We start from the raw sequence: 128721 nt of genomic DNA on the forward strand, positions 1-128721 counted from the left end.
GGAAAGAGCATATCTGATTGAGTTAATGCTTCTACATCAAGCCAACATCGATACAAATGTAATATGTTGTAATTATTCAGGATAAAGTCACTGCGAATCTCGATAAATATGGATTTAAAGACGGCGAACATCATTGAAACATTCTAAAGCAATCATTTTGAACCCTGTCATTTCACATTCATTAGAATATATCATCTCTCCTACCTGATTTACAAACAAAATGTATTTTTCTCTTATTTTCCAAAGTCCTATTACCCCAAAGCAGATTCATCTCACGGCGAATCGTATGCAAATCTTATAGAAGACCTATTGCATAACTTGTCACAAATTCGTCGGCAATCTGAACAAATGCCGCCTGCTTATGCTAATGTCTTTCTCATGTCCCGAGGCGAGACTTAGACAGATAACCGCAGTCACAAACGCCACATCACCTCAGCCGAAACGGAAACGGAAACCGAAACTGAAAGTCAGGGGGAGGCGTCGCGAATCTGACGCAATGCAAGACAAAAGGTCAGATGTCAGGTGGGAAATATGCTAAATATGCATATGCCCATCAAGGGATAAGGGGTTGGTTGCTGTGACAGCAGCAGCAGAAGGGTTAGAGGTAGAGTGTCCTTACAGCCAGCTCTGTTGTCAATATAAGATCTGCCAAGCTAGATATGGGGCATATGGCAAAGGAAGGGAGAACGGAACCCCACACCTACTGTACCTAGACTCCGGAGACAACCGAAGGTGCAAACAAGAAAACTAATTGAATTTATGCTAATTAGCCCGCCGTGACTGGGCCATACTTGCAGCGTTAATTATGGGAGCCTGGGCATACGGGGCGTATGCGTAACGTGTAACCTAAATGAAATTCTAATCAATTGCTTGGCAAATTTGCATAATGGCCATGAAGTCGAGGCAAAGCGAGCAAGTAAAGCAGGCCAACGCTCACGCACATACACATTATCAATCACTAATCGATGAAATCGATAAGGTTAAAAGTAAACACACGGACACGCAGGGAAGGCGGAAAAGCGCGTTTTTCCCAGCCACAGCCCCAGCCCCAGCCCCCCCGTTCTCTGTCTAATTAGGCAATGCAACTGCAGTGCCGCCGTGTTTAGTTACAAATTCATCGGGCTTCCAGCTGATTGATTCCCCGCCAGACTGCAGTCGCCCTGCGGGAATGGGAATGGAAATGGTATCAGGAGCTGGTAGAACCCTTCAATCATTTTTATTTCATGATTTATTCATCTAGACACCCGGAATGCTTTTCGCTCAGTTGGATCTGCGGCAGCCGCAACATTTTAATGGCATTTTTAGCCAGCGCACATGGTATGTATGTATGTCCCTATCTGTGGCATGGGGGCTCCGAATTTTATATTTTTTGCTGCCTTTTCCGGGACTCTTAAAAAGTTGCCTGGCCTTTAATTGTAATTGCAATTTTATGTTGGCATTTTGTATTTGTTTCTCCTCTCCAAAGGGAAGAAATAAAGCTCAAAGAGGCCTCAGGTGTTTGGCCAGGTCTTTCCAAGTGCTGTACATTATTCTGTGAAAGTAAATGACATTGAAGGAAGCCTAGGAAAAACAAGAAGCTTAAATTATACCATTTTTTTTTTTATAAGAAAAACTTGAAGAGTAAATAATAGTCTTTCTCCTCCTTCTCCGTTTATAATAACAACATGAAATATTCATATTATTTTTAATTGTGGTACACACATTTCCCAGCCGTCCCTAAACTAGCCTCTCCCGCACCAAGTTATCCAACCATTCCCACTCCTTAGAGCCTTACCTCAAGTAACTGTTAAGCCGGAGGAACATTGGAAATGAAAAAGCAAAGTAATAAGGGGGAAAACCCACTCAATGTTAGTTTAGACTCACTCAAAGTTGAGGCCGCAACTGGTAACCCAGCAACCCAGAGACCTAAATTTCCAAAAGCTAAGCAGCCTTGGCAAAGCTCTGAACCTGGATGCTAGTAAGCTTCCCCAATAATACACCAGTATTTCAAAGTAAGGATTTTCCTACATATAAACAGTTCAGGCTTTCATTTACTTAAACAAACAATTGCATCTTGGACATACACACTGGTATATACACGCATTTACATAACTTAAAGCTTGCTTTAATTGTGCTAACTGATTCTAAATCAATTCTGCTTATGCTTAGGCCTATAAATCAGTGCAGATCGGAATCGTCCACGCGGAAGGGCTTGCGCGAGAGGTATAGAACGATGATGGTGGTCAAGGCGCTGACCAGGAATATGACATCGAACCATCGATGATAGAAATTGAATTGAATTGAGTTGCCCAGGACCTCGGTGATGATCACCCGGTACTCGGCCGGCATATTCATGCGCATCAGCAGCACCGAAGAGCAGAAGTACATGCCCATGATCTGACCCAATATCAGCACGATTATGTTGCTCGATTTGCTCGATGAAATGCGATAGAAGAACTGTAGAACCAAATATAATAAGTAAAGGGTTTAATCCTGGCCAAAACAGCTACCCACCTTGGTGAGCGTCAGCAGCAAGCCTCTTATGGAGGTCACCACAATGCAGCCCACGAGCAGAAAGGATATATGCTGGTTCCAAAAGGCAAAGTCTATGTCAAAGCCACACCAATGAATGGCTATCTCCAGGCCGCGGGTCACGGGATCCTTGCGGCCCACTCTGTCGAAGATGATGTTGATGCAACACTGCCAAGGAAATGAATTGTTTTTACGAGGAAACTTAGTAAACCTGTAATACCCACCATAAATATCTTATAGACGCAGTAGACACTGAAAAAGTGTCCCAAAACATTAAAGTATTTGCCCTTTAGGGTTTGCGACCACCTTTGGCGCTCCTCCATATTTTTCAGGGAACTTAGCTCCAGAAAAACCGAACGCAGCAGCTCCTCCAGGCCATAGACTTCCTGTTTCAACTGATTGATGTCTAAAAATCAAGGATAAGTGAATATAAATAGAGATTTATGGAGCCGTTTTCGAACCTTCGCCATTGCTTGTATTTCTCTGCACGGCCGATGTTAGCATCTCCCAAATCCTGGGCTTTGTCGGATGCAGTTTATTGTGGTTATAAACGGATATGGCAATCCTTCGCTTCTTGCCCGTCAGCATGTCCACTGTTAGGGCCAAACGCCGCTCCAGGCAGATGATGTCATTCCGCGAAACGGGCCTGGCCAAAAAAAAAAGAAGAGTGCAAAATGCATGTCACACACAAAGATAAGAAGGGATTTATGGCCATTCGCTCACTTGATGAAGTAGGTCATGCTGGTGTAGGGATAGTTGACGGCACCGAAGCCGGACAGTATGGCCATTACTGTGACACCAATCACGCTTATCCGGGACACGCCCTGCTCGATCGTAAAGATGCCATGCGAGGCGCTAAGCAGGGGAAATGGCTCGCCAATCCGCCAGAGGCCATATAGAAAGACGAACCAACAGAAGGTGGTTAAGATTCTAACCCATCTATCGGAAACTACAAATAAACTCAAACTTAGATGATGAAATACTTTGAGTAAGAACGTGGCCTTACAGAAGGAAATGCTGTGTATCACAGAGTGGCATATATAAATGGGTATCACGGCAGTGACCATGAACAGCAGCAGGGTGAGGCCCAGTCGCCAGTGGAAGTAACGCGAGCTGGACTCCAGAACGTCGATGATTTCGAATATAATCAACTCGAACATGGTGATGGAGAGAGCGAAGGTGGACGAGAAGATCAACTGAACGGATATGTGCCGGATCTCGTAGTGCTTGAAGAGCTCCCTGTTGAAGAACAGCCAGCCGCCGGCAAAGAACAGCATCTGAAATCGGTTGAATTGGACGTTATTTCTATATTTTCTGGATATATCATACTACTTGCCTGCGAAACAAACACGATCACACAGTCGCCCAGGAAGGCCATTTTGAGGCCTTGTCTCCCTTCAGCTCGGATATGTTAATTGCTTTTCAAGGCAGCCTTTTCACTGGCATCGCTTAGTTGCACTAACTAACTGCAAAAACAAGTGTTCTTGGAACGGAAAGTGCCAACAAGCAAATATAAACAAAAAACGCCGAATAGGTCCGATAACATTTGAGGAAGAACTTTTATCGATATCGGAATCATACTTTCTGTGTGACCGTTTAAATACTAACTTGTTTACCGTTTTCTTTGGTATTTTCTTTTAAGGGGTGTAAAAACACATAACTTTTTATGAAAAATCAAAACAAAATCCGATGACCTCCTGCTGGATGTGCACAAACTCTGGGACGTGGACAGGATGTCTTGCTATTATCGCCAGCACGAGGACACGGCGGTGACCGTGCCGAAATTCACAAACGAAACCTCCAGCGGCGGTGTGACCTACTACGATGTCAAGGTGCGGGTGGGCACCTTGGAGTGGCTGGTGGAGCGGCGCTATCGGGACTTCGCCCAGCTCCACGACAAGCTGGTGGAGGAGGTGGCCATCAGCAAGAAGCTGCTGCCACCGAAAAAGGTACGCCCCTTTAGGTTTGATAATGATAGATGCTTCTATAAACGGATATTTCCAGCTGGTGGGCAACAGACAACCCGCTTTCCTGGAGCAGCGCCGCGAGCAGCTGGAGATCTATTTGAGGGAGCTGCTAATCTACTTTGGCGCGGAGCTGCCCCGCGCCTTGGCCGAGTTCCTGGACTTTACCAAGTACGACATCATCTACCTGCTGCAGGATCTTGCCAAGCTGTTCAACGAGAGCGGGGATGCGCTGCTAAGCTCCAAGAAGGAGTACAACCTGTCGGCCCTGGAGGTGAGGAAAATACCTTTGATATTCCTGTTAAGTAGTTTCAAGTTTCCCACACTGAGCCATGTCAAAATTATTCGTATTTAGTCTTATCCAAGCCAGCCCACGGCGGCTTGGTAATCTCTTTGATAACCTTGTCAGAGGGCGAGGCATAAGCTTTTCCCTGGGCACGCTCCACAAACCTAGCACCAACTTCTCCCGCGAGCTGCAAAAGACCCTCGATTCGGAGAGCAATTTCAGGAAAATTGAAAAGCTCTTCAAGTACCTCCGGCAGCACCGTAAATGGTATCGGGAAAATGACTTGGTCGACCCTCATTACTTCAACTATTTACTCTTGGACCCTAGAGTTACGAATGGGTTGAGGCAGCGCGCACGTAGCATCCATCAAATGGATGTTTGGCTCACTTTTCTCAAAGCCATTTTCTACGTGGGCAAGGGCAAGGCCAGCCGTCCCTATGTTCATCTGAAAAAAGCCCAGAAATTCCTGAATGAAACCCATAGCATAACCCTGGCCAAGGATCCCAAGCTGGCCTTGATTGTGTCCATTTGGCGGGCGGAACGTGGCATCCTGCTGCTACGTGCTTTTCGCGGCATCTCGTCAAAAGATGCGCAAACACGTGAGGCGGCTATTATCGATGCTCTGGGTATGAATCACCTGACCAATCGCCGCCTGGGAGCCTATTGTTCTGGTCCAGCGAGAAGCGAATTCACACGAAGAGAGCAAAGGTACCTGGGAATAGCTTTGCTCTACAAGCTGATGCTGAAATTTCTGGCAAGCGAGGAAAGAGAAATTTATCCCCTGCAAAATAAAGCTGCCATGGCAGCCTAAATATATTTTTAAATACAGAAAAACTGTAACCTTTCGTTTTTACTTTTTAATTTTCCTTCCCAGGTCTATGCCATTAGTGAGCGTCTGAGTCTTCCCTGTCCACCAAGTCTAGATCGTGGCGGCAAATACGACTTCTCCCATGTCCTGGACTTCTGCACTCAGCTGGTGGCCTTGGTAGTGACTCCTGTTAAGGACAATGCCAGCTATGCGCAGGACTACAACACAGTGGACGTGCCAATTGGACGGAGCAATATCATTCCCAACAGACTCAACTTTAACCTGAATGCCTTTCGCAATCTCAAAACCCTGCGTTTCTCCGCCCTGTCCACCGAGAACATTGCCGACATTGAGCTGCTGAAGCCCACGCTCCAGACAATCTGTGTCCACAACACCACCATCCAGAATATAAACCAGGTTCTGCTCTGCGACAATCTGCACAAGCACTGCGATGTGCCCAGTCTTCTACCGGAGACCATTGCTGCCAGTTCCAGTTCTTCCATCTCGAATGGCGGCAGTGCTTTGGTCACGGCGGATGCCTGGAAAGAGCTAACCGAACTGGACTTGACGGGCAATCTGCTGACCCAAATCGATGGCAGTGTGAGAACAGCCCCGAAGCTGCGGCGCCTTGTCCTAGAACAGAATCGCATAAGGTCTGTGCAAAACCTGGCGGAGCTGCCTCATCTGCAGTTGCTGTCGCTGTCGGGGAATCTCATAGCCGAGTGCGTGGACTGGCATTTGACGATGGGAAATCTTGTGACGCTGAAGCTGGCCCAGAACAAACTAAAGACCTTAAATGGTCTGCGGAAGCTGCTGTCGCTGGTCAACCTGGATTTGAGCTCCAATCAGATTGAGGATCTAGATGAGGTTGATTACGTGGCCAATCTTCCTTTGCTGGAGACTTTGAGGCTCACGGGAAATCCCCTGGCGGGAAGTGTGGGTGAGTTATCATCATAACGTTATTTTAATAAATTATATATAATAATTGTTTCAACGCGAAGACTATCGTGCCCGCGTCTTGGCCCGCTTTCACGAACGCGCTGCTGAAATCTCGCTGGACAATGAGCCTGGCAATCAGCAGGAACTGGACACCGCCCTGGTTTTATCGGCCCTGCTGCAGTCCAAGCAACGACAGCTACAGAAATGACCTATGTCTTGATTCCATTCACAAATCTCCAATTGATTAACAAACATTTCGTATATGATATTTTCTGTATTCCTAAATTATTTTAATGTGTTTATCAACCTTGTTTATATATGTTTTTAATTGTCCACCCGATGTGCAATAATGCAATGCTCACCTCGAAAATGAATAGTTAAGTAAATTAAATAAATTCCATGTACTATATAACCTGACAAAAGACTGGCCTCAATTTGTGCTGTTATTTAGATTTTGGATAAGGCCTCGATTTTGATTGTTCCAATTAAACGGCCGCCTTATAAGACGAATGCCAGGATTCCAACTAAACAAACCGTAGCTAACCACCATGAGCCAAGTAGTGGGCTTTCTGTTGGTGCTTCTGCTCACTCCTGTCCATCTACAGCATGTGCGAGGTGGCCACAACTTGACTTTCCTTAAATCTGTGCTTTCAAACATCGCCCAACGGGAGCATTGGCGGAATACCCCCATCTTTGTGGGTCACAACACCAACCAGGATGACCTCAATAGCCTGATGATGTGGCTGCAGCACAGCCTGGCAGTAACCTGCCATACGGTAGACACCTCCATTCCTGCCCACAAGCAACAGCCTCTTGGCCAGTACAACATCAATGCGGACAATGCAGTGAGTCTCCTCTTCTGCCAGAGCTCCCAGGAGATCATCTGGTTTTATCTGGACAAGAGCCTGCGGCGGCTGCGTCGGATTCGATTGATCGTTGTGCTGCCCAATGGAAGAAGTGGATCCTTCAAAGCTCTGAATGCCATATTCCAGCAGCTGTGGCACTTTCAGTTTCTCAACGTCCTGGTTCTGCACAAGGATCAGGCTTACTCCTACACACCCTATCCCAAAGTAAGCTTCTACAAGTTGGACATCAATGGGTATCCACTCTTCCCGCCTTTCACGCAGGACTTCCAGGGATATGTAGTGTCCACTCCAGTGGAGAATGACATACCGCGTGTGTTTGTTTTGAAAGATCAAAAGTCAGGCTGCAGACAGGTGAGGGGATTCGGTTATCGCACCTTCGTGGAGTACCTCCAACGCCACAATGCCTCGCTGTATGTGACCAATCCGAACCAGGAACTGAGCACCACCAGTAGCGTGAATATGGGACGGATGATCCAGCAGATAATGGATGGCCACCTGGAGATCTCGCTGCATCCGTATGTGGATGTGCCGGAGAATATGGGAGATCACAGCTATCCCCTGCTGGTGGCCACCAATTGCCTGATAGTTCCGGTCAGAAACGAGATTCCCCGCTACATGTATCTCCTGCTGCCCCTGAACCAGTGGAGTTGGCTGCTTCTCCTCGGAGCGGTGATCTACATCAGTGGGATTCTCTACTGGGTTCAGCCTGGCGGGGAATTTCTTGCTTGGGATCAGCGAGTTGGATTGAACCTTCTAGACAGCATCAGCCGCATGCTGTACATCTGCTCCCCGGCAAGGATCTACAGGCCAACGGTAAGGTACTTTGCCATTTCGTTTCAACTCACCATCCTGGGATTCGTGGTGACCAACCTGTACAGCATTCAGTTGGGCAGTTTCTTCACCACTTTGGTGGTGGGCGAGCAGGTGGACAGCATGGAGCAGCTGATCGAGCAGCAGCAAGAGGTCCTGGTCAAACACTACGAAGTGAGCACTCTGCTGCGCCATGTGGAGCCCCATTTGGTGGACAGAGTGGCCCGCCTCTTGGTGGGCGTCAATGCCAGCGAGCAGGTGTCCGCCCTGCTAAGCTTCAATCGCAGCTACGCCTATCCCTTCACCCTGGAACGCTGGGAGTTCTTCTCCCTCCAGCAGCAGTACGCCTTTAAGCCCATCTTTCGGTTCTCCTCGGCTTGCCTCGGTTCCCCGATCATTGGTTATCCCATGAGGAGTGACTGCCACCTGCAGTGGTCCCTCAACATATTCATCATGAGGATCCAGGCCGCCGGACTGCTGCAGCATTGGTTTGTCTCCGACTTCAATGATGCCCTGCGAGCCGGTTATGTTCGGCTCCTGGATAATGTCCTGGGATTTCAATCACTGGATGTGGGCGCCCTGTACCTGGGTTGGTCCGTCCTTGGATGTGGCTGGCTACTGTCAGCTTTGATTTTCTGTTGCGAACGATGGCGGTTTTACCATCGACATTAAAATTTTTAATATAAATATTTAAAAAGCTTTGTTCTTTATTTACTGGGTGTGGCTAGATGATCATCACAGGCAAGGGAGAACCAGGGTTTGAGGTTTTAAAACCAGTATTTCACTAATTTGTACTGGGAAAAGCATTTTTATACGTTTCCGACCCCATAAAGTATATATATTCTTGATTGAGTCGATCTAGCCATGTCCGTCTGTCCGTCTGTCCATCTGTCCGTCTGTCTGTTTCTACGCAAACTAGTCCTTCAGTTTTAAAGCTATCTGAATGAAACTTTGCATATAGTCTTCTATATACTCTCACTGCTATATATGTATGTCGGAACGGGCCGGATCGGACGACTATATCATATAGCTGCCATACAAATGTTCGATAAATTTTTAGAAAAATTATTATAACTTTGCTGTTTTTCAACATTTTTGCACAATTTTATATTATTCCATTTTATATTATTTCAGAATTTTGGTACAAATTTTATGAAAATCGGATTTGTTGTTTTTTGTGTTTTTGGGTGGGATAATTTTATACAGGCTCAATAAAAGGGCATTCTTGCGGTGGACAATGAAAAAAACATCAAATATTGCAAAATTGCTAGATCAGCATCACTGGCAGTTAGTGAGATGCCATTTTGCCTAAATAATGCAAAATAACTAGATGAGCATCACTGACAGTTAGTGAGAAATAAATGCAAAAAATTCAAAATAGCTAGATGAGCTCTTTGGCAGTTAGTAAGATGCCATTCTGTCCCAATAATGCAAAATAGCTAGATGAGCATCACTGGCAGTTAGTGAGATTCCATTTTGTCCCAATAATGCAAAATAGCTAGATGAGCATCACTGGCAGTTAGTGAGATGCCATTTTGTCCCAATAATGCAAAATAGCTAGATGAGCATCACTGGCAGTTAGTGAGATGCCATTTTGTCCCAATAATGCAAAATAGCTAGATGAGCATCACTGGCAGTTAGTGAGATTCCATTTTGTCCCAATAATGCAAAATAGCTAGATGAGCATCACTGGCAGTTAGTGAGATGCCATTTTGTCCCAATAATGCAAAATAGCTAGATGAGCATCACTGGCAGTTAGTGAGATTCCATTTTGTCCCAATAATGCAAAATAGCTAGATGAGCATCACTGGCAGTTAGTGAGATTCCATTTTGTCCCAATAATGCAAAATAGCTAGATGAGCATCACTGGCAGTTAGTGAGATGCCATTTTGTCCCAATAATGCAAAATAGCTAGATGAGCATCACTGGCAGTTAGTGAGATGCCTTTTTGTCCCAATAATGCAAAATAGCTAGATGAGCATCACTGGCAGTTAGTGAGATGCCTTTTTGTCCCAATAATGCAAAATAGCTAGATGAGCATCACTGGCAGTTAGTGAGATGCCATTTTGTCCCAATAATGCAAAATAGCTAGATGAGCATCACTGGCATTTGGTGAGATTCCATTTTGTCCCAATAATGCAAAATAGCTAGATGAGCATCACTGGCAGTTAGTGAGATTCCTTTTTGTCCCAATAATGCAAAATAGCTAGATGAGCATCACTGGCAGTTAGAGAGTTGCCATTTTGTCCCAGTAATGCAAAATAGCTAGATGAGCATCACTGGCAGTTAGAGAGATGCATTTTGTCCCAATAGAGCATCACAGATGCAGTTGAGCATCACTGATGGAAGTGAGCATCACTGATGGAAGTGCATCACTGTTGGAAGTGAGCATCACTGATGGAAGTGAGCATCACTGTTGGAAGTGAGCATCACTGTTGGAAGTGAGCATCACTGATGGAAGTGAGCATCACTGATGGAAGTCAGCAAAACTTTTCATTCAAATTGGCCGCTTTCCAAACTGGGGTAACAGGCGAACAGAAACCAGCAGCAAGCAACTGAAAACTGGTATAAACTGTTATAAAAACATTTGGGCAAAAATAATAATTGGTATAAACTGTTATATTTCATTTTATACATTTATACCTATTTGTTGCCGACAACAACAGTTTATGGCAACAACAACCTTTTTACAACAACATCCCTACAGCAGCCCATCCAAATTTCCGAACATTTCGAAGCAAATTGCCCGTTTCCCAAATTGGGGTAACAGGCGAACAGAAATCAGCAGCAAGCTGCTGAAAACTGGTATAAACTGTTATAAAATGTCCAAGTTCCAAACCATTTAGGAGTCGGCGCAAGTTAGTGGAGACTCAAACCTTTTGAATCCAAATTTAGTTGTTATTTTCAACTGCACCTGGGCACACTGAAACTGATCGTCGTTAAATTCAAATTCGGCAGTCAAATTCAAATTTGGCAGTTAAATTCAAATTCAAATTTGGCAGTTAAAATATTTAAAAAAAATTTGTTTAATTCTAAAAAAAATTCTTAAATAAATATAAAAAATCTAAAAAATGTTAAAAATTCAGAAAAAAAATTTTTAAAATTCAGAAACATTTTAAAAATTTAGAACAATTTTTTAAAAATTTAGAAGAATTGTAAAACATCCGAAAAAAATGTTTAAAATTCAGAAAACAAATTTAAAAATTTAGATTTTGATTTCAAAATAATTAGATTTTTCCCCAAACGATCCCAAATAAATGCCCCCTTCACAAAAAAAAGGCACATTGATTTCACCATTATTTATTGATTCATATTTGTGTGTTCCATCAATTATATTTACATATTTAAATTGCATTTATAAATATTTTAATTATTTACGCCTGCTGCAGGGTTTTAACTAGCCCGGAGCCAAGATCCGATCACCGTCCTCCACTGCCATCGGGTTGAGATCTGTCATCCCAGCTGCTCGCTCCTTCCAGCTTTTTAATATAAAAAATCCGATTTTATAATACAAAATAATATTTTTCTAGTCAAGGAATCATTTCCGACCCCATAAACCACATATATTCTTGATCAGTATCAACAGGGGAATCTTTCTAGACATGTCCGGAAGAAATCGATTTTTTTGCCATTTTTGCGAAATTTGATAAGGGGTTACATCATTAAAATTAGCAAAAATGGCCCAAAATTTTGATTTCCTAAAATTTATATTTAGGTAAACAGTTTTTTTAAACTAATAAAAACTAACACAAAACTGCTTTCCGAATCGAAATTAATGCATTTTTGGCTTAGTTATGATATATTTTAATTGTTACCTGCAAGGGTATACAAACTTTGGCTGGCCAAAGTTAGCTTTCTTTCTTGTTTAGGAATGGAAACTTGCCGATTGTCTTAATTAGCAAAGCTTATAATTAATATTAGCTTCCCTTATCCTTTAAGGAAAATGTGTAATTGCACATAATTAGCCGCTATAAAAGAACCTTTAATAACCCTATTATTGCTTGCTTAGATTGAGCCACTTAAAGCAATCACAGCTACTTGTTATTTAATCAATTTAATGACCCTCTTCCCCTTCCATCCCAAAGAAAACATCAACTTTAAGGACATGTAGATGTTGTTTATTAAACTTAAAATGTTTGCGTCATTTACAAATGAATTTCTTTCCAATATATACGTGAAGTGTTATGCTTTATAGATACTTTAAGTGTTTAATAAGAGAACCCCATGGCGGAGGATATATCGCTGTCTCCGAGGACTTTTGATTATCCGGATATAGTCAACCTCTGTTCCATTGAGATTTCGTTTGTTAAATTTACATTTTAAAGCGCATCCATCGACTGTTATCGTAGTTAATTATTGTACGAATCCTGGGATAATGTTTTTATAAAAATTTCAAATACGAAACCCAACTCACCTCCTGGCAGCTAGTAGTTCTGCCAGTGCAGAGTGTAGTCGCGCGACTTGAGCTTGCCAGGCGGCTTGTATCATTGCGGGTGATGGTGGTGCTGGTGCTGGGCGTGGTAGTGCTGCTGCTCGGCAGCGGCCACGGCATCGAACATGGGCGTGTGCACCTCGCCCAGAAACTGGGGCGTGGGCGGGGCATTCGGCTCGGACAGTTCCCCGATCAGAGGCATGTCAATGTCGGTGGCCAGGGTGCTCTGGCCGTAGCTGCTCAAACCGTAGGGTTGCTGCTGCTGCTGCTGGTGCTGCTGCACCACCGAAACGTGTGCATAGTCTGGAGTGGACTGCACCTGCTGCTGCTGTTGCTGCTGCTGGGGATCCAGGATGACGGGTGCCGCCTCCATTTCCCCAAACTGTATGGGCCCAGGCTGCTGGTGCACGGGCAGACCCTGGTGAACGGGCAGACTCTGCACGGGCTCATCCACTGGCGCCGATAGGTACTCCGGCTGCAGCTCCGACTGGGGCTCAACGCGAGGCTGCTCATGCATCTGCTGGTCCTGGACATGGTGCTCCGACACCTGCTGCAGTTGCTGATCCTGATCCGACGGCGGCAGTATGTCGCTGTTCTGGTCAGCCGAATCCACAGTTTCGCTTAGATCAGCACCCTCGCCAGAGGTGTCGCCATCGCGTCGCACTAGGCCCAACATGTCCAGCATATTGCGCTTGACGGCATTCTCGCTGGCGGCCTCCAGGCTGGGATAGCAGGTGCTGAGGCCGCAGTTGGCCAGATGCTGGGCCATCTTGTTGCCATTGCCAGTGGCAAAGCCGCAGATGCAGTGCATCTCCTGCGGCATATTCACCTCCATGGCGTCCACAAAGTTGCCATTGCAATCCACGCCGTGACGGAACTGGGCCCGCTCGCAGCAGGTCTGGTAATTGCACTTGACGCAGTGCAGCCATCCCCTGGAAATGGTCAAGAGAAAAGTGGAAATAGCTAATTAAATCCCTTTCTACTAGCAGAGGAAGCATTATATGCTGAGGTAATGCCGCGATAAGAAATCTATTGGTACGCATTAAAGCAATTATCTGGTTTGGTGCCTTATAAACCACATTCCTGGGCTACCTCCCTTCAGAAGCGAATCAACAACCACCATGTTCAAGGTGCTTATAACTCTGTTCCTGCTCTTTTCTGCGGAGCCCACAAGGGGCACTTATAACATAACCCTGCTAAAGTCGATTCTGAGCAGCTTGGCCAGTTGCCCGGAGCAAATGCAGTGGACCAACACACCCATCTTCATGGGACACCACACGAAAAGCTTTGAAATGAACAGCCTCATTTCCTGGCTACATCAGGACCTGGGCGTTACGAGTCTAGCCATGGATGCAGTCCTCCAACCCGAACAGCAGAGATCTCTGGGTCACTTCAATGTGACCAGGGACAATGCCATTAGCTTGTTCTTTTGCCACGGCAGCCAGGACATTTTGTGGTATTCCCTGGACGTGAGTCTGCGCAAGTTGCGCCGCAGTCGCCTAATAGTTCTGCTGCGTTCCCAGCGCAGCGGCTCCCACAAGGCTTTGTATAACATATTCAAGAGGCTTTGGAGTCTACAGTTCCTGAACGTGTTGGTCCTGCACAAGGATAACATTTACTCTTACACCCCTTATCCAAGGATAAGCTTCTTCAAGCTAAACATCACCAGAGAACCGCTCTTTTCACCTGCCGCAAGAGACTTTCAGGGCTATGTGGTATCCACGCCCGTGGAAAATGATATTCCGCGTGTGTTCCTGGTGCACAATCCTCTTACGGGTCGTAGGGAGATGCGTGGCTATGCCTATCGCACATTTGTGGAGTATTTGAGGCACCACAATGCCTCGCTACATGTGACCAATCCCAGCCAGGATCTAAGCCCCACAAACAGCGTGAATATGAGCCGCATTATGCAGCTCATTATGGATGGCCAACTGGAGATATCCGTGCATCCCTACATCAAAGCCCCCGAGGATTGGAGCGACAAGAGCTATCCCCTGGTCGTCTCTCCCAATTGCCTGATTGTTCCAGTGAGAAATGAGATACCGCGACACATGTACCTGCTAAGACCCCTCAGCCGCTGTGGATGGTACCTCCTCTTGGGAGGATTGATCTACATAAGCGCCGTGCTATATTGCCTGAGTTCTGAGGGCAGCAGCTGGGAGCAGCGCTTGGGCTTGAGCTTCCTGGAGTCTGTCAGCCGCCTCCTCTTCATCAGCTCACCCACTAGGACATACAGGCCTTCCTTGCGCTACTTTCTGGTCTCCCTGCAGCTGACCATCTTCGGATTCATCCTCACTAGTTGGTACAACATCCAGTTGGACAGCTTCCTCACAGCTCTGCTGGTGGGCGAGCAGGTGGACAGCATGGAGGAGCTGGTGCAGCAGCAGCAAAAAGTGCTGGTCAAGGAGTACGAAGTGAGTACTTTGCTGAGACATGTAGAGCCCCGCATGGTGGACAAGGTTTCTAGGCTTTTGGTGGGCGTCAATGCCAGCGAACAGGTCTCTGCCCTGCTAAGTTTCAATCGCAGCTACGCTTATCCTTTTACCCTGGAACGCTGGCAGTTCTTTGCCTTGCAGCAGCAGTACGCCTTCAAGCCCATCTTTCGCTTCTCCGATGCCTGCCTGGGATCCCCGCTCATCAGCTTTCCCATGCGGAGTGACTGCCACCTGGAGGCCACCATCAACATGTTCATCCTGAAGATTCAGGATGCGGGTTTGTTGCACCACTGGCTGATCTCGGACTTCAACGACGCCCTGCGCGCAGGCTATGTGCGTTTGCTGGGCAATGACCTGGGTTTCCAGGCCATTGATGTCAACACCTTGCGGCTAGGTTGGTTTGTGCTAGGCTTTGGCTGGCTGTTTTCATCCCTAACTTTTGCCTGCGAGTACTGGCACCTCTACTCCCTTCACTTTCGATAATAAATGCACCAAAACTTACGTGTAATGTGTCTCCTCGCTGGCGTAATCCGTGTTGCACTCAGCGCAGGTCTTGCCTTCGAGGAAGGCAAAGAAAACAGGCCGCTTGTAGGTGGAGAACGGTGGCTGTTCACGGTGATGGGTGCGCACCTTGGGCGGCGGTATAAGCAGCGAGTTGTTCAGGAGAAGACGCACCGGCTTGTTGGTCTTGGTCATGCTCACATGATGCTGAACGACGTGCTGCTTGAGGTCTCCCTTCTCCAGGAAGCTGAGCGAGCACTTTTGGCAGCGCAGCGAGCTGTCTTTCTTGTTGATGTGCTCGTCCAGGTGCATGAAGTAGTGTTCGATGCGCAGCGAGTTGATGGCACCGCGTTTCGAGAAGTAGAAAATCTGAAATAAAAGGAATCCCATCATTACCACTCATACCTCTGGAGACTTTCAAGACTATACTCACATCCAAGCAGTAGGGACACTGCAGGAAATTGTGGTTCTTGTGGTCATCGTAGTAGTGCCTAACCACATCCCGATGGGAGGACGAACGATAGCCGCAGGAGTGACACCAATAGGGCAACTCCAGGGTGCTATGCGCCTTCTGCAGATGGGCTGTGAGCAAGTGCAGCGAGTTGTGCCGCTGCTGGCAGATGAGACAGTAGTAGGAGGGTGACCCCTCCGTCTTGGTCTCAGTGGGATGCATAATCTGGTTGTGCTTGGCCAGCACCGACTCCGTGGGATGCTTCTCCAGGCAGAACAGGCACTGGAACTGATGCTGCTTGCCTTCGGGCGAGATGTGCGAGACCAAATGAGTCTGGAGCTTCTCGTTGGAATCGAAGGAGTCGCCGTTCAGGCAAATCGGACACTCCACCACCTTGGGCAGATTGTCGTGGGCGGTGCGGGGCGTGTTGTACGGGAACATCTCGTAGTACTCGTCCGTGCCATCGCTAATGCCATAATATAGCTCCTCCAGGCCCTTGAGCTCATCCTCCTCCTTCTTGATCACCACTGGCACCTTTTCATCTTTTTCTTTAAACTTTTTGGGTGTTATTTTGGCCGCTGCCAGAGCTGCCTTGGAAGATGCTGGACCATATGGCTTCGAGGTGGTGGCCTTGTCAGCCTTGGGCTGATTGGTACTGCCCGGAGGCCGTCCTGGTCCCTTCTTCACCGGCGGAACGCCAGTGGGCGTGGAATTCAACGAACCCGGCGGCCGGCCTCGCTTTACGCCACTTGGCAGGATATCCTTCTCGCGATCCTTCTCCTTCTTGGGCACCTTGCTGGAGATATTGTAGTCGGCATCGTTGATGGCTGGAAAAGAAAAGAACTCAATTTAGTTTAGAAACTCTTTTTCCTTAGGCCTTTGTGCGTTTACTCACTCCAAATTAAAAAAGGGTCAACGAAATCAAAACAAAAACATGGTTGTTAAATTTATTCTCGAGTTTATTTGGCTTTAAAATAAGTTAACACCAGGGGAACGCAGGAAGAATAAACTTAAAATGTAATGGAGAGCATGTGCTGCTGATCCATCGACCTGAGCTCAAAACGAAACAAAAAAAAATTCACTTTTGGAGTGAGAAACGCAGGCAGGCATTGGCTAAAACCGATTAATGGTAGGGAATTCTCCTAATCTATATAAAGGATTAATTGTGAACGAAACTACTAACGTTTCTTGAGGCGCTTGGGTGCGGCATTGGCCGGCGTTTCCTTGTAGTTGGCCGGCAGCACGCTCCAGTCTTTGAAGGGATTGGTGGCCACCTAAAGGAAGGATAAGTAATGTATTATTTCATCTCCTTGACCATGTTCCTTCTCTTTTCCCCCTCACCTGATACAGACGCTGCGTGATGGTCTCATTGGTGGTGACCCTCGTCTGCTCTGCTATGTGTATGATAATGTTATTAAAGGCCTGCAACGCGTATGTGCCAAAGGCCTCGCGCCAGACCAGCTCGTCCAGGAACTGCTGGATCATCTGGCGCGACAGCAGCGACAAGGTGTTCTGGAACATGCGTGGCACAATCCGTCGCAGGTACTCCATCACTGCCGAGTTGTTGTGCTTGGCCGTGTTGTCGGTGGCCGCTGCCTGGACAATATTCTTGAAGCCCATGCTGAACAGGGTGATCTTGTCCACGGTCAAGTCAATGCAAATGGTGCTGTCCTTGTGCACCCAGCGGGACAGTGGCTCCAAAATGGCCTGGAAGCGCTTCTTGTAGTTGCGATCGCCATCGGTAATGGGCTCCACGGCCCTCAAGCGAATGGATTTCTCTGCATAATCGTAGACACCCAGAACCTCAACCTTAACCTGACGCTGGGAGCCGTCTTGGGAGGTAGTGCCCAGGGAGATGACGCCCACCTAGGATGCGGGAATTATAATTAGATTCAGACTCTTTGCAGACTCAGCGCTTGCTTACCTCCACAAACTTGCCGGGACCGCCCAGCTTCTTGCACTTCTGATGCACCGCCAGAGTGCAAATGGCACGCAGCCAGGTGTAGATACCCTTGATGTACACGCTGTCCACCTTGACCCACTGCACCACGTTCTGGATGCTGGTCTGGCAGGCCCAGTGGTAGATCAGCTTCAGCAGGAATGTGGGCGGATGCTGGGCTCCCTCGAAGATGGAGTTGTTGAAGACAGAAACGAAGCGGTAGGGGCAGCATTCGCTAATCCAAACATAGCCGCCGGTATAGGGAAACTTGGTCACATCCGAGTAGATGCCTGGAACCACAAATTTCACGATTATCAAAGATTAGAGGGGGGAATTCTTGTCACACACCCAGTTTCAGCTCGTTGTTGCGGTGATTGATGCAGTGCTGCTGCGCCCGGAGCAGTCCCTCCTGGAGCAGCCACTCACAGAACTTGTTCGGCGTCAGCATCAGCACCAGCTTGACCTTAGAGTCCAGCTTGCTGCGCGTGGCCGCCATATCCTTGATCTTGAGGAACGGCTTGGCCAGCACAACCAGCGAGGGATAGGTTTTGCCCTGCATTTTGTTGTCCTTGGTCTCCTTGCCGTCTTTGCTGTCCTTGCTCTCGTCGCTGCTGCCCACCACCAGGCCACCCACGGAGTTGACCTCGGCCGGGCGATAGTTCTTAGGCGGCGACTCGCCGCCCTCCATCTTGGACTCCTTGGAAGATTTACCGCTCGAGAAGGAGCTCTTCTTGCTCTCCTTGAGCTGGGGCGATGCCTTGCCGGAGGGGGACGAGGCAGAAGCTCTCTTGCCCAGTTTGGGACTCGAGGCGGAGGACGCATTGCCCGCAGCCACTGCCTTTTTGCCTGCCGACAGTGCCAGGCGCTTGGCCAGCGGCACATCGTCGTCGCCCTCGTCAGAGGACTCCAAATAGGCAATGTTGGAACTGTTGTTGTTGTTGTTGCTGGCGGGACTGGAGCGCGGCGGACGACCACGGCCCCGCCCCGTACCAGAGGCAGGGGTGCTGGGCGCGGGAGGGGGGTCGGCCGCCTTGGGCGGCTTCTTCGGCAGCGTGGCCTCCTTGAGGTCCTGCAGCACCTTGCCCTTGAAGGAGTAGGCCTGGAAGACCTGGCCGTTGAACAGCTCCTTGCCCTCGTTGGCGCTCACGGCGTTCTTCAGCGCACCCTTTACCGCGTTATGCTCGTTGGTGATTTTCTCATAGTACGCCAACTGAGCCGGCGACAGCTCCTCCACCCAGATCTCCATGTCCAGGGAGATCTCGCTCCTCGTTACGCGCGTCATCTTGAGGCTTCACTTAAATGCGTCCGCGGGACCCAGCAATTGGGTTTTTTTCAATCAATTTGACGCCGTACAAACAATTCTTTCTCCGTTTTTTCTTTTGAAATATTTTTGGCGTGGATGTACCTGTATTTAGGGTTGCTATCGATATTTTAGTGTGCCCAGATGAAATTGAAATTTCCCCCTAAAAATCCACACTTTATATTCGATTAAAAAATACTAGTAAAATCGTGATTTACCATCGATAACTCGATGTTCCTGGATCGTTTATCGATAACGGCTGGCCAGTCCTGCAAATAACCGCGTTATTTAAATTTAAATTTCTTTTGGAATTAGCAATTGGGGCACGTGGCTCAGTAATTAAAACCTTGAAAATTGTCATAAAATAAAAACGAACAATTTAATTATAAAAAGTGCTTAAACCAATCAGTTTCAGCATCTTATATTTTTCTATATACCATTTAATTTGTATTTAATGGCATTAGTTTTGCCTTAAACCTATTATATAACTCTCTATTCTCGGGCTCACGTGGGTTAAAACCTTTTTTCGTTGTTTAGTCACGCTGAAGTATCACTCATTAAGTTTTAATTTATGACCACTTGTAAATTATCGGATCATTAGCCACCAAAAGCCCCGATTAGACAGTGACAAGTACTGTTTTTCTTGTTTTTAGTATCACAATGGTAATTTGCTTTATTTGCAGCGCATGCTTATGCGTTCAGAATGTCATCGATGACCCGGTCGTAAAGTATTTCCTTTACGTTCAATCCCCACAGGAAATCTATGTGGTTCCATTTCTCCTCCGGCAGACGATAGGCACTCCTCAAGGCCTTCGGGTCCATGTAGTAGCGTAGCTTGTCCACGTCAATCAGGCTGGCGAAGTAATCATTGTCGCTGTAATAGAGGTAAGTGGGGACGTCGATGCTCTCTACATCGTACTCCGGCGGGGTCTTGATGCCGTACTCCTTCTTGTTGCGCGAGGAGCCGTAGTCAAACTGACGGAAATAGCCGGAGTTGTACTCCTGCAGGTAGTGGAAGATCTGGTTCACCGAGCAGCCGGCTGGAGTAGTGGCCATTATCTCGGGAAGGAGGGTTTCATTGATGTACGGGGAGCCCCAGCCGCCGAGGAGGAACAAGGTGTTGGTGCAAATCGCCTGGGAAATGGCTTGATCGTGGCACATTAGGGCACCGAACATGTTCATTAGCTGCGTGTTGGGCAGGAACTCGGCGCTGCCGAATACCTCCACGAAGGCATTGGGCTGTCCCAGCAGTGGTCCGCCCACCGTGGCCAATGGACTCTCCATGTGCTCCATCCAGGCCACGGGGGCCAGCAAGTGAGCCGAGCTAAAGCGGCTCTTGAAGCGCGGGATATTGGTATTCAGCACAAAGAAGCTAGTGGTGCCCTGGGAGTGGCCAATGTATGTCACATTTTCGACACCGGTCTTGTAGATGACATTGTCTATCATGGCGGGCAGGTCGTAGATGCCAATATCGTGCCACTCGAAGTTCCAGAAGGGCTGCAGCAGCGGCGACTTGGTGGCGTGCTTCTTGGAGTAGGTGTTTCCTCGGGCATTGCCCATCCACACGTCAAAGCCCTGCTCGGAGAGCAGGTAGGCCAGTCCACTGTGAGGTCCTGCGAGCACCCAGTCCGAGGAGGAGCACAAGAGACCGTGCATCAGAAAGGCCACAGGACGGCGGCCATCGGGACCGGTATTCTTGGAGTAAGGAATGCGGTGCATGGTCAGGATATAACCATCCGAGGTCTGCACCTGGTGCTCCTCGATATCATAGCCATGTCCCTTGACAATGGACACCTGAGAATTAAAGAGAGAATTAGGATTAGTAAGGATATTCAGGATCCTCCATAACCTTAAACTCACCGTTGTCACTGAACTCGAGCGTCCTGCATCGGCCGGCAGGGCCACAGCCAGTCCCAGACTCAGGAGCCCCGCAATTAATGGAAGGAGTAACATTTTTTATTCGCGTTTGCAGGTGCTTTGACCATTGACTTGGCCGCCCGTGCCTTTTATATGCCCCCCAGGAACTTGATAAGGAGTCTTAGATTCGGCCACCAAATTTATGGGTGTTTATTTTTGCCCCCAAACGTCGTTTCATTCGCCAAGACTGATAGATCGTATGGGAACTCCAAGTCCAGGTGATTTAACTGGCTGGCGGTAAGCGGTGGCGATAAGGCCTATCGTTGAATGAATCTTGATAGCTTCTGATTGCGTATAATTGCCATGAATTCGGGAGAAATCAGTATTTCCTGTGTTTACTATTCGAGTTCTGTTGAACTTACCAACAAACTGGGAATCCTAAAAGTTAAATACTGACCTCACCTTTCTTTTAAACAATTGTTAATCACTGAAAGGATATTTTACTGGGTAACTAAACGGGAAAAGTTAAATTTAAAAATAAAAAAAGCTGGACATTTTAAAACATATTTATTAAATTGTAATTGCTTCAGTTCAATATAATTTCTCCGTTTTAAAAAGCAACGGTCTTGAATTCAAATTCTTATCGATAGTGATGGAAGCTCGATGTTTTTAAAATAAAACATCGACAAAATCGATTGGCACAACACTCGGTTGCTCATCCCTAAAATTTGTGTTGTTTTATTTAGAATTTTGTCTTTTTAATATAATTAATTATAATGCGCGACCGCGAACGCCGCGACAGAGATAGGGATAGGGACAGAGACCGGGAGCGAGAGCGTGACAGAGACAGAGATCGGGACCGGGACAGGCGCTACCGGTCGAAGTCCCCCGCCAGGAGCAGCCGGCAGAGCTCCAAGTCGAAGAAGAAAAAGTCCAAGAAATCGAAAAAGTACTCGAGAAGGAGTCGCAGCAGCAGCCGCAGTTCCTCGCGCAGCTCGACGCCCAGCAGCCGAAGCAGCTCCCGCAGCCGGCACAGCAAGAGCAGGAGCCGGGACCAAAACAAATCCCGCTCCGCATCCCAGAAGAAGACAAGGGCTCCCAGCTCCGAGAGTAACTCCAGATCGGCGCCCACACCTGCCAGCCAGCCAGCCAAGGCCATCGATCTGCTGGATGCCAAGGTGCAAAAGGCTCTGGAGACCATAGACGAGGATTGCTTCAAGCCGGCTTCCTTCTTCAGCTCACGCGATAGGGAGGCCTCGGAGAAGGTGATCATTGACCTGAACAGCGAGACGGTCACGGTGCCCAACAAGCCAACAGTCGCAGTCCAAAACGAAGATGTAATATTCCATCCGAACGTGAGTTGGTTGCTTTGCTTTTTCCCATTTTCCTGCTAATCCTTCGATTCCTTTACCAGTTTCTTGGCGACCCAGATCTCAAGGCGGAAAAGTGGCTGCGCAAGCTTTACAACTACCGCCAGAAGTACATGCAGGAGTAGTCTAGTTCAGACTCTGTATTTAAGAAACAATAAACCTACAACGCTTAGAATATATCGCTGCCCGTCTTTCGTGCACGCTGCAATGCCTCAGTGGAGCTCAGTTGCTCGTTGGCTGACGGCTCCTTCGGACTGCCGTCCGCCTGGAGGGTGCCCGCCTTGAAGTCCTCGATTATCTTCTGCGAGTAGACGGCATTGAACAGATCCAGGCTGGTGAACTCGGATTGCACGACCTCCGGCGCCTTGTAGGAGACGTATGGCTTCAGCTTGCAGCCGGTGAGATCGGGCACAATGAGTTCAGGGATTTTCTCGGGAATCTCCACGTACTCTCCGTCCACCACGATGCCCGTATCTCGTACTCCGCGCTTGTGGATGGCCACCGGCGGCTGGGCCAATGTTTTCTGCGCCTCCTTCACCACGCGCGTTCCTCGCTTGTTGTACACGTTGAATTTCCGGAAGTTCCGCTTGCCCGCCAGAGCGGAGGATGTGGTGATGGTCCTCTGCTGGCACCTGAGAGCCATCGGCACCAGTTTAATACAATTATTCATTGTTATTTTCCTGTTTTTTTGGCGAGGGAAATGGAGCTGGTTAAATAACAAATCGAAAACAGCTGTTTTCTAGAGGTAGCAATGCTGTTATCGATAAGACCTATCGTTGATTTAAATGAAAACTTGTCAGTTTTAATACTAGACAAAATCTATTTTTATTTATTTCTTCAATTGTATAAAATACTGGGAATTAAAATTAAAATTTTTGTGATTCCAAGTCCATTGATTTTAGTGTCTTTTAAGTGCAGAGGACTGCAATCTCTATAAATTTCGATAACAACCGTTAGTGTTGAAAATCACCGTTTTAAACAGTGCCTGAAAACTCCGGCTAATTTACAAATTGTACATTGAAATATTAGTTTTTGTACCATGTCTGCGCCGGCCACGGAGGAGGAATCGGCGGAGAGTGCCGCGGAGCACGACTCCACCGAACTGAAGAGCTCGGAGGAGGTGGAGGCCTGCGAACGGAGGCAGTTGCTCCAGTACGTGGAAAAGCTACACGGAGTAATCCGTAAATGCGACAAAAAACTGGCGGCCTATAAACAAAAGCTGAGATTCTTTGTGAGCGCCACAGCAGAGTCTGTTGAAATCCTTTATTAATCCCAGTTTCGTTTTTGAAATAAAGCTTACCCAAGATGAGAAGAGTTTCCGCGACAAAGCCATGCAGACCTCCGAAACGGACTTCCAGGAAATCCGGAATTCCATCGAAAGAGAAGCAGAGGAGACCGGCGAGATGAAGGAGCCAAATGAAAAAGCCAGCGAATGTGAGTCAAGAGTTTCTTTATTCCAACGCTAGTTGCTAGTTCCTACTTCGATTTACTGGCCACCGCGGCCACCAGCGCTGCTCCTCGACCCGAACCGTCCTCGGACAGCATAATGTCCCACTCCTTGTCCGCCTTGACCAGCTTCTGCAGGATCTGGCGCATGTAGGAATCGAATTTCGGGTGGTATCTGTACACAGAGCCGTCCATGCCGACCACAACGCGGCGGTTGGAAGTCCTGTTGACGAGACCGCTCACCCCGATGGCCACAAGAGTGGCCGCCCGCTTGGCCACGCACTCGCAGATGTACTTTAGCGTGTGGCAGTCCTCCACGGAGGCCTTTTCCAGGCCGAACAGCTGCTTCACTATCTTCCGGGTGCTGGCGAACTCGGGGAATGTGTCGGCCTCTATTTCGGATATATAGCGCGTCTCGAAGACATCCGGGTTCTTCTGCAGGACAGTGGCGAACTCCGGCCGGCGGCTGGTCAGCTTAAAGATGAGCTTCCGCTCGAGAGCACGCAGCAGGACAAGGCGCACCAGGTTTCCCAGGTACATGCCGGCCGTCATCTTCTCGAAGAGCTGCTCCGACCGGTTGATCGACTTCTCGTCCACCTCGCGATCGTACTCGGTGCGCACAAAGTCCAGCTGCCCTCCGTCGCCGAAGGCTCCCCACTCGGCATTCACGATCACCTGGCGCTTGGTCCGCTTGAAGTCCGCGTTCAGGAGGTCCACATTTTCCACATCCTCCACGTAGCAGGCATTGCAGCCGGTGCCGACGATGACGCCTACGCGACAGTCGGGATTGCGGTGGGCGCAGGACATGAGGGTGCCGGTGGTGTCGTTGAGAATGGCCACCACAGCGATGTCAGCGTCCCCGCGTCGCTGGATGGCCTCGTGCAACATGCGACCCACATCCTCGCCCACGGCCCCGGAGCAGTCAAAGCCCTTGGTCCAGCGCACCAGGATGCCCTCTTTGAGGCCCAGCTGCACGCAGGGAAAGGAGAAGGTGAAGCCCAGGGGCAGGTAGGCGGTCTTCATGTCGTGCTTCTCCACAAACCTGGCCAGACAATCGGCAATGTGATCAAAAAGCTCCACGCCCGCACCCAACATCAGGTCCTTGGGCACGGCATAGATCTGAGACACCACCGTGGCGTCGTGGTGACCTTTTAGGGAGACGAGCAACACCCGGAAGTTGGTGCCGCCGAGATCGAGGGCCAGGAACTTGCCCATCTCATCGCCCGTGGGCAGGTCCTGCACGTACGTGGGGAAGCACTTGACGTTGGCCTGCGGGTGGGTGGAGCGCTTCAAGCCCCGGGCCACCTCCAGGCAGAAGCGACTGTACACCTCCTGCACCTGGTAATCGCTCAGCACAAAGGCTTGCATAAGTTCTCGCACCTCCGCGTCCAGCATTTTGCTTGGCTAATCTCTGGCTGTTGGTTGTCTTGGTTGTAATACCGCTTGCCTCGAACGGTGAGTAACGACTAACCAGGCGCCTTGGAATTGCACTACTAGGTGGTGATGGTGCTGGTGCTGGAACTGGTGGCTGATAAGAGCCGCCCCGTTGGATGCAGTGGAAACAACTGCTGCCGCTGCATTCCGGGGGCGCTGCGTAGCAAATTAAAAACGAAAACACACCTAAGTAGCGGGCTGTGATTTGCTGATTGTAAATCCGAAACTACAAACTGCGCGATATGCTAATCGCTCGAGTCCCCAAGATGCTCTTGTCAATTGCTGGCAATAGCTCCTGATTTGCCACCCTGCTAAATAATTGGAATTTAAGCAGAGATGGATGTTGGGTCTATATTTTTTATAGTAAGGATTTGCTTAGATTTTCTTTATCTTAAGTCATTAATTAGGTAGATTAATAATAGGGCCTGGCCACTGAATGACCAGCTGGGAGAACGGCAATTAAAATTAACTGAATATTAATAAATGAACTCGTTAAAATTAGAATGTAAGAGTTAAAAAAATGGGAATCCTTTCGGCGTATCTGTTTTGTTTATGTAAATATTCCTTTCCAGTTCATCAGAAGATAAACTGAGCCTTTGGTAAACCCTTTTCGTTCAGTTTTAGCACATTAATGATCGTGTTTGCGATCATTTTATGATAAATGGATGTTATTGGCTCGCAAATAATTAATATTTGAGCTTTAGAAATTGAAAAGACAGTGTTTCGTTGTTAGTTTTATGGGTTTTGGATCTCAAAAGATAGTCCTTACACATTTAAGCTTTGCATAAGTCTTGTTAGCGATATAAATCATAAAATTCTGGTCCATAAAGTTTTCTCTTTTTAAGTTTTCTCGTACTCTAGAAAATCCAAAATTTTTCTTAGGGTATTTACAATTCGTTTGCGGAAATGACAAGGCCATATTTCACTTTTCGACCTGCTGGGAACCATATCGAAGACAATAAAAGTCATAAACTATCAGTTTGTCTGTGTGAGGTGCACCACGCCTCCTGACCGCTATCGTGGCGATAACGTCGTTCCAAGGAGCGAATCTTTCACGTGTCGCTGGCCCACCCACAGCTCTAGATCTATATATAGAGGGAGGAGTATCAATGGGGTCTCAGGTCGGGGTAATAAAGCGTGCGTCAAACATTCCAGCTCGCTAATCCCGGAGAGATTAGCGCCAGAATGTCGCACGGGCTAGCGCCACCAATGATCAGCACGACAAGCCCTTGACACGGAACAGAACGTATAGCTGATGATTGCGCAAGAAAGCGGACAGGATGTGGGCTTTATGAACCTTTGACTTGACCGGAAATACGTATCCAAATGTAATCTTAATTGTAACATTTTATAAGTAGATAATATTACTAGTTTTGTTAGTTTATGATCTTAGTAGAATGAATATAGCAATAGCAAAGCCATAACTGAATTAATAGTTGTTTATACTATTATTGTTTATTAGTTTTCCGGGATAATTAAAATGTGTACATCTATACTGAAAATGTACGCAAATAAAAACAAATTTAAAATGCTTTAAATTTTATTTATAATTTCTTAATATCATTAACCCCCAAACCCCCTTTATAATTTTCAGTATCGGCAACGGACGCCTTCAGCTTTGTGGACGAGATGCGGCAGGCGGCCAGGCATGCCGAAAACCTGAACAACTTCGTCTACGAGCCCACCTCGGGCATGTACTACGATCCCAAGACGGGCTACTACTATAATGCGGTAAATAAGCTATAAAACGGAGGACGTAATCTTTATGACGTTCCGTTCTATTCCGCGGTGCAGCAGCGGCTGTGTGACATTCAGGGGTTATCGCAAGCCGGCGAACCTGCATCAATGCCTCGAACTGTTGTTAATCTTTGACGCCGCCACCCGGCTGCTCTTCTCTTCCTCACAGGAGTACGGGTTGTACTACGACGGGAGTACCGGTTGCTATTACAACTACGATCATGCCAAGGACTCGTACGAGTTCCACTCGCAGGCCCAAGTCCAGGTGAGTGGCTGTGAGCCTGATGGGCTGATGGGCCGCTAATTAACCAACGTTCTTCTCCTCCTCTCGGCGGGCAGCCCGTGAGCGATGGCGCCTATAGTAGACTTTTGGCTGATTTTCACAAACTCAGCATAGACCGAATGCGTAGAAATGCATTAGGTAAGCGTAAAGGCCGACAACATGCGATAAAAACGTGGATTTCTTTTCTTTATTCGGTTGCAGGCAAACGAACCGGCCAAGTCGGAAGCGGAGGACGATCCCGTGGAGTTCGATGAGCACGGAGGCGTCATCACGGACCGCAACACACTCGATAAAATCAAGGCTGAAAAGCAGAAGGCCAAAGAGCAGGCCGAGAAGACCAAGCGCAAGGCTAAGCGAAAGAAGAAGGACAAGAAGCACAGCAAGAAGAAGCGCAAGAAGGAGCGCCGTCGCAAGTCCAAGAGGCGTCATAAGGATTCAGGCGATGGGGAATCGGATGAAACGGATGAGGATGCCGAAGAGGGGGAGCTCTCCCAGAGCAGCTCTAGTTCCAATTCCAGCGAGGACAGCGCTGGGACTAATAGCGACACGGAGGACAGCAGTGTGCCGGTGTTCAAGGCCGCCGGCCGCTTTCAAGGTGTTTAAGAAATCCACGTTTTTGTCGCTTGTTTTCTCTTTTGTCTTAAAAAACTAACGCTTGCTTTTGTCTACCTCAGATATAGCCAAAAGGTATCCGCCCTCTTTGCGCATCATTGTCCAGGAATCAAGTATGGAGGCCTTGAAGGTGGGCAGCCTGCATCTAATCACCTTTAAAGGTGGCACTTTGGGACGCGAGGGAGCCCACGATGTCATCATACCCGACGTGAACGTGAGCAAGGCTCACTTGAAGTTCCACTACGAAAATAAATCGGGCATCTACAAGTGTCAGGATCTGGGTTCCCGCAACGGAACCATTCTCAATGGCTCCCCCATGGCCAAAGATGCCATGGATCTGGTCCATGGCAGTGTCATAACGCTGGGACAAACGAAACTCCTGTGCCATGTGCACGAGGGCAACAGCACCTGCGGACTATGTGAGCCAGGTCTGCTGATAGAGACTCCAACGCCAGTGGTGGCCACAACCATGGCGTCTACGGGCACAGTCCTAACGCACAAGGAGCAGCTAAAAAAGCTGCAAAGGAAATATGGACTGGAAAATGAGAGTAAGCATAGCTTTGGCTTAAAAACCCTTACCTGGTTTGACTATTTCTGCTTTTAGAATTTGTAGAATCCAGTGGCAATGGTCAGTCGGCGCCCAACTACAAAGATAGGGCTGCCACGAGGCGCGTCAATGTGGGCAGCAGCACGGATAAGGAAAAGACTGAGGTGGCCTGCGTCAACACGTGAGTTTCACCTTCAAATGTAGCTATTTTAAGCACCTTAAACTTTCATGTATTATGTATTTTTTCAGGGAAATTGGCAGCTCCAACAAGGGTTTCAAAATGCTCAGCAAACTGGGCTGGCAAAAGGGCGATACTTTGGGCAAGACCAATGCCAGTGCGGGGCTCTTAGCACCGGTAGGTTTTGAAGTTATTATCCACCCACTTCAATGCTAAATTCCTTTTACTTTACAGATCAATGTGGTGGCCAATGAAGGCACTAGCGGCCTGGGAAATACCGATCCCGTTCCCACCGCCTCGAGGACAATGGACAAGAGGAAATTGGCCAACTTGAAAATCACCCAGGCGCGTTATCAGCGGGCCCAGGACATCTTCGATCAATCCGACGAAAGCGATTAAGAAGACATTCATTTGATATTTTTTTTGATTATGTTGGAAACACATTTAATTAACAATTACTCAAAACATATTCATAATATTCATAATTGTATATATAGACATATGTATTGATATATACATCGTTACTATTGTATTTATATTAATTCAAAAATCTTGCTATAAGGTTAAGCTATCAGTCAGTGAATTAATTTAGCTTTGCTTAAGAACAATCCGAGTGGACAGAAGTTAAAGTTAATGTTAAATAAATATGACGGTTGGGTATATGTGTGTGTGTGTGTGTGTCTAGGCGCATACAAACGAATACATAATAAATATAATAATTGTTTAAATTAATTACCGAGTAGCCTACGTTAACGTTAAATACAAAAGCCTCTTACGATATGTGGTTTCTCTTGCTGGCTAAGAGTTGCTGCAATACGTAATGTTGTGGGTGTATGTGTGTGATAATACTTTGCCCTGTGTGTAAAGTGTATCCGATAATATGTGGTGCAAGCCGTGAGCCTATAATAACAAGATGAATGAGACTGAAGCCTGGTCCGAGTGTTTGACGTTGCTCATCTTGTTATTATAAGGTCTTTAGTGCTAGTGTCCACCAATTACAACACGAAAACGCACAACGAGAATCTTTGGATGTTGGAACTACGAAAGAACACGCTACATAATGTGGACTTCCTCTAGCAGCTACCCGTGGACTTTACTCCAATAAAGTAGCCGGAGTCACAGGAGTGCCTCTGCATCTCGCACCAGGAGTTGTAGGTGCGGTTATTATAGCCACATATTTTGTGCACCTGCAATATATAGCCATTGATCAGTGATTATTATACGTAGAGTTGTATTATATATACCCACCGGTCGCTGCTGCTTGCGCAAACACTTGTGCCGACAGGACACGCATCGCGGCAGGCCCGTCTGCAGATCCACCAGGCAGTTGTCCTTCGGTCCACACTTGATGTCCGCACAGCTCACGCGGCCCGCTGCAATATAAAGTTTACGATGCGAGCGCATTAATGACTACGCCTGCCTGTGGTTAAGTTACAGCTTTGTTTTTATGTCTGGCAATTTCGGTTTAATGGCCCCTGCACACTCCCAGGTCCTGTTCCTGTCATGAGAACCCCGGCAGGTGCTGCTGTGATTACGTGCCAAGCAATTTGTGAGTAAACTTTCGAATATTTAGGAAGAGCTATAGCTTAAGTTTTTAGCTTCAAAAATAAGCTTTTTTGATTATATTAAAAAAAGATTTGGGAGAATAGGAAATACGCTGGATATTTGGGATACTTTCAAGGAGTTTTTTCACTTTCGTTTGAAAAATATCTTTTAAAAATATTTAAATTGTTATTTTAGGTGTTCATATTCTTCTGAGATTCTCTAATCTATAATACATATTTTTTAGACACTCTACTTGGACGCTAAACTGTCTGTTTTTCTTGTGCCTTAACTCTCTGCCTCGTTGCCATTTGTCCTCCACAATTGCAATTTTCTACGTTAAAACATTATTCACACCACAGGCAACAGCAAAGAGAATGTTTTAAAAATACACCGGAAATTATAATTAAGATATTTAAGGAAATTTATAAAAATACTATAAGAGTCGAAGGTCTTAGTCACTAGCACTCTAATACACAATGAAACCTATTAGAACTCATATGGTATATTATATAAAATCTGTAAAAAAATATATATAAAAGTTGGGTTGAGTTTCGGAGGTCCATAATTTTTCTCTCTGCAAAATAATCGCTTAAACCCTTGCCCCTGCCACTCGCACTCTGGTCCCCATCTCCGCAATCGCCGCGGCGCATGCGCAAGACGGGTAGCATCTTCAGGCTGGACCAATATCCCATTCCAGCCCCAGCTCCAGCCCTGCCCTGCTCGTCCCTCACAATATATGTGTTTATCGTCAACATGATCTGCGACTTGGCAACATTGTTGCCAGAGCCTCCGGGCATTGTCGATCGCAGCAATTGCTGCGGAGATGGAGGAGGCTGAGCCGTGGCTAAAAGGGAGGCGGCGGCTGCGGTCTGGATGTCAGGCCCAGCATCCCTGGGTGACGGTGCGTGAAAGTCTGCCGTCTAGCAATTCGTAACAGTTAAAGTTTATTAATTTCAACTGCCCATTTTGCTTGGGGCATACGTCCATACGTACGTACGTCGTCCTCTGGCCCCGCACTTGTTGATTGTGATGGATGTGGCAGTGGCCTCCGCCAGAGCGGGAGCTGCACCGCCGCTGGTTATGGCTGATAATGCCGTCACAAGGCGAGCCAACTATAATTTGTTATGTCGACGTGGTTTAATCAACGCCGGCGGCCCGTTGGCGGAACTCATTGCAACATTGTGTGGCGGCAGGAATGGGGCTGGGCTGGGATCGGATGGGATGGGATGCGATGGGTCATGCGTCTGGCCAAGGCTTACGGATGTGTGTGTGTGTGTGTGCGTGTTCTCATTGAGGCCGGCTGGCCATTTTGGCATTGCGTGTTGTTTAAGGTGATTTTAATACGATCGTAAACCACAGAGGAAGAAGAGCCAGACGCTCGCCCAGACAAGAGTGACGTCGCGACGACGTGGACAGGCTGGACAGCCTGGACACCCCGTCCCAGACCGGACTTTATGCCACTACCCGGCTCCACCCTCTCCACACCGCGGAGCTGCAATCACAGAACCTGCGTCGCCGCAGTCGTTGCGAAAATGGCGTTTTAATGGTTTGTACGTGTAGTCATATTTCTTGGGCCCAACGGCAACTTTTCGTGGCTTGTGCCGGGGTCTTTGCCTGAGCTTCCACTCTCCCCACTCCCCTCCAGATTCAGAATTTTTTTGCAGACCCAAGCCGCGTCGGGATCGCGGCAGAAAAATATTTATGTGAAAGCAGACAAACAAACAAATGCCCGAGAACCATAAACTTACTAACCATGAAGATAAAAAGCTCGGGAGGCAAGACACGCGCACGCTGCACTATCTTATCGCCAGACGATCCACGTAACATAACGAGTACCAGACGCACATTAAGCAGCAGGAAGGAACCCAGGGAAGCGGAAGGATCCGGGTGTGGGGGCTCGAGAGGAAGATCGGAGAGATCAACAAACTGCAGGGACTCACGCACACTTGTTTTCGAGTTCTGAGTTGCTAGCTACGAGTTGCGTGGCTCAGCTAAAAGCAAAAGTGAATAGCTAATGATCTTAATTTAGAACCCGGCTACCGTTAAAACCGATTAGTAAGGAAAGACTTTGGGCTGACAGACTGATGGACAGATCGATGAGTAAATACAATCTGGGGTATTCTTTAGAGAAGTTGAATAGTTGAATTTTGAAATTTTGCTAGCCTAGAAGGCTGTGACTTTGGGGTCTTTGAATGTCAAGGCTGTAGCATCTAGACTTTCATAATCATTCGTTCTCAAAGCGCTGTACTGTAAGGTAGTAAAGCAAGTACATTTTTCTAAAACAAAATCTTGGTAAAACAACAAAATTTGTAATAGTTCTTTAATTTGGTTTACTTTTTATTTATAATTAAAGGATGCTTTTGGCTAAATCGAAGAGTTTGTGCTTTCCATAAAGGACACTTGGCCTAGAAGATCATCTCCGGTGAAAGAAAAAAAAGGCCTTGAGGCACTTAAATATATTTCAAAAGTGAGGCCAGAATCAACTTATGGCTTTGCTTCTCCAAACGACCAGAAGAAACCAGAAACTATGCTGTATAGCAACAACAATCTGGTGAGTTATGGTTTCTACAAGTATTTTAATACCCTTGCAGGGTATTATAATTTCAGTCAGAAGTTTGCAACGCAGTGAAGGAGACGTTTCCGACCCTATAAAGAATATATATTCTTGATCAGCATCAACAGGGGAATCTTTTTAGATATGTCAGGAAGAAATAGATTTTTTGGCCATTTTTGCAAAATTTTATAAGGGGTTACATCATTAAAATTTTTGATTTTGATAAAAAATTGAATTTTCAAAATTTTTAAATGAAGAATGCAGATTTATTACCTGTAGAATATCCTGCACAGAACAGTTTTCCGATTTAAAATTAATGCTCTTTTGGCCGAGTTATGATATTTTTAATTTAAAAAAAAAATCGAGAAGTTTTTTAATATAAAAAATCAGATTTTATAATACAAAATAATATTTTTCTAAGTCAAGGAATCATTTCCGACCCCATAAACCATATATATTCTTGATCAGCATCAACAGGGGAATCTTTCTAGACATGTCCGGAAAAAACGATATTTTTGGCCATTTTTGCGAAATTTGATAAGGGGTTACATCATTAAAATTAGCAAAAATGGCCAAAAATTTTGATTTCTTAAAATTTTAAATTTGGTATGCAGTTTTTTAAATTAATAAAAACTAACACAAAACTGCTTTCCGAATCGAAATTAATGCATTTTTGGCTTAGTTATGATACATTTTAATTGTTACCTGCAAGGGTATACAAACTTTGGCTGGCCAAAGTTAGCTTTCTTTCTTGTTTTTATTAAAATTTATTTTTTAATCCCACTTTTTGTACAGCTGTGTTCACGGAAATAGCAGTGCCCAACGACCTGCACGTTTAAGATCGGAAAATCCTGTTACAAACACTATTTTCATAAATTTTTTTTTCATAAAAGCTTAGTATATTTAATTATTAACAATACCACAATCATTTAATTTAGGTAACATAAACCTTTTAGAAGATATAGCTAATAACAACAAAAAAGGTCTATATTATGCCGATCATTGAAATAGCAGTGAAAAACTAAAATTCTTCATAAATTTAAAAATATCGTATAAGAAACCTATTTCTTCTTAAATTCCAATTGACTATGATCTAATATTTTGTTAAATAGCCTTTAGAAGCTATCATAGCCTCATACCTGGGTGGCATGGAGTCCACCAAGTCTTAGCAACGCTTGAGGGGAATATGGCCTCATTCCTCCTGCACAAATTGCCAAAGCTGCATCTTAGAAGTCGGAAACTTCTTTAATAAGTAGCCCTTGATGTCCCCCATAAGTTTTCGATCGGATTTATATCCGGGGACTGTGCAGGCCATGGCATTGCATCCACTTTTTCATTAAGAATCCACTCCTTGGCTACCTTGATGGTATGATTAGGGTCACTGTACTGCTGAAATGTCCAAATTAATGGCATATTTTCCTCAGGATACGGCTGCAAGACAGTTTTTAATATTTAGACATAAACATAGTGGTCTTTGATCCCACCGATCATATATACGGGACCTACAACGTTGTATGAAAAGTATACCCAAACCATGATTTTTAGGCCACCGTGTTTTACTGTCTTCAGCGTATGGTTTGGGGGGTACTATCTATTTGGGGGTCGACGGACATATTGTCTTGTCCTATTCCACCAAATAAAACCAGTTTGGAGTCATTTGTCCAAAGGATATTACGCCATTTGAAAAGTGGCAGTTCAAGGGGCTATTGGCGAACTCCAATCTGGCCTTGATATGCCTATAACCAAGCAGTGACATTTTCCATGGACTTCGCGAATCTAAAATTTATTCAATAAGTCCCCGGTGAATGGTCCCATGACTGATTCCCATGCCAATTCCCGCTCATATATCCCTAGAGGATGCAAAAGGACGAGCTTTGCTGAAGCGAAGTACGCGTCGAGCCTGTACAATTGGGGTTTTGCGAATCGTACCCCGTTTTTTTTGGGTTCGGTTCATATTTTATGACTTATAAACTATTTTAAAAGAACAATTTGAAAGATTTAGAGACTCTTTACATGTTTTGCCCTTCTTTCTAGGCTAAATTATCTGATATCTTTCTCTCATGGAGCAGTGAGGTCCTGCGCCCACCCAAAAAATTTTTTTTTTTGCGTTGTAAAGGTGTATTATAGTATAAACTATAATAACGACCTTAATTAAAGTCATTTTTTACAAAATTAAAAGAAATTTCGGCACTTTTTGCGAAAGAAAATTAAAAACTGCTATTTCAGTGATCGGCCAAAACGAGCTGCATATGTGAAAAAATATCAATAAAACATAAAAGTAGAGCAAATCTAACGGAATTTTTTCTCGATTCTTATCTTTATGTTCCATTTTACAAAAACAATGTGCAATAGATCAGCTTGCAAAAAGGAATATGTACAAAAAAACGTTTTGAAGTTGTTCCTCTGTCGCACTGCTATTTCCGTGAACACAGCTGTATATGGGACATATATTGTCCCTTAGTGCTGACCCTGCACCTACGTGAAAAATATAACAAAGAAAAACATTCCCTAATATTCTGAGCTTAATCTAATATCGGATATAGTAAAACAACCGGCTAACTCTCTGAGATATAACCATTTTAAATGAATTTTGAAGGAACAAAAATACAGATTTAATGGAAAAGAATAAAGAGCATACAATAATGTTCGCAGGATAAACATACTTTGGTTGTATGTACCTCAAGACTTACTGGAGTTAAGGGCGTACTTATGGTCACAACGCAAAATGGAAGGTTAAGAACAATATATATTAGTTACACGATTATCCAATCTTCGAATATATGTTATGTGAAGACACTAACATGTCTTAAATATAAGGTAAAGAAAATGTAGAATTCCACGGGATTTAAAACTCAGATGAGACAGTTATACCATATTATAAGCGGGATAAACATACTTAACTATCTTCGAAGTCGATGACTATGAAATATTGCAACAAGGAAGAGACAAATATTAATCAAATACTCATAAAATGCCAAATTGCAGTCTATTAAAATGTCAATTCTATTCCCTAAGCAAATAATTTTGGAAATAAGTCGAATGTCTTATTTAAATACAAATTGAATGGCCAAGATTATACAGAAGTACCAAAATATACAAGAATATTCGCAGGATAAACAGGCTTTGAAGCTCATGACCTAAGAGATATGCATTGAAACAAGAAATACCATACTCAATTACTGCCCAATTGGAGTCTTCAAATATTCAATTAAAATTGCAATTAAATTCCTGCCAAAATCAAGTAATTTTGGCCACATGGTTAATATGAACCAATGGAATATGAATATGCATAAAGTTATACATATCATCGGCTACAAGGAGTTATTCATGGAAATTGAGGAAGACGCAAGTTTGCAACATTGATAAATAATAATACCCTGCCCATGTGGTGACCCAGCAGGGGGTATTCCGTCAACGGCAGCTGCTGTTGGCGCTGGATTGACAGCTTTTGTTTTCGCATTTACCATGTACATGCTGTAATTTGCGACAAAACACTGCAATTAACAGGCAATTGCAGTCGGGCAGCCCTCTTTTGTATCTTCGGCCCCCATGGCACACTAAACTAGTTTGAGTCCGTTCGTCCGTCTCCACAGCTATCGCCATAGCCATAGCCATCGCCATCGCCATCTCCATCTCCGTTCCGATCTGATCTCAACCGACGTTCTCGAGTTCGTCTCTCCGGATTTGGTGCGACAGCGGAACGCCCTCCACGCCTTCCTTCCAGCAGCAGTGATTGCCACACAGGAAGAAAAATCACCTATCTAACGGGAATATTTTATAACCTTGGTATTGTAACCAGGGTATCCTTATTTCAGTCAGAAGCTTAAAAGGTAATGAAGGAGTCATTTCCGACCATATAAATCATATATATTCTTGATCAGCATTAACAGCCGAATCGTTTTAGCCATATCCGGAGGAAAACAATTTTTTTTCAATTTTTTCAAAATTTGATAAGGGGTTACATCATTTTTAAAATCTAAAATTCAGTATGCAGATTTGTTACCCTAATGAAAACTAACACAAAACAGCTTTCCAAACTGAAAGTAATGCATTTTTGGCTTTCTTATGAACAATTTTAAGTGCCTCCCCTGGTGCAATTGTAACCTCAAGGGTATACAAACTTCGGCTTAGAAAAAAGTAGCATAGAAAAGAATTCTTAATTTGATTTAATGCTTTTTTGACTTAGTTATGATATTGTCTAAAATGGGTTATATGGCATATTTATTATTTACTTAAAATGTATTTTAAAATATGTAATTTTCGTATATATTTATACATATGATATATTTCAAGTAGCCAATATTCAAAATAACATACATTCTGGTTTTAGAATTAATTATATATTTACAAGAATTATGGAAAACAAATGTCCTAATATCAGTCAGTTGATATTATTTAAACATCACCTTTTGATGATGTCCAAGATATCGATATAATGCCATTTTATATTTACTCTATTAATATTCTAAAAGCTATCTCTTATGCCAGGACCAGGAAATTATTTACATCTGCCAAGTATCCCATAGTATCCCTGAAGTTTGTACTTATGTCTTAGGTCTTCATTTTGCAATGTTAAAATATCATAGTGATGCAAATGTTGTGACCTATATCAAGCAACTAGTTTTCAAATATAAACTTGATACATATTTATCAGATGTATAAAAATATTATTTTTATTCACTATTTTATAATATCGAAATAATGCAAATTTGTTTTCCTAATGGTAACTATTGAATGCTACATTAAATAATTGTTTATCTCTGCTTCCCATACTCGATTGAGAACTACTAATTTCCTTTTCTATAAATTAATACTTGCTAAATAGATTCTATAGGTTTTTATGAAACTTTTAATGATTTAAGTGATAATAGGCAGATATCAATTTGATCATATGAAAATGTTATTTATAAGAAACAATTTAAAATGAAATATTAATGAATGAATTTTGATCAAAAATAACCATAATGTAATGTAATTGTATGAAATTTATATTTAACATTTTGCTATGATAAAAAATAAGATTAACTTAAACAATAAGGAATATTCACAAGTTTTTGGAATATAAAATAAGGAACCACATGTCCCAAAACGAATTCTAGTATCAAACAATGCGAGATCAAATAGCAGATAATTTTTTAAAGGAATACGGAATTTCTCCCTGTGCAACACCGCCCCTTTGTGGGCTGGCGAGGGGCATTATAATTAATTGGAAATCGGAGTCGATCAATCGGATGGCAACCGCAAAATTAATAAGCATGAATGATGCCGACGACGCGAGTGTTCGCAGAGATGGTAATTGTAGTTGTAATTGTAATTGCAATGGCAATTGTACGAGTAATTGTGGATGCGCCGCGGTGTCGTAGAGGCGTCGCAGCCAGTCAAAGTGGAGCAGAGTCGACGGGCTAATCAAATTGCTGGCAATCATGGAGCCGTATAAGCAAATGTAGCAATTTTAGCCAAACACCGAGACGGGGACCAGAGAGGCCGGAGACCGGAGACTGGAGACCCGACCCAGCAGCGACGGCAACTTGATATGGCCATGTTGCAGACGTCGACGACGACGACGACGGCAACAACCACTTGTGGCTGCGGCCGAGACGCGACTCTTAACAACAGCTTAACTTGGCTGGAAACCTCAGTCGAGTCAATCAAATGCAAAATTGCGGTTCTTTGTTGATTGTTGTTAAATTCGCACAACTGCAACAGCAACAGGGATTGCAACTGCAGCTAGCAATTTGCCACCGCAATGGCTCTGACTCTGGGCTCTGACTCTCCAATTAATCTGATTTGATTGATTTCCATTTGGCCCAAAATACATACCTCGACAGGGTCCCGGATATGCCACGGCAATGGAGCGTCCAATTTGGCAAATCATTCGATTTATATCACACGCGCTCCTGTATGTCTTCCCATCGACGCCGCACACCGCCTCCCGTTCGTCATAGCCACTGGAATTTGCATCTAGATCCAGATCCAGGTTATCCCAGGGGCACTTAATCTGGCAGGCAATGCAGTGGGGCATCATGTACTGATCCTCCACACAGGATAGACCATCCAGGCACTGGACTCCATGGCAGCTAGCTGGGGATTGATTGGAAGAGGAAGGACTTTAAATCGTTGGATACTTAATAATATTCTTTTAGTTGATTATTGAATATAAATATATTGTATTGGATATTTTATTTACTAATGAATACTGTATATATATTTGTAAATGTTTTAAAATGAATTGAATGAAGGAGTAAATGTTATTTTACATTCAAGTAAAATTGCTTGTATTTATACTTAGTAATCTGATTTATGCCTTTTAATCTATTCAAAATCCCCCCAAAAAATCATTTAAAAAACCCTATAGCACCTTGCAACTTTGTTTCTTTTTGGCATTAACAAATGCTGTTCGAATATATAGTAGAGACGCCTATAAATAAGCAGTTGGCCAATTTCTATGATTAGCTCTCTGGTGGCTCTGGCAGACACACTCTCTATGGCCGGCAATAAACTGTCGAAATTTATCAGGGGGACACATGTATATATGCTGTGGTCCGTTGATGCGAGAAGGCGAAACGCCTTGGCGCCAACTGTGGCACTCGCGAAAAATATTGCAATCATTTTTTCCGCTCGCAATTGAATGTGAATTGCCGATTGGGCATTCCAGGGGATATATTGGCACGCGCCAACGTTAGATGGCTGGAATAGCTTGGCTAGCTGGCTGGGTGTTGCCCCCCTGCAACTTGCCACACATAACCGGCAACCGGCAAGAGCAACTCCTCTAGAGAATGTCGTGGCTCGCGGCTAATCCAACGAGTTCTCTCTGCGTTCTTGTTGGCTCATCGTTCTTGCTGGCCGTTTTTATTGATCATTTGAGCATGTTTGCGAGTGCTTCCTGTATCATTAAATTATTACACAACATTTCTGGCCACTGGGCGCTCTACGAGATGTGGCTGGTCAGTTGATTTCACCACCGACTCGGCCGGCTCTCGGCTCTCGGCTGACTCTGCTGGCGACAAGTTGTTGGCCGTAATTGAAATGTGCAATAATTTGTCATCTAATCTAATTGTGGCGCTGCTGCGTTTTGGCACGCGAGTGGCAGTACCTGGTCACTGGGTGGACTTACTCTTGCAGTGGCCCCGATAGGCGACCTCCAGTTGGGCGTTGTTGGTGCGGCAGGCGCGCTTGCGCAGCTGGCACTCGGTGTTGTAGGTGCGTCCGTCGTTGCCGCAAACCGGATTGGGATTCAGATTCAGATTCAGATTCTGACTGGAGGAGTGCTGCTGGAACAAAGATCAGAGTTAGTGGCCCCAAGCAGACCTAGACCCAGACTTGGACTCACCTCGTAGATGCCGCCCAAAAAGGCCAAGTCATGGGCATTAGCAAAGTCCGATGACGCAGCCGTTTCACTTCCGTGTTGCAGGCGAAACCTCGACCTCGACACCACTGTGCTGGTGCTGGTACTGGTGGTGGCATTCGCCTCGGCTTCTGGATAAGCATCCTTGTGCTGCTGCCGGAGCCGGAGCCTGTGCCTCTGTCGCCTGTCCCTGTGCCCATTGTCTGGATGTGGAGCGTGCAACTCCAAGCGTCTGCCGCTGTGCTGGTGTCTGAGGCGGGCATTATCCGACTGTCTATTAATGTCGTTGGCGGGTTCATTAGCATTCGCTGAGGAGCGTCTAGACGGAGGCTGAGTTAGAGCTTCCACTGGGACTGCCACAGCGACTGACTGCGCAGGCGTCTTGTCTGCTGCTTTGGACGAGTCATTGGCTCCTGTCGTCATTGATCTTGTTAAGTGTTTGCCGTTGTTGCCATGGCTGTTCCTCTGTCTGCGCCTCTCGTAGCCCGTCATCTCCACCCGGCCTCCGCCTCCGCCTCCGCGTGATCTGGAGCGATCTGGCAAATTGCTGCTGTCTATAATCAAAAGGCGACGGTGCCTGGGACTCGGACTGGGGCTGGGACTCGGACTGGGACTTGCCACTTGATTTTGATGTTGCTTTTGCAGCTTTCTTTGGTTATCAGCAATGTGTTGGCGTTGGCTGCCGCCGTCTAAACCTAAATTGGTGTTGGAATTTTCACTACTTAGACTACGGGAATCGCGGGGCGGCATTCCAGGTTGCTGCTGCTCCTGCTGCTTGCGACGCAGTGCAGCTCCGCATTCGGGTGCACAGACGCACTTGGGCCGACCTTTGCGCTTTACACACTTTTTGTTTGGCCCACATGTAAAGCCCTTGCAGCTCTCTGGGGGAAATAGGGGGATATATAGGGAAAGGAATCCTGGTAATCCTGGTTTTAGGACACTCACCCATGCAAGGCGAGCACTCCACGCCGCCACCTATGGCCGTGGCAAAGAAGTACTCCACGCTGCTCAGCTCGCGATCCGTAAAGGAGAAGCTCTGGCTGGCACGGCAGCACTCGGACCGGGTGATGTTGGTGGAAAAGACCTGGCCGCACTTTCCACTGCCCAAATGGGTTTGCCAGCAGGTGCCAGCTAAAGGGGAAAAGTATTTCAAAGGTTTAATTATTATTTATTATCATTTTTATAAAGTTTTCCCATTAAAATAACTCATAAGTAAACAAATAATTTTTGCAAATATTAAATAACACTTTTCCTTGAGCTTAACCGGAAGAAAACAAGTGAAAACAGACCCCTGCTCGTTGCTCGAATTACATTCAGGTATTCCAAAGACCAAAACAAATATTATTTGTTTACTTTTGAAGATTCGGGAAGGAATGTGCCTTCTGCTAATCAAATTCGCACAAATTCTGGCCTTCTTCCTCAGCTTTTTTGCTTTACTTTTTCTATATTTTGATCTTTCCACTGCTGTTGTTATTGTTTTGGTTGTTGTGATCAAATGGATTTGGCAGATCCAAGCAGATTTTGGCATAAACAAACAGAAACAGAGGCCGGTCCATGGAAATTGCGTCATATTTGAATATAATGTGACACATTTATCAAGAGGCGAATGAACTGGATGGCGCCACTTTCCGATGTAACCACTCCATGCACACACACAGACACTCTCTGGGAGACTTACCCGCCGCCAGGCGTAGAAGATCCAGTAGCAGCAGACCAATTAACAGAGCCATCAAAGGCTGTCCAGCTCCCGCTCCCGTGCAGCGCATGCTCTTCACTGGACTAGAACCGGGCAAGTGTTCGTGCTGCTGCTGCCGCTTATGTTGGTGGTGTTCACGTGCCATTGACACCTCCTCGTCAGCGTTGCTGGTCGTGCGTCTGCGACGAAGACTTTGTTGGCCCGCATTGACGTCACGATGAGGGACGGCAGCGACGGCAGCTGAGGCCCAGTGATCGTCATCCAGGCAACACCAGCAATTGGCCAATTCTTGCAAAAAGCTCCATGCGTTTACTATAAATAAACTGAGAATTGTTCTACATTTGCGGCTAGTTGTTGCCACTGCTGACGTCTGCGGCGACATTGCTGGCGTTAATTGGTTGGCCGCTGTACGCGCTTCCGCTGACGTGGCAGGAAGTCCGCGGATCGCCATCCCTCCTCTGCGCTTGAATTTGTAATTCGATTTTAGAAATGTCAAGTTGGTCTGGCTGTTCGTTTGATGATGATGAGGCATGACAACGGCAAATGCTGCGGATAAATAAAAGGAAGGCAAACACTTAGGACAAAACAGGTAGAGTGGTAAGTTAGGGACGATTCTAGGGGGTTACTAGGGGGCTTCAATTAAGCCGGGGTGCACAAAGGTTCTAGCCACTGACACTCGAGTGGAGGAGCAGCCGCCTCAAGTGGCAAGCCAGCAACATGATGCAACCACCAGCAGCAGCAGCAGCAGCAGCAGCAACAAGAACAGCCAGTCAAGCACAAAGAATGTTTTGTACAAAAACGACGGCAAAGAGGCAACAATTAAGTCTCAAACGTTGAGTTGACATTGAGCAGGCGGTTTTCAAAATGCGACTACTAAAAATAAAGAACCTGTTGCTGCTGCTGCTGCCGCCTTGTTGTAGGTTTGGCGCATTTTGCACATTATGCAGCGTCTGTCTGGGCCTCGAGTCTGTCTCTTGTTCGGTCTGGGTCTCCATCTCCATCTCTGTCTGGGTCTTGGCACCCCTCTCTCTCTCTGCTGTCTGTCTGTTTGTTTGTTTGTTTAATTGCACAAAGAAGAATTTTGGGGGATATTATTAAATATTATATTGTTAATCAAAATTCTTCACTATGCAAGGATTATGCCTTATTTTAAATGGTGAAAATGTACTACCAAGCCTTAAATGATTTTTATACCCTTGCAGGGTATTATAATTTAAGTCAGAAGTTTGCAACGCAGTGAAGGAGACCTTTCCGACCCTATAAAGTATATATATTCTTGACCAGCATCAACAGGGGAATCTTTCTAGATATGCCAGGAAGAAATGGATTTTTTGGGCATTTTTGCGAAATTTTATAAGGGGTTACATCATTAAAATTTTTGATTTTAATAAAAAATTGAATTTTCAAAAATTTTAAATGAAGTATGCAGATTTATTAACTGTAGAAAATCTTGCACAGAACAGTTTTCCCGATTTAAAATTAATGCTCTTTTGGCCGAGTTATGATATTTTTAATTTTACAAAATCAAGACTTTTTTAATATAAGAAATCTGATTTTATAATACAAAATAATATTTTTCTAAGTCAAGAAATCATTTCCGACCCCATAAACCATATATATTCTTGATCAGCATTAACATGCGAATCTTTCTAGACATGTCCGGAAGAAATCGGTTTTTTGGCCATTTTTGCGAAATTTGATAAGGGGTAACATCATTAAAATTAGCTAAAAAGGCCAAAAATTTTGATTTCTTAAAATTTTAAATTTGGTATGCAGTTTTTTTAAATTAATCAAAACTAACACAAAACTGCATTCCGAATCGAAATTAATGCATTTTTGGCTTAGTTATGATATATTTCAATTGTTACCTGCAAGGGTATACAAACTTTGGCTGGCCAAAGTTAGCTTTCTTTCTTGTTTAATATAATATAATATTTATTTATAATATATATATATATTTATTTATAATATATATAATATTTATATTATTTAATAACATTTCTCTCCCTGTAAATTTTTGTGACTTGGCAGTTTGTTTGCCGCGTTAGTTTGGCATTTGTTTTATTTTGGCTGGCTTGGCTGGAGCTCTGCCATCCACATCGTTGCTGGATGGTTGTCAGTGTCATCGCCATGACTTTAAGGACGTGCTCTAGACAACATATGCATAGACGATGGAAAGAACAGACTGCCATTGCAACTGAAGCCGGGGCCGTGCCAGTCGCATGCAACAATTGCCGCACGGAACGTGACTGGAGTGTGACTCGGCTCGAGTATCCTAATTTGGCCAACTCGGCGAACGTCCTTGAGGCGACTGCTACCCTATTCAATTAGCCCACTTCAGGTGGGGCCCCAAAGCCATTATCGAAAGTTCAGCTGCTCCGGCTCCTGCTCCTATGCCGTGGCACATAGCAGCGGCAATTAATGACCTACTGCGTCTGCGGGTTCAGGTCCAAAGAAATTATTGCGTTAACACGCGTTGCGACATTTTGTATGACCATCGTCCGACTGGGTCCAGTCCGCGTCCCTGCATCCCCATCCCCATCCCCATCCGCATCCGCATCCCAGGCTTGTCCAGCCGGCGCGACGATGCCCGCCAGACGATGTCTGCACTCACACAGACCCGTAAAAAATGATTACAAAAAAAAAAAGAACGCGAAAGACTGCAGCTTATGCAAGCCGAACTTTTAATGTCCTTGCTGGAATTAATAGTTTCCAGGAAATCAACTCCTTGGCTTAACAGCAATTTGGTTAAATAAAATTGCAGTTGAAGAGGAAATCACATGGGGTTTTATAGCTTTGTAGATCATTAAATCAAGAATGTAATTTAAAATTATATATCATTGGTTATTTAGTTTGTTAAAGATAAACAACTTATTCAAATTATTTTATTTATTTACGGAACACCAAAGTTAAACTATCTGATGCCTTTATTTGGGAATTTTCAAAACTTTAAATATTTTTTCAAGACGGTTCACCCATATTTACATTTATCACCATTAATTCTATGTATTTTTTAAACAATAAATATTATAAACATTACAATAAATTCACTTTCTAAAGGGTATCACAGCGCACGCACTTGCCTTGGTCTTCTGGGGGATTGGGAGATTGTGGTGCCGGCTGACTGAGGGGAATGGGAATCGAAGTCTGGACACTGAGGATTGGAGTTGCAGTTGCAGTCGGAGCTCCGACTTCGAGCTGCATTCCTGCAGCGAGGCTATTTTTAGAGCAGCTCGCAGTCAATGGGTTTTTATAACCTTTGCAGACGGTATCGCAAATAACTTAGTTACGACAAATGTAACGGACTAATCCACATGTACTGGCATAAAGCCCACGTTTTGCACAGAAAGAAACTTGGGAAATTATTAGTGAGATCTTTAAATGAAGAAGAATCTGTAATACTTAAAATAGATTTCCTTTTTTGTTGAAGATTGTAGATTTAAGAAGTCAAATTTAAGTATTTACTTTTTATTTTTTCAATTTTAATTTAGAAAAAACGCTTTTTGTTCAGGTTTTACTTCTGGGAGACTTTGTTCTCCCTGCCTCGCAGTTTGTTTTTTCCGTGAGTTAATAACTTGATCTTTCTTATCTCCTCTCCATACTTAAAAAACCTCCCCTTTTCTCTCAGTGCAGTGAAAGTGTCAATCCACCTTGGGCCATACCTAGATAAAGGCCCAGCGATTTCTTATCCCGATCTCAGGCGATCCGCTAAGGACTTTCCTTCGGTTCGCTGACTTTTACTGTACCCAAGGCTCCCAGCTTGGAATACCTCGAATTCCTGAGTGGCCTGCAAAAATGTCTTTTGGGCACAGCCACCGAGGCACAATACAGGAGCAGCAGCAGCAGCAGCAGGGGGAAAAATGCAAGGAGCGGCGGCCACAAAATGCATTCTCCTCGGCGGCAGCAACTGCATTGCCAAACCAAGCACACACACACACTCACCCCGAGAGCGTCTATATACCAGACCAAACCATATAGATATAGCCTCAGCCATGGCGAATGCCTGGGCTCCTCGGGAGATGCAGTTTGACCGTTGGCCGCCGCATCGAAAAAGACCTGTTTTCGTGTTTTTTGGGCATTTATTCTGCACTTTTTCAAGAATGTGTGTGTGTTTTTTTTTTTTTTTGGTCGTTCGTTTGTATTGAATTGCATCTTCTGCTGCGCTGATCCTGCCACTGCCACTGCCACTGCACTTGGCCAGAGCAAGTGCATAATTTCAACCTCAAGTCTGGGCTGCTTGCATCAAATGTGGTGCTAAATTTCACTGCGGTTCTTTCGGGCATTGCACCGCCTTTAGTTACATTTGCGTATTAGATTAAGTTAAAGTCACAGTACCAGTCGCAGTCTGAGATCCAGTCTGAGTCCCAGTCTGAGTCTCAGTCTGTGTCCCAAAACAAACACAGTGCGTATCATATTATACGGCGAGCATGCTCTGGAGCACGTGCTGTGTCTGGGGGAACCTGCAACCTGGAACTCGGAGAAAACCGATCTCCCAGACGGCGGCATTGCAGAATAAATTTCGGAAAACAGATAAAGTTGCCAAAAGAAACAACAAAAGAACTGGAAAAACTTTTATATAAATATTAAAAGTAAACAGGGGAAAAATAAGTGAACGTCAATTGTCTATAAAAATTCCAAATAAAAACCCCTTTTACCCCTACAATTCCCTATTATTTTCTCTCCGTGTGCCTTCGTTTCCACTCTTTTTTAGGCTGGACACAAAATCCAGTCACCGACCGACTTTAAGCTCCCATTCAGGCCGATTGCGCAACACCGATCCCCAATCCGAATCCGAATCAGAGTCTAAGGCTATTTTTAGACCCGTTCTGCGAAACCCTGTGGGTCGCCGTCTCCGTCTCTTTGGATAACTGTGCTACCAAAAAGAAAAAAGGGTCAACGTGTTTGGTTTCATAAACAACAAATGGCCAAAATTTGGGGAGCGGCGACCGGCAAGGAAGTTTCTAAGGAAACAGTTTGTCATTCGCCACAGCCAACAGTCAACATGAGGAAATTCCTTTCGGCAAACTCATCAGCCAAAGTAAACTGTGCGTCTCCGTTTTGGCGCGAGATTAATGACACTTGCCCCCCGTCACAGCTCCAGCTCCAGCTCCAGTCCCATTCCCTGTCCCCCGCCTCTGGGCCCGTCCTCTTACTATCCCAATACGCATACGCACATTTGCATATGACAGCAGGAGCTCTGCTCCGTTGTTTGTTATGCAAGCAGTAAATTTTCAATAAATATACATAAAGCAACAAACAAATCAAATCAAACCCCGCCAGTAGCTGTATCATCAGCAGCATCGCCTGGCCCGGCAAGAGCAGACAGCTGGACTGCCGGGTGTTGTTGCCTGGGACTCTTGGTGGAGGCTCGCCGGACCAGCAGCCTCGGATGCGATCAAAACAACAGCACTGAGAGCTCGATATATTTCCTGTTTTGTATCACTTAAGAATAAAATATATATCTTTTTATATATTTAATGTTAACCTTTTATTTTAATGAGAGAATTATAAACATAATTAAGAGGTTACTTATTTTTCAATGTTCGAAAGGCATTCATTCTAGTTCTTAGAGTCTATTAATTCTATTATTTATTCTAGTATCTAGTACTCTATATATCCTAGTAATTAACATTTTATAATTTAAAATAAAACAATTAATCAAATAAGTAGGCTTTAAGGCTGCGTTAATTTCATATAAAAATATAAAAATTTATCTAACGAATATTTCCGGCCTTGTTGAAGGGTGTTTTAATTTTGCTCAGTCAAGGATACATTTCCGAACCTATAAACCATATATATTCTTGATCAGCATTAAACGGCGCATCTTTCTTGACATTTCCGGAAAGTTTTTATTTTTCTTAATTTTTTCAGAATTTTGTAAGGGGTAACATCATTAAAATCATAAAAAATTATGATTTTTTAAAATTTTAAATTTAGTATGCAGATTGAACAAGCTAGAAAAAACTAGCATAGAAAAGCTATCCGAATGCAATTGGGTTCTTTTTTGGCTTAGTTTTGATATTTTTAAACTTTAATTTTCAATAATAAATGTTATATATATGATCAATTATAAATTCGCCCTTTAATTTAATTGCTAATTTCCAGGGTATACAATTTTTATTATTTTAAGGCCAGTTTATAATGGTTTATTTCAAAATTTACTCAAAAATGTAGCCTTGGAGAAGGAAAATTAAAAGGTAACAATAGTCCACATAAATGTCTCTAAAGAAATTCCCAGATATAGTTCAGATTTCTCTACTTCTGAGACACCCCTAAATAACCTCTCTGCTATTCCCTTGACCACAGCTGTCTAGTCCAGACCCAAGAAGAGGCTGCTACCCAAATCCCTGAGCTGCTTCTTGCCTCATCTTCAAGCTGTTTGTTTTTTTCCAGCTCCGACGTCACGCGTTGCACATGCGCAGTGTTGGCCCAAGAAAAAACCAAAAAGAAAACAAAATATGCCGGCACTTGAGACCGCATTCGACTAGACTACTAGTATTTGTATTTGTTGTTCTTGGCTGGCAGGACGGCTCATTAACAGCCGCCAGAAATGTCGCCGAGTAAACAGGAAATCTGCAGGATGGCCAAGGCGAAGCGAAAAGCGCGCGCGCGCGTGAAATTGCTATTTGCTTATTCTACGAGTTGAACCCCTAAACCCCCTTTACCCCTTCAAGTCCAATCCAAGACCAAGTCCCAATCCCAATCCCAATCCGTAGCGGAATCGCATGCAGACACAGCAAACCCGACCGAGTCTCGGCCTGTGTAAACAATATATCGGCTCACATGAAATCGGAGCTGTTATTGAGTCTTCCGATCGTTGACCATTTGTTGACAACTATGCAAGAATTTTGTTATTGTCTGAGATGGTTAATTATACGTGGAAAAGCTGCTGTCGAAACAGCCGATGTCTGTCTATGAGAAAGCACTTTTTTCATATTTTATTTTTTATTATTTGCAGTTCTTGGCTCACCTTTTTTAAAACTGCACTCGCTAGTAGTTAGTACTCTTTATTTATTGAGTTTATTTTCCGCACTTCTTGACCGTGTTTTTGTTTGCTAATTAATTAGCAGCAAACTGATCGACAAGTTCTATTAGTTGGTATTTTTTAACAACAAAAAATAAGCAAAATAAAAACACAAAAATTAAAGGCTACCACCAGGGTCTTGATCTTCTAATCTTTTCTTTTTTTTGCACACTTTTTCGCTGAGCTATGCGTATTTCGAGTTTATTTACATTTCCCCGATTCGGCGATATTAAACTGAGTTCTGCTCTGGAACCACGAAACTGGAAACTGCTGGAGGAGCCAACGAGGAGGAAGACGTGCGCTCCATCTGATGGTCGAATGCCGACTGAATTTTGAAAACCAAAGTTCTCATTTAGGTAAGAAAAAGAGACGGCAGGCGGCAGTCTTACACCCAGACACACGAGCGGCAGCCACAGGCACACCGCCGCATGCACAGTGGGCACATCATCATGTTGATCAAGAATATATAAGATGAGGTTTTTATATATATGGGAATTTCTATAAAAGTATCGAAGGAGTGTTGCAAAATCAAAAACGATAAAAGAATTTTGTTTTAACACGAAATCTATAAAATTAAACTGCAAAAGTAGTACTTTTATTCATTTTAAATATATAATTATCTTATGCATTACATATTACTTAAAAATTAATAAATAAATTTAAAAAATATTATGAAGTACAATTTCCCCCCTCGAGATGTAGCGTTCGATAATGATTAAAATTAAATATAAAACAAGAAAGAAAGCTAACTTTGGCCAGCCAAAGTTTGTATACCCTTGCAGGTAACAATTAAAATATATCATAACTAAGCCAAAAATGCATTAATTTCGATTCGGAAAGCAGTTTTGTGTTAGTTTTTCTTAATTTAAAAAAACTTCATACCAAATTTAAAATTTTAAGAAATCAAAATTTTTTTCAATTTTTGAGAATTTTAATTTCAAATTTCGCGAAAATGGCCAAAAAATCGATTTCTTCCGGACATGTCTAGAAAGATTCCCCTGTTGATGCTGATCAAGAATATATATGGTTTATGGGGTCGGAAATGATTCCTTGACTAGAAAAATATTATTTTGTATTATAAAATCTGATTTTGTATATTAAACAACTTCTTGATTTTTTTTTAAATTAAAAATATCATAACTCGGCCAAAAGAGCATTGATTTTAAATCGAAAAACTGTTCTGTGCAAGATTTTCTACAGTTAATAAATCTGCATACTTCATTTAAATTAAACCCCCTTATCAAATTTTGCAAAAATGGCAAAAAAATCGATTTCTTCCTGACATATCTAGAAAGATTCCCCTGTTGATGCTGATCAAGAATATATATGGTTTATGGGGTTGAAAATGATTCCTTCACTTAGCAAAATATTATTTTAAAGAAATGCTCCAAATCAAGCTAATTGGCGCTTGATCTAGTGCTAGGTAAAAGCTATAAGTTTACATTAATTAAAAACAAGAAAGGAAGCTAACTTCGGCACGCCGAAGTTTGTATACCCTTGCAGATATTATTTCATTACATTTCAACTATACTTATAATGTTTACAGTTTGACAGTTACAGTTTTACATTCACACCTTTACATTTTCTCTACATCTACCGATCGCTCCTATGGCCGCTATATGATATAGTTGTCCGATTTTCATGAAATTTATACCAAAATTCTAGAATAATAAAATAAGCTTATATCTCAGAGTAGATGAAAATACGTTGAAAAACAACGAAGTTATAATTTGTTTCCTATTAATTTCCCGATCGTTTCTATGGCAGCTATAAGATATAGTCGTCCGATTTTCATAAAATTTTTACCAAAATTCAGAAATAATATAGAATGGCCATATCTAAAAAATGGTGCAAAAATGTTAAAAAACAGCAAAGTTATAATTTTTTTCTTAAAAATATGTCGAACATTTGTATGGCAGCTATATGATATAGTCGTCCGATCCGGCCCGTTCCGACATATATAGCAGTGAGAGTATATAGAAGACTATATGCAAAGTTTCATTCAGATAGCTTTAAAACTGAGGGACTAGTTTGCGTAGAAACAGACAGACGGAAAGACGGACAGACGGACAGACGGACAGATGGACAGACGGACAGACGGACATGGCTATATCGACTCGGCTGTTGATGCTGATCAAGAATATATATACTTTATAGGGTCGGAAACGTCTCCTTCACTGCGTTGCAAACTTCTGACTGAAATTATAATACCCTGCAAGGGTATAAAAATACTAGCGTTCTATATTTTAGAAGTATTTTGATATATAAATAAAACTATATGTGATTTATAGGGTCAAAAATGAGTCCTTCACTGTCTTGCAAGCTTTCTGACTTCCAAAATAATAACCTGCTAGGGTTTTAAAACTGCACAATTTGCCCCACTGTGCCCTGTACACTGTGCCATGTTGGCTGCCGGCTGCTGTTCGTCTGTGTGCGTGAGAGGCATGTAAATAACTCGCTCAACCGCTTTGCGGCAACATGTTGCCGGAAATGCATTTCCGGCTGCATGGCCCCCGAAATGTTGCCAGCAACATGTTGCTGAGCCCAGCTCAGTGCAGCTCATTAAGTGCAGCAGGCACACATAGAAGCACAGCTTTATCTTTATCCACGGCCTTAACTGTCTATTGTTTGGCCAGAGCAAAGCGGCTGCCAGTCAGGCAGCCGAGAAAAACGATTTCTTTATGGCGCAAACAGCGTCATAATTTAGATCTAATTGTCAGATATTCGCTGGCTGAGCTTTGCTCTTCGGATGAAGACATTCGCTGCAGTTGGAGTCGCGCGGAACTGCAACTGGACAGCTTTGCTGAGCAACAGCCGAGGAGCTGTGCGATTTCTACGTCAATTACGGCGCGGAGCGTTTTATTGGCCAATGGCGTGCTGGGCGGGTATTAAGCCTGCTTGCTGATAGCTTAACCTCCGTCTCCTTCAGCGGCAGCTGCACCTGCACCTCCTCCGCCACCTTAACCCACTAATGATGACTGCAATGTATGTGGCTGCCACATGGTCGCGGCTATTTATTGGAAGTGCATCTAATGAGCCACTGACATTGCTGCCCACAATTTGAGGCGAGATAGTCGGGTTTTTTGGTTCCAAATGTGCAGGATACTATTTCAAATACTTTCTTTGAGCCTTGTTTTATTCATAAGTCAGAGCTTTGAGTCTGGAAATGTCACTAGTGGGTTGGGTTTTTCGGAATTAATGGTAATTAGTCTTGAAGTTAAAATTCAACTTGAAAGCTTTGTACTTAGTTAAAGTATTTAGATATATATTTTAAAAAATTTAAATTCAAGCAACCTTCTCTTCCAAGTTCCCTTTAACGAGTGCCCACTTTATGACATTCTTAAAATAACAATATATAAATTGGCAAACCGAATTACCAAGCATTTTTTCCGATTTTATGAATGAAATCGCCAGAAACAGATATATATATGTATTCCGCTGCTTGTTTCTAGCTTCCGCCCCGTCAGAATAAATCAAATATCTCAGGCACATCAAAGCGGCGTCTATGACATTTGAACTGCCACCGGAAATGAATGAGTGAGCTCTGCGAAATAATGTTTGGGCCATAAATAGCTTACATACTTCGACCCATTCAATTTGCATATCAATCGGCCAACGCTGCGTATGCGTAATTTCCCTACGTTGAGCTATCTTTGACATTTCTCACGATAATTAGTAGCCAAAGCCAGAGGGGAGCGGGAAGCAGGGAGTAGGGAATGTGAGGAAGGGTTAAGCCTGGCCGGGGCAGGTGGGCGGACAACAGCTTAAGCGACGGCAATTTGCGGTGCCTCAAGGATATTCAATGACAAAAAGAAATTGCCTTTGTATTAAGCCGTCTAGACTGATTTGCCTGCAAAATATACACCATGTGTGTGTGCGTGTGCGAGTGTGTGCGGCTGTGTGTAATAGTCCGCTTAGGCTTGCCATGCTGTCGGCACTTTACATCAAAGTAAAGCCATTGCAATTGGCTAGACAGCGCCTTATAATCCCTCCGTTAGTTGCCTTACCGGAGTGCCTTCCCTCCCCCCTCGCCTCGCACGCACTTGGCCGGGATGTGTTGCGGTTTCGTAATGGATAGTGCTGACCAGGCTGCCACAATTGGGCTATCCTGTCCATGAGTGATTAATTGATGAAGGGATTTCGACGACTATGCCGAATCACAAGATGTTGAGGAATTGCTCTACTTTTCCGTTTCCTGGGAAAGGCATGCGATCACCAGCGGACATTCCTTTCAATATTTTGATATTGCCCTTCGGAACGTGCTCTTACCGGCATTTTTAGGTGATGTGTTTCCATAGATGAGTGAGTCAGTTCCTGGCCTTGAACGGTTTGTTAATAATTCGAAGAGACCAGGAAGGGCCTATAAATATTAATAATTTTGTATAAAAATAATATTTGTTGAAGTATATATTAATTTATTCAAATTTTAATTATAAATTGGCGAAAATATCCCACATACAAGGTCTAAAAATTTGAATTCAAATGTGTTGTGTGTGTAAATATTTTTTCTTAGTTTTATTTAAGACATATTATTGTTTGTAAAATTGTTATTGTTATAAAATTAAGTTTTTGTTATTTTTGTAGGCCACGCGGTTTGCGTCTCTGCTTAAAATTTCCCTTGCAGGCAAGCAGACAACGTTGCAGTAAGCAGACCTAGTTGCAGTGTCCCGCCAGACACGAAGCAGTGGTTCAAATCAGAGGAAGCAGTGAAACGGTCGGTAACGAAAAATCTGAACAAGCAGTTCTGTCAAATTGGACCTTATTACCGATTGGAAAATCTGTGGCAACCTTGCGACTTAGTGCGGCAAACCTTAAGGGGGTTTCCTGAATTACAAGGTCAAAAAAATCGATTTTTTTTTATTGCTTAAATCGATAGATAAACTATCTAAGAACATACCACAAAAATTTCAGAAGCCAATTCGAAGTATTTTCGAAGATACAGAGATGAAAGCAAAGGAGCGCCGATAAGGTTTGCAGGCGCTTGGCAAACTTTGAAGCGCGTTTTCTCCACTTTAATTTTTACGATTCTCTCGAATTGGCGGGAAAGATAACAAAAAAACTACTGGACCGATTGAAACGAATAAAGGCTTATTCTCTTCAGAATTAAATTCTCTTCTAGTTGAACTAAAACGGTTGTTGAAAACCGCTTTTTATATTTTTTACAGCATGTTAAAGTCAATATTTTATCCCGAAAAATGAAATATTGACTTTAACATGCTGTAAAAAATATAAAAAGCGGTTTTCAACAACCGTTTTAGTTCAACTAGAAGAGAATTTAATTCTGAAGAGAATAAGCCTTTATTCGTTTCAATCGGTCCAGTAGTTTTTTTGTTATCTTTCCCGCCAATTCGAGAGAATCGTAAAAATTAAAGTGGAGAAAACGCGCTTCAAAGTTTGCCAAGCGCCTGCAAACCTTATCGGCGCTCCTTTGCTTTCATCTCTGTATCTTCGAAAATACTTCGAATTGGCTTCTGAAATTTTTGTGGTATGTTCTTAGATAGTTTATCTATCGATTTAAGCAATAAAAAAAAAATCAATTTTTTTGACCTTGTAATTCAGGAAACCCCCTTAATGAATTAAAATTTTTTGAAAATTTAGAATAAGTTATGTACAGTCATAGGGAAAGCTTAAAATTGTAAAGAATTTAAACATCTAATAAAACTTATATTATGGTCATAATAACTTATTTATATATTATTAAAAACAGTTATTTTTATTATACAAAATCTTAGATTTTGATTAGCATCATGTTAGCTTACTTTTTATTATTAAAGAGAATCGTTTTTCGTCATTATAATACTGATTTTAAAAATATTGCAGAGTCTAGCTTTGGTTCCTTTGGGTGTAAACATTCGGTGGGACAGCTTTTTACTACAAATTCCTTCAATCCTGGAGATTTTTCATCTAACACTGAGATCGTGGCTGAAATTTAAAGAAGAAACCATTCTTACAAGGGAAACATTAATCACAAATCCCGGTAACCCTGCTATAGAACACTAATTACCTTAGATTACCCGTAATACCAACTGTTAGGCTGCCCGGAGTGGCCTCATCGGCCAAGAGGCAGTACATCATCAAAAGGATGCAAAGAATGCCAAAGGCAAACCAAGCCATAACGGGAATTCGGAAGGCATCGAGTGACCAAAAAGGTTCAGGACCTTGGACTGGCTGGCAGCCTTTCTTAAACTGAAATTTATACATTAACTATTGCACAGACTTAAAGAGAAACCCAAGCAAAGGTTAATACCCTTTATTGTTAATAAAACGCCATAAACCAGAGGTATCCATAAGATACATATGTATCTTTCCTTACTGAAGCATTAGATTCCTTTCTTACCACAAGCTTTTGTTACGGTTTCCGCTAATATTTTAAAGAAATAATTGAAATAAAATGTAGCCCAATGATTGCCTGTGATGAGTGTATAAATCTTAAACTATAAAGCCTGGAAAAACAATATCGATAAAGTAGCTTAAAGCCCCAGGGACATTCACAACGCTCAGCAGATATTTTCTTAATTCTTTTTTATTACACATAGTCATAATACAATTCGTAGGTGCTCAACAATAGTGTTCAACGGTAAGGAAAATCCAGCGATTTTCCCAGGGAATACATACTGTGCTTTTCAAATACAGTTTTTCCTTTTGATTTGTGTAATGATGTTGTGTTCTGTGTGTGTTTGTGTGTGCGTATAATTTAGCTTATAATTACTCAAATACAATATCATATTTTATATTGCATATTTCGCGTTTTTAATTAAAACTTAAACATTTGCTTTTTTTATTTTTTAACAAATAAAAATGTGACAATATATTCTAGGAGAAATTGTTTCGGAAGAAGCGAATTCGATGTGTGTCCCTGTCTGTATGGAAAGCGAAGATGTGATGCGAATGGTAAGCGGGTTTTGTCTTTTATGTGTGCGGACATTTACATTTACAAATATTTTATAAAGTTAGGGAATTTTCTGGGAGACACTGCCTAGAAGTCGTACGAGTTGGCCTCATCGTCGCCCTTGCGTACCTTGAAGATGAATCGATAGAGGATTCCGGCAATCAAACCACCAGCAATGGGTCCTACCCAGTACACCCAGTGATCGGCCCACATACCCTGGACCACAGCGGGACCAAAGGATCGGGCGGGATTCATGCTGGCACCGCTCAGTTTGATCTGTAACGTAAAATTATTGATTACTCCATAATCCTGCGAGATGTATCAGAAAGTAAAGCTGCTCCTACCGCACACAGGTGTCCAGCAGTGATGGACAATCCCACAGCCAGCGGCGCCGATCCCTTGATATCCAAACGAGCCGAATCCGACACAGCCTTCACCACAAACACCAGAATGAAGGTGATCAGAGCCTCAATCAGCACTGCCTGGCCAGCATCCAGATCGGTATTAAAGCTGGAGACACCCAGACCAGCACCAGCCACTCCATTGAGAGCCACCTTGATCACAGCCGCTCCAGCAATGGCGCCCACACACTGCACAATGATGTAGAAGGCCGCCTTGAGGATGCTGATCTCGCCGACGATCAGGAAGCCCAGAGTAACGGCGGGGTTGATGTGGCAGCCACTCAGGTGACCCAGGCCCTGGAAAAATGCAAAGAAGAGATTAAATTTTATATTTTTAGACATATTAATAATTTATATAATTTATTTTAAACATTTTAGGGCTTGGAAGATGAAAGTTAATTGCAAAAATTTCATTTCTAATTAAGATTAGAAATGTGTAAAATATTAAATCTAATAGAAGAAGTAAAGTAATTTCTAAAAAAACAATATATTTACTGGTTCTAATTGCTTAAAAAAAGTACAGGTCTTAGGGGAACAAGCTTATAGTATATACATATTTCCTTTTATTTTAATATTTAATGCAATATCTTAAAAAAATATTTTCATTTATGGGATATAGATTAAAAACTCATGATCCAGACTTTATTTATTGATTTTAAACCTTATTTATTTGGCACCTTTATGAAATGCTGCTGGAACATCAATAAACAACATTCTTAAAGCCTCTAAATAACCCCCTAAATTTATAATAAATTGATTTGCAAATTTTTAAGGCTGCCTAAATTAATAATTTCTAAAGCAAATTAATTTAAGTCAAGTCTCTAATTAACACAAACAAATTAGGGCAAAGTTGTGGCTCTACTAAGTGCTACTAAATGCTCCAATAAATGTTAATAACAAAACGGGTTTGAAGATGACTTTATATACAAAAGTCAACTTCTAATTGAACTTAATTCTTTATATTTTATACATAAAAGCAACTTCTAATTGATTTTAATTTTTTTCAATTTTTAAAACAAAGTTAAAGCTAAAGATTGAAAGGTAATAGCTCAGCTCTTTGACATCGCAACATTTTAACTATCTCCATTTAATTTTTTGCTGCCCTTTGTCAGCTGCCTCTTTTTCTATCGAATTTTCTCAGTTTTTCTTAGTTTCTTAGTTTCGTATTTTCCAATTGTTTGATTTTTCCAAATTTAAGATTGCACAATCGCTTACATGGACGGATACAAGCAATTTGTCAGGGCTGAGATGCACTCGAGTGCATTTATTGTCTGGTCTTTATACGCGGAGTTCAGGTCGAGTTGGCTTGAAAGTAAAAGTGGATTTCGCTGGAACCGCTGAGTCACCCAACCCGAAGAAGAGATCCCATGGAGCTGCTTAGATTACTGCCAATCGAATGGGCTTGGATCGGAGATCAAGTATTATGAATGAAGCTCACTCAAGGTCGATGTGCAGGCTTCTATGTTTGATATCTCTCTAGTTTGTTTCTTTTTTCCTTTTGGTGATACAAATTCGATTTCGATATGGTTTTCTAGCATGGCCAATGTCGTGCGTCGCATTGCGTTTAATTAATAAATGCGCAAAAAGTGCGCCGCACAGAAAATAAAAAATCAAATAAGAGGGAAAAATCTGTGTTGGCCGCTAATTACAAATGCCGCCAAGAGCAAGATCGAGTCGGGTTTTTGAGCTCTCGAAATGAACAACAAAAATCCAACGAATCCAAGCCACTCGAACTCGAACTCGAACGACTTCTTGACATTTTGGTTATGCTCTCATGCGTGCATTGCAATTTTATTTTCGTTTATTTTTTAAGTTTTTTTTTTCTATTAAGTTGCCGCTGACCTAATCGCCGAGATCTGATCTGGCTATAGGCCTATCGCATTGTTCTCAGCTCTCAATGGCTCCGAGCTTCAGCGCAGAGTCGTGAAATTAATGAAATTTATTGTTGTTGGGACCCAAAAGTCTATAATTAAATTTAATATATGCAACCAAAGAGCAATCGCGATCAACGGCCTGGGCCCCGGACCCCAACGAGTTCGTGTGAAATTTGAAGTTGAAAAAATGACTTGGACAGGTGAGTCATCGATGAAATATGACTTGGGTTTGATTTGGGTTTAACTAGGATTTTAATGGGGGATTTTTAAAGATTTTTTTGAGGATTTTTTTAAGGATTTCTTTAAGGTTTTTGTGGCTCTAAAAATGGGTTAGATTTAAAGTTGATAAATAAATTAAATTCTTAAGTAAAATTATTCTCTCAATTTGTAAAAATTTTCAACAAACAACATACCTCGTTTGTATTACTTTGGAGAGAGTTATCTATCTGAGAGTAGGTCTGATAAGGCTACGGATTACTGCCTATAGAGACAATCTTGCAGCGTAAGATTTTCTGCTTTGCAGAAATTTAAAGAGCCATTGACTGATATACAGCCAAATGTCTGATTTAGTCTTACACCGAAACTCGAGTAGAGAAGTATTCTAAAAACCAGACATGCGCTGCTTTATTATTTTCTGCATATTAACCATTTACCTAAGCAAGAGCCATTCTGCAGGCTGTGTGGTAAGTGCTTCTAATTAATTTATTTATTTTTAAAATATATTAAAATATTAAAAAATATTAAATAATATATTTCCAGGGCGATGAGTGTCAAACCCAGTGTGCCGCCTACTGTTTTGGTGTTCTGAGTCCCTGCATGTCCAACCTGGCCATCCTGCAGAAGCGAACGGAGGCCTGCGAGGCTGCTGTGACCATAGCTAGGATAGCCCTCACGGACAAGAGATTGGAGACCTTTGGTGCTCCTTTGACCAGCCAACAGGATAGGGAAAATAGATCCCAGTTACTCCTGCCAGCAAACCTAACCAAAAAAGCCGAAACCTTCATGCAACTGGGCACTAAGTTTTATTATATCGAAAAGGAACTCAAGTTGAACTGGCACGATGCCTTGGGTAAGTGTCACAAGATGGGTGGCCACCTGGCCAGTCCCCAGAACCAGGAAGAGCTGGATGCCTTCAACAATAGGCTGAGTGGCCTGCATCGCTACTGGATCGATGTGACCAATCAGTTCAAGGAGGACGAGTATGTGTCCTTCACCACAGCCTCCGCAGCGAAGTTCCTGCGCTGGGCGGAGGGAGAACCCACCAAGGATGGCAAGTGTGTGGATATTCGTACTTATAATGGCAAGACCACCATGAACGATAACACTTGCTCGGTTAATTTGTATTTTATATGCGAAAAGTCTAATGATTTATAGATACTTTTAGAGTTAATTAAATAGCAAACTCTAAAGCCTTATTTTTGTTACTTTTAAAATAAGGAATTTTAGAACTAGATTTTTAATAGATTTATTTGAATATAAATCTTAAGTTAGATCGCTTAACAAAAGAGGGAAGAGTATAGACTCTAAAACCTTATTTTCTGGTTTTTAAAATTTGGAATTTTAGAATCTTATAGATCTTTGGGATTTATTTACCTTAAATCTAAGCAAAGCATCAAAATTGTAACGAAATAAATTTTATTTTATTTGTTAAAATTAAAAACTTTGTATTAAAAATAAATTTTAAATTGTGTAACAAATTTACAATATTTTTAAAAATATTTAAATTTATTAAAAATAATTAAAAAAGAAAAGAATCTTTAAAAATGAAATTTACTTATACATTTTGTTTGAACAGTCTTTAAATGCCAATTTTTATATTAAAAACCAAGCTTAACCTGGCTTAACAAATTCTTAAAAGTTATTCAAACTGAAAGTTAAAAATCCATTATAGAATTCCTTATCAAAATCCATAATCTAGACTCGATCGAGCATTATTTTGTGTCAGCACTCGACGCACTCTCAAGGTTTTTCAATGGCTACGAAAAGTCTGCCAAAGCCTGGTGTCTCCTCGCTGTCTCTTCCACCAAGCGAGTTGTAAGTATATATCTATATATACATATAAAAATATATAGCTATAGTTAAAGAGATATATCGAGATCGATTGGCTTACGCATGTGCAGCAGCCGCGGCTCGACATTTACGCTTAAATCATATTTTATGGCTTTTCAGCTGAAAATCGAATGTTAACTTGTTTGTTTCGTTCTGCTTTTCAGCAACATTTTGGCGATTGTTGTTGTAGGTATTTAGTTTGTTTTTTTTTTTTCTATTTTATTTTTATTTTTTTGTTTAGCTTGTTTGCCGATTCAATTCAAGTTCGCATCGGGCCAAAGCCAAAGTCGAAGTCGCAGTTGCAGTTGAAGTTTGTTCAACCAACTTGACTCTCGATTTCGATCGCGAGAATTGAAAACGAAAACGTGAATGCTGCACGCACAGAGTTTTCTTGTTTTCCTTTTTTTCTTGGGTTTTTCTTGATTTTTTTTTTATTTAAAGCCGCCTGCGTAATTAAATCAAATAATGGTAAAAACTACAGAGTAAATGTAGTGATCTTTTTCTATTCAATTTGATTCTAGTTTATTCTACTTTATTCCAACTTATTCTATTTTAATCCATTTGCTGTATAAATTTACCATAATATTCCCCTATAATATATATTATTTCTCATCACAAAGACAAGCCTTCAACTTGATTTTTTTCAGCGATTGCAGTCTCCAAGCTTGACATCTTAAAACTGAAAGTTACGCTACAATCGTTTAATTCAAATTTTTCCAAACACGTCTTATTGTTGTTTTGCCATTTTCCTTTTTCTTTAGTTGCATTAAATTTCATTTTTTATTTATAAACATTAGCATTTTCTTAGATTTACTTCCTTGAAAGCGAAACGATTTGTGGTGATATGCGAACTGCATACAAATGTGGATCTGCCGGCGATTTTGCATTTGAAGTAGCGATCTCCAGGAATGTGATAGCCCTAAGCTTTAAGAGGGGATTGGCCAGGCACAGTCACATATCATATTTCTTGACTTATTTCTTGACTTATTTTCTAGACTTATTTGTTATAGTTTGACGTAGTAAAATCGCTTTTTTTTCGCTTGACAATTGGCACGTTTTCCAATTTGACGCCACACGTCTTGCTCCATTGAACAGTTATAGCCAGGTGCATGTGTAACATATATTTATATATTTTTTTTCTGCATATACAGCAATATATGACGGTGACGAATGCAACAAATAACCATTGTCGTCACACTTTCTGATGCAAAAAAAAAAGAAGAAAATTAGCAATGCATAGCCAAGTTAATAGCGGGCTCGAGTGCTACCAATCAATCGCTTTTGTAAACTTACAAGCCCGCAAGAAAAGCTGGAAAAGCTGAAAATGCTGCCACGAGTGGCAGTCATGTGACTGCATCTTTTACAGCTTCCATCTGGCATCTTGCATCTTGGGTTTTTTGCAATCGACGGGCAACTAATTTGCCACTAATGGCCCAAAATGTTGCAAGTGTTTTCCGCGCGCGAGCCGGGAAATTGCAAGGCGCCAATACATTTTTTTGCTGGTAATTTTGCTACTTGATTTCATTATGGAAATTATCCACGCTTTCAATGTGATTATTACGTTGAGATTTATAAACTAGAATTATGTAATAAAAATATGTCAGACAATGTAATAAAATTAGAGCGGTTTGTTGGGCTGTTTTTAAAGGGTTTTTACAAATTACTCATACGTCTAGGGGTACAGATTTTGTTTTATTTGGCTCTCAGATAGGCTCTCTCAAGGTTAAATCTAAGAAACATAATTCCTAATCTCCACCCAAAAGGAATCTAAAAATAGCTTAAAAATCGTAGAAGCCTTTTCATGTTTTTTGATGGATTCGGGCTGAGTTTGAGCTTGACTTTTGTGGGCCTATAAATCCGAATGCAAAACTTACAGATCTCTGAGATCTGAGATCGCTTTAAATGCTGAGCCTCGACAGCACTCGTCTGCGAATGGAGCGAACCGAGAGCCAAGTCAGCATAACGTAATTAAACGCATAATAATCTAATTGCATATTTTGCGTGTTGATTAATGTTAATTGCCAGCGCAGACGCTTTTGCTGCGAGCGAGCATTTATTATTCGCACTGCCAGTGCGTTTGTAAATCTGTCAATTTTCTAAATTACTCGCACACCCGTACGCACACTCTTAGCCAGCAGCCGCACTGCATTCGTTTGCCAATTTTATTGCCATTGCTAGTCACCGCAATGTTGTCGCTTTTAAATGCCAATGTCTCTTGGCCAAAAAATGCGTTTGTGCTTGTGCTTTAGGCCTAAACTCGTGCTTGTGCTAGTGCGTTTTGTGAATGAGCCGAAAGTGTAACGCGGCGGTGGTGGCAGCGGCGTGTCCTTGAAAATGCTCGCCGCCGATCAATGCACGCACCGCGCTTTTTTTTTGATTTTTTCAATTTTTTTTTTGCTTGAGTTTCGAGTCACAAATCTCAAATCTACGGTTGAAATCGCTGATCTTAGTTCTGAAATCTCTAGCTTGATGCATTCTCTTTGGGGCGTTGCATTAGGGTGGACCCAAGTAAGCAGAAGTTAATGATATGCTGCTGCTGATATACAGGGTATCAAAATTACGTATACGCCACGAAGACATTTTTGGTATAACAAATATTATTATTTCCTCATCATCATTTATATTTTATAGAGCAGAAAAATCTGCTACTCTGGTCCACTCTAACCTAGAACCAAAGTGCGTATAGCCTTACCTGGGCAATGGTGGCCACCGTTAAGCCAAAGGTGAATGCGATTTGTGGTACACTTCCGCTGATCGTGCTGCCAACGCCGACGAAGACCAAGAAAAATGTGCCCACCAGTTCGCCGAGCAGCATGCGCCAGATTTTCTTGTTCTCGGTTATGTCGGCAACGCCAACGAATTTCGACATTTCTGTAAATGGTTAAAGAAAACCACACAAAAAACAGAATTAGTTAAATGTTGTAACAAAAAGTACAGAAATTGGCAAAAATCATAATTAATTATTACTTTTTGTCAGCTTATTGTCATATTTATTCAGTGAGCTTGAAGCAAAGAAATCATAAATAAAAACTAGAAGTTGATTAAGTAAAACTTCTTTTTGCTGGCAAATTTATTTCTGTTATATTTCTGCTACATTTCTGTTCTGTATTTCAATAGAGACATGACTTTAAATCAGTTTTTCCGCGGTGACGCAGAAAAAAGGGGGTAATTTACGTGAGGTCATTACAGGCTATACAAATACACCCCAGAATATGAATGAATTTACGTCAGTACAGTACCAGGAATTTTTGATTAAAAAAACTAAAGCTCAACTTATTTATTGTTTAACAAATTTGCCCTTTGCTTGCTCTATTCAAAACAATTTGCATAGTTTGATTAATTAATTTGTTTAATAGCACTTTGGTGTTTACTTCCTGACAGAAGCCTTTCATTTGTCATTATCGCTCGTGCCGTCAGTCGCAGTTGAGTGCTAATGAGTGGGTGGTGTTAATTAATTTGTCTTAGCAAATATTTGCTAAAATACAGCAAAGCCCAAGCTCTGGTTGCACTGTCAATAAATACTATTAAAAAGTGTGATGAAACTGCCTTTTAATTGCCTCAAAAAACCTTATCAGAGAGAGAGAGAAAGAGTTAAGAAGACCTCGTTACTTAAGCTGCATTTAAATAGAGATTATTTAAAGGCTGTCACTTGACCAGAAAAAAATAAGTGATAAACACACAACGCCCCTTTTTCCTCTGATAAGTGTGAGTTGTTATCAAGCCAAGTTCGCACACTTGGCTCACTTAATAAGGCAATTATCTTCTGCCCCATGACTAAGATAAAAAACTATATAGAAAGAGGAAATTGTGGGTTGTAAAGCCCATAAAATCAGTAGTTACAGACTACTGGCAGCACTTTAAAAATGACTACTGTAAATTTAGTTAAAAAACTCATTTAAATTCAGGCAGAGTAAAGTGAAAATATCAAACGATTTTTAGTTGGCCAGAGATGCAGGTTTTAACGTGAGTTGAATTTGCAGAAAAACCATAAATTACTTTGAATTGGGACTAACTTGTGATTTGGAATTCCTTAGAAAATTGTAGTCACTTTTTATCACAAAAAATTACACCAACTAGACACTGATAAGACCATAAATGTATTTCCCACCTAAAAAGTGAGAATTTATAGACAGTCTAACCAGACAATCTGATAAAGAAAATATCACTTGTTTCAATCTAAATATCTTGAGCCCCGGAAATGCCCATTAATGAAAATTCAAAGCATTAAAGGCACTTGAGCGAGTGATATACGAGCCAGACTCTTATAGTTTCCACTTATTTCGAAGCTCCCACGCATTCTACGTTAGAATCGTAAATAAGATTGGCTAATGAAACCAGATCGACCTGTTGACAAGAATCGCAATTGGCCAAAACTCAATTAGCATAAGTTGTACGAAATTTATGGTTTATTTGCCATGAACATTTGTTTAATTCATTTGGTGTGTTCTCTCTAAATGCAAATTTTGTTTTAACAAAAAAAAAACAAATGTAAATGGATATCAATTAAAGATAACGAAATGTCAAACATAATTACACGATCATTGTGGACAAACACAAATGCCAAATTATTGACAATCCATCAACAGGGAGGAGAGAGGAAAAATTAATAACTTCATCTGCCGCCAGGCTGATTGCAATATTAATCACAATCCGCAATTCAAGTTCAATGGAACCTCTGGGGGAATGGATCATTTATTAATCATTTGCTTTGACTTTCATTTAAGGCTTTCAGCCGTGAAATGTGTGTGTTTTTCAAGCAAATTAGCTTCAAGTTTTAGTTAGTTTTCAGTTGTGAACAGGGTACTTGGGCTTAAGTAATCACTTGCAATCAGTTCTAATAATTAATGGGCTTTATATCTTTTTAGGAAGCCAGTTGGCCATAAAGATAAGGCATTAGTACCCTCTGCTACCTAAAAATAAAACTTATCTCGCTAGTTTACCCGGTTTTTTAATCTAAATTGCCACGAGTTTGTAGTCTTAGCTTTAGTCCTTGGATGTCGGCTAAGGCTAAATCTTGATATGCCTATATGTTTGCCATTGAAATTGGTCTGAAGAAAATATATTATTGTGGCCATTAAAAAATGAAATTAACAAAAAGAAGAAATCATAATAACAACAATTACACACAATAGTCATCAATTGGAAGGTGAGGGCGTGACGACGTCGAGGCTTTTGTGTATGTTTTTAGTGAAAAAAAATAAGATATATAATAAACACACAAAAAACAATCCATCAGCAAGGCCGCAGCAGCCGGCGAGATACATTTGCGAGATGAAGATTTATCTGTGTTAATTTCGCCTTTTAATTTGATTTGTTCATAATGAATTGTAATTAATTTAATTAGATGGTGAACCTATAGGCTATAATATTTGTTAAAAGATTCCCCAGTGATTTTATTAACACTCCAGCTGAGGTGTGTTCTAAATCAATTCTAAAACTGGGCTCCATCCATCAGTTCCCCCTCGCCGGCATATCAATCATAACGCGACACTGTCATTGCCAATGCCATCGACATGAAATTAATTAGTGGAGCTACATAACTTGTGCCTGCGCTATCGCAGAACATAAAAATACACAACACAACAAGTACACGACACACTCTTCTGCCATTTAACATTTAATTTCTTTGGAATCGAGAAATTCCAGGCGTATGCGTAATAATATTTATCGGTTGCAAATTATAGCAGTTCTAAAGTCATTGCCTGACCCACATACCAAGAAGTACCTGGTATTTTATGGCAACCTGTTGCTGTACCTGTACCTGGCACTTGCTTTTGATGGCTTTGTCCCGTATTTTAATTTGTTATTATTTTTTTGCAGCGCCAAGCGGAAATTTAAAATTCAAAGCAGGTAAAAAGATTGGCTTCGTTTCTGAGTTTGCCTCCACACTCTTGGCTCTTTTTCCTTTCTTTCTCTTTGGAGGCTTCCGTGTTTGAAAAAAAGAAGCAAAAAACCATAGAGCAACAATGTACAAAAAAGGAAAACAAAACTAATTTTTTATTACTCGTGCTCGTAGAGATTGAAATCTTCCCGCCGGCGAGGTTTCAAGAGCTTTATATACTCTTTCGAAAGGGTTTGTAGATTTGGAGTTATGTTCAATTACATTTAGTAAAGTACTAAATATTATAGATGTTAAGCAACCGTTCAAAAACTGGCATACAACTGTTAAACGTATTTTTATTAATTAAATTTTTTCTACTTTATTTTGTATTAGGTTTTCGTCGTTTTTAGCCACTGTACTTGTATAAAAATCCTCAACAAATTTCCAAAACAAATATAAGAGTATACAAACTTCCCCATCTATTAAACCCGCACCCATTTCACTTCAAATGTCAAGGTCGCTGCACAAACTCCACCCGCGCTTGGCTATTGCGCAAGAAATCTTAGCACTTTCGCTATCGCGATAACCAGGCCATATAAATCACGATCCTCGTGGGAAAAATACCTTACACTACCGCCGGAACCCCTATAGTCCCACCTCAAGTGGCACTCAACCCGTGTAATACCCAACTATATAGTATTTCGCAATGCAGGCGATAGCATCTCATTCACTTTCATGCCAATGCCAAGACTGCGTTCTCCAACAAACGATTTATGGCCAAGTGGAATGACTGACCGATAAGATACAAATACTTGGCGGTAGCTCCTAGAAATAGAAAACTGAGAGGTGAGTCAGGTGGGACGATTGACAGGTAGCTGGAGTTTGGATATCCCCCCCAACCATATAAGATCCGAGAGATTTTGCATTAATGGAGGGGCGTTTAAATTACTGTATTATTAGCTAGGTCAGGACTAGGCCAAATATAGTAATCCACATTGCAAGTGTTTTCCGTATGGAGAAATCCATGCCAAGTTGGCTATGACTCTGACTCTGGACTGTGCATTTCGCTGCAGTTGCCATAAACAGAATGTGGCCGCGGATGTCCGCTCGACATGGTATTTTACTTGTTCTACTTGTTTTGGCCTGTTGTAATTGTGGCTCACATCCTGCCAAGCACTCTAAGAAAATTCAATTTCAAATTTAGTTATGTCTAAAATTTCTTTAAAAATATGAAAAGCATTTTCCCAAGTATTTCTTCAAGTGCTTTTGGTGTCCAACCTTGGCCATAACTGAAATCAAGGTGGAGCACACGTGCGGAAGTCTCTGTCCAAAGGCCAAGTTAAAGGCTTGGCTCTATGAAAGCCGCTCCCTAGGTCCTGGCCTAGAGAAAAGCACCCTTTCCCTGCAGGTTAGAGTTATGTTGATTAGGAGAACCCATGACTTATCTGCGTATTATTAGAACATGAGCAATGTCATCGCCTGTATAGCCTTTTCTCACCTCGTTCCTGGTTTACAAGCATTTTTCCACCAGCTGAGCTCATTAATTCGACACAGTCACGCAATTTTGGCATAAGTTTACTAATTTATGTCTGTTTTTTTTTTTTGCTCATATATGTTTTTTAATCATCGAAAAGAAAGTTAGAAGCTGACAGAAGGGATTTATGAAAATACCTTTGACAGAGTTTGAGGGGTTTTGGGAAGGCTCAGAATATAAAAGGTTTCAAATAAAATATATAATAAACCTTAAACTTTAATATTATATTTTATTTTTATGTGAAAAATGGTAATCTTTAGTTATTAAACTATTATATTTTTCTCCCTATTGATCACGCACTTTAACCAAAATTTGACATCATGACATTTGTTTTGAGATTTACCTCGTCACGCAACAAGCCCAAAAATGTATATATATAAATTCCAGAACAAAGAACTGACTTAACTTTACCGTTAACCATAAACTTTGACTGTACAAAGGAGCTGTCGCAGGTGAGTTTGTAAATTTACCTTCAGTTGTTTAAGGTATTTTCGTGCGTATGCAAATCACAATCTTATATATAGTCTCCCACCTTAATTTTCTTAATCTCCACAACACGAGCATTAATTTGATCTTAAAGCAGAATAATAAAAGTGCAATAACAAAAGGTTCTCTTTAATTTCCACAGCAATTAATCAATTTAATCGGTTTATTAATTTCGGCTTTGGCCTGGTGATGATTTTATTAATAATAATAGCGGCCAGCAGCCGAAGATCGAAACCTGTTCGCTGCCCATTAAAATCGTTATAAATTAATTAGTCACCTGGCTGCGTCTGGGGCTTGGGTTTTGGGTCTGGGCTTTTGGGTAAGGTTATGGGCAGGTACTATTTAGTTCCAGGTACCTTTACTTATTATCTTTATGGGCGCGCAAATTTATGTCGCCTTAACTCATTTATAATGTCCAATAAATCAGGTGCGATTTATTGGGGTTTTGTGGTTTATGACTAACTTGGGTGTTTATCGATTAATTGCGATTATTTGAGATGAAGTTTGATAGGGGAAATTTGGGAGATATTTTTGGAGGGATTTTCAAGGAGAGTAATCAGTACATCTTAGGATTTTGACAAAGTTTGTTAAAAGAATATAATTGATAAGGGTTTTTAAATAATTTTAGCAAATTTATTTAAACAAAAACCCCAACCAAATATTATATAATACTAATAATAATTAATTCCTCTACTATTTTTCCCATATTTCCAAGTATTAATTACAAAAATATGCCTAAAACTGTTTACATTTCTGTGGCCAATTAAATTCATTAATCATCTAAATACCCAAACATTTAAGCTATTGTCTCTCCCCAATTCAGTTTCAATTTGTATTTAATTCCACGTTACGTGAATCTTGAAAAACTTTCCATGGGAACAAAATGCGCATCTTTTTGCTACTGTATAGATCTCCACCGAAAGGCAGCTTATTAACTTAATTATAAGCTATCCGATTAACAAACAAGTTGATCTGCCATTGAGAGCCGAGAAGCTGCACTAACTGTGCCAAATGTCGCAATGTTCTAGCCAAGTCCGAGACATTTCCTGGCTCAAAGTGTTTTCTGGCTTGAACAATTTCACCGTGATGTCATGTCAACTCGGCTCACGATTATTACTGTAATTTTATATCTGCGAATCCCCGGCCATAAAGAACAGCAACTAGCGTCAGTCTAGAGTTTATATATATGTTTATATATATATAGCGACATTGGCCAAAAGATGACAACGCATTGAATTATAAGGTGGGCAAGACATTAAGTGGAAAGAGAGATGAAATTAGCAACACGTTTGTACCATAATTTGCAGAAGAATTTCTCACGCACCTACCAAGAAGGTATTTTTATCATACACTGAAAAGTCAAAGTATTTTTCTTGTATTTTTCCCCCCTTTTTTTATGCCCGCCTTTGGCCCTGAAAAATTGTTTAATATTTAAATCAAATATTGAAACGGGTGGTTAAACACTTGGTCAAATAGTAGTCATAGGCGCACCGAGGCGTTGACATTAATTAGCTGAAATCGAGAATTTTCGATAATGGAGCACAACATTGGGTAAATATTTTCGCCATTATCAGTTTCAATAGCGGCGAAAATGACGCCAGAGTTTCGGTTTAAATAATTGCCGGGGATAAACAAAAGAAACGCAATTAGGATTTTAATTAATTGCTTAAAGAAAATCACCATGTTTCGGTTTATTTTTTGTTTATTTCTTTAGCTTTAAATTAGTTTTACTTATTTTGGTACTTTTCCCTACTATTCCCCAGTCTCATTTCGATCCGGCGCGGCGCAGTTCATTCACTTTATTGCTTTCGTTGGAGCAGAGTCACCTCCATCACCATCACCATCATCATCATGGTCGTCGTTTAAATTGCTCGACTGTAGTAGTTTCCGCTGTTGTTTACCTATCGAAGTTTTCTCCTATCTATATACTTTTTTTCCCCCTCTTTCTGAGGCCTTTCTGTCATGCAAACTTTCAGTTATAGAAATCATCATCAGCCGCCACGGAAGCTAAATCAAAGCAACAAGAAATATCTATAGAAAAAATAACTTGGGGCTAATTTACTGTTTCTGTCATGCTGCGCCAGTCAGAGAAATTATTGAAAAGCCAATCATCTTGTTATCGTTATCGATGGGAGGGACACCCAAAAAAAAATTGGGAAGAAAAAGATGATTTATCAAATATACCCAAAAAATATTCAACTTGTTAAAGATGATTAATTGTCTCAAGGTGATTAATTTTTTTGCCAAAATTTAAGGTTGCATAGAAAGTGAAAACAAAGGCGGAGAAGTGGGATATTTAATTGCAGAGCAAAATGTTTAATAATTGAATTAAATTAATTAATCACAAGTTGCAAAATGGTTTTAATTGGTTTTTAATTTTAGTGAAAAAGACAGATGCTTTTCTGGGGGCCTAATTTTTTATATTTTGTGTTTTTACTTAATTAACAATATTTTTGTAGGCAATAGTAAACCAATTACAATTAATTAAAATATTCAAACCTTTAAGCATTTATATAGAATATTTGTTATTAATTTATTAAACTTATTAGTAGTGAATAAATATTATTTTTAGAATCTGAATCGACTATTTTATATCACAACTAATTTGTAATATATTATTACGGGGTTATTAGGGGGTTAAACCCCCTGCTAGTCACCAACAAGCTCATTATCAAATTCCTATTAAAAAAGTCACCTTATTAATAAATAATATTTATAATTTGCCTTACTTTGATCACAATTATTTCTCAGTAAAACAAACAAGAAAATCCCTTATGATAATCCATATAAAAATAAACTTTCGCAGAAAATCCCACATTCAAAACAAGTACTACAATTTCGCTCACTCTTTTCGCCCCCGTTAAGTCGCAATAATTAACCTTCGCACACACGCATAGTTGGCATTCTCTGGTCTCTGAAAAAAATCTCCAATCACTCACCTGTTTTCTCGACCATTTTTGCTGTCTTCTGTGGGGTGTTTTTTGGGGTTTTATGCGGTGTTTTTTTTGCGGTTGCCACTCGAATTTAGCAAAATATCGCAGAGCGTGGGGGTTTTTCAATCAAAACTTTTGCTTTCGTTTTCAAAGCGCGCTTTTTGTGGGATTTATATTTCGTTTTTTTACTAATTTAGCTGCAGGTAAAAGTGGGCACTTGAATCGAAAAAATCGAATTGTGCCAAATAGCTTTGTATAAATATAATTGTTAAGGTTAAGAGTCTTGAGGTTGCACAGAGTCTCGTTTAGTTTTCACTTATTTTCCACACTCTCTCCTTCTCTCGACAATAACTCGATTTTATTATTACTATTTTTAAATTAAATTGGTTTACGAGCTTCGATTTCCTTTTTCGAATTTTCAAAATGCCGTACGCTTTTCTTTTCTTTTCACTTGCTGCTGGGATTTTCGTAAGCTGTGCTACCACGTTCGCTGCTCGAGCGCAAATAAACGTTGCCAACGCTGCCGCTGTAACTGATATACTCTCTGTCGCAGTCGCAGTCGCAGTCGAGGCTGGCGTCGCTGCCGAAGTCAACGGAGACAGCGACTGCGACTGAGGCAGACTTTATTTCTTCTTGTGGGGCTTGGCTTTTTCAGCTCTTTGTTGGCCGCCAGGATCTGGGTTCGGAATACACCTGTTCACCTGCTCCTCCTACCTGTGTGTGTGTGTGTGTGTGTTGTGCCCCGATGACTTAATCGAATAAGAGGGGGTGTCACTGTGCACCGTGTGGCGCATACACATATACAGGCCTGTTCTAGTTTCCACTTCCGTAAAATTTATTCGGATTCGGATTTCCCTGACCTGTTCTAGTGTTCACTTCCGAAAAATTTTTACGGATTCGTATTTCCCTCTGTTAAGTCTCTGTTAATTTGCAGACGAAACGCACGGAAACTTTCCGTGTGCCATTTGGCCGGCGGATTCAAATCCGCAAAATCAGAAATTAATTATTTTAAAATACAATGCGATTATGTATATTACAAATGTTAATTGTAATCTATTCCTAGAGGTTTTGGGAACATTATTGCATAATTGAATTAGCTAATACTAAAGTACTTGATTTATAAATAATTATTTTGTGGGTGCACCTTAAAATCGGTTCGATTCTAACCTTCAGCATTATTGCAAATCCGCTGCCGCTGTGTCGTATTTGAGAGGGACCATTTAAGGGTTGTCAGCGTTTCAAAAAAAACGGCATATATTTAAGATTAATTTCGAACAATTACTTTTTATGTTGTTTTACAATTAAAATATCTGCTATTAGGTAAAGTATATGAAAAAGTGTTATTCTTTAAAATACCAGCCAATTCAATCCACAAACTGAACTAAATTTTATGCGAAGGGAATTTTTTCTAAACCCTCGGCAACTCTACTTTCCAGCATTTTGCCACCAGAACAGCTGATTGCAATTACAAATATTTCAAAATGTTTATTTCCTGTCTTAATGCTTATTCCTTAGATTTTATTATTTAAATTAGTGCTTCATTACTATCTATGAGTTGGAGACTACAGCGGGCCAAAATTTGATCAGCCCCTTTTAGCAAATCTTAGACAAGGGAATCTCTTTTGTTGAAAGCGACCAGCTGATTTTGTTTGGGAATTTAAGGGAAATTAAAAAAAATTTCCTTAAATCACCAAGGGAAATTCGCTTATGTTAAAGGGAAATCCGCAAATGTTATCAAATTCACTTCCGAATGGAAACTAGAACAGGCCTGATAGTAAAAACATTTATTATGGGGCGCGGATAGGTCGTTGCGAGTATGATTTTTTGATGGGTTTATTTTGCCAATTCCGAGTGCTTACCTTTCTACGTTGCAAGCTCAGAATTATGGCACATTAAATCCTAGCTGAGAAAAAAACAGTTATTAGCTTGGCCTTGGCCTCATTTATCTAAGGGATCTACAAGGGGTTTTTTGTAGAATTTTCTTAATATTAAATTGAATTTAATAAGGGAAGGTATATAACAACTTTGGCTTCACTTATAGATAAAATATGGAAATATCTATATTTTTTACCCTCTAATATAAATTTCCATAATTTGTATATCCTTGCTGGGTATTATAATTTTAATCCAAAGCTCAAAACGAAGTGAAGGAGTCATTTCCGACTGCATAAAGTATATATATTCTTGATCAGCATTAACAGGGGAGTTTTTCTAACCATGTCTGGAAGACAATTTTCAAATTTGATTTTTTTCAAAAATTTTATAAGGGGTTACATCTTAAAATCATCAAAACTTGATCAAAATTGATTTTTTAAAATATAAAAATGTAATATGCAGATTTGTTAACCTAGAAAAAACTAGCATAAAGCCGCTTTCCGAATTGAAATTAATAAATTATTGGCTTAGTTATGATAATTGTAACCTGCAAGGGTATAGAGACTTCGGATTATCAAAGTAAGCTTCCTTTCTTGTTATTAAAAATATTTAAAAATTTGTATATTTTAAATTTAAGTTCATATTATAATAAAGATGGAATATAAACTATAGTTCAAATAAAAATCCCAAATTAAGTCCCGCAAATCTTATCCCTTAAATAAAATTAAACCCAATCTTATCTCCAAACAAATAGAGTCCAAATATTTCGAGTGCCCACGTAGACTTGCACTTAATCCTCCTCCTCAATGTCATACACCGCTTCTTTATTCACATCAATTATCACCAATAATGCAGCCAATTTAAAACCCATTTCTATTAAGCCACTGGGATGTGCCAAATATTTATTTTAATCTAATTGTTATTGAACTTTCCCCTTCCAAAGCCATTTTTGGGAACTTTTTTGGTTTGCACACAGCCTGAAAGGCCGTCGTCAGCCTGCCATTTTGGGCACTTGATATATGTACTATAAACTATATAAATACTATAAGCAAGTGTGCGGTTTATAACACTCAAAAAGCAATAAACATTTTTCGATTAATCTAATTGTGCCCGTCATGCAGAACCTCAGACATCATTATCGCCCTGCTCCGATCTTATCACCTTAGCATAGTTTTCTTCGAGTTTCAACCTTTTGGGGTAATCCACAAATGCTGCACGTGACTGATTTAATACCCTGTAAGCCCAGAAAATCGCCAACAACCCATTAAAGTACCCTAAGAGACCACCCGCATCAAGGCCGAAACAGGAAAGTGTTTCATTTTTAATGTGCAACTGTTTTTCCACTTTAAAACTCAGCTAATGGGTTACGGTTGGGCCCTTATCAGTTTCACTTTTAAACAACTTTCCAGGGCTTTAATGTGCCATATTGATTGTGATTTTGTTGTATTTTTTTTTTTGCTTATGAATAGGGCCTTTACCTTGTCGACGACTATTTATATTTTTGGCGGGGAGCAACAGTTGCCAGAGTTATTGACAAAACAAGTGACAACCCGAAATAAAAGGAGCTAGAGCCTCTCGGAGCCAAGACTCATTATGAAGACAAGAGCCAGGGCTCAGACGGAATTACTTACGAGTATATACACAGTCGTATCTATGGACATTGTGCCGACTTTGTTGCCTTAATGAGTAATTATTTTTAATGCCAGTTAACCATTAAAATGGCACGAACTCTGGCTAAATGGGAGAGATAATCATCGCAGATCCATTGAGACTGCTGCTTTTTTCCTTCAACAATTTACGCCCCTAAGCTTCCTCAGACAGAAAATCTAATTAAATCCATAATTTGATCAGTATAACAGATGGGAAGTTTTGAAATCAAAAATTATAGAGAAATATTGTTAAGGTAGTTGAAAAAATATAAGGAATTATTTAGGCACATCAATTAGTCTGGAAATAAGTAGTTATATTATTAAATGATTCACTTATGTAGGAGGTGTACATTGAAAAATATTTAATACAAATAATTAGATACTAGGAAATGCATTTAAGTAAAAGTTGGAACTAATAAAACTCATTTGTTATTATTAAATTATATTGATCATTAATATAAATTTCCTCAGCAAAAAGATAATAATATTTTAGTACATGGAAATACTAGGGAAAAATGCAGTAGGATAGGAAGTGTTATTATGGTTAAAAGAAATATATTTTGAGTGATTTAGATGTGAATATTGAATAAGTAAGGCTTTAGTAGGTCATAAAAATATCAATAAGGCATTAGTTAACGAAATTTCAATATAATAGTCTGTTTCCTAAATGAAAACCCAATAAAAGAGGCTTATAAAATGTTAATATCTCCTATTAGAGGACTCTACCATTTCCCCAAGTGAAAGCTGAACGTCTTTCCTGTAAAACAAAGCCAGTAACTATCCACATACGTAGTAATAAATAGCAACCATAAAATTTGTTTAAGCTACAAAAACCGAAACCATGGCTGATGGTAGCAATTACCAAATCCAAATTGAATTGAATCTTTCATTTTGCTTCTTCAATTATCTGTTTTCTCTGCACTTGGATCTTGTGATGCTGCGAAAACAATTCGAAATACGGCAACAAAAAATTAAAAATAATAATAATAACTGTAAGCAAAACACCAAAAAGTGACATTGAAACATTCGCAATTGTAACCCCCCAAAGAAGAAGAGGAAAATACACAACAAAAAAAAAGAAACGATAACAATCTCGAACGAATTATTATGCATGCTTATGTACCACCAGTTATTGTTCAATGGGGGCGGCTAATAAACTGAATTGTAATTGTAATCGTAATTCGCCCGAATGAGTCGGTTGAAAATTAAAAGCCTCCGAAATTGGTTCAATCAGGTGGCGAAAATAAAAATTAAGGAGCGTGTGTGTGCTGCAAGCAAACCAAAAATCAAACCGAAAATAAAGGTCAATGTCGCTCGCAGCCCTCTACACTTTTTTCCTTTTCGATTTTTACCTATGTGATTTGATGCTCTATCTCCGCCATTTGACACTTCATCAATCTTGGTTAGAGTGTGCGTCCGCGATGCGTGAGTGTCCAAGTCCCAGACTCTGAGCTCGTACACTCAATGGGCTATGCAAATTTTAACCAGCCAGCGCTCTGATTATGGCTTGCTCAGTTATAGTATTGCCGCAGACAAATGATGTATGATACGTGTGCAGTACAGTGAGTGCTCGTTGGGGTGTTTTAGGAAATTATACAGATTTTGGGAGCTATAAAAGGATCTCTATATGTAGAGGAGGGCTCTAGCCATACTAATTTACCCAACTTTCCATCTTAAAAATTCTGTCTTAGTGTATTTTCACTGTAAACACACATATATCACACTTTATGTTTCAATAAGGCCGCTTGCTTGCGGCTGTTGGCGTTGGTTGGGTTTGCTTTTATTTGTTGCTGGTCTTGCGGTTCTCGTTATTGTCTCTGTTTTTTACTTATTTTGTTGTCTTTTTTTTTTCGTTTTGTACTTTTTGGCAAGCCTCGTCCAAGTCCAATTCGAAATGTTGAATTGTTGTTGAGCTATTTGTTTTGCACATTTTCAGATGCTTGTCGTCTCCAACTCGAAAACTCCATCATCTCTTTGGCTTTTGCAGCCATGACTAACCGCTTCACGCATGCGCCGTGGGAAATATTTGCAAGAGCTTTCGTAGAAACGTATCTCATGCGGGCATCGCAGCCGAATTCTGGTCATGGATCAAGATCTACGCCTCATCATCGTCGTCACATTCTCCGCAGCGCAAAATGTTAAGGTTAATTCTGGCACACGAGGCGTATACTTCCTGTACCTGTGCCACACGGCGTATGAGCGATGAGCGATGAGCGAGAGAAGCGCGTGCCGATCCAAAAAATTGCAGGTAATTAACCATAAAAAAAAAAAACAGAAACCACACACACTCCTCGGCACTATCCCATCCAGCTCCAGCTTTGATTGACACAAGCACTTGGTTTTTGTACAATTCGCCATTTGTGTTTACTCAACTTCTTTGCTTTTTTTGTTCTTCAGTCTTTTGTTTTATATAAAAATACATCAAGAACAGCACAGAACAGATCGCAGCTTAGCAATGTGTTTTGTTTTCAACTTTTTCTAGGTTTTTTTACCTTGGCGTACGTGTTATATATCGAGTGGGGAACGGTAATGGGCTCATAAAAAATGGCAATTGATGAAAATCCGCGCAAGTCCAATGATGCTGATAAGCCGTCGCAGATGTTTGGAGTTATTTTTTCAAGGGGTTAACCAAAGCACACTTGGGATTTTATTGAAAACGAAATTAGTTCGTTACCTGTGTGTTTTATATAAGCTTCCGCAAAAAATCAGAGCTTAAAAATAAAGCAGAAACTTATTTAAAATGCAAGTGGCGTTAAGGTACTAAATTAATCGTTTCCAGTTAAATTGTTCATTTAGTTTTGTTTAATCTAACTTTGGCTTATTTTTGATCTCTTTTATAGGCGCGGAAGTGGCTAAAAAGCTGATAATACAAGCGTGATTTATCAGAAAACGTGTTAACAAGTGTTAAAAGCAAACAAAACAATTGTTAAAAATAATTAACGATGATGTTAAAAATGATAAGAGCGTACTCTGCTATATATTATTAACAATTTTATATATTATTTTACAATTTTAAATAGATTTTTAAGAAAAACAAACCCAAAAATCAACCCAAACTAAGAAAATTGTTTTAGCCGAACATTAAGAAAAAATCTAGAAAAAAATAGTCTTTCTAAATGGAAATATAAAAAACATACATAAGTAATATAAGAACCCCTTAGCTACTCACAAGAATTATCCATCCTTTCCCCAAGACTTTCCCTGGATCACGTCAGCTTTAAATTCCTCCTCTGATGTCCAATGTCTGATTTAATTAATGGCTTCCCCCGCAGACACACTCACTTGTGGGCGCGATGACCGGACAATTCTAATTTATTATTTCGCACAGTCAGGACACAATTACTTTGCTTTTCCATATTTCACAGTAAGGCTCCTGTCGGGCAAACAAAAAATACAACAAAGAAATACAAAATAGAAAACAGAAGCCCCACCCTTTATCGTATGCAAATGCTGGCAATGTCGGGCCAAGGTCGTTGAAGAACTATTGTATTTGCGGCTAAAAAGTGGGCGTTGGTCAGGTGTCAGGAAGAGTTCAGGAGTCAAGTCATATGTTTTTTTTTTTATTCAACTGAAATGTGGACTTGATTCAGCTTTTTGTCTTACACAAAAATGACATTCTCTGTGTGTACTTATGGAAATTAGTAAAGATTTTTATCTTGGTGGTAGTTTCTGAGATTTGGGAATGTCGTAATTAGGGAAATGGCTTCTAAGAATTATTTATTTGGTTGTTTGGATTTATCTTTTTCAAAAGGGGAAAGTTAACTAATAAATGTAGCAGACTTAAGTACTTAAAAAATATGCTTAATGATTTTAAAATATTTTTTAACTACAGTTGTACAAAAATGTAAGTACTAGGGAATTTTTAAGTTGATTTCCTGGTGTATATTTCTAAAACCAGATTAATAACCACACAACATGGCTTGGCATAAATTATACAAATTATAAATATTTATTTATTATTTATTTACGGCTACGTTTATTTTAGAAACTTTATAAAAGGCATGCTTTACATTTTTAGTTTTTATTGTAAAACGTAAACATACCGTGGCAAAAATGTATACAATTTCTAAAACTAAAAAGATTTTATTGTAAAATTTAATTGTTAACAGACTGCGGCAAAAATTCTATGCGTGCCTTGTTTTTATACCCTTGCAGGGTATTATAATTTAAGTCAAAAGTGTGTGAAGGAGTCGTTTCCGACCCTATAAATCGTATATATTATTGATCAGCACAAAAAGAGGAGTCGATCTAGCCATGTTTAGAAGAAAAACATTTTTCATAATTTCTTTTTGTATTTTTGAGGTCTTAAAATGGGTTAATTGTCACAGAAAAAAAAGCAAAAATTGTAATATCTTAAAATGTGAAATTAGGTAAGCAGATTGGTTTATCTGGAAAAAACTAGCACAGAAAAACTTTCCGAATTGAATTTGATGCTTTTTTGGCTTAGTTATGATTATTTTTTATAAAAAAATTACCATATAAAGTATATAAAAGCATTCATTTAAAGAAACTGTGTATTTCAGATCTTCTTGAGGGGTTTTATGATTTTAGTCAGCGAAGGAGTCGTTTCCGACCCTATAAATCATATATATTCTTGATCAGCACAAAAAGAGGATTCGATCTAGCCATGTTTAGAAGAAAAACATTTTCCATAATTTCTTTTTGTATTTTTGAGGTCTTAAAATGGGTTAATTGTCACAGAAAAAAGTAGCAAAAATTTTAATATCTTAAAATGTGAAATTAAGTAAGCAGATTGGTTTATCTGGAAAAAACTAGCACAGAAAAACTTTCCGAATTGAATTTGATGCTTTTTTGGCTTAGTTATGATTATTTTTTATAAAAAAATTACCATATAAAGTATATAAAAGCATTCATTTAAAGACAGTGAATATTTCAGATCTTCTTGAAGGGTTTTATGATTTTAGTCTGTGAAGGAGTCATTTCCGACCCTATAAATCATATATATTCTTGATAAGCACAAAAAGAGGATTCGATCTAGCCATGTTTAGAAGAAAAACATTTTTCATAATTTCTTTTTGTATTTTTGAGGTCTTAAAATGGTTCATTAACACAGAAACAAGTAGCAAAAATTGTAATACCTTAAAATGTGAAATTAAGTAAGCAGATTGGTTTATCTGGAAAAAACTAGCACAGAAAAGCTTTCCGAATTGAATTTGATGCTTTTTTGGCTTAGTTATGATTATTTTTTATAAAAAAATTACCATATAAAGTATATAAAAGCATTCATTTAAAGACAGTGAATATTTAAGATCTTCTTGAGGGGTTTTATGATTTTAGTCAGCGAAGGAGTCGTTTCCGACCCTATAAATCATATATATTCTTGATCAGCACAAAAAGAGGATTCGATCTAGCCATGTTTAGAAGAAAAACATTTTTCATAATTTCTTTTTGTATTTTTGAGGTCTTAAAATGGTTCATTAACACAGAAACAAGTAGCAAAAATTGTAATACCTTAAAATGTGAAATTAAGTAAGCAGATTGGTTTATCTGGAAAAAACTAGCACAGAAAAGCTTTCCGAATTGAATTTGATGCTTTTTTGGCTTAGTTATGATTATTTTTTATAAAAAAATTACCATATAAAATATATAAAAATATTAATTTAAAGAAAGTGTGTATTTCAGATCTTCTTGAGGGGTTTTATGATTTTAGTCAGCGAAGGAGTCGTTTCCGACCCTATAAATCATATATATTCTTGATCAGCACAAAAAGAGGATTCGATCTAGCCATGTTTAGAAGAAAAACATTTTTCATAATTTCTTTTTGTATTTTTGAGGTCTTAAAATGGGTTAATTGTCACAGAAAAAAGTAGCAAAAATTTTAATATCTTAAAATGTGAAATTAAGTAAGCAGATTGGTTTATCTGGAAAAAACTAGCACAGAAAAACTTTCCGAATTGAATTTGATGCTTTTTTGGCTTAGTTATGATTATTTTTTATAAAAAAATTACCATATAAAGTATATAAAAGCATTAATTTAAAGAAACTGTGTATTTCAGATCTTCTTGAGGGGTTTTATGATTTTAGTCAGCGAAGGAGTCGTTTCCGACCCTATAAATCATATATATTCTTGATCAGCACAAAAAGAGGATTCGATCTAGCCATGTTTAGAAGAAAAACATTTTTCATAATTTCTTTTTGTATTTTTGAGGTCTTAAAATGGTTCATTAACACAGAAACAAGTAGCAAAAATTGTAATACCTTAAAATGTGAATTTAAGTAAGCAGATTGGTTTATCTGGAAAAAACTAGCACAGAAAAACTTTCCGAATTGAATTTTATGCTTTTTTGGCTTAGTTATGATTATTTTTTATAAAAAAATTACCATATAAAGTATATAAAAGCATTCATTTAAAGACAGTGAATATTTAAGATCTTCTTGAGGGGTTTTATGATTTTAGTCAGCGAAGGAGTCGTTTCCGACCCTATAAATCATATATATTCTTGATCAGCACAAAAAGAGGATTCGATCTAGCCATGTTTAGAAGAAAAACATTTTTCATAATTTCTTTTTGTATTTTTGAGGTCTTAAAATGGGTTAATTGTCACAGAAAAAAGTAGCAAAAATTGTAATTTCTTAAAGTGTGAATTTAAGTAAGCAGATTGGTTTATCTGGAAAAAACTAGCACAGAAAAACTTTCCGAATTGAATTTTATGCTTTTTTGGCTTAGTTATGATTATTTTTTATAAAAAAATTACCATATAAAGTATATAAAAGCATTCATTTAAAGACAGTGAATATTTCAGATCTTCTTAAAGGGTTTTATGATTTTAGTCTGTGAAGGAGTCATTTCCGACCCTATAAATCATATATATTCTTGATCAGCACAAAAAGAGGATTCGATCTAGCCATGTTTAGAAGAAAAACATTTTTCATAATTTCTTTTTGTATTTTTGAGGTCTTAAAATGGGTTAATTGTCACAGAAAAAAGAAGCAAAAATTGTAATATCTTAAAATGTGAATTTAAGTAAGCAGATTGGTTTATCTGGAAAAAACTAGCACAGAAAAACTTTCCGAATTGAATTTGATGCTTTTTTGGCTTAGTTATGATGATTTTTTGATTAAATGACAGATCCTGTGGCAAACTGCAAGGGTATACAAATTTCGGCTTACCGAAGTTAGTTTCCTTTCTTGTTTATTTCTAAAATTACCGCAACCGTAAATAATTAATTCCACGGCTTTAAAAATGAAGGTAAAGAAAAATAAATAAAATGTTGAGAGTCCTTATGTCATAGTTTTTAAGATTCTGTAATATGTTTTATTAGTTTTTAAAGAATTAGCTAATATTTGAATTCTATTCCTAATAAAATATCTTTAAAACCTAAGCTCACCTTACAGCTATCTACTTGTCATGACAATTTAAATGGACATCTATCTACATTGCTGCCATAAATTTCTTACGCCTCATAAAAGTGTGCTTTTGATTTGTACAACTCAATTTCCCATTTACCTGGCTTCACAATTATTAATTAAAATAAGACAAGCAAGTCTACAGGTATCTGGAATTTGCTTTTACGTCAATATATCTTTTTTTATTGAATCATGGGAATCGTGGAAAAGTTCAGTGTTCCCTCAAGTGCACACACTAAATTAATTAAAGAAATTGTTTGCAGAGACATGATTTCGGGCTGATTTTTGCCTTTTTGATTTCTAAGATAAGCTGAAGAAAAATAAAGAAACCGAAATAAGGCAGTGTGGAAATTTTTGTGCCAACGTCACGCGCTGACGTTAGATGTTGATGGGTTTGGTTTTCAATTTCACATTTAATAATTATTATTATTTGCATGCCATAAATTGGCATTAAACTGATTGCCAAGGGTAATTTAGATTTTATTAGATTGTTTTTAACAAGGTTGATGTCTGAGCTAAGCAATGTGGTGGGTTTTGGTTAAATGGGTTCCTAACTTGACTTAAGCTTATTTATTTTATTTTCAGATTATCTTTTTTAATTCGTCCGTTGCGCCCGCGCTCTCTGATTAATTCTAGAAATGTTGTTTTTTGGCTCTCCCGGGTTCCCTCTCTCTTACAGGGAGCTACCTCTCTCTTCCTCGACTGCACTATGGGGCGAACAACCACTTTTTGTATCATTAATTAATAACTTAGGACAAATTCATGTTTTTAAGTTCTATATTTTTAATCAAGTTTATTATAACTAAAGGAAAATATTTTACTGAAAATGGGCGTGGTTTAACCTTTTTTTTTAAGAATTAAAATTTTATTTTCAGTGTTAAATATTTGTTGTATTTATTTTATTTTTTATTTGAAATAAATTTGTATATCAAAATAATACAAATACATATGTAAAATAAAATATTTTAACAATATAAAAAAAAGGGTTTTGCTTAGAAAAGATGGTCGTTCGCCCCATAGTCCCCTGGGGCTGTGGGGTCTTTGGGGGCTTTGGCTTTTCGCTGCCGAAAAGCCAGCGCAGTTTCTGTCGTCGAGTCAAAGTGCGCGGATCGCTTAAAAGGCGAACAACCCACCTGATATTCCGTTCATATTCCTGTTCACAATAATTAAATATTTGTTAAGTGCAAGTTAATGTGTCAGTTGTTGCCGTCTTGTTGAGTCAAGTTCGTTTAGCGAGTGCAAGGTGCAAAAGTGAGCTAATATCCGAGGCAGCAAGGTAAACTTCTAATTGAAAGTGTTGATATTCTTGAGAACAAATTATTAACTTTGTGATTATTTAACTGAATATGATGGGTTATAAAAATAAAAAAAGATTTTTTTTAAGAAAGGTTTTTTGATTAATTTAATTATTTTAAAATAAAATGATTGAAAATGTGGAATTATTCAAAAATATAATGACGTTAATATGAACTTTATTTGGTTTGATCTTTCATTGGTTGTTACATAAGAAAAGATTCTAATAAAGTATTAACAAGAGCTAAAGATTTTAATAGTGTTAATATTTTTATTAGAAAATAATTATAATTTATATTTTTTATTAAAGAAATGATCATTAAGAAACACAAGTTACATTAGATTAGAGACGCATATATAATATAATAAATCAACTCTTTTTTGTCTAACTTCTTAGCAACAAAACGCTCTTAAAATATATTTATTGGTCTAAAAATACATTACAAAAATTTAACAATATTATAATCTTGTTAAAAAAATATTTACATAAATTATTTGATACTAAAGTAGTTGGTAATCTTTCCTATCTTACCTATGTTCTTTATTTTTTTATTAATTATTGGCCAAGAAACACTCCCAATTAATATTTAAAACCTTCAAAAGGAATTACAACTTAATCCCAAATAAATACAATTATTTCCCTCAGTGCACTCTCTAATCTCTTTCCCACAATTCCCCCATTTACAACATTTCTCTAACATGTTTTGTGACATCTTTCTCTTTGATCTGTGTGTTCTTTTCGTGCTTTTTGCACGTTTACTCCCTATTTTTGCGTTTGGAATAAACAAAATTAGCTCGAATGCTCGCATGTGTCAATCGTAAAAATATCACAATTTATGTATTCATTTTCATTTTTACTTTAGACCCCGAGTAATTCCCAGAAATTAAAAGCCGTCGGATATAGAATAGAATAAAATACAAGAGAAGAGGATATATAAAAACTGCACAGATTTTTGTGATACATTTTATTATGGTTACGGTTGTGTGATCCGTTTAAGCTTTTAAGATTTCTATATATTCTATATGGATGCCCTATTGTGTGGTTAATTAGGCACGGGTACGGGTACGGGGTGGAGGTAATGCCATGATCCGCTGATATATGGCCGGGGGGTAATTGTAATGTTAATGGCAAATCGCCATTGCCGGTGGCATTCAGCATTGCGTTTCATATCTGACACTCATGATTGATGGCTCTGCCCCCGAAACAAAAGTGAAATGATTTGGTAATTGGAGGAGCTTACCTATTAACTGTGATCTATATGCTATATATCTTAGCGAGACTTTACTGTACAGAGACTCTTCGAACACGTGTGGGAGTTTCTCGTCTATTAACTCCTCTGCAATTGCTACTCTTTTTCTCCTGTGTCTCCATTCCCCCTCTATTTATCCCCATCTCTGCCCACGTTTCGCATTGCATACAAATTTAAAGCTTAAGTAAGTTTTATGGCTTTTTAAGTGACAAAAAGTTGCGGCTCTAACAATTGCAAATGTCTATATCGGTAACGGCCATCGGCAGACGTACGCAATTGGGGCTAGATCTTATAAAGGCAATAAAAACAATGAAAGTCTTTGGCCAATTTAACTTTAAAGTGGAAAACCTTTTTTAAATGAGAGTTTTTTTGAATTTAAAACATTTTCTTAGATAAATGATACATACATTTTTTTTTTAATTCTATAAAAATTACCCTTTAAACTCCAAAAAGTCTAAAATTGTTTTACACCTTTAACCTTTCCCAATAAACTCAACCCATCAATACAAACCAAAATCCACTTAAAATTGCTAAACCAAAAAAGAAGCCATAAAAGCCCACAGCATTTTGTTTTGTCACCTGTTCTTATGCCAACAACAAGACCAATTTTCAAAAAAACAAAACCAAAAAACAGCATTAGCTCATCTTGAGTTCCAACGAAGGCATGATTTATACCCTCGTTATCTCGATGTTTTTTTAATTAACGACGTCCGTCTTTCGTTTGATGTCGCACATTTCCCTTACGATACTCTTCATTATTTGCATATAATTAAATTTTATTGGAACACATTTTGAAACCTGCCCTGGGTAAGTTCAAGTTCATGAACCCTCTGTTCCTACACGTTTCGGATTGCCACAGAAATGCCTTTGAATTACGAGAAATCAACTTGAAATGCGTTAAAATGCAATTTCAATGTGTTTGAGTGTGTGCAAAAAAATGTGTGAATTTTGTGTGTTTCATTCTCGCCGTTTGTGCCAATTTGTTGGGCAAACTTTTACTTTATTGTTCGGATATTATGCGAATTAGCACGGACACTATTAAGTTATTAGCGCACTATTGAAAATTCCACACAAATTGGTATTGCTTCTAGGGTTTCCAATTGTAAAGGCCTTAGCTTTATCGCCTCCAATAAATTGCCTTGCCCGAAAAGTAGTAATCTCAAAGTAAACTTTAATCAGAGTCGATTAATTGTTTAGATTTTTGTTCCCCGCCGAAGAGCATTATTGTTCTACAGGCTGATAGGGATTTTAATTAACCCTGGAAGAGTCAGCAAAGGGGAATCTCACTCTAAGGAATGTCAGTCTACATGGGAACTAAAATTATAATTACATGCTTAAATTAATGAATCAATATATAAGTATTTACACAATGCAATTGTGATGATTAACTTGGCTATGACAAATATTTAAAGACCGTTGGGGTTTCCAATCAAAGGCAGCGTTTGTGTGGGTTGATTTTACAAGGTATGCCACTTATCCCGAGAGGGGGGAAGGGTAGGCCCCACCCTAAGTCAATTCAATTACTATATAGTAAGAGTATAGCTCATCCATAAAGCCCACTCCTCTGGGCCTCAATTAAGGAACGCGCGTTTCCATATCAGAGCACTCGAAGTCTATTGTCTGATATCGATAGGGGGGCCGCATAGATGACGCAAATAAACAAGAAATTCATTAAGATTGCATTAAAAAAAAAACTAAAGAAGAAACGAGAAAAAAAAATCAAGAAAAAAATGCCAGAAACTGTGGAAAATGATGAACAACTTGAAATATTTTCAAAGCATAGAAAACGGGAATTAAAATTGAACAAACCAGTGATTGATGAGAAAGACAAATTACAAATGGCAAATGTTTCTATATAATCTATATATATATATATTCCAAATTATATATATATATACTATATGGTGTCTATAGTATATTCTCCTCTTTGTAATGATTGGAGTGGCATGGCCAACAAGTTATAGGCCATTTTTGGGCCTGGCCAGCAAATAAATGTTCGTGACCGCATTGCGCCAAATAAGAAAAGCAAAGCAAACATAGTCTTGACTGATTCTTCTCTGATTTCAAGCTGATTCCATACTGAATCCACACTCTATAAAATGAGAGTTAACCCCAAGTTAAACACTTACAACTCTCAACAGTTTATAGCCCAAGTGTTGTTCACTTTTCTGCCGGTTTTCGCGTTCAAATATTTACCTCACTTTTACGACCTGTTGCCAATTAAATATTATACATGCTGTTTGCTTAAATATATACATACTTTCTCGCAGGCAGCTGCATTCACCGATAAGATCGGGATTGTAGAATTAAGGAGGTGCCCTTAATTACCCACTTTCCGCACTCTAACAAGGGGTTAAGTTGAGCACCTTAACTAATAATAATAAAATTATAATAAAGATACAACTTTTTTATCAGAAAAATAAATATAACATTAAGAAGAATATTTATTTTAGCTGAAAAATATGTCATCTTCAAAGAGCCTTAATGAAAAACAGGGAAGAAGGCTGTTGTAATATTTTTCTAGAATTTAAAATCTTTTCATTTATGACATACCCTATCAAAATAAATATTTTATCAAATATTTATAATCATTCCTTTTCATCTGATTCTAACTACCCTTATTTACCTTTAAACCCATCCTAATATTAATTTCTAACCAGACAATCTTGTCAACTAATTTGGAAACAAGACAATTATAAAGTGCAGCGGAAGTACAGTTTGTCGCCAAAGGCCAAAGTAATTTCGCACCTTAAATGAGTGCAAAAAGTAGCCATCATGTCCAACAATTGTCCACTTCCATGTTGATGACCATTTCTATTTGCAATTCGGATTAATATTTGCATTTTACTAACCAGAAATGAGCTAACTAATAGTTTTCCTTCTTTCTTTTTTTCAGTTTCTGTTGGAAAGCCAAGCGAACAAGATGGGAAAGTTCGAGTACTCACTGGGTCTCAATGAGGTGAGTGGGGAACAAAAAATATTGAAAATATGATCAAAGAAATATATTATAAGCAATAATAATTCAGATAAATATTTCTTAGAAGCTAGTTTAATGTATTTAATTTTATAAAAATGTAATATAAACATGTTAATATTATTTATATTATTTATTTTAGCTCAAATCCAAGGAGCTGCGTTTGTGGCAGGCCCTGATTGGAGAATTCCTAGGTAATCTGATCCTTAATTTCTTTGCCTGCGGAGCATGCACACAGGATCAAGATGGAACCTTCAAAGCCCTGGCCTTTGGCCTGGCCATTTTCATGGCCATAACGGTGAGTATTTCATTTCATAATTAATGTAATAATATTGACATATATATATATAAATTTTAAAACAGATTGTGGGTCACCTGAGTGGTGGACATGTGAATCCTGCCGTCACTGCTGGCATGTTGGTAGCAGGACGAATCAGCTTCATCCGGGCCATTTTCTATGTGGTATTCCAGTGTCTGGGATCTATTGCAGGAACAGCAGCTGTCAGGGTGAGAACAATAAATATTTTCTTAGAATTTTCATTTTTTTTTTTAATAAAAATATACAACAAATTATAGAAATAGAATTATAGAAATATTTTTATATATTCCGCTTACGTAATTTAGTCTTATTTTTTTGGGAAAACAAAAACATTTCAAGAATGGTCTTGTGTCATTTATCTTTCGCGGTTTTGATTGCCCCACATCCGGCAGAGGCTTAAAAAAACGACTCGGTTTTCGACAATTGCTCCCCTTTCGTTGAGTGGATAAATGACGGCGACAATGTTCGAGAGTGTATGAAGTCATGGCAATGATAAGTGTTTGAGTACATACTCAATCTGTGAAATTCTTGATTTCAGCTGTTGTTTTATTTTCTAAAAATAGTAAGCCGAAAACGTCACAATCTAAGAGTTAAAAATATATATAATTTCATTGAGTATTTCATTAACGCGATTTTGAATTGAATGAGACCGATTTGTTTCAATTTATAATATATTTCAGATTATTTCTTTGCTTAAATATTTTTTAAGAATAATATTAAATATTTATTTAATAACTTTCAATTTAATACTTAAATTTTTAAAATATTTCGGACTATTTCCTGACTTATATAATTTAAAAAAAATTATTTTAAATATTATTTGAATAGTTTAATGTTTGTATTCACTAAAAAACCCCCTACTTTATCCCCCCCCCCACACAGATCCTCATCGATCAAGACTACTACAATGGCCTGGGTCACACCAGCCTGGCTACCAATATCACCGAACTGCAGGGTCTGGGCATTGAGTTCTTCCTGGGCCTGCTTCTGGTGCTCGTGGTGTTTGGAGCCTGTGATGCCAACAAACCCGACTCACGCTTCACTGCCCCCCTGGCCATTGGTATGGCTGTGACCTTGGGCCACCTGGGCACCATTCGTTACACGGGTGCCAGCATGAATCCTGCTCGCACTGTGGGCACTGCCTTTGCCACCGATAATTGGACTTCTCATTGGGTTTACTGGGCTGGGCCCATACTGGGGGGCGTGACCGCCGCCCTGCTGTACACCCAGGTGCTGGAGGCTAAGCCGGCGCCGAAGACGAACGAGGCGGCCGAGAAGTACCGAACGCACGCCGATGAACGCGAGGTGAGAGTACGATTGATAAGCGCCTGGAGCGAGGAGTCCTTCTTCTGATCAGTGATCAGTGATCAGTGATCAGTGATCACTTGTAACATACACTCACACTGTCATACACACACACACAGACACATCTCTCACCGCATTGTAAATACTATGAGTTTCCTAATTTCAGGGATGCAAACCGAACCGCGATTAGAACTCAAGAAAATACTCAAAAGACGAAGGATTTAGTTCTTTACGGTTCGGTTCGTTCTATAAAAATTATATGGCTTAAAAAATTATGTTATAATTTTTCATAGCATTTTTTTAAGCACCTTTAAAAGCGATTTCAAATAAGTAAACCTTTCTTTTTTAAACACAAAGCGTACAAACATACATATTATCGTTTCTAAAACATAAAACCCCCTAAAACTCAAACCTTTACTTATTAAAATTCACATTCATGGCTGTTCAAAATTTATAATTCCTGTAATTATATATTTTTGTATCGCTTTAGCAAATTCTCGTTTATTAAAACAACCTGCTAACAACCTGCATGCCAAAAAATAAAACCCCTAGAGAATGGCTCCAAAAATGTCTTGAACCGTACCTGTAGCGAACCTATCCTCAATTTTTAATCGGTTTGCATCCCTGTTTAATTAACAAAACCGTAAGCTCACTTGTAACTCTTTTGTTATTATTATTTTCTATATATTTTACAGATGCGCAAACTGGAAGGAGCTCGCGACTATGCTTAGAAATTAAGGAAATTCAGCAACTCGAATCTAGAGAGTTAGAGAGAGGGAAGAGGGTTACGAAAACCCAATCATTGCAGTGTCTATCCATATACTTATGTCGTGTACTTTCCCCCTGTTCGTGTGTATTTATGTGTATTTATTCATGAAAAGTTCATTTTTTATTTAACTAATATTTAAATGTCTAAGCTGCCCCTAAAAAAGATGCAAATTCTGCAAAGCAAAAACAATCACTTGTATTCTCATGCGTTCACAATAAAGTGGAAAAAACATTAACTGAATTATAACCTTTTATTTGTTTCATTTTTAGAAAATAACAGGAGGTTAAAATATGGGGGAATATGTTATTAAATGATTTTAAAAAATTTAAAGAAAGTGAAATATTCATCACAGAATTTAATTTATAAAATCAAGATAAATACTTTAAAGTATTTCTGATTTACCTATAAATTTTCCTTTTAATTTTAAAACTTCCCATTCAAATGAAGCGCCTTTTAAAGCTTATGCTAAAAGCTTTTTCTTTCGGTTTTCCCAACACTGTCTATGCGGAAAAGCTTCCCCGCAGCATACGTCAAAAGCGTCATGCGCCAAAACTGTCAAAAAGCGTAAAGGGAAAATCGGAAAATCCAATCCGCTCGGCCGCAGTCGTTGTCAATGTCGTTGCGTGTTGCTTGTGCTACAGAAAGAAAAACCCAAATAAATTACTCAGAAATCAGGCAGAAATTGCCAACAACAAAAGCTTCTAGCAACAAATCAGTGAATTAAACAATTGGCCAGTGCAGGGGGTTAAATGAAAAGCCCTAAAAGAAAATCAAAAGGCCAACAAATAAAGAAGTGTTGTGAGCGAAATCAATAGGAAAACACTGCGGAAAACACAGTGGGGAAAATCGTGGCGACAAAAATCGAAGCGACCGCGACCGCAACCGCAACGAGGGTCGTCGAATGCAAATTGCATTAGGCCCTAAAGGCTGACCAGACTTGGCCCAGTTAAGCCTCTCTGGCCCAATCGATCCGTGTGTACTTTGTGTATTATGAAACAACGGCCCAGCCGTGCAGGAAAAGTGTGAAAGGAAAAGTGTGAAAGGAAAGTGGAGAGGCTGCAGTGTCGCACACAAAATCAATACTCGCGTGTGTCTGGGCCAGCACACGAAACATGGCCAGCGAAAGGCCAACTTCAGTTAGCCAGTAACTCCGGGACAAAGGCAAGTTAATCAAGGAGACTCTAGCCTCTTTTTTTTCAAGTGTCTTTGAGTCAAAGTCCCACCCAAATCCATGCTGTGCGATGACCCAGTCTGCAATTAGCTCGTTAGTGCCATTAAAATTTGTGATGAATGGCCCAATGAAATGTGAACCATGGCTAAAACGGGGCGGCGGCATTGCAAACACTTGTTGAACGGGATGTAGGATGGCTGTGGCCATTGAACCACATTTTGACCCACTTGCCACTGGCCAGGAGGAGTGCTAAAAGTGCTCACTATTGGCGGAACATTGCGCTAAATTTAGTGGTGCCAAGCCAAAGCCTTAACCTGAAAAATAGGAATAGCCAGCTGAGGCAGTTTAACGATCAGATGATCACATTTATTGCCAAGGGGTATATGGGTTTATTGTTTAAACTTTATAGAGGATTTTTTAAATGTTCTTTAAAAATTTTGAATATTTTATTGACATTTTCAATTTAGTTTTGATAAAGGTTGTCTTGAACTTAATTATGTTTCTTAAATAATTACTTCAATTTCTTGTTAATGGTTTACTTAATATAAAAGCCGATAAGAATTAATAGATTTTTGAGAATAAAATATTTATTTTAATTTAGTAATTTCATAAAATATTTATTTTTTAATATAATTTGCCTTGTAGCTGTAGAAATTTTATTTAAATAATTTTACAAATAATTTAAAACCTTTCTATATACCAAATAGCACAGTCAAATATTTTATGACTTACTTTAAGTCGGCAAAGCTAATGTTTTTTTAAACAATTTCAACAATTGTGCAATTTGAAATAGGATTTTTAATATTTATAATATTTTTTTGTTAAATAACTGGTTAAAATATGATTTTAACAGGATTTTAATGTTTTAATTTATTTTATGTTAAACACCTGTTTTGTTATAAAAATTAAAATCATATTTACGATGTGTTACGAATAAATATTAAATATAAAATATTCTCTAGACCAAAACCATTGTAAACAAAATGTAAAAACGATTTTTATATTTAATAATAACTAGTTAAATAAAGACTTTTTTACATGTGTAATATTTTGTATATTTTAATTTTCCCTCTAGAACCCTTCTTAATCCAGGGTATCCCCTCACTCAATCGCTTCCATTCAATTTCCATCCGCTTAAAGAGTATTCTTATTCTTAGCGGTGGCACACATATAAATATAAATAGTTTTGTCTGCTGTACCCCAGCAATCCGCCCGCCCTCGCATTATTTTGACACTTTGCCAAAGTTCAATGCAAAAAATGCCACTATAAATTCATTCGAACCGAACGAAATGTGTGCTTCAAATGCAGAGAGCCGCCAAGTGAAGTGTGTGCGATGATTCCTAGGATTTCGGGCAGCCGGTCAATCACATTTCAGAGCAACCGAAACCGAAAAAAATGTCAGAAAAACCATTGACATCAGCAGCAGCCATGACTTGAACTCCGCACACAGCGAACACACACACCTAGAGGTGACCTAGAACACACTTATTAGAGGTTGTGCGGCTCTATTTATAGGGCCCCGTTTTTGATCCACTTCTGCCTATACAATCTATATATAATATATGCCATATATTAATATATTTCACTGCGTGTGCTTCGCGGCAACTTAAAGTGTCGCCATAAAACTGGAAGCCACAAATCATAGCCAGGAGGAAACTCTAGGGGCGACCCTCGCCCCATTAAAGAGCCATAAACGGAAGGGTAACTGGGGAAAGTGTTAATTTTTTGAAGTTCTTTGGGGATTTAATACAAAAATAGAGATACTTTAAAGAGGAAATTTGGGGGGAACTTCTGGGAATTATTGTGTTAACAGTTGTTTAAACTTTACGCTGAAATTATACTTTTAATTAGCTGAAAATGTGTTTGTTTATGTTTTTTTATTATTATTTTCTGTCACATATTTATTGATAATTAAAATGTAAATCATAAACTTGTAGTGACGGCAGCGCAATGCTACGCTGCAGGAGCAGAACTTGAGTGGAGACCAAAGGCAGCAGTAACAATACAAAACTACTCTAATTAAGACCCTCAACCAGGTGAGTTAGTTACACTTAAATCGTTGTAATAATTATTAAAAAATAAACCCAGAAGTTACCTCTCACAGGTGGGTGGCGTCGTTGGAATATCCCCCAGGATGTGGAAACCGGGCAATGCCGCCCTTGGCAATTGGCTGTTAATTGTAACAGGTAAACCCTTCTCACTCACCCAAGGCAAACCCACAAGCATCCACAATATATCCAGATACAATATATCTCTCAGATACAGCCAGAGAAATAACCATAAAATAATTATTAATAAGCTACAAAGGTCAACACCATAGCGAATATGAATGGTAAACACAGAAGGCGAAGCAATAAACAAAAGAGCCAGCATAAGTTCCAGCTGCTTTATGGACATCAAATCATATTCTCACACAGATCAAAGAATAGAATCGGAATGAATATTATGAATATAAAGAGTATTATGAGATGCTTAGTAATAAGGCAATACACAGGGAGAGGCAGAAAGCAAGATGCTGCTGAAGATGCTATAGAGATTTATTTGAAAAATTAAATAAAAATATAGAAAGTCGAAATATCAAGTTATCAGACAATCAATTCCATTTAATTCACAAAATATGAATGAAAATCTAGGAAAATTCCATTCAAGTGCCAACTGATTGATCGAAAAAAAAGCATTCTTTAGATAGGGCACCTTGCGAGATGATGATTGATTTTCGTTTGCTTTTATCAGTAGCTGCTAAGCCATATCCACTCTTATTCAATTGAATTTGATTGAAAACATTTTTGTACATTGTTGTTTTTTATTTCATTTCATTTTCCATCGGTAAACAAAAATCAAAAATATAGTTTTTTTGGCATTGGCAAAATTCGCTACCACCGATAATTGTTTTCCAAGTAAGTTTCCTTTTTTTGCCTATGATTTCCTTCCTCCCCCCTTACTTCGATTTCAACCAAAATTGCCTTCAGTTTTTGTACTAATCTTAAAAAAAAAAAAAAAAACCAAAATAATCCCCTGTAAAAACAACGTCAAAGAGAAATTGTTGCGTTCGATTTGAGTTTCGTTTGATTTTCCTTTATGGGTTTCATTTCGTTTCGTACGTGCCGTTGATTGTAAATGCCGTTATATATCGACTATAAGCAGCTGTCTGTACTCTATATACATTCTATATAACCCATATATATTGCATATTCCTGGTCACATCCAACAACAACAATAACAAAACAACAAACAACACGTATGCGTCTTGAGTTGCAGTGAAGTTCACACCAAAAATGTAAACGTAATTTGTAAATTGTCTTTCCTCTGTGCCTTTTACAACACTGTCTCTCACCTTGGTATAAATACTATAAATATAAGTATACTTTCGAGTAGGCGATGGTAACGAATGGCATTTGGAACACTGTGTGTGCACAGAAACGATTCGAGTGTTTACGTAATCCCCGGCGTGTGTAGAGTGTCGACATTTCACCAACCACCCACCACCACAACCAGCTCTACTTTCTCCCCTCTCCAACAACTCCAATACTCCAACACCATCAGATGATCGCTCAATGGCAAGTACAGTTGCGCCTGGAATTGGCAGGCAACTGTACCTGTCACGGAGCGACTGGACCCCTTTTATTTTTTCGGTTTCTTCAGTTCGTGCTCCTTTCTACTGCCCACTTCTACTTTGCTCTCTTCTCTTCCATTGTTTATTTGCAGCCGTATTCGGATTTCTAACTTTAATATGGATTCCGCAGGCCTCAGCCGAATGTCAAAGTATGAGTCCATTGCCTTTTCAAAACTGATCTTGCTTACAAACCTATCGATTACCTTTTTTGCCAAAAAAAAAAAATACATTAAATAATATGATAATAAGAGTCGTGCATAAGTATATGTATTATCTATTTCTAACAAACTCGAGCCGGTCGAGTTTCGCAATGAATTATAAAGGAATATTTTTGGATTATCAGTGTTACTTAAGATCTTTTCGTTTCGATATCGGGAGCTCTCTCTATCTCTCTCGCTCATCCCTAAAGCTTTGCCTCCAATAAATCAATATTTGTTCAGTTCTCGGGGCATCCCTTTGAAAACTCTTTTTCCTCACTTTTCACTTTTCCTTCTGTTGCACTTTTTTCTCTAGTTATGTTTCGCACCCAGGCAAGGCTTTGTCTTTTATTATTATTATTAAAAAAAATAAACCTTCATTTGAACTATCCTATGAAAATTCATTAAGTCCGGAGTGAGTCTGTGGTACAGTGCGTTTCGGAACTGCATAACACATAAGAAGATTTATTGGTCCTTATATTTTATTTACAACTGAAGCAAGACAGCAAGAAAGTTCTGAAGCTAACTATATCCAGAATATCGATCTTTTATCCTAGATATTTTGTGTGTGTCTGTTTGTGGTGTATCGGTATGTGAGTGTGAGTGCATGCCCTAGAAAGACACTTTTCCATTGAGAGTATCCCCAAAAGAAATCCCAAACATATCTTTGATTCTCTTATCTTTACTTTGCCATTAAGTATGTTAGTTAGAGAGTTTTGTTAAATATCATTATTACTGTTTCAAAAATTTTAAACTACCCTCAACGATTCCAATAGTAACGCAACAAAAATCACCTTTTAATTTTGAAACTGGTATCGATAAATGTTTTTTGCCTGCTGTTTGTTTTGCGTTGGCATGCCTAAGTGTGTTGCACGTTTTGTCGTTACTGTACCCAATAATAAACCTTACCTCAAACTAGACGAAAGAGAGCTAAAAAAAAAAAAGCAACCTGTTGAGTTTGGGATATTAATAAGCTATCTTTTCATATAGCGCGATCGATTTACTGCTATGAGTGCGATTCCTGGACAGATGCCCGCTGCAAGGTGGGATCTTAGAGAGTTTAAACTATATATTTGAATCATTCAAAGGATTTTTTGTAGGATCCCTTCAACTACACGGCTTTGCCGCGGGACCAGCCCCCCTTGATGACCTGCAACGGTTGCTGCGTAAAGATGGTGCGGCATCAGAGATCACGTGAGTCATAAAGCAACTTAAAAACTTTAATTTATTTAAATAAAAAACCCCAACTAATTGATCGTCATGATCTTCCTTTGCGTGTCCTTTCTCTCTTCCCTCTTCTCTCAATCTACATTTTAGCGTACGAGGTGGTGCGACGCATGTGTACGTCACAGTTACAGATCAATTTATTCATGGTCGATCACGTGTGCATGATGGAAAGTTCAGGCAATGGACATATGTGCTTTTGTGAGGAAGATATGTGCAATTCTAGTAAAAATTTACACACTAACGGCTGCCAGCTGCATCTCATACCCATCGCAGTGGCAGTGATATGGCTAATGGGTCAATTGCTCAGCAGATAGAAAGTGTTAGGATCATCCAGAAATCCACAAGACAAACACACACACCACTCAGAACATACAGAACATAAAACACCAAGAGTAATCCTACACAAACTATCACCACTATCTCTCTCTATCCTCCTTATCTCTCTCTATCTCTCTAAGCGTATGATTTGTAGCTTGATTTGATTTAATTACGGTTACGATTTACAATTTACGATTTACAATTACGATTGATTTGTTTTGGAGCACACCAAACACAGTTTTGCGAAAAGACGGGCTCCGTGTAGTTTGATCAGCACCCAGCGATAGCTCGAGAACCCGATCCAAGGAATGTGAATGCAATCCAAAGCTTCTACAGACCAGAAGGCTTTCTATTTCCCACACACACACACTAGACACTAGACACTAGACACTAGAAGCCAGCTTTGGATGCACAGTGTTCTTGAGATCGAATCGAATCGAATCGAATATCACAGTACTCGGTATTTGAATTGCATGTTGTTGATGCTAAAGCTGAAGCATGTAGCGCTTAAGTAGGAATCGTAGTGATTATTACATTTTGATTTCGTTGTTACTTACATTTGTAAATGCCCCCGACCAGAGGGACAAGCCGAACCCGAAACAAAAACCGATAAACAGTAATCAGTAACCGATTCACTCTAGACCTTAGTTCTTAAACAACTCTATCTAAATCTAAATTTAAAACTAAAGCTAAAACAAAAACCAAATCATATGTAAACTTGGAATAACGCGCCAATTACTTTTGGCCTGTAAATAGCGCCGAAAATATCAAAGATCATCCCAAAAGTATTTGCCAGTGCGACCAAGTGAGACCAAGTGGAACATTTGCTCATCTTGTTTATTCCAGAGTCGGAAAAGCGAACAAACTCCATAATATGCATAAACACGTTGATGATTTGTTGTTAATACTCTCTGTATCCCTAGATATCCTAGCCATTAAGCTGTACTCTCGGTTCAAACCCCCACGCATCATATCACGTAACGAAGCAACAATGAGACCGTAGCCTAATATCGATCTTAGTGTAGTTAGTTAGCCTCATAGAACAACCTGCCACCAGCACCAAAACTGTATAAAGTACCGATCACCCTTTGGTCCCTTTGGTTTATGTTCAACAAGTGATAATTAGCTCGTAAGTAGAAGATATCCCGATCCCAAGAACCTGATCCCCAGCCCAACCCAAAACCAAAACCAAAACCAAGAAATCCCCCCATCATTGTGAAATTGAAATTGACTCAATTCTCATTCATGCTAGTGATAGTTTTAAAAAACGAATCGAATCGAATCGGAACTTGTAGCTTACATAGCTTATGATTTACATTTATTCGAATTTGAATTAATATTATTATGAATTAATTGATTAATTAATCAATAATGGTTATGATTATCCTCTCGACTAGAGTATTCGACTTGAAGTTTTGTATTTTAAGCGTAAACCGTTTTCGTTTGTATAATTGAAAATTGGCTAATAAACAACCATTTTTACCATACATATATATCTATTTATATATCTAGCAAAATTTACTCTTAACTTTTGGCTTCGATTTGCTTTACCTAATTGCTACTCAACTCACTTAACTACTCAACTTTTCGACATTCGTGCACTTTTGCCCACGCATTTGTAAAATACGTACTTACCCTCTATACTTGGCTTTAGTTACTAAACAACAACAAAAAAATGCTTAATAGATCGATTGTCCATTTCCGTCCAGCCGCGAAGCATGCAAAACTACATAGTTTCGTTGCTTTTTGGGCCCAGGTAAGTCACAAGCCAAAGAAAAAATCAATTAACCAAAAAAGATAAATAAACAAAAAGTCAAGTACAGTTGCGCACCGTTTTCTTAGTTCGCTCTTCTTGCCTCGCCTCGTAGACGGATGGGATTATCGGATTCTATCTCAGTGGTACACACTCACAAACACACTCAATCCAGCACCCTCCCAAGCCCCCTTCCCCTCCTTCCCGTACACTTAGCGAAAAAAAACTAAGATCCCCAAAATGCAATGTTTACACCATTTTCTTTTTTAGTTTCGATTTGTATAGTTTCCTGCTTTCCTGGTATGTTGGTTTGTTCAATAACAGATAAACTTATATATATATATTTAACCACTAACTATCTAACCGATTTTGGTTTGTGAATGTTGACAATATTCTTATAACCAGTATTTGATTGATTGATTGACGGTTAATGCGTTTAAACAGTTTACTAACAATACAAATAAAACCAAAAACAAAAACATTAATTAACATAATAAACAACGAGGCATTGAAGTTTAAAACTTACACACATGGATTTGTAGTGCAAAAACAAAAACTTATTTTAATTTAGTACTTTTTGTAGTTCCTTCAACATCTCTATCTCTCAGCAGCGTCCACAACAACAACAACAACATTCTCTATATATTTCTCTTTCTCTGTACCTCCTCTATATATCTCTCTGTATATCTTTCTATTCGTTTAACTATCTCTAACTCTCTATCTCTCTCACTATATACTCTAACTAACAACTCTGTTTGATCTTGCGACTCTGTTCTTTTTACTAACTTTCTTCCAAAAAACAGAACTACACATAGAACATAGAACTACAACTCTTTCACTAGAGGCACACACACCTGTAGAACGACAAGAAAAACAAATAGATAAGAACACTCAATGACACCTGAAGACACTCACTGAATGTTAGCGAAATATATACAGAAAGTACAATGCAGTTACAGAATTAGCGAAGCACCTAGAAGAAACCCAATCAAGACACTCATGAATACCACAGACAAACACAATGGTGAATTTTTACTACTCGTAGGCGCGTGTTTTTTCTCAAGCGAAAGATCTAAGAAGTCTTTGTAAAGTAACTAACGTTTCGAGAGCCCCATATTTGTGGGCTGGAGCTTCACATCCATAGATTCCTCACAATACAAAAAGCACTAAATTAATATCAAAGATCTTACCAATAATAGCCTATAACAAGGCTAAGCTAAACTTGATATTGGTATTGGTTGTTGAATATTGCAAAGAAAAACAAAAGAACTAAAGGCAAAGAAACACTTAGAAGACCCCCCAAAAAAAAAGAAACCAACTCTCTAGAAGAATCAGCAGTTGCTTTTATTATTTAATTTTTATTCAATTTTTCCATTTTGAATTTAGCAGAAATAATTAAGATTTTCTTCTATTGAGTTAACCACCTCAGTTCACCTCACTCACCTCTTCCCACCACACCACTTTCACTCTCACATTCTCACTTTCTCTGGCATCGAGGCCGCCAGGTGGCGCGCATATGTTCCGTTACCAAAAATCCAGAGCGCAGGCGCCGCAGGCCAGCCACAGAGAGAGAGAGAGAGAGCGAAGATGCATTGGAATTTGTTTATGGAAATCTACCTGTGCCTCTCTCTCGCTCGCAGCTGTGCAACACCCCCTACCCACGCCCCCCCAAATGGTGCTTTTTCACATACGACACCACTGTCTGACATGTTTTTTTCATCATGTACGCCATCGCAGCCATGCAAGTGTCGCAATGCCGCGACAGCCGTTTCCACAATTGCAATTTACATTTAATTATTTAATTAAAACCCAAAAAGAACAAGGGAAACCCCCTTTTTCAGAAGACCTGGGCAATTGTGGGCGGCAGGCGCGCGTGCATTGCCGAGCATCTGAAACCAAAGAGAGGGCCAAGTGCCGCCTGTCCCCCGCGAAATATATCCCCATATCGCTTTTGGCAACAGGCGGCCGCCGCCCCCCCCAACTGTAATTGTGAACGTCCGTGCGGCAAACCCCCTTATAAACCAGCTCAAAAACTAAAAATATATAACCCCAAAAATGGAGACGAGGCAGCTGAAACCCGTTGGAGGATCGGCATCGGCGCGGGAATAATAACAAAATCAAAAAGGCTTCTTCTGCTTCTTGGGCTTTCGAAACAAGAGCTTAAGGCTTACTTTTTACTAAGCAGGTGCTTCCAACTCGCTTTGCTGGACAAATAAAAATTGCCACTCAAAATATCAAACCAACGCTTGGCCAAATTTAAATCATAATCCCAGAAATTGTTACCAAAAAAAACCTAACAAGTAAATTTGTATTCCAAGGAAAGCGGAAAAGTCTACGAGAGCACCTTTAAACCTATAAAAAATAATCACTTGTAACTAGCAAATAAAGAAAGTTAAGCAAAAAAATAAACAGCGAGTACGAAAAGCCTTGTAAGAGATTATAATAAAGAAAAAAGCATTTAAATTAAACGAGAAAGTCATGTTTTCATTTGTCGTAATTGCTTTCCACTTACCATAGCTTTTTAGTTATCTTTCTGGGGGGAATCGGGGAGTACGCCTGCGGATTCTTTGGTAGTTGTCGTGGCGTCTAAATATCACTTTTAAGCGTTTATTAAATAAATAAACTTTATTTACGTTTAACATTAGTTGTTGCTGTTGCTGCGCTGAAAATGTTTGACCGACCTGCAGTATGACCGTGTTTTGAACGCCAAAAAATAACACTATTCGATTAAATGACTAAATTCCCAAAAATATCGCCGATATATAAGGGCTGTTCGAAAGCCATGTATCGAATAATCATCCTTGTTTGTTCCACCACTAATCAGTGGCCGCTTGCTTTTTTCCGCGCGAATTTTAGCCAATTGGCAAATTGCAATTGTTTTGCAATAAATAGTGATCTACCCAAATGTAAGCAGGATCTGAGTGTTTGTTCGAGTAGCCAACATGCAGGACCGTACGCTTGATTTGAATCAATATGATGATAACCTCCTGGAAAGCTGCTGGAGAGCCTCCCGGTCACGGAGACCTGTTGCTTTTTCATTCAGTAATACAGAAGTCTCCGCTGTGGATACAGTGGCCTGTTGGTTAGTGCATATGATTATCCATATCTTTAGTGAACTTTACCGAGGAATTTGTGTAAATTTTTAGCAAGCAAATCACCTCCTTGGTGAATAAAGAGAAATTTCATATACAACGTTCCCTATCGGAGGCCTCAAAAGACCAGCTGTACCACCATTTCAAGGACTTTACGCAATTGGCTTGCGGTGTCACAACTTTACATTGTCGTCAGGTGGATATGCTCTTGGGTGAGTACTTTACTCTTGGCCGAAGGAAGTCTCTTGAATATATATCCCTTTAGAGGACACCAAACATTTGCTGGATCAAATAGAAGGCAACAGCGTTGACTTGGTTTTGACAACCGAGAAATCAGTGATACGAACCAATCGTAAGCGAAAGGCTGTAATTACCAATGAGAGCACAGTGACGGTCTCCAAACGGCTCAGATTGGATGAATTGGATCTGCTCAGTGAAACTAGTCAGCATTACTATGCAAATATGCTATCCGAGTGTCAGGCGTGGCAGTCGGAATGCACTCAGCAGGTTGACCTAGAGAAGGTGGGTCTGAATAATCAGTTTATAGAGCAAGTTTCTTAACATTTATTTTATTATTCTCAGTCCATTGAGCTACCTCAAAATGGTACTCAAGCGAGTTCACATCATACAATTACCATAACCGAAGAAATCCAAATTCAAGAGGAGCCGTCGAACATTTATCCAACCGATGGCTTTGGAAACAGTGATGAACCGGATTTAACATATTTCTATGAACTGTATCCACGAAATTCCGGTAATTGGTTCTCAATTCAAATAATTGTTTGTTCGACTAATCATTGATTAATTCTAGCAAAAACACAATTGAGAAATTGCCTTTCAACTGACATTTTACCACCGAAAATGTCCAGATTGGATGCTATATTGAACTATCCTGCAGAAGCTTACGTAGTATGCGAACCATCGCTGTCCTTTGCTGACAGTGTTATTGAGACAACGCATAGCGTTGCAATAACTGTTGATAAATATAAATCAACAAATTCTCGAAAGAGGAAGCTAATTATCGACAAGTGCATTAAATATTCTCGAGAGGAGCTGAGGGAGAAACCTTTTCTTGAAGAAAAAGTTGTGGCAATTCCAAAGTCTTTCGAACGGCGCAAAACAGCAGAGGAGCTTTTAACCAAACTAAATAAGAAAATTTCAGTATTTCCAAATGCTATTCCCATATATCCCATTATTTTGACCGAAGAACAGCAATCAGAGGCTAAGTATATTTTTTGTGAGATATACGGAGAATCTGATCAAGAAGATTTTTGATCCACTAAAAAGCAGGAAAATACAAGAAAAAGACATTGTTGGCGCAGAGTCCAAGAGGCTCATTATTGAAGTACACAAGATTTCCTACAACAATTTTAACCAGTCTGAAAGAGACTATAAATTATTGTTTTAAAATAATCATAAACATTTGTTACTGACTAATCACTAATCATTAGGCTAACTAAACTTATTATTGTTCCCGTCACACAATCCTTATATGTATTTAAAAAACTTTTGTACATTTCTTTGTTACTATTACGTTATAATTCATTAACATTTTCGATAATTCTCTAAAAAGAGACTATAAATTATTGTTTTTTAATAATCATCATAATTTGTTACTCACTAATCATCATTAGGCTAAACTGACACAACATCCTTATTATGTATTTAAAAAACTTTTGTACGTTTCTTTGTTAATATTACGTTATAATTCATTCACATTTTAAATAATTTTCTAAACCGTACCTGTTGTCCTTCGTTTCAAAATCTCATTCTCTCTTTGTGACAACACCAAAATAATAATAAACAAGTTACAAAACAAAAAGGAATACATTGTATTATTGACACAATCGCTTAGATGCCTATCTGCTGAGCCAGACCCGAGTAAATGTGCAGTGTGCAGAATCCAATTACGGCGGCTACCAGCGCTTTCACAGCCACCGTCAGCCAAGGTCCAATGGCCAGGATGTGGAGCATGCCCTCTAACCAAACACCCTTGAGTACCGTCACTGCCGGCATCAGGCTGACCAAGGAGCACGTCCACGTGCCCCATTGCCGTCATCCGGTCCTGCAAGTGGCGCAGATCTGTAATTACCGGGAATCCCGCCTCTTTCAGCAACACGTTTTTCGGGGATATGGGCAGGGACCACGTATACTTAACTTTATCGGATATATACTAACCGATTTGGGATAGATGACGTCCACCATCAGGTAGAAACACCTATCCTTGGACGCCTCTTTAATTTTGTGTAGCTTGGTAAAGTACGTTAGATCTAATAGGCTCATTTTTAAATTAAAATGTCTCATTTTTACATTTTACATGTAACGGCTGCACGGGCCACCAGCGTTGCCAGACTGTCAGTTGCCGATAAACACTAGAAACAACCTAACGCGTCCCTGCTATATGGTTTTTTTACCCACTAAAGTACCAGAAACCAAAAATGTCCTAAAAAAGCCACCACTCCGAATTAAAGTCCACCAAAATTAACAACAAATTAAACAAATGGAGCTGGGCTCCAACAATCCCATGCATGTATGCCACCCCCCCTCAAAAAATCCGCTGATTTAGCCGAAAACCGCACTCGATTTGGTTAATTAATTCGCCCAGAGGGGTAGCCAAAATAATTTCGCCACATTTGCGACGATTGCGACTCCGAACTACTCCGAAAATCTCATTAGTGTGGCCGCGAATTAAGTTTTACACGTTTTTCGTGCCCGCTGTTAAGAAACAAACGTTTGCGCTAGCGTAACTGCCTGAATATAGCTGGAAACGGTGCGGCAGTGGTAAATAAGCTACAATTTGCATCATTTTGACCCATTGAAGGCTCGGCCAGGCCAAAATCAGTGTGAAAAATGTGCGTGAAAAAATTAAATCAATTTTTTGTTTGTGAAAAAAAAGTCGTTCGGCTTAGTGCGGGAAGAGCTCGCCAGGGGGCGCCATCGGAACGTTCGGTCGCATCGGAGAGCCAGGCCGCGATATTCGCTGACCAACGGCGATGTATCGATAACATCGGCACAACTAAATGCAATTTTAATGTGTAAACAAGCGCCCGGCAGGCGGTCGAAAAAATAACTGCATGATTATAAATATTTAGCCCAACAGCCAGTGACAGTTTAGTGCAATATAAGGGCAAATAAATTGCCGCCTTGCGCTCGCCGCTCGTTGTTATCGCCGCCGTCGGCGGCCGTTAATCGCGGCCCGGCAGCCCGCAGCGTCGTCGGTGTTCGGCTCTCTGGCCGCCATTATTGCTTTCCAGCAAAACCACGCTATACGCAAAATCGGGATTTTTGTGTAAATTTTTCGAGCGAATTATCAACAAAATTGCGCTCGCTGGTGCATGAAAAGTGCGGTAAAGTGTGTGAAAAATTAATCCCAGCCTGAAAAAACATTCGCAAGCGATTGCGGAGCATCAATTAAGCCAGTAAATGCAAAAAACAAAACCCACATGAGGCGGACTTTTTCTCCGTTCTTTTTTTCCACTTTTTCGTCGTGTTTTGCGCTTCGTGTTTTTTCCACTTCGTGCAATTCGCCGCGTTTGTTTGAGTCTGCTGTCGCCGCGCGTGTGTTTGTTTATGCCGCCTTTTTTATTTCGGCTTTCTATGATTTGGCATTTTTCGCAGTTTAATAACAGAAAAAATGAGAAATGAAACTGGCGACGGCAGTGAATCATAGTGCCGCACAAAGGCGAATGTGTTTTTTGTGCGTGTTCTGTTAATTTAAAGCCCGGCCAGAGCAACAAAAATATATATTTAAATGCAACTGTATGTGTATTATTTTTCCCGCGCGCGCTCCCTAATGCATATACATACATATTTACATATATGATATGATGTACTTCTAAGTGGTGTACGTGTGTTTGTGCATTGTTTACTTACTAGTTTTTGTTGTTGTCCCCGTTTCTTTTGTAGATTTTTATCAGTCGACGATAACAGCAGCAACTACGCAAAGTATAAGAATAACAAGAAGAACAACAACAAAAACAAAGCGAAGTGAAGGAAGGAGAGTAAGAGAGATTGAAGAGAAACAGTGAGGAGAACGAGAAGTGAAGAGAAGAAAGAGTTACACTTTCGACTAACGCAAAAACGATGATGAACTGAAATGTGCAAATTTGATGAACGTAATTATGCCAATTCACATAGCACCTTCGATTTCAACGTGAAAAATGCCGTCGCCGTTGTCACTGTTGTTGTTGCTACCACTGCGTTGTCGTCGTAATTGCAATCAAATCGCATCCTTGGCCATTCTCCTACTGTCGGCGCTGTCAGCCAAAATCCACGAGGATCAGGTAGAGCAGCGGCGGGCGGAGGAGGAGGAGGAGGGAGCCGGAGCCAGAGCGGCAGCGAAGGAGCAGAAGCTCGAGGCGGCGGGGTTGAGGGAGGGTGTCGAAACGGATCCAGATCGGGATACACCGTATATAGCCACAAAAGTTGCTAATCCACACCCGCCGATCCGCACCAGCAGTGGCATTACGTCTGCCAGGGGAACGGGCACAGGGGCTGCGTTAACCAGCTGGCAGAGCAGCCACAGCCACCGCAGCCCCGGTGCTAACTCATCGGCGCAGGATCAGGAGCAGGTCCACATCCACAAGGAGCACCATCTCCAGCTAACAGCACCCTCAATAGTGAGTAGAGGAGCCGGAGCAAAAGCAGGCACAGCAACAACGCTAACAACGAAGCCAGCGCATCGGAGTAGAGTCAACAGCAGCAGCAGCAGTAGCTCTAGCAGCACAAATCCCTGGCTGCCATTGGCCAACTGCAGTTGGACAGCCGGACTAGGAGTAGGAGTAGCCGTAGCCGCATCTATAGCAACCTAAGCAGCCAATTCCACACCAGAGCCACAGCAAATAGAAACGTTCCACACACCACAACCCACACCACCAACACCCAACCACACAAACTCTAACAAACCAAGCCAAGCATCAGCCAACCGCCAAGATGTCGAAGCTATCGTTCAGAGCCCGCCACCTGGATCCGTCCAAGCAGATGCCCATCTACTTGGCGGAGGAGCTGCCCGACCTGCCCGAGTACTCAGCCATCAATCGGGCGGTGCCGCAGATGCCCAGTGGCATGGAGAAGGAGGAGGAGTCGGTAAGTTTGATTTTAAGTCTCCTTAATTAAAGTTGGAAATTAATTTAGTTTTTTGATCCTTTAGGAACACCATCTGCAGCGCGCTATATGCACGGGCCTGATCATCCCCACGCCGGAGGTGCTGCAAACGGATCAGCCCTTTTACGATGCCTACTATCCGCCAGACTACAAGATGCCCCGCCAAATGATCCATATGCAACGTAAGGAATGAGTTCAAGCTTATTAAATTAAAATTAACTTATAATCTATATTTCAGCGCTTGGCCTGGACACCGAGGTGCCCGACTACGACATGGACAGTGCTGATGAGGACTGGCTCAGCCAGCAGCAGCGTCTGGAGCTCACCGAACTCAAGTTTGAGCAGATGATGGACCGGCTGGAGAAGAGCTCGGGCCAGACAGTGGTCACGCTAAACGAGGCAAAATCCCTGCTTAATCAGGACGATGAGACCAGCATATCGGTCTACGATTACTGGCTGAACAAGCGCCTCAAGATGGTGAGTTATCCTTGCTTAATAGACTCATTAAATCGGTTTAATTTGAACTTTGTTTATTTTTTGTCTAGCAACACCCGCTGATCCTTACGGTTAAGACAGAGAGTCGTCCCGGCGCCAGCTCCAACAATCCGTATTTGGCTTTCCGTCGGCGCACTGAAAAAATGCAAACCCGCAAGAATCGTAAAAACGATGAGGCCTCCTACGAGAAGATGCTCAAGCTGCGGTAAGAAATTGAGTGATGATACGCCTAATGTCGGTTGAGATTTCTAGTTTATAATGCGAATAATGCTGGCTAAAGATACTTTGTACTTGGTTATGGTTAGTCATGGAACTTTTTATCAGTTAGTCAAAGTGTGAGGGTATTTTATTTCATGATGATTATTTGAGTAACGAGTAAGGAAGGTTCACATTTTATTTATCATGGCTATGATGATAATCATATAAGCATAATCATTATCATTATTGGCGGGGCATCTTGTAGTCTGGCGGATAGTAGGCATCGTAAAAGGGCTGATCCGTTTGCAGCACCTCGGGCGTGGGGATGATCAGGCCCGCGCGCTGCAGATGGTGTTCCTAAAGGATCAAAAAACTAAATTAATTTCCAACTTTAATTAAGGAGACTTAAAATCAAACTTACCGACTCCTCCTCCATCTCCATTCCACTGGGCATCTGCGGCACCGCCCGATTGATGGCTGAGTACTCGGGCAGGTCGGGCAGCTCCTCCGCCAAGTAGATGGGCATCTGCTTGGACGGATCCAGGTGGCGGGCTCTGAACGATAGCTTCGACATCTTGGCGGTTGGCTGATGCTTGGCTTGGTTTGTTAGAGTTTGTGTGGTTGGGTGTTGGCGGTGTGGGTGGTGGTGTGTGGAACGTTTCTATTTGCTGTGGCTCTGGTGTGGAATTGGCTGCTTAGGTTGCTATAGATGCGGCTACGGCTACTCCTACTCCTAGTCCGGTTGTCCAACTGCAGTTGGCCAACGGCAGCCAGAAGATGTGGCAAACAATATAGAAATATCTGAGGCTTGGATTACCATAGTAAATCGTGTGTCACGATGATTAGGTAAAAGTTCTCATGACAAGTAACTGAAAATATTGCTATTATTAAACAATAAGTTATCGATTTTGAGCTTTTCTACTAGAAATTGATTGAATTTGTATGAAATATCTTAAATTTATTGAGTATTTCCAGCCTTTTACTAGGATTTCCTAACCAAAATTATTTCCTTGTTAATTTCCCACCTTAAATCGTCCCAAAAAAAGGTTTCCTTCCTTTTCCTTTTCTTCCCAGTTTCCATGTAAGCCATCCAGGTAGCTTTAGCCTTTAGCCAGCATTCGTTTATATCCCAACTTTTGTTTACCTGAACTCCCTTGACTAATCTTTGTTTATTGTTACCTCCAAATCCAGACGCGACCTGCAGCGCGCTACCACTATACTGGAGATGGTGCGGCGACGCGAGGAGACCAAACGCGATCATCTCAAGATGACGGTGAATATCTTTGAGAAGCGCGTGGAGATGCGTGACTTCAACGGTGCTGTCTACTCCGAGCTGAATGCTCAGTATAAGAACACAAGGTGAGTCCTTCGAGGAACTCAAAACCCCTGACTATTTTCACCATTTTCTTTGCTTATTCTTGCAGACCCGCGTATAATCCTTTGTATACGAATCAATACTCACAAGGGGCGGCGGCGGTGGGAACGGCTGGTGCCATTCTAGCCGCCCTGCCCACGGGTCTGCTGCCAAGCGGTGGCGTTGGAGCGGCGGGCAATGCGAATGTCTATGGATCAGCGTCGCAGTACCTGAACACGTCGAATCTGACAATGGGTAAGGACAATAAGTCGTATATAAACTCTTTCTAGATTCCAAATAACCTTTTTTTGTTATCCCTTTTTAGATGCCATCACCAGTGGCAGTGGCAATGGGAGTAGCAGTCGCAAGGAGAAGCGTCCGTACAAAAAGCGCAAGCACAAATTGCCCCGCGACAAGCAGCAGCACCAGCAGCAGCAACAGTCATCCCAGCATCAGCAGCAACACCAGCAATCGCAGCAGCAGCAACAACAGTATTTGCCGGGCCTGTCGGCTACGGCGGGTAGCACCGCCGGTGTGTCGCCAGCTCATCACCTGCCCCACCATATGCACCACCTCAGCAGGCAGCAGAGCTCCTCGCCGGCTGCCAATGATTCGGTTGTGGATAGCGAGGAGGAGGACTACTTTGGCGCCGGTGCCCAGAATGGCAACAACAACAAGCTGGGCTCCGAAAGCGAGGAGGAGGCGCCGTTTGCATTTAGGCGCAGGTCGAGCTGTATTTACCTGCCGGTAAGTAGTAACCTCTCCCAGCTGAAGCGGCGATCCTAAACCTAATCTCTCCTTGCATCTCGTTCCAGACACGTCAACGAGATGGCCGCTGGCCATGGGAGTCTGCCGATGGGGATGAGGATGAGGCTGTGCCGTCCAGAGGAGCCTGCTCGGATGCCAAATATCGTTACACCTTGACCTCTCTCAACTATCCCAGGTTTGTTTGCCATCTAACTTGGCCGTGTCCATGCCCATACTCAATCCGTATCCTGGGGCTTATTTTACAGGCCACGCTGCATTGGGTTCGCGCGTCGTCGTTTGGGTCGTGGAGGTCGCATCCTCCTGGACCGAGCCACAACGAATTTCGATGATTTTTGGTCGCAGCTGGACTACACGGTAATGGAGAGCCTGGTGGTTGACAGATGTGGCGGGGACAAGCTCAAGCAGGAGCATTCCGAGCCGCTGTCCAAGCCCAGTTCACCGCCAACTGTTGTGGATTTGTTGCCTGCCGGAAAACCCATCGAAGGCGAGCTGCCGCCTCTTGCTACTCCGGATCTGATTAAAGTGGAACCTGCCAGCGATGTGGAGAAACCAACAGCAGCGGCGGTGGAACCTAATCCTGAGAGCAAGGTGATGGATTTAGAGTTGGAGGAGTGTCCTGAGATGGAGGTGGAGGATGAAGACATGCCCACCGACGATGAGAATGTGTCCCGGTTGGGTATATACAGTTCTGCGGTTACGTTGCCCCAAAGTTCGCTGGATCTGCGGCAGAAACGTCGCCGCCTGCGTCGCAAAAAGCAGCAAATGCGCGAACTGAACGCCGCCAAGCGTCTGAAGCGATCCTCCGAGGTGGTGGCCAATGCCGGCGAGGATAATATGCCGCAAGAGGAAGAGGCCAAGCCAGCTCTAGGTCCTCTGCCGCGGGCATATCTCCAACGATTGGCCTTGGTTCTGGGCCAGAAACTCAAGAAGGATAAGGAGGACGAGGTGGAGGCCAGCAAGGAGAAGCAAGTTTGTGAGAATCTGGCGGCAGAAAGGCTGGAGAAGAAGGATCAGGAGCTGGAGCCAACACGAGCCAATCATCAGCAGCAGCACCACCGTTCCAATAACAACAACAATACCGTGTTGAACAACAACAACAAGAACAGCAGTAGCAGCAACAACAATAGTAGTAGTAGTAGTAGTGTTATGAATAAGGATGTTAGCATTAGCGAAAAAATTAATGTGATAAAGCAGGAGGCGGACGAGGAAGTCGGCAGCTCGGAGGATCAACCGGTGGCCTCAACCTCGGCAGCAGCGGCCGCGGCACGAGCCGCCGAAGCAGCCGCTGCAGCGGAAGCAGCCGCATCCTCAACGACGACGACGACGGTAGCCTCCGATGGACTCTCCGTAGAGGAAGTGGCCAAGACGATAAAGCGTGAGCTGATCGATGCCGACGATTCCAACGAACCGCTGAGCAGCATTCGCACAGCCGCCGCTGTCCTTCAGGATCCCGTGCCAGAACTCATGGACGATGAGGCCGAGGACGATGTTAATCTCGCCCAGCTGAGCAGCATTATCCGGCACACGGCGGTCAAAAAGGAGCTGGAGGCGCAACAACATCAGCAGCAGGTGGTGCAGCAACAGATGCAGGCCGCCCGACGTGCCGAGGAGGAGGATGCGGTGCCCTGCCTGAACCAGCTGCCCGATGTGATTCGCCTGCAAAATCTGCGCAACAGTCAGCTTCATGCGCCGCGACCCAAGGATCTGTTTATCCAACCGCCGGCCGAGGAAGAAGCAGACGTGGATGCGGACTACCTGGGCGGCCTTTCGCCCACCTCCAGCCAGCGTTTTGGATATCTGCAACGAGCTGCTCTCGGAGATTCGTCGCGATTGGCTGCACTTTCGGCCAAAAACGCCCACGGATGAGTTGTCCGACGACGGCCAGGAGGATGCGGCGGGCAAGTCCTGCAATGGCAATGCCGTGGACTGGACCCAGGACACACCCATCAGCGTGGAGCTTAATCGCTTGGGCAAGCTGAGTACCGCCGAGGAGCTGTCCGAGTCCAACTCGTACTTCTTGAGCAGCGCCTTCAAGTACTCGGATCTCGAGGCGGATGCCCAGCTCCTCCAGACGGTTCAGGCCCAGGACTATGCACGCGGCAGCAGCAAGAGTCCCAACTGTTCCGGCTCGGGCAATGGATCTGCTCTAGAGTTCAACCTCAGTGGCGGAGACTCGCTGAACGACATCAATAATCTGCTGGGAGATGACGAGGACGAGGACGACAACCATGAGCATATGCTGGACAACATCCTGCAGGAGTGCGCCATGGATGATCCCAAGGCGTTGAATCAGGCGACCAGCTTTTGGAATGGCATTCTCGATGGCGAGGCGGCGGTGGATGAAGTGGAAATGGCCCGACCAGCTTTTAGACTGCATCGATGAGAAGAAGCCAAAGGTGGGTGGAGCGGCGGAAGCCGCCAAGCGCGCTGGTCGCAATCGCAAGACGAGATTAGCGCAATGCCCGCTGGGCAGTTCCACCTTTACCGTGTGTCCCACGGCGGAAACGCTCAAGGAGCGGCAGCTGTTCTTTAGCCAGGCACCGCCGCCTGAGCTGGTCACGCCCAAAGAGGAGCCGCCCACGGAGATGGAGCAGCCCGAGCAGCAGCAGCAGACGCAGGCACAGGCACAGGTCATGGTTAAAGAAGCATCACTGGTGACTGTAAAAGTGGAACCGGCGCTGGAGAAGCCTCAGGCAACGGAGATTGTTTCCGTTGCTGTGGCAACCCAGGCAGCGCAGCAGCAACAGCTGCCTCCACAAGCCACCATTGCCCTGCCCACGGCTCAGCTGATCAACATACCCGCCCAAATAACCACCCAGCAACAGAAGCAGCAACAGCAAACGCTTCAGCCTCATCAGCAGCCCCAGGTGGCGCAGCTGCTCAATCAGTTCGCCAATGCCAGTCCCCAGATCATAGCACGCACCGAGTACGGCGGCGGAGCAGCTGTGGGTGACATTGTGACCATTACCCCGCACACCGGCAGCAGTCCCCTGCCCGCTCTCACCGCCCAGCAGCAGCTGCAGCACCAGCTGGCTCAGGCCCAGCTCCGGAACGTAACCGTCCAGCAGCGGCAGGCAACGCCTCAGAATCCCAACCAGAATCAGAATCCCCAACAGCAGCAACAGTTGCTCTTCCAGATGCAGCGGGACGCTTCGGGACAGCGTTCCCTGACGCCCCTCCAAGCAGCCGGCGCTGGCGCCACGGGAAACCACATGATCTATACCACCAGCAGCGGCGAGATTGTCACGGCGGCAGCTGCAGCGGCGGCCCAAAAGGTCACCTATGCCATCCAGAAGACGACGGGTGTGCCTGGCGGTGGCGGAAGTACCACAGCTTCCATAGGTCCCAACACGGTCATCACGCTGTCCAATGTCAAGGTGCAAAACGATGATGGCTCCTCGGGCGGCAATGGCAGCACGGGATCTAGTGTAAATATCATCAATACGGCCAGTGGCCAGCAGCTGGCGGTGCACAGCATAGCAGGATTGCAGCAGCAACAGCAAGGTCAGCAGCAGGTACAGCAGGTGACCACCGGCACGCCATTGATTATTACAACACCCACGCGGAACAATGTCCAGCAGCAGCAGCAGCAGCAACAACAGCAGCAGCAGCAGCTGGTGCAGCAGCAACCGATTGTGTGGCGGCAGGTGAGCGGAACCAACACGGCAGTGGCCACCACAGCAGTGCTCTCCACCACGGTGGACTCCTCGCCAGTGGCGGTGAGCAATAAGATTCTGTGGACGAGCAGGGCCACCCAGAAGAGACAGCTCAATGGACCGGAGAATACAGGTGAGATTATAGTTGACAAAAGGTTAATAGTTATTCCTACTTTTCCTTGGCTTTTACTTGCCACCTTGAAGTGTTTCCACAATTTTGTAATCTAATCTTGAGAGGGTTTTATTTTGTATTCTATAAAATACTTGGCAGCACTTGAGATTATCCAACTTTCAAGGGTTTCAAGTAAATAGATAATAGTTGCAAGGCCAATATACACCTTCTTCTGGCATAAAGTTTATAAAAAATTATATTAAATTGTATCTATTTCCATTTAGACATCAACAAACTCCTGCTGAATCGCAAGTTCTTGCGCAAGCAACTGCAGCAACAAGAACACCAGCAGCAGCAGCAAAAAATCCAGCTGACCAAGCAGCAGCTCCAGCAATTGCAGCATGAGGATCTTGAGGAACTGGTGGCCACCACTCCGGGCAATAGCAGCGATCAAGTGGAATCAAGCGAAGCTCTGCTGCTGCAACAGCAGCAGCTCCACAAGCTCAACAAGGTGTTCAAGATGTCGCAGTTCCCTCTATTGGTCTCGGACGTCAATCTGCAGCAGCAGCAACAGCAGGCAGGAAGCAACCAGCAGCAGCAGCAGCTCAAGCCCAACTCAGCGGCTGCCATAGCAGCCAATCACAACTATAGCCTGCATCCCGCCTCCACAGCAATCATCACAACCCAGGCGGGACCGCAGCAGGCCAACAAGATCTTCCTGACGAGCAGCAGCAACAGCACTAGCGGAGGAACTGCGGGCAACTTCACCATTGCCACGCCTGGAGAACTGCAAGCAGCGGCGGCAGCGGGACAGAAGCTGCACTACAAGGAAATCACCACCAACTCCAATCTCAAGCTGAACTTTGTGAGCAGTTCGGGTGGCGGAGAGGGACCGCAGCAGGTGGGCGCCACCACAGTAGTGCTAAACAAGTCCCAGCAGCAGCAGCAACAACAGCAGCAACACCAGAAGCTCAAGACCCTGGCCACCGCTGGGAACTCGCAACCAGGACAAGGAGGCGACAAGCGGGTGCTGTACACCAGCCTGCTGAATGTGAAGCCGCTGCAGAAGAACAACAGTGGCCAGATGCAGATGCAACTGGGTCCGGGTGGACTGCAGCAGGTGCTACGCGGACGCCTCAACAATTCGGCGATTATAACCAGGACCCTGCCGCTGGGCACCACGGTGAACAGCACAGGCGGCGGAGCAGTGGGCCAGGCAACGACCACCACCATTAGGCAGCTGGTGGCCACAAATGCCAACAATGTGGGCTCCCAGGATGGAGGCAACGGCGGCGGCACTCTATTGAGTGCCAAGGATGTAGGCAAGGCCCTGACCGTGGAGCAGGTGATAGCCAGTGCCAATAATGGCGGAGTGGTGCTGCCCACCAGCAACAACAACAACAATAACAACAACAATGGCAACGGAGGGAATGGAGGAGGAGGAGCTGTGACCACCACAGCAGGTGGAGGCGTTAATGCAACCGGTGGAGCAACTGGCGCTGGAGCAGGAGGCGGAGCAACGGGTGTGACAACGTCCACGATCAACAGATGAGACGCGGATGGAAGCGGCAGCAGCAGCTAACATCGAATGCAACCGAAAACCGTGCAACTGCCCAGCGGCACATTGCTCAGCTTGAAGCCGGAAGCGGAAGCCCAGGCGGTGGCCATAGCCCTGCCATTGTCAGCAGCGGCGGATGGCCAAATGGCCTTGGGCCAGCTCCTGCAGCAGCCCAACAATTGCTGCTGTGCCCTCTGTTTGGTGAACAAAAGCAGCAGCGAGATCCTGAACTAAATTTTACAGATGTTTCCCAGAAGGGAGAGACAACTGTAAAGTAGATCTTGTAAGGAAGTGATAGAGGGAGAGAGAGCGATGGGGAGGAGATATTGTATAAATTAGAGCCACCATTAACAAAGTTCGCTTAATTTTCAGATTTTCTATAGCTATATATAGAGAGAAGCATATGTGTGTATAACGATTTAGGTCTTATTTTTCAAGATCGCCTAACCTAAACCCTAAACGAAAAAACGAAAAACCCATGATAAGAATTAAATTAATAAAAGCAAAATATATATATTATATGTACAATGTATATCGAGGAGAACTTTTGGCTCTTAATCTCTCTCAACCAAACCAGCATCCTCCCTTCCTCCCTCCATTCCTCCTCCATCCACCCATCCATCCATGCATCTTCCCAAACGAATCAGCCAGCAAACAACTCAAGTGTTAAATAGCAAAACTGTACATATTCGATAATAATTGCAAACGAAACACACGCGAAATAATAGTAACTGCAAGAGATAATTGATTAATGGAATGAAACTATGTTTAGTGATACGAATAGTTGTAACGATGGGGAGAGGTGACTCCTCTCCTCCGGCCCAGGCCGTTTCAGAACCACGCGCTTTAGCCGGGCAGCTCGCTGGGCGACCATATGCCCTCTTGAGGGACTTGGTCTGGACACGAGCAGCCCGAGGAAAAAACAAAAACAAAACAAAAAAAAACACATTTTTCAATGTACGTAAATTAAATTAACTTATCCTGTAACTTAAAAGCGAAACATAAAAAGCAAAAAAACTACATTTAGTTACATTTTAACTAAGGAACACACGCAACTTCAGAGGCAACCGCTCGCGAGAGGGAGGGATGTGGAGTTGCAGGACACACACTATTATTGTATGCTATTAATATTATTATTTTTTATACAAGGTAATAATTTTAATTGTATTCGTGTAATTGCAAAAAACAAAAACAAAACGAAAGAGCAGGCTAATGCTTCATCATAATAGTAACGATAATAACAGTAAAGCCCTAATGATAACGATATAATAATAATAATAATAATGATAATATTTTAAAAAGAGATCCAAAAGCGAGTACGGAAAAACAAAACCAACACATTTAAACAATAATAATAATTATGTAGCGATGTAATTTCGTAGTATGTAAAAATGTAGAGCGGTAAGAAGAGCGTAAGCAAGAGCGATAATAAAATGGAAAACAAATTGCAACTTAAACCAAGCAACAAAAAAAAAAACTCTGATTAAATCGAAATTCATCATCATCATCCTTGTCATCGTCATCGTTATATTGTTTCGATATTGTTTATCGTTTCCTGCCAGAAAAGAGCTGGGAAAGAATTCGTTTTTTTAGCGTATTCTTTTTTTATTTTTTATAGAATTATTTTGTATCGTTTCTCCGAAAAATAAAGATAAAAATAACTTATACTTTCAATAATATATCGGTGATAGATCACAACCCAATGAATCGATCTTGAAATCGATTTTCTCCCAGCTCTTTAGGACTGCATGTTATTTATCTTGTATCTCTCTCTGTGTACCTAGAATGTGTAGCATTGGATTGATGTCTTCTTCGACGACCTACCTTCCTTCGCTCCTCCATAAGCTCCATATATTATTCATACCATATATACCGATTGTGATGCGTATAACATTTATGATTTGATGACATTTTCTGCAACAGCAAATACGGGTAAACACACGAAACACGAAACTCTCTCTAATTAACCACATAGCGGCATAGTAAACCCATATATAATATATATATAAAGTGTATATAAACATTAATTACAGATATAGGACGGAGGAAACATTTTGAAATTGAAATTTCAAGGAGCCGAGAAATCATAGCTTTGACTTTGTAAGAGTTTTTTAACTCCTTTTTGTCTAGATCTTTACCCCACAACCTGTATATAGTTATGATAAATAACAATAGTTGTAAAAGACAGACAGCCTGGTACTGAATTCCGTCTGAGTTCCATTAACCTTTCCTTTGGAAATATTTTCGACCAGCACAAAAAGATATTACCCTCTTGGTTTTGTTTTTAAACGGAATTCGGTGAAGGAGGGAGGCTGGTTGGATATTCATATTTTTTATATGTACTTAACAGTTTTTAAACTTCTTCTTTTGCATGAAGTGTAAACACAAGAAAGATAAAAATTATACAATATATATATACTTAAAAATATTTATGTAATATATATATAGATATATAATCGATACAGCCATTTTGCGTATTCGTATTTGAACTTAACCAATAACTAAATGTGAAATTGTTTACAGCGAATGCAGCCCCACTCTATCCTCCTCCCAGAAAAGATCATCCTATCAATCACTCTCTCTATCGAAAATGCTCTATAACTAACTAATATGTGAAGAACTTACCAATCGAGTATTAATAGCTTAATCTGCATGTAGCCTCTCTGTATAGAACTTAAACTAATAGGAATTCAAAACGATTTTAAAATGGGTTTTGATTATTACGGATTATTTTATTAATTGAATTTATTTAGTTATAAATCAGTCTTATTTTTAGGAGATTTCGAATTTACTAGGATTTCATTGCAAGCGCTAAAAGTAGGCAATGAAATATGCCTGACGTTCTTTTATTACAATTTTAAAGCATACTTTTGGATTGTATAAGAAGAGAATTACTCTTAAAAGTATTTTTTACGTTCCCCTGACACATTTACCTTTGGTTTTCTTATATATTTATCATTTTTCAGCTCTTATGTTCCGGTTTAAAAGTATCCTAATATTTTTTGACGTCTAAAAAACCCACTAAATTGAGCCCTAGTCCACACACATTGCAGTTGAGCTGAGGAATCCCCCGTATCAACAACAAATATATTGTAAATGTATTGTAATTGTTAGTAAATCAAATAAGAAAACTGGAAACGCTTGTTGTGGTAATTAAGTAATATATATAAAATAAACATAAAAACAATGATATATTTAACATTAAATAAATATTTAATCTACATAATTGAGACTACTACTACACACACACTGTATAAATAAAAACCGAAGCACAAGAATGCAAATAATGCAAATATAAAACCCAATATTAACTTAGAGATTGATGGATAATTGAATAATCTTATGAATACAAGGAAAACATAAACGGCATAAGCGATTTTAACTGTTTCTTGCATAAGCTATCAAGTACTACAAATATTACAACTCATATTTAGCAGCCTGTGGAGCTGAGCAAAAAACTCATTCAAATGAAATATGTGTAATTACGAATATGTCGGATATTCATCCATATAAAAGTGTCCGAATTTCAATGGTGTACATAATTAATAAAGAGATATATAAATATTTAAATATATATATATATATATATATCAGCGGCGGTGCGTGATGGAACGACGATTACGATTACGAAAAATATTACGGAAAACTAATTGAAGCTGACTGCTGATACCAAAATTAAATGCAAAAAGAACAGAACTTGCATGATTACAAGAAATAAAAAATATATAAAAATTAAGCAGAGTTTATTTTGAGAGATGATGAGTGTGTGATAGGTAAGTAAGGTCACGAGTGTCTAAGTATCTCAGAGATACGGCAATCTCTGATTCAATTAGATACCCCAGCTATTTACCCCACATTACAATTTCAATCTCGTTACAATTTCGCGTTCAATTAACACGCCGATAGCCAAGTTCGTTTCGGCCCACAAAGCTGTCAAATGGGTGTATTTTTTGTGTATTTATTTTCTTATTTTTTTTTCTCGCTGGGAGTGTGTTTACTTTGCGCCTCGTTAAAGCGCCAAAATCAATTAAGGCGGCCCGACGTTTGACAAAAACGCGAGAAACCTGCAAAAAACCAAATCGAAATCGAGAAATCAAACAAGATGGAAAAAAATCAACTGAAATTGAGTTTTGTAAATTGGCAACAGATGCGAATAAATGAATGCCAAACTGGCATTGGTCGAAAATTCGAGGAGAGAAGCCTGGTCGAGTAGGCTACAGTGAAGGGTCGATAAATGATTGAATTTTTTATCCTTAAAACTTTGAAGCGAAATAGTTCGATATGAGGTGGGATTTATTGATTTGTAATAAAGTTATATATATTGGCGAAACTAAGAAATACGTTCAGGTATTTTAGTTATACTAAAATGAATTACAATTTTATTTAGAAATATCTACTTTTGGAGGGTATTAAATTTTAATCGGAAGCTTCCTAAACAGTGAAAGAGTCATTTCCCACCCTATAAATCATATATATTCTTGATCAGCATCAACAGGCGAATCTTTCTGGCCATGTTTGGGGGAAAACAAATTTTAGTCAATTTTTTCAAAATGTTATAAGGGTTACATCGTTAAAATTGTCAAAAATTTTTAATTAAAAAAAATTTAAATTCAGTAAGCAGATTTATAAACCTATTAAAAACTAGCATAGTCCGAACTAAAATTGATGTATTTTTGACTTAGTTATGGGATTTTTAAACTTTGATTTGTCCAGAAAAAATATCACATATGTACAACAAATCAATCCTTATCTTTAAGATCCTCAAAGCTTCAATTGAATACCTCTTAGTTGGGTTTTACTGTCACAGCAAGTGTCCACTCTCCCCCAGTCCCTGTTTATATCTTTCGGTGAGTGCGAAAAGTGTTGGCTTTGGCATCGATTTCACATGCATTTGGTGCGTCGAAGCCTGGGCTCCGAATCTGTAGCTGGAGGCAAAGCTGGCTGGTGTTAAATATTTGAAAGCCATGCCGTTGGAGTTGTCACTCCATGCTGCTGCTGCTGGTGCTGGTGCTGCTGCAGCAGAGATCTCAAAAAGGAGTCGGGCAACAGAAGCTCATTTTGCTGTCATGTCGAGGTGTCATGTTGCAATGTCCCAGCTGCCGTTCAAAACAGAAAAAAATCGGAAAAAAGAGTTTACGAAAAAAAGCCGAAAAAATCAGGCATGAAATTTGCTCAAACGGTACGTTGACACTCGCCTATCGAGATGTGCATATATCCGGCTGCCTGACCTTTATTAGCATTCGAGATGAGTGTGTGTGTGTGTGCGAGCACATTAAGGATGCAATTAAGGCGCTGCACTGGCTCTCCTGGCTCCGCTCCCCTCTCTAGACTTTTCTCTGTGGGTCACACCGAATGCCTGGCGATTTTGTTTTCTTGCCTAATTTGATTGCCTCGCTTAGATTTCTGGCTCTGGCCGAGATCGTGACCAGGACAGCCGGGACTGTGCCGCACCTCCACCGCCATTGTCGAATCTCAGCCACAATTCTTCCCGCCCCCTTTCTACGGTCTCCCAGTCTCCCAGTCGCTGGTCTCCAGTCTCTAGTCTCTGCTCTTCGCGCTTGTCGTTTTTCGCTTTTTTTAATTGGCTACATGACGCGCCAACTGGCTCTAAGACGCTAAGTAACATGGATATGGCCCAGACAAGACATAAGGAGTTCCTCCTTCAACTTTAGATACATTCGGAAAAACGGTTTAAAATAAAATAAGAGAAATCAGTGAGGAATAAAATATATTTCAGGGATTTTAAAGCCCCTTAAAACGTATCTAAAAGTATATAATAAAAGTTGTTCTTACTGGATTTAAAAATCATACAAAATCATAAAACATACCTGATAGATCGTACTCAGAATTAAAATATATACCTTCAACATATTGTAAATATGAATTTATAGCTATTATTAATATTAATTTAAACCCTCATAAATTCTATAAATTATTATTACTATATATATTATTTTATTATTTCTCTTTATATTTTCCTCCCAGTGCATTTCCAACTTTTTTTGCTGCGCCATATTTTGCACTCAATTCCAGGTGCCGCGACTCCTGGCTACTCCTCCTCATCTGCAACCAGGTCCTTCTCCATTTTTTCTCGGTTGCTGCTGCTGCTCTTCTTGCCGAGTGTCGCAGTTTGTTTGTTGTTTGCTGACTGCTTCGTTAGCATTGTCATCAGTTGATTTAAGCCACTTTTGTTGGCCGGGCTGGGGCAGGCAGGAATGGCTTTTGGAATCCGTATCGATGAGGCAGCAGGAGGCAGGCCGCCAGCTCTCTTGCTCTGACTGTGTGAATATTGGAGGACTTTCCTTTCCGTCGTTGACCTTTTGGCTTCGACATGATGTTTATTATAATGCAGCCATGTCGCGCACTGTATGTGTGTTTGGGGAAATTGATGGGAAAATCAGTTTGCAGGTAGGCCTCCTTTTTTTTGCAGCTCATTAGCGAAGGCTGTCAGAGCTGTGAAAGGGAATTTGGCATTAAAGGAGGCTTTTTATAAGGGAATTTGGGCTATAGAAAGGGGGTCTTATGGGTGAAAAAGTGGAGGAGACTTTTACGTGGGTTTTAGCATGATATATTAATATTTTCTAGGTTTGTAGAGGTAAAAATAATGGATTTTAAATCTAAAATAATACAAAATTATCAGTTTAAACCTCTTATAATACCCATATCCTTCAGATTATCCCTTTCGACTTTAAGCCTATACAACTCCCTTCACCTTAAACCCCCGTAAAAACCCATCAGTGTCGCGTGCAAATGTCACTGGTAATCAAAACTGTCATTTTGTGCAAATATCAAATAGAAATGTGTACTTTTTTTGTCGTCCAATAGGCACTGACTTGACACTTTTGCCGGGTCACAAAAGTTAAATGAGTTTCTTTTTTCCGGGAGGGAAAAGAGCAAAAAGTTTGATCGATTTGTGTAATGTGTCAATGTCCGATATACAGGATATTTCTTAGTACAGTTACGGGCTTCTTTGCTGAGTTATTTCTTAGCTTTGACCCCTCCAATTAGGCTTTAAGTGTGGCTTAAGTGGTTTTGGTTAATTGTCGGTGCTTTGGTCCGGTTTGCCTTTAGAGCCGCTTTCATCGCTGGCATTTTGTTGTGTTTGGTGCTCGTCCCTGGGGTTAATCTTTAACGGCAGCCATCAGAGACTCTGGAACACGCTGTTACCCATTATCCTTTCAGCCATTTAGCCGCCGAAATGAGTTCGTCATGAACAAATCAATTTTAAATGCAATGAAGCGGTTGCTTGCCGCTAAAAACTGAACAAGAGGAAAAAACTAAACCGTTAAATGTGGCAAAAATGCAAATTTCCCGCTTATGGCTTGTGGCCTCTTGGCCAGACCACTCTCTGTCTTCTCTTTGAGCCGCGGCTTAAACTTTGGGCTGCTTCTTCCTGACTGGGTCTAGACGGGGTCGCTCGACCTTTTGTTTTTTTTTTTTTAAAGAGCTGCGATTAAGGGGTATCTTTGGGGTCTGATAGGTGGGAGGAAGACTATGTAATTTAATGAATTTTAATATTTTTATATTTCAGATTAGAGATTAAATAGGGATTACAAGAACAAAGTATACACATGACAATTCAAGGCAGTAAATATAACTATATCGATTTTGGACTGATATTTAACGAGAAATCTAAATGCACTTTTCCTTTACATTTCATTTTTCATATTTTCCCATTAAATATCTTGTAAAATTTTACAAAACAAACTAAATATAACCAGTAATTACCATAAAAATCCCATATAATTTCAATTATAGGCCATTTGTAATTCGAATCCGATTTTTATTCAGACTTTAAAGCCAGCGCCATGAATGAAAACATTTGCCATCGCGAATTTTGGCCCCGAGCCTTTCGGTGGGAGCAGGTGGAACGTTATGGAGGATCGGGTGAGCAGGGGGAGCAGGAGGACTACTCTCCAGATCTCGTCCCGGCATCTCGATCGTTTGGCGTTAATAGTTTGGTTGCACTCGCGCCGTCTCGTTCGCGCCCCCGGGGTCTCTGTAGCGCTTCCCCCTCCCTGAACGCTCTCTGGGGGCATATTTCCATGTTGATGATTAAATTGCGATAAATTTTAAGCAAATTGCATTTCGTGTACAACAAATTGCAGAGGCGTCGCGTCGATGTTGCTTTTGTTGCTGTCCGCTTCGGTTTTCCAAAGTCAGATCCCATCGATGATAGGCCACAAGATCGTAGGCGTTACGGTAATTTCTAAGGTGAAAGCTTAGTTCCTCACGTCACCCAAAATATTGAGTTCCACAATACTCCAGTGAGCGGAAGCAAGCAGTTCAGCAGTGTGGTGAGATCTTTGGAATGTATTATTAACAGGATGGAAATTATATTCTAGGAAGGTAATAAATATATTAAATATAATAAATTTAAAAATTTACAACTTAAGAGGATAAGTAATTAATATTAATGAGTTAATCATTTTGAACTCCTTCAAAATGGTGCATGCCAACCAATCGTAGGTTCCACAATCTATTGAACATATATTCCACAAGGCAAGCAGTGCAACTGTGGATGTAGAGATTAAGACCATATTTTGTATAATTTTTAAAGTATTTTTGAGATATCTCAAATGTCATATTAAAAATGTCGAATTGCAAATGTCATTGCCACAATCCTGAATTACCATCACCGCGAAGAGAGCACAAGGACACTATCGTGAATAAATCAAATACACAAACCACTCACACACACACATGACACGTGACAGAGCGGAGGGAGCGGGGTAAATTGCATGCGATTGAAATTGAATGGTTTAAATGGTCATTTCAATGGCTGCAATTTAACAAGCCGTAATTAGTTGATTGTTGTACCAAATAAACTTAAATCAACCACAACCGACAATTGACATTTGCATGGAGGAGCGACGGTTAAATTGAAAGGACCCGCCAGTGTACCCCGCCCCTCTTTATCGTGCATAAATAAGCAGGCGTTACAAACCGCTTACACACACACACACACAGATACTCTACTGAGCGAGCTTTCCTTCTCCCTCTCTCGCGGGCGCACACACATCACACACATGTCAGGCCTTGTCGGCCATTTTGTGTCTGTCTGTCTGCCAGTCTGCTGCTTCCCTCGCCCTCTCTCTTTCGCTCTCCTTTACCCAATAGCCCCCGACCGCAGCACAGTTGTTGCTGCTGCTGCTATTGTGCCCCGTGTGCTTTGTGCTATTTATTAACCTTTTATTTAATGCTATTTGCTTAAGCGTTTTGCAACAACAACAACCACACGAGCAACTGATGACAGGCCATCGCCTTGCAATTACCCCCCACCAACCCTTTGCCATTGTTAGCCGTCCCGCTTTTTTTGTCATTGCACTGCTCGCACTTCAATTACGAGCGTGTGTCTGTGTGTGTGTTGTGTGCGTGTGTGCCGCAGTGTTTGTGCATGTAATTAGGTGATTGTCAGTTCGGGTTCAAATGTCGCGTTTTGTTTATTTACTTTTGCGTACCGTTCGTTAGCAAGGCGAATTGGAATTGGAAAGGATAGGTGGAGCACAGGGGGAGACTAGGAGGAGAAAAGGGTTGTTTTCCATCTTGTTGAACCGCAAGCTTTGTGTTTTGAATGTCGGTTTACGATAAAAATTCGAATCTTAAGTAATCCAGATATGTTTTTAGCAAACGTTTAATAAATATAATTGAGATTTTACTTATTACTTTTCGCAGAACCATTATTTTTTGTTCTAAAAAAATGTATTGCATACTTTCGGAGACATTTTTAAGCAAATTTTAAGAATGAATATTCTCTTTATTAAAACTTTATCACAATAACGCCTTCATCTTAGTTAAAATTAAGATTCAATATAAGTAATTAAATACAATAAAGCATTTTAAATTATTTACGTATTCCCGCCTAGTTTTTTGTTCCTAGAAACGCCCAACGGTTCAAGCCAACAAATCACTACCCTGTTTTCCCTTTGACAAGTACTCTCTTTTTCCCTGCTGCTTATTAATTTTCCTCGAAAACTTTTCCTCTGCTAATTGGCTGTTACGCAGCCCCCGCCCCTTGAAAAGCCCCGCACTCTTAACCCGCCGACAACCCCACTGAATGGCCCATCTGCGGGGCCAAACCCAATCGATTTCCATGGCGAGTTGAAAACCATTTAACTGTCAATTAAATACAATTTCCACATGCCTGTTATTGATTTTTCTCTCCAAACTGTCGACAAGTGGAACGAACGTGGGGAATGGGAGAAATGGAGGAAGAAATGGAGGAGGGGATTGGGAGTGCGGAATGGGGAATGGGGAGAGTTTCGACTGCGATGATGATGATTAGCGCTGTCATCACGTGTTAATTGCAATTAGAGCAGCACGCTCGCAAACACGAATAAATTATGCAAATTCCAATTGAGACAAGAAATCAAAACGTATCAAAGCCAATCAAATGAAATCAAAACAAAAGCAAACACGTCAAAAGCCAGATTGCGAAAGCAATCCAATGAATAGCAAATTATTAATTTGCGCAACAAATGTCGTCCATTTGCTTCGCTTTATTTGTAGTTTTTGGTTAACTTATGACACCGACAGGCCATGTCCATTGTTTGCTCAACGACATTAGACAAACTGGCCGCAAAATCACAACAATTACGGTCCAGCCAACAATCCACATCCAATCCCCAAGTCGCGACATAATAAATGCTGCGATTCGATTAAAAGATCAGCTCGAAAAGCAGCAAAAACAACGCCGGCAAAAAGTGGGGACAAAAGCCAGGCTTATGTTAGCAGTGCTGACAACAAAATAATCTATGTAGCTCTGATTGTATTTTTGGAAAGGAGCCGAATCTAGGGGAAACATAAAAGGAAGCCAAAGATTGAAATCTATCATAACTAAGCCAAAAATATATTAATTTCCATTCTAAAATTTAAGGGCAGATTAGTAAGCTTCTGAACATAATGGCACTACTAACATCCTATCAGTAGCACTGATCCTGTTTTGATTGTAAAGATCCCAGATTTGGTGGCAGAAAAAAGCCTAGCCGGCAGCACTGCCGTCCTATAAGATTGACAATGAGAGAGCGGCTGAAGCAAAGCTAACGAGAGCCATCGATCCTGTAAGCGGGCGAGAAAGAGAGCACCAATCCCTGAGCTCGGTTCTGTTTCTGTTATTCTTCTTTGGTTGTTGCTCGTTTGTAAGCTACATACATTTTTGCGCTTCGCCCGACAGCAGCACCAGCAGGGAGAGCCTGGAAAGACCAGGCTTCAACTCTGATTGCCCCGTATCCCACTCTCTCTCCTCCTGTAAGCTACTGCTGAAGGAGACAGGGGTGGACTCAAGGATTTTTAGGGGTTTCAAAAACTGTATCTCCCGCAACAGTGCGTATGCGTGATATATGACACATACGCACTGTTGCAGGTTGTTTTGGGGTTAATCCCTACACAGAAACATATTTTGTAACGTATTAACACCATATTACGAATAATGCTATATTACAAGCCCCCATTTACCCTCAGTCTCCTACAATCCGCTCCTTTCTTGACAGTTGAAATCTCTGTCTCTGTCTCCGCCTGAGTGAGCAGCTTCATTGGCGTTTCTTCTTACGCTGTGCTGCTGCTGGCTGCTGCGCTTTGTTTAAATAAAAGCCTCTTTAAGTTTATCTATTGCCGCGCATCTAAATTGTGTGTCCAGTGGGGCAGCTGTGAGGGGGGCGTTGGAGTTGCCTCGATTATGCTATTTGTTGTTGTTGCTGCTGGGTGCTGAGATGCTGCGAAGGCAAAGAGCAAGAGCGAGAGAGACACCAAGAGAGGGCCTTGTAATGTTTTGCCGGCGCGCTTTGCTCTTTTGTCGTTGTTACTTATTGCTTGCGTTGTAGGCTTCATGTTTTGATTGTATTTATTTTAGTTTGAGTAACTTTACTGCGCCGCTGTCTTTATGTTGTTGCGTTTTTTGTTGTTGCTGTTTTCGCTGTTGCTGGCTTTTCGCTTGCCGTCCATTTCTGATGAAGATTTTCTGCGCGATTAACTAGCGAGAGATCGCCTTACGCTCCGCGGCGTCTTTTATGTGAAAAGCGTTTCGTGCGCGGCTTTAATCATGTCTCCTCTTTGGCTCGGAATCTGCGGAAGAAGGCTATTTGGGGAAAAAGACGATGACGAAGAAGAAGGGGATTAAATCAGTTCGCTTTTTCAGACATTTTGAGCAATTGCATTTAATTTTATTCATAATTCGTGGTCTCCGGTTACGGCCATTTAATTTCTACAGTCGAACTTCCGTAACTTAAACGAGGATACTTAGCATATTACGTTTTTGAAGTAACTGAAATGTAGACTGATGGTTATCTTCTGAATGGTACTGGTGCATTTATATTTACCATGATTTAATTGCTATAACAGTCAAAGATAATAGAAGTACTGTTTACTGTTTACATATAACATATTATTGCTTGTAGTATTACAAATTTAATTTTTAAATTTATAGCTAAGAGTCATTTACCTAGCATTACTTTCATTTAACGGTAATTAAAGAATTTTTTTTTTATAGATTTTTCGTTCAGAAAACGTATTATTCTAATTCTGATAACGCAAATCTAATCTGCTTAGTGCCTAATATAGCTAGAACTTTCATCAGTTACGGTTCCTAAATGGAAAACCTAAGTTACTTTATAGAATAAAAGATAGTCTTAAAGAAGTCCAACTGTAACTCTTTTTCCTGTTAACTATTCTCCTCGTTTTCTTATTTCTCCACCTTAATCGCTCGTGTATAATTGTTTCTTTTGTTGGGAGGGCTGGAAATTAAGCCTGATTAATTCGTTGGTCGGGGCTGGGGTTATACTGGGTATTATCTCCGCGTCGGCATCTTGGCACTCGCCGCTTTGTAATGCTGCAACAAAGTTATTAAACTGGCTTGGGCTTGAGCTTGGGCTTGGATTGGCCTGCAGTCCGGGGAGGGGCGTGGTCCGATCCGAGGCGATAATAAAGCGTGGACAGGCCCCAGCCAAAATAAAAAACTTCCATAATCTGCGGCTTTATGGGTTCAACAGCAGCGATAAAAGAAAGATCATTGGAATTCCGATATTTTATGGCCAATCTGTCGGCGATATCAGGGGAATAGGTGCAACATTGATGGTCGATTTTAGATATGAAATATGATCCATTAAGCACACACTCTCCCGACATACGAAAGTTAATGCAAATGAATGCAGAGAAGCATCCCAACCCTGCCTAAGTTTCTTTTCAAGCTAAGTTTTTCTGATTTAATTAACCAAAGATCACTTTGATCAACATTCCCGGGCGTAACCTCACTGTAAGCAGTGCCATAAACCAGTTTTCGAAAAAAAATGTCATACTTGAAAGGAAAGCTAAATACAGATTTATGAGCACACAAAGCACTGCAACAATGCAATATGTTGGCCAATTAGACAAGCCCAAAACATAAGCATGTCACTCGGTCAGGCAACAGGGGCGTTCCTGAAAAGGGGTTGGAAGTTGCCGAAAGAGTTTGTGTGGAGAATTTTAAGGTAAATACATTTAGTCATGTCTGTATTATAAATTAACAAATATTAAACATAATTATATTATAAATTTTAAGAGTTTAATTAAAGTAAATTGAAGACTTTAAATACAGCATCAATTTCCAAGCCCAGAAAGAGGCTTGATAGTCAATCAAACCCTCCAAAACCCTTTCAATCCACGCCCCTGACCCCATAACCATATGCAATCACACACATGCACACGCACACTCACTCGTATTGGTATTCATTTACGCAGAACTATCATCAATGTTGTCTGTCGCCCGATGGGATGTGTGAAGCAGGCAGAGCGACAACAAACAATAAAGGCAACGACAAAAAAGCATCAAAAGCAATTATGAAATCACGGCAGATGTTGGAGCAACAAAAATTGTGGTGGTGATTTATAAAGCGCAGCTAACAACAACAATGACATCAAAAAGCGCAAAAATTTTCGCTTGTATCAGGGCAAAAACACAAAACAGCACAAAAAACAAGAGAATTCGCAAAAACGAATCGCAGGAGCAAAGGAGAATGGGGAGGCTGTGTGGCATGTGTTGTACATAAACGCACACACCCGACCCTGAGTGTGTGTGTGTGTGGGTATATAAAGCGGGATGGAGGATGCCACCGAAAAGGACTGCAGATGCCAGACCGCAAAGAGGAGAGCCAGAGGGAGAGCCTACATAGAGTGAGATTTACGACTTAAATGCTGCAGCGCATAATCAAAACGACACGGCGCAGATGGAAATGGAGTGGAGTTCGTTTCCTTCTCATTTTCCTTAGTCCTCTTATTTTTTTTCTTCTCCTTTTTGTGGGGCGACGACGCACTTAATTAACAAATATACAAACACTTAACATAACCTCAACTGACAGCGCAATCGGCCACGGGTGCGAGAGGGACAACGCTATAGTGCCGGGCAAGACGCCCCACAGCCGCTCATTGGATGTTCGAAAAACCCCGAGAGCGAGACAGAGAGTAAGAGAGAGCGTGT

General features: G+C 41.0%; 19 protein-coding genes and 1 long non-coding RNA gene across 34 annotated transcripts; 12 read left to right on the forward strand and 8 right to left on the reverse strand.

Annotated features, from left to right (window-relative positions):
- Positions 1 to 1984: 1984 nt before the first annotated feature.
- Positions 1985 to 4060, reverse strand: GPHR (golgi pH regulator). Of its 2 annotated transcripts, XM_017164631.3 has the most exons (7): positions 3848 to 4056; positions 3518 to 3788; positions 3235 to 3460; positions 2973 to 3157; positions 2736 to 2917; positions 2494 to 2679; positions 1985 to 2436 (listed from the first exon to the last, which is right to left on the reverse strand). In XM_017164631.3, the coding sequence occupies exons 1-7, from the start codon at positions 3887 to 3889 to the stop codon at positions 2158 to 2160; spliced, it is 1371 nt and encodes a 456-aa protein (XP_017020120.1). In that variant the 5' UTR covers positions 3890 to 4056; the 3' UTR covers positions 1985 to 2157. The 2 variants fall into 2 exon arrangements, with proteins under 2 accessions (XP_017020120.1, XP_070139997.1); XM_070283896.1 differs by having other exon boundaries at positions 3235 to 3788; positions 3848 to 4060.
- Positions 4061 to 4102: 42 nt separating this feature from the next.
- On the forward strand, positions 4103 to 6819 carry LOC108073130 (nischarin). Its single transcript, XM_017164630.2, has 4 exons — positions 4103 to 4460; positions 4516 to 4749; positions 5636 to 6509; positions 6571 to 6819. The coding sequence occupies exons 1-4, from the start codon at positions 4245 to 4247 to the stop codon at positions 6714 to 6716; spliced, it is 1470 nt and encodes a 489-aa protein (XP_017020119.1). The 5' UTR covers positions 4103 to 4244; the 3' UTR covers positions 6717 to 6819.
- Positions 4758 to 5595, forward strand: LOC108073132 (ankyrin repeat and LEM domain-containing protein 1). Its single transcript, XM_017164632.3, has one exon. The coding sequence runs from the start codon at positions 4808 to 4810 to the stop codon at positions 5570 to 5572; it is 765 nt and encodes a 254-aa protein (XP_017020121.1). The 5' UTR covers positions 4758 to 4807; the 3' UTR covers positions 5573 to 5595.
- A 237-nt stretch (positions 6820 to 7056) lies between the features above and the next one.
- On the forward strand, positions 7057 to 8856 carry LOC108073075 (uncharacterized). The gene has a single exon (XM_017164542.1). The coding sequence runs from the start codon at positions 7057 to 7059 to the stop codon at positions 8854 to 8856; it is 1800 nt and encodes a 599-aa protein (XP_017020031.1).
- Positions 8857 to 12280: 3424 nt separating this feature from the next.
- On the reverse strand, positions 12281 to 19376 carry row (relative of woc). 2 transcript variants are annotated; one of them, XR_011444630.1, is made up of 8 exons: positions 18291 to 19376; positions 17928 to 18232; positions 17345 to 17869; positions 17187 to 17277; positions 15986 to 16830; positions 15554 to 15921; positions 12599 to 13548; positions 12281 to 12551 (listed from the first exon to the last, which is right to left on the reverse strand). XR_011444630.1 is itself a non-coding variant. In XM_017164612.2 (7 exons), the coding sequence occupies exons 1-7, from the start codon at positions 19222 to 19224 to the stop codon at positions 12669 to 12671; spliced, it is 3948 nt and encodes a 1315-aa protein (XP_017020101.1). In that variant the 5' UTR covers positions 19225 to 19376; the 3' UTR covers positions 12281 to 12668. The 2 variants fall into 2 exon arrangements, 1 of the variants encoding a protein (XP_017020101.1); XM_017164612.2 differs by having other exon boundaries at positions 12281 to 13548.
- On the forward strand, positions 13738 to 15534 carry LOC108073120 (Ionotropic receptor 51b). Its single transcript, XM_017164613.2, has one exon. It carries the CDS (start codon positions 13738 to 13740, stop codon positions 15532 to 15534), a length of 1797 nt encoding a protein of 598 aa, XP_017020102.1.
- Positions 19377 to 19879: 503 nt separating the features above from the next.
- LOC108073081 (lipase 3) lies at positions 19880 to 21241 on the reverse strand. Its single transcript, XM_017164549.2, has 2 exons — positions 21103 to 21241; positions 19880 to 21036 (listed from the first exon to the last, which is right to left on the reverse strand). Exons 1-2 carry the CDS (start codon positions 21193 to 21195, stop codon positions 19933 to 19935), a joined length of 1197 nt encoding a protein of 398 aa, XP_017020038.1. The 5' UTR covers positions 21196 to 21241; the 3' UTR covers positions 19880 to 19932.
- Positions 21242 to 21726: 485 nt separating this feature from the next.
- LOC108073111 (probable splicing factor, arginine/serine-rich 7) lies at positions 21727 to 22648 on the forward strand. 2 transcript variants are annotated; one of them, XM_070284695.1, is made up of 2 exons: positions 21727 to 22436; positions 22514 to 22648. In XM_070284695.1, exons 1-2 carry the CDS (start codon positions 21876 to 21878, stop codon positions 22592 to 22594), a joined length of 642 nt encoding a protein of 213 aa, XP_070140796.1. In that variant the 5' UTR covers positions 21727 to 21875; the 3' UTR covers positions 22595 to 22648. The 2 variants fall into 2 exon arrangements, with proteins under 2 accessions (XP_070140796.1, XP_017020094.1); XM_017164605.3 differs by having other exon boundaries at positions 21774 to 22454.
- On the reverse strand, positions 22580 to 23216 carry mRpL41 (mitochondrial ribosomal protein L41). The gene has a single exon (XM_017164607.3). It carries the CDS (start codon positions 23137 to 23139, stop codon positions 22639 to 22641), a length of 501 nt encoding a protein of 166 aa, XP_017020096.1. The 5' UTR covers positions 23140 to 23216; the 3' UTR covers positions 22580 to 22638.
- A 93-nt stretch (positions 23217 to 23309) lies between these two features.
- LOC108073109 (angiogenic factor with G patch and FHA domains 1) lies at positions 23310 to 29105 on the forward strand. 3 transcript variants are annotated; one of them, XM_017164602.3, is made up of 9 exons: positions 23312 to 23700; positions 23765 to 23903; positions 26944 to 27080; positions 27256 to 27351; positions 27426 to 27507; positions 28044 to 28529; positions 28586 to 28709; positions 28778 to 28883; positions 28941 to 29105. In XM_017164602.3, exons 1-9 carry the CDS (start codon positions 23509 to 23511, stop codon positions 29103 to 29105), a joined length of 1527 nt encoding a protein of 508 aa, XP_017020091.1. In that variant the 5' UTR covers positions 23312 to 23508. The 3 variants fall into 3 exon arrangements, with proteins under 3 accessions (XP_017020092.1, XP_017020091.1, XP_017020090.1); XM_017164601.3 differs by lacking the exon at positions 27426 to 27507 and adding an exon at positions 27571 to 27964 and having other exon boundaries at positions 23314 to 23700; XM_017164603.3 differs by lacking the exons at positions 28044 to 28529; positions 28586 to 28709; positions 28778 to 28883; positions 28941 to 29105 and adding an exon at positions 27571 to 27770 and having other exon boundaries at positions 23310 to 23700.
- Positions 23903 to 25426, reverse strand: Hex-C (Hexokinase C). Its single transcript, XM_017164604.3, has one exon. It carries the CDS (start codon positions 25308 to 25310, stop codon positions 23946 to 23948), a length of 1365 nt encoding a protein of 454 aa, XP_017020093.1. The 5' UTR covers positions 25311 to 25426; the 3' UTR covers positions 23903 to 23945.
- Positions 29106 to 29418: 313 nt separating the features above from the next.
- Positions 29419 to 49181, reverse strand: Fs (Follistatin). Its single transcript, XM_017164600.3, has 8 exons — positions 48817 to 49181; positions 41829 to 42392; positions 41096 to 41281; positions 40136 to 41031; positions 39920 to 40073; positions 38626 to 38886; positions 29955 to 30079; positions 29419 to 29893 (listed from the first exon to the last, which is right to left on the reverse strand). The coding sequence occupies exons 2-8, from the start codon at positions 42376 to 42378 to the stop codon at positions 29780 to 29782; spliced, it is 2286 nt and encodes a 761-aa protein (XP_017020089.1). The 5' UTR covers positions 42379 to 42392; positions 48817 to 49181; the 3' UTR covers positions 29419 to 29779.
- LOC108073113 (uncharacterized) lies at positions 32410 to 36089 on the forward strand. 3 transcript variants are annotated; one of them, XR_011444632.1, is made up of 2 exons: positions 32410 to 32802; positions 35158 to 36089. It is a non-coding gene; the product is annotated as an uncharacterized lncRNA (long non-coding RNA). The 3 variants fall into 3 exon arrangements; XR_011444631.1 differs by having other exon boundaries at positions 35267 to 36089; XR_011444633.1 differs by having other exon boundaries at positions 35349 to 36089.
- A 6194-nt stretch (positions 49182 to 55375) lies between the features above and the next one.
- On the reverse strand, positions 55376 to 71368 carry Drip (aquaporin homolog protein drip). The gene is made up of 4 exons (XM_017164609.3): positions 70864 to 71368; positions 62776 to 62954; positions 56104 to 56457; positions 55376 to 56035 (listed from the first exon to the last, which is right to left on the reverse strand). The coding sequence occupies exons 1-4, from the start codon at positions 70877 to 70879 to the stop codon at positions 55847 to 55849; spliced, it is 738 nt and encodes a 245-aa protein (XP_017020098.1). The 5' UTR covers positions 70880 to 71368; the 3' UTR covers positions 55376 to 55846.
- Positions 58595 to 59534, forward strand: LOC108073116 (hepatic lectin). Its single transcript, XM_017164611.3, has 2 exons — positions 58595 to 58717; positions 58794 to 59534. Exons 1-2 carry the CDS (start codon positions 58649 to 58651, stop codon positions 59406 to 59408), a joined length of 684 nt encoding a protein of 227 aa, XP_017020100.1. The 5' UTR covers positions 58595 to 58648; the 3' UTR covers positions 59409 to 59534.
- Positions 71369 to 82835: 11467 nt separating the features above from the next.
- On the forward strand, positions 82836 to 89905 carry Prip (aquaporin prip). Of its 4 annotated transcripts, none has more exons than XR_011444577.1 (7): positions 82836 to 83025; positions 87189 to 87251; positions 87409 to 87564; positions 87630 to 87773; positions 88468 to 88890; positions 89381 to 89533; positions 89586 to 89905. XR_011444577.1 is itself a non-coding variant. In XM_017164608.2 (6 exons), exons 2-6 carry the CDS (start codon positions 87216 to 87218, stop codon positions 89619 to 89621), a joined length of 795 nt encoding a protein of 264 aa, XP_017020097.1. In that variant the 5' UTR covers positions 82836 to 83025; positions 87189 to 87215; the 3' UTR covers positions 89622 to 89905. The 4 variants fall into 4 exon arrangements, 1 of the variants encoding a protein (XP_017020097.1); XR_011444576.1 differs by having other exon boundaries at positions 89381 to 89504; XR_001770650.2 differs by lacking the exon at positions 89381 to 89533 and having other exon boundaries at positions 88468 to 89028.
- A 344-nt stretch (positions 89906 to 90249) lies between these two features.
- qvr (protein quiver) lies at positions 90250 to 98317 on the forward strand. 5 transcript variants are annotated; one of them, XM_017164646.3, is made up of 7 exons: positions 90250 to 90820; positions 92769 to 92867; positions 92920 to 93017; positions 94537 to 94593; positions 95632 to 95684; positions 95742 to 95835; positions 95959 to 98317. In XM_017164646.3, exons 3-7 carry the CDS (start codon positions 92966 to 92968, stop codon positions 96180 to 96182), a joined length of 480 nt encoding a protein of 159 aa, XP_017020135.1. In that variant the 5' UTR covers positions 90250 to 90820; positions 92769 to 92867; positions 92920 to 92965; the 3' UTR covers positions 96183 to 98317. The 5 variants fall into 5 exon arrangements, with proteins under 5 accessions (XP_017020135.1, XP_070140425.1, XP_070140426.1 ...); XM_070284324.1 differs by having other exon boundaries at positions 92923 to 93017; XM_070284325.1 differs by lacking the exon at positions 94537 to 94593 and adding an exon at positions 93681 to 93728 and having other exon boundaries at positions 92936 to 93017.
- A 2564-nt stretch (positions 98318 to 100881) lies between these two features.
- Positions 100882 to 102306, forward strand: LOC108073074 (uncharacterized). The gene is made up of 5 exons (XM_070284416.1): positions 100882 to 101021; positions 101086 to 101243; positions 101297 to 101553; positions 101614 to 101785; positions 101843 to 102306. Exons 1-5 carry the CDS (start codon positions 100882 to 100884, stop codon positions 102304 to 102306), a joined length of 1191 nt encoding a protein of 396 aa, XP_070140517.1.
- Positions 102307 to 103992: 1686 nt separating this feature from the next.
- Positions 103993 to 115732, forward strand: E(Pc) (Enhancer of Polycomb). The gene is given in 13 exon segments (XM_070284802.1): positions 103993 to 104450; positions 104938 to 106116; positions 106181 to 106316; positions 106373 to 106611; positions 106680 to 106834; positions 108019 to 108186; positions 108252 to 108436; positions 108507 to 108928; positions 108997 to 109124; positions 109195 to 110737; positions 110739 to 111305; positions 111307 to 112738; positions 113002 to 115732. Coding segments are annotated over 12 exon segments (6636 nt in total). The 5' UTR covers positions 103993 to 104450; positions 104938 to 105963; the 3' UTR covers positions 114510 to 115732.
- On the reverse strand, positions 106925 to 107675 carry LOC138928144 (enhancer of polycomb homolog 1-like). Its single transcript, XM_070284625.1, has 2 exons — positions 107249 to 107675; positions 106925 to 107184 (listed from the first exon to the last, which is right to left on the reverse strand). Exons 1-2 carry the CDS (start codon positions 107399 to 107401, stop codon positions 107071 to 107073), a joined length of 267 nt encoding a protein of 88 aa, XP_070140726.1. The 5' UTR covers positions 107402 to 107675; the 3' UTR covers positions 106925 to 107070.
- Positions 115733 to 128721: the final 12989 nt, after the last annotated feature.

Source organism: Drosophila kikkawai, chromosome 2R (genome assembly GCF_030179895.1).
Source record: "Drosophila kikkawai strain 14028-0561.14 chromosome 2R, DkikHiC1v2, whole genome shotgun sequence".
Classification (NCBI taxonomy): Eukaryota; Metazoa; Arthropoda; class Insecta; order Diptera; family Drosophilidae; genus Drosophila; species Drosophila kikkawai.

Bases quoted from the DNA above. Each gene is read 5' to 3' on its own strand.
- LOC108073120 (XM_017164613.2), top strand. From the start codon at position 13,738: ATGTTCAAGGTGCTTATAACTCTGTTCCTGCTCTTTTCTGCGGAGCCC.
- LOC108073109 (XM_017164601.3), top strand. From the start codon at position 23,509: ATGTCTGCGCCGGCCACGGAGGAGGAATCGGCGGAGAGTGCCGCGGAG. The intron at 23,904-26,943 runs GTGAGTCAAGAG...TATAATTTTCAG, and splicing joins AAATGAAAAAGCCAGCGAAT to TATCGGCAACGGACGCCTTC. The intron at 27,081-27,255 runs GTAAATAAGCTA...TCTTCCTCACAG, and splicing joins CGGGCTACTACTATAATGCG to GAGTACGGGTTGTACTACGA.
- LOC108073132 (XM_017164632.3), top strand. From the start codon at position 4,808: ATGTCAAAATTATTCGTATTTAGTCTTATCCAAGCCAGCCCACGGCGG.
- LOC108073116 (XM_017164611.3), top strand. From the start codon at position 58,649: ATGCGCTGCTTTATTATTTTCTGCATATTAACCATTTACCTAAGCAAG. The intron at 58,718-58,793 runs GTAAGTGCTTCT...ATATATTTCCAG, and splicing joins GCCATTCTGCAGGCTGTGTG to GGCGATGAGTGTCAAACCCA.
- qvr (XM_017164646.3), top strand. From the start codon at position 92,966: ATGTGGAAACCGGGCAATGCCGCCCTTGGCAATTGGCTGTTAATTGTA. The intron at 94,594-95,631 runs GTATGAGTCCAT...CTTTTCATATAG, and splicing joins GGCCTCAGCCGAATGTCAAA to CGCGATCGATTTACTGCTAT. The intron at 95,836-95,958 runs GTGAGTCATAAA...TCTACATTTTAG, and splicing joins GGTGCGGCATCAGAGATCAC to CGTACGAGGTGGTGCGACGC.
- Fs (XM_017164600.3), bottom strand. From the start codon at position 42,378: ATGCCTCATCATCATCAAACGAACAGCCAGACCAACTTGACATTTCTA. The intron at 41,282-41,828 runs GTAAGTCTCCCA...TTTCCCCTTTAG, and splicing joins TCTTCTACGCCTGGCGGCGG to CTGGCACCTGCTGGCAAACC. The intron at 38,887-39,919 runs GTAAGTCCACCC...ATCAATCCCCAG, and splicing joins CTATCGGGGCCACTGCAAGA to CTAGCTGCCATGGAGTCCAG.
- LOC108073075 (XM_017164542.1), top strand. From the start codon at position 7,057: ATGAGCCAAGTAGTGGGCTTTCTGTTGGTGCTTCTGCTCACTCCTGTC.
- LOC108073081 (XM_017164549.2), bottom strand. From the start codon at position 21,195: ATGTTACTCCTTCCATTAATTGCGGGGCTCCTGAGTCTGGGACTGGCT. The intron at 21,037-21,102 runs GTGAGTTTAAGG...TTTAATTCTCAG, and splicing joins GCTCGAGTTCAGTGACAACG to GTGTCCATTGTCAAGGGACA.
- Prip (XM_017164608.2), top strand. From the start codon at position 87,216: ATGGGAAAGTTCGAGTACTCACTGGGTCTCAATGAG. The intron at 87,774-88,467 runs GTGAGAACAATA...CCCCCCACACAG, and splicing joins CAGGAACAGCAGCTGTCAGG to ATCCTCATCGATCAAGACTA. The intron at 88,891-89,585 runs GTGAGAGTACGA...TATATTTTACAG, and splicing joins CGCACGCCGATGAACGCGAG to ATGCGCAAACTGGAAGGAGC.
- Hex-C (XM_017164604.3), bottom strand. From the start codon at position 25,310: ATGCTGGACGCGGAGGTGCGAGAACTTATGCAAGCCTTTGTGCTGAGC.
- LOC138928144 (XM_070284625.1), bottom strand. From the start codon at position 107,401: ATGTCGAAGCTATCGTTCAGAGCCCGCCACCTGGATCCGTCCAAGCAG. The intron at 107,185-107,248 runs GTAAGTTTGATT...TTGATCCTTTAG, and splicing joins TGGAGATGGAGGAGGAGTCG to GAACACCATCTGCAGCGCGC.
- Drip (XM_017164609.3), bottom strand. The intron at 56,458-62,775 runs GTAAGGCTATAC...GCATTTTTCCAG, and splicing joins CGGTGGCCACCATTGCCCAG to GGCCTGGGTCACCTGAGTGG. The intron at 56,036-56,103 runs GTAGGAGCAGCT...TTTACGTTACAG, and splicing joins CTGCTGGACACCTGTGTGCG to ATCAAACTGAGCGGTGCCAG.
- LOC108073130 (XM_017164630.2), top strand. From the start codon at position 4,245: ATGTCTTGCTATTATCGCCAGCACGAGGACACGGCGGTGACCGTGCCG. The intron at 4,461-4,515 runs GTACGCCCCTTT...GGATATTTCCAG, and splicing joins AGCTGCTGCCACCGAAAAAG to CTGGTGGGCAACAGACAACC. The intron at 4,750-5,635 runs GTGAGGAAAATA...TTTCCTTCCCAG, and splicing joins ACAACCTGTCGGCCCTGGAG to GTCTATGCCATTAGTGAGCG.
- LOC108073111 (XM_017164605.3), top strand. From the start codon at position 21,876: ATGCGCGACCGCGAACGCCGCGACAGAGATAGGGATAGGGACAGAGAC. The intron at 22,455-22,513 runs GTGAGTTGGTTG...TTCCTTTACCAG, and splicing joins ATGTAATATTCCATCCGAAC to TTTCTTGGCGACCCAGATCT.
- mRpL41 (XM_017164607.3), bottom strand. From the start codon at position 23,139: ATGAATAATTGTATTAAACTGGTGCCGATGGCTCTCAGGTGCCAGCAG.
- GPHR (XM_070283896.1), bottom strand. From the start codon at position 3,889: ATGGCCTTCCTGGGCGACTGTGTGATCGTGTTTGTTTCGCAG. The intron at 3,158-3,234 runs GTGAGCGAATGG...TTTTTTGGCCAG, and splicing joins AGCATGACCTACTTCATCAA to GCCCGTTTCGCGGAATGACA. The intron at 2,680-2,735 runs GTGGGTATTACA...TTTCCTTGGCAG, and splicing joins GCGTCTATAAGATATTTATG to TGTTGCATCAACATCATCTT.
- LOC108073074 (XM_070284416.1), top strand. From the start codon at position 100,882: ATGCAGGACCGTACGCTTGATTTGAATCAATATGATGATAACCTCCTG. The intron at 101,554-101,613 runs GTGGGTCTGAAT...TATTATTCTCAG, and splicing joins AGCAGGTTGACCTAGAGAAG to TCCATTGAGCTACCTCAAAA. The intron at 101,786-101,842 runs GTAATTGGTTCT...GATTAATTCTAG, and splicing joins ACTGTATCCACGAAATTCCG to CAAAAACACAATTGAGAAAT.
- row (XM_017164612.2), bottom strand. From the start codon at position 19,224: ATGACGCGCGTAACGAGGAGCGAGATCTCCCTGGACATGGAGATCTGG. The intron at 17,278-17,344 runs GTGAGGGGGAAA...TCCTTCCTTTAG, and splicing joins TCACGCAGCGTCTGTATCAG to GTGGCCACCAATCCCTTCAA. The intron at 13,549-15,553 runs GTAAGTTTTGGT...GACCATTTCCAG, and splicing joins AGCGAGGAGACACATTACAC to GGGATGGCTGCACTGCGTCA.